This window comes from Protomyctophum parallelum (genome assembly GCF_964188405.1).
Source record: "Protomyctophum parallelum genome assembly, chromosome: 5".
In the NCBI taxonomy this organism is placed as follows: domain Eukaryota; kingdom Metazoa; phylum Chordata; class Actinopteri; order Myctophiformes; family Myctophidae; genus Protomyctophum; species Protomyctophum parallelum.
Genome location: NC_139702.1, coordinates 40,593,821 through 40,725,873, shown reverse-complemented (window position 1 = coordinate 40,725,873; position 132,053 = coordinate 40,593,821). Strand labels below are relative to the sequence as shown.

The window sequence follows — 132,053 nt, the reverse complement described above, 5'->3', positions numbered from 1 at the left end:
CTACACTACATAATTAGAGAAATTGTTATTTTGATCAACGTTTTCCTGGAATTACCATGGAATTGTGGACAAAATCGTATCAAACGATATATTAAAAAAAAAAATTGTTTGGGTCAGATTGCAAAGACACCAGTTATAAATCCTACATTGTATCAATGTCACAAAGACAACAGGTATGAATCATACAGAATGTGCATCATTGTCAGAAAAACATGACAGTGTCTGTAGTGTCTCATGTGGTCTCCTGTTGCATCTAGTGTTGATTTCAAAAACAAGCTAAGAGGACTAGCATTAATGTAGCAGGGCTATATTAAGAAATGACTACTCCACCCTCAAATAGTAGTGAGAGATCCTACAAACACAATTACCGTAACCATATCTGTATAATACTGAACAAGGTAAGGTTCCCCAAGTTGGTAGGGGTTCAGAATGAACAGAACCAGAGGCTGATGTAACAAAAGTGTCAAGTTTATTCAACATGTAGAACAAATATATTCAAGTTAAAATACATAAGGGAAGAGGGGTTATTATTATAGCTGGGAAAACATGAACCTAAAAGTGGGACTGAGCCCAAGGGCAGGTGATATACTAGGGTGAAGTCTGCAGGGCCTACTGGGTACTCAAAAACTAAACATACACGGCAAATAAACCAAACTAATAAAAACCATTTAAATATGCAAAAGCAAATAAAGTAATTTAAGTAATCACAGCAAACAAAATCCAAACTATGCAATATTAATGAATGGCCCGGTATACGCCTGTGTCATCGACCTCATCACATTCACCACTATGACACACGGACTCTGGTAAAACCCATTCTCAAATGCAATATGGCACGGTGGGAAAATCAGAACAAAATACCAGAACATACACAGTCAATATACTCAAGGAACCCAGGAAAGGACCTGGAGGCTATGGAAATACAGAGGATAAATTAGGCTAACAGTTGACTAGCCTGGCTATAGCCAGTGTGCTTTCTGGTCTAGAGGGGCGGGCGAGCATGGAGCAACCGCTGGAGGATATTGGTTCACCGATCTGAGCCCCCTCCGCCCCTCCCCTCCCTGGTAGAAATCAGCGGAGGAAAGCGACGCCCCTCTGCATTGTACTCCACTCCCACTCTCCTAGACCAGGAAATGTGTCATGTTCCCCCAGGCTTTCATTTTTTGAGCCGAACACGAACGTAAATAAAAGTCTGGGTACCGAGGTATAATGTTAACAGTTGACTAACATTGTCACATTGTGTCAAAAACCCTCTAAAAACCCATTACCCCCTACCCTTACTGACTCCGGCAGCATCCCAGCTCCCCTTCACAAAGCATCACACCTGCTGAACTCTGTAAATGGAATCTAAAATATATCCCCATAGAATTGAAATTAATTATCAAAGCATCAACATTGCTTCAGGTTTAGATATCCTGACACGGAACCTCTTCTCAGAGCTATAAGAGCATAGAGTGAAAGGTTCCAAACGGATCGACATGGGTGGCCAGTTACATCAAACCTGTGGGCAGTTAAAACTCACCCATGGCTCCAGAAATGCATGGCAGGTTAAAACTAACCTGTGGCAGGTTAAAACTAACCCGTGGTTTCCTGTGAGGTTAGGTTTAGGGTTTGGGTTTTGAGTAGGGTGTCAGACTAATGCCTCCGGCTCCGGGTCCCCAACAAACAAACACTCAAATCAGGCTTCTGGCCAAACATGAGGCCTCAAATCTGGTCTCCCCTTTTATGCACTACTCTTAAAGGCGCAGTGCTACACCAAATAAATATAAAATAAAAACGAGACTAAAATGTTAGGGAGGGACTATAGTTAAGTGGAGAATTGATCGAGTAGAACTAAAAGACAAGTCATTTTATATTTGGTTGCATGCTGAAAATAGCAGATTGTGAGCTTGTAGAAGATCGTCTCTTTTCAGCATGCAGCCAAGTCTAAAATCAGCCATTACCAAATATCAAAATACATTTTAGTCTACAAAATAGACTAGACTAGCCAAAAATGTGAATAAAACTAAGCAAATGATTGATTTTTGTTTTAGTCATCTTGAATAGTTTTCATTTTGTTGTAGTCACCTGGAATCTTTTAGTCTAGTTTTAGTTGACTAAATATAAGATTTTAGTCGACTAAATCTACAGGTGATTTAGTCGACTAAAATGTATTTTGGCGGGCCTTGATGACGTCGTAATGACGGATTTTACACTTGCTGAAAATAGCCGATCTACAAGCTCACAACGCGTCACACTATGAGGTTAATGCTAAATTAGCAATGAAAGAGCTTCATACTGCTATTAGCAAATACCAGACCCTGCACCCAGAGGCAGCGGCTGGAGATTTTAATCACTCCAACCTGAAGACTGTGCTCCCCAAGTTCTACCAGCATGTCAAATGTCCCACACGAGGCGACAAGATCTTAGACCATGTCTATACTAACATCAAAGAGGCGTACAGAGCTGTTCCCCTCCCCCACCTGGGACGTTCTGATCACCTCTCCTTGTTCCTCCTCCCCAAATACACGCCACTTATCAAACGGATTAAGCCTTTGACCAGATCTGTGAAAATATGGCCTGATGGGGCAGACTTGGAGCTACAGCGTCTGTTACAACCCACAGACTGGAGCCTGTTTGCCACCCAGGGCACCATAGACTCCCACATAGACATTCACTCCTACACATCCTCTGTCCTGGCTCACATCAGCTCCAACATCGACAGTGTCACCACCACCAAACGGATAATTACCTTTCCCAACCTAAAGCCGTGGATGAACAGCGAGGTCCGGTTGCAGCTGAAGGCACGTGACACCGCCTTCAGATCAGGTGACAAGCAGGCCTACTGCTCAGCCAGGGCTGACCTGAACAAGGCCATAAAGCAGGCCAAGCAGAGCCACAAACGCAAGGTTGAGGATCATTTTAACACCAACGACCCCCGACGCATGTGGCAGGGCATCCAGGCCATAACGGACTACAAACCCTCCAAAGCCCCCCCTGCAACCGACCCTTCTCTCCCCAACGACCTCAACCACTTCTATGCCCGCTTCGACAGAGACAACCGGGAGACGCCCACCAGGGTTGTCCTACCTGCTGATCTACAGCCCCTAACTCTCTCCACCACGGATGTACACGCCGCACTGAGCAGGACCAACCCACGTAAGGCAGCTGGGCCTGACGGCATCCCGGGTCGGGTGCTTATGAGCTGTGCTGAGCAGCTGACGGAGGTGCTCACGGACATTTTCAACCTGTCCCTAGCCCAAGCTACTGTCCCTGCGTGCTTTAAGTCCACCTCCATCGTGCCTGTGCCGAAACACTCCTCTGTGAAGTGTTTTAACGACTTCCGACCTGTCGCACTCACCTCAACGATCATGAAGTGTTTCGAGAGGCTGGTCCTGGCTCACCTTAAAGCGGGCCTCTCCCCATCCCTCGACAGGCATCAATTTGCCTATCGAGAGAACAGGGGCACTGATGACGCCATCTCCTCCGCCCTACACTGTGCCCTCACTCACCTGGACAAGAGCAACACTCACGTACGGATGCTGTTCATCGACTTCAGTTCAGCATTTAACAACATCATCCCATCCAAACTCATCACTAAGCTTGGTGACCTTGTGGCAACCAAGGACCTGGACATCACTGCCTCCATCTGCAACTGGATCCTCGACTTCCTCACTGACAGGCCCCAGTCTGTTAGGATAGGCAACCTCACCTCCTCCACCCTAACCCTGAGCACTGGTGTCCCACAAGGCTGAGCCCCCTTCTCTACTCCCTCGTCACCCACGACTGCACCCCTATGCACGGCACCAACACCATCATCAAATTTGCAGATGACACAACGGTGGTGGGTCTCATCAAGGACAACGATGAGACGGCCTACAGGGAGGAGATCCAGCATCTGGCGTCGTGGTGTGCCGACAACAACCTGGCGTTGAACACCAAGAAGACCAAGGAGCTCATAGTGGACTTCAGGAGGTCTATAGGGCTGTCACTCACGCTCCGATTCACATCAACGGAGCGGAGGTCGAACAGGTCCCCAGCTTTAAATTCCTGGGGGTCCACATCTCTGAGGACCTCTCCTGGACCCTCAACACCGCGTCTCTGGTCAAGAAGGCCCACCAGTGTCTCTTCTTTCTGAGGAGACTGAGGAAAGTAAATCTATCTCCTCAGATCCTGGGGAATTTCTACCGCTGCGCCATCGAGAGCATCCTCACATACTGCACCACGGTCTGGTACGGAAACTGCACAGCCTCTGACCGGAAGGCACTGCAGAGGGTGGTGAAAACTGCCCAACGCATCATCGGAACATCTCTCCCTGTCATTAAGACTATCTATGACAGTCGGTGCCTGAGGAAGGCTCATAAAATCATAAAGGACCCCTTTCACCCCAACCACAGTCTGTTTGCCCTCCTCCCCTCTGGGAGACGTTTTAGGAGCCTTGGTTCCAAGTCCAGCAGACTTAGGAACAGCTTCTTCCCCTCCACTGTCATCTACCTAAACTCCTCATCCACTCCTTTCCCTCCCCCAGTGCCAGCCCCCCCTCCCCCCAACCCAGACTCATCCTAGTCTATAACACTATGTGGACTCATGCGATATGGCCACTGGACTTGTGGAATACGGTCTCTGGACATTAGTTTAGCACCCTGTGCATTGGGCCACGTGCAATAAGGGCTACGTGCAATATGGACAGATCATGTTTTTTTTCTTCCTCTCATATCTTATTTATTACTTATTTAAATGACTACTGCTCAGTTCATTACTACTGTACTACTGTAATTAATGTATCCTCCTTGCTGACATGTTTGCACTATTGGTGAGATGCGAAAATACTTTTCGCTGTGCTGTACTTGTACTGTACATTGACAATAAATTGAATCTCATCTCATCTCATCTCATTTTCAGCATGCAACCAAGTGTAAAATGACTTATACTGGATCTCTTGTCCACTAGTCCCTTCCTAACATTTTAGTCTAGTTTTTATTTGTTGAAGAAATCGTCAGTATATTTATTATTTAGTCGACGAAGATTTTTTTGTCTTATTTTTAGTCAACAAAATCTGCTTCGTAGTACAAATGTGTCACACAAAATGTGTGAAAATAGCCTACCGTATATCTACAGTATAAGCTAAATATGTCGCACTGCGATATTGTGTATTTGTGAGCGTGTTTTTTTTCTTCTTTTAAGATTCATTTTTGGCTTTTCTGCCTTTATTGATAGTTACAAATGAAGATGGACAGGAATAGAAAGAGGGATTGAGACACGGGGAGAGACATTCAGCAAAGACCGCCCTGAACGGGACTCGGCTGCAGGCCAGAGCCTATGTGGAATGTGCCTGGACCGCTAGGCCAGCGAGTGCCACGATATTTTTGAACAATTTAAAACGTTTGAAAGGGTTCAAGTGTGTCTGTGGGCTTTATTTTATTTTTATTTTATTTATTTAAAAAAATAATTATGTTTTTTTTTGGGTTCTTGCAACGCATTGTTTTCACCCAGTGTCAATTATCTAATTTAATCCTGGGCGCTACACTTCCTCTTCCAACCTGGGGGGGGGGGGGGGGGGCAGCGGACTGACCTCATGCCCCCTTCTATGCATGAGGAGTCCAAGCTGCTTCTTTTCACCTGACAGGTGGAGAGTTTCCCCGGCTGGACGTATAAGCGTGTGGAAGGAACACGTTTATTCCGAGTAGTTCCTTTCCCCTCCCCCCTCCTGTCTGTGGGCTTTATATATTGTTGAACCAATTAAAAGTGTTAAGAACTTGTGAAGTGCGTGTCCAGAACCATACCCAGGTTTGTGGACGTAGGAGATTTCCAGCCGTCATGCGGACAAAGTGTTAATTGAAAGGAGACGCGGTGTAGTAGCGAGCCCAGGCACCCGGCACGCTGAGCGATAACAGATGAGATGTGGAGGGCCTTGCACGGCGCTCTCCACCGAGGGAGCATGTGTGCAACAGTGTATTATGTTTGATGACGACGCCCAGCTGGAGAGGTATTCACAATACCCCACAAAGAATGCTGGGGGATGATTACAATGGGGAATGATTATCACTTTAGTCTGTCCTCTACCTCCTTACACCCGCAGCGCATGCATCCCCCCACAGACACATAAACACACATTCCCTGGGCCCTCGCTCTCTCTCTCTCCCTCTCCCTCTTCCATCTCTCCCTCTTTCTCTGCTTTCCCATTCAGCATGCGAGGTCAAGTGTCACTCTGTCTCTGTTGTCAAGGTTGCCAATCACCCACACAGTGAGTGCGCAGCAACCGTTTCCGTGGAAACAGAGGGATTCGGTTGCTAGGCACCTGGAGCACAATAGTCATTTTGTTGCTTGGAAGCGCACACAAAACGCCTAAACCATAAAACCATATAATCTGTATTGCCCATTCAACAGGTTTGCACAATGTCCATTAAAATTTGTATTAAGTGCATGCTGTGCAATATGAGGGACTTGATTGTGCAAACGCAGAACATTATGGAACTGTACCTGTCACAGAGGGTAGTATATCTATTTGTGCAAAAAAAGAAAAAGAAAAGACACCAAAGAAATTGCAGACTCGGCTAACAGAGAGAGGGTTGATTTGTTGATTTACAACACTTGTAGCAATAATGCTAATGCACCAAAAATGTAATTTAATGCATTTTATTCCAGCACCTTTGGTACCTAGTTAATCAAGGCTTGACATCTGCGTAATACCGAGACCCACACTTCCACCTGGTCAGACACAAACATTCATCATTCACACTAAAAATAGTCCCCCCGTAAAATCAATCAATGCCTTATTTCCCCACTGGCGTGGTGCGGATCCAGTGAACCAAGGTGCAGTTTGTTTATGTGCATGTGTGAGTGAGTGTCCACGCACACACACACGCAGGAACAGTACACACATTGACTTATTGTCCTGCTGGTACTGTACTGTATACAGAGTTACAGACTTAGTGATTCCCTACAGCACTGGTTCTCAACCAGTGGTCGGTCCTTGAGGGGGTTCCAGGTGGTCCCCAGCTAAATGATGGAGAGTTGGTAACCAAATGGATCCTTTATTAGATTAACTTTAACTCTTGAGAGCGCAAAATTAAACCAAGAATTGTTATTTTGGTCAATGTTTGCCAAAAGCATGGGATTGTAGACAAATTCTTATCCAACAACAACAAAAAATATTCTTTAGTCTTGGGTCTGAGAGGCTAAATCTCATCAAACGGTGGTCCGTGGCTCAAACGCCAAATAAAGAATGGGCCTTGATGTGAAACAGGTTGAAAACCACTGCCCTGTACAGTAATGCAATAGGTGAATGTGTCTGCGCCTGTTTGTGGACCTTCAAGTGTGTGGTGGAGTATCGACATGTCTTCATGTGTTAGGCGTCACACTCACACGCAAGCAGTGGTGGAGAAAAGTACTCAAATGTTTTACTTAAGTAAAAGGTATCAATACTGCAATATAGAAATACTCTACTTACAAGTAAAAGTCCAGAATTCAAAATTAAAAAGTACAAAGGTATTAGCATCAACATGTATACTTAAAGTACCAAAGGTAAAAGTACTCTTTTTCCCATTTCAAGTTTGTAGAAATATCTTTTGACAATCTACAAGGTCTACATCGCGACGCGTTGTGAGCTTGTAGATCGGCTATTTTCAAATGGTCTTAAATGTATGACGTGGTTACTGCACGTTTTGTGATAATAGTGTTACAAAAGACTATATGAGAGAAAAGCAAAACGTTATTCTCTCTCTTGAATGCGCTACTGCCTGCAATGAGGAATGTAAGGAATTAATTTCATACTCTTTAGCTTTTCGGTGGTCACCTCATAACTTGACCACCGTAAGAGTATGAATAAGCCTTTAATCTGACCCTCACCTAATAATACCCAGGCAGGGATTATCCTATAGCAGCGTGCAATGAAACAAGTCTTCCACCTATTAATGCATGAGTGTGAATCCTGCTGGGGACACCTCTCCACCTGGGTAAACAGCTTGATGAGGCCAGTGTTAAGTGTTAAAACCTTTTCAGTGTCTGGAATTGATTTAACCATCTGCTTCGCTCGCGTTGATTGCATTCCAAGTGTTTATTTATTATTTATTTTTGATCATATAAAAAGACTTCCTCAGTTTAGATATACAGGGTAGTAAACTATAATGGTTTGTGTGGCATTGTGGTCTATTATTGGGTAAAATGCAGCCCAGTGCGGTCGATAAAGCTTCCTCTCAACTACGCGTATTCTCAAGCAATAACATCCACATCTGTATTATCAACCCAAGAATACCCGTGGTCGAGACCGGAGCAACGCGGGGCTAACCTCCTCCCCTTCATCCCTTCCTCCGTCCATCCGTCCGTCCTCAGTTTGAACTATAGTCGTCCTCTCCTCTCTCTTTGCATGTGCCTTTTGTCCTCAGCACTCAAGAGTAAGGATGTGTGAGAAAGGGGAGGAGGTCCATGAAGGATCGACCGGTAAGGAGAACAGCACCTTCGGAAAAGATAGAAAACAAAAATAATTTTTTTTAACGGAATTGTAATGTCACGGGGACGTACGTTTTATCACCCACTTCATGCCACAATGTGTATAATTCATGAAGTTGGCAGAGCATTAGCTCAACACTTTAGCCTCATGGCTCCCATGTCATTATATTATTATAACACACACACACACACACACCTGCAGCCCAACTGTGCATCATGTGAGGTTTTGCATGTAAACAAACCGCCAGCAGACAGCCCCCCCCCCCCTCCCCTCCACACCCCGGTATCAAACAAGCATTTAGCCCAGTGCTCAGGAAGAGGGCAGGCATGTCACTTTACATTACACTACACCCCACTGAGACCATGGCGGAGAGTCATTAACAAACAGGTGTACCGCGCTCGCTCACCTACCTCCTTCCTCTCCTATCCCCCATTATTCCCTTTTCTATCCCTTTCCCATCTCTCTCTCTCACCCTCTATTTAACTCTTAAAGGCTTAAGCACTAAGGTTTCTCCCTAGTGCACCCCCCCCCCCCTCTCTCTCTCTCTCTCTCTCGGCCTGTCCCATGGAGAATAAGCCTGACTCGCCCCCATGTCCACACTTGCCAATTAGAGACACAGTAGATGCCAATCAACAGCTGAGGAGGGAGGAGGAGAGGGGGGGATGGGAAAAATGAGGGAGGAGGGGGAGAGGAGGAGGAAATGCATCAGTACCACGGACAGCTCCCTGTGGAAAACGGCTGGTTTACAAACACGATTTGGCTCTCTCTCTCTCTCTCTCTCTCTCTCTCTCTCTCTCTCTTTCTTTCTTTCTTTCTTTCTCGTTATCTGCACAGTAAAGCCCTGAATTGTCCATTTGACTCTGGGAGTGTGCAAATGTAAAACAAATTTGTAACCCCATTTGGTTACATTTGTACACTCCTATAGCGTTACACAATTGATAAATGAATGTATGCATAGTCTTTCCTACTCTCTCTCTCTCGCTCTCCCCCCCCCCCCCCCCCCCCTCCCCGGTATATACTCTCATATCAGTTTGATCCTTTCAGACATACGATAAATGATGCATCACTCTCTGTATCAACTTACCAATCGCTTGGCATTAGAGCAAGTGGAGCAGAGCCTGGGCCTGTGATGTGACGGCCCAACGCAACGCAGGCTACAGGAGATGCTTGTCTGCCTCTGTCAAATCTCTCACTATAGCACTACATCCCAGCAGCAGCTGTCCACTTCCTGGCCCTGCCTTCGCCATTGACAGGAAGTGCCAAAAAAAAGTATAGCCAGGCTATCTCCTGTCGAGAAGACACCCGACTCCCTCATTAAACTACAACTCCCCCTTAAGCCCAATTTATTCCTCACCATACGGCTACGGCGCTCGCCAAAAAACGAACTGATTTGGTGACAAAAAATGTGACAAATTAGGCTTCAGTTCGGCCCCTCCTCCTCGCCTCCATATCTAACAACTGTCCATCTCTGTGACCGATGATAAGGATGATGATTATGATGATGATGTTGATTGATTATAGACAACTCAACTGTCTTCTCACAGAAGTGTGACGTGGTCGGTGTCAGACTCTGTCAGAGAGACCAGACCCCCCCCTGGTGTAGAAATAAAGCCTGCATGCTGCATGCCATCCTGTTCTATGTCCACTGCAGTGTCCAGCAGCCCAGTGTGTCTATACTGGCTCTGTCACTGGAACACATACTGCACTAATTGGAAACATACCCAGGTGTCTTTTTGTTTGTTAGGGTGGCCATGTGAGAGAGAGCATAAACTGTCAGTTTTGACTCTAATGTGCTGCATGGGCCCAGAGACGGCTCCAGAAAATTGTGACTGCTGGGACAGGGGGGGGGGGGCAGGCTATTTAGAAGGGGGGGGGGGGGGGGGGTAATTAATTTTGGTTTACCTAGAAGTCAGTCAATTGGGTTTGTGGGGGGCGGGGGGGGGGTGGCTTAGGTTGGGGCTAAGCTTCCATCAGAGTGTGTAAACCAAATGAACCTGTGATGGTTACATTTGTACATTGTCATCATCATGACCAGATCACACACTAAAATCTAGACTTTTAACACTGAGGGTGTATACACTCTCAGCGATACAAATGGGTAAATTAACAATGGTGAATTTAGCGAGTATGCCATTTTTACAGGATTCCCAACGTGAACTAAAACAGTAAATTCACTAGTAACTCACACTCTCTTATAACCTCTATAAAAAAAAGAAATGTGAACCATTATTGACCAACAATGGAAATTTATTTTCTTGACTGGGGGACTGCATTTGACAGTCAACTATAATCTCAACCACACAGATGTGAAAGACACGGTCCTGTTCACATTTTAGTCACACATAGGCATATAGACTACTGTATTAATACTGTAACAGCCTTTTCCAATCCCTTATTATACCCCTCTCTTCTTACATGCAGTCTTAAGTTATTCAGCCAGTGGTGTACACGAACCCTGGAGCCATGGGGCAAAGATAAACCACGCAGCTATGGAGACATGTTGTTTAGCATGACAGGAGACAGAGAACGGCTGGACAGCCAGGCAGCCAGGCAGGGCTCCGAGACATTACTGCTTAATTGCTCGGAACTAAAGGCGCTTCTGTGAAGATGTTTATTCTCATGCAAGCAGCAAATCTTTCCAGTCGTTTGGCTGCTCTAGGTCTTTACAGTCATTACCCAGACATAAAAACAGACAGCTTTATGGTACTCTTACAACAAATTCAGCCTGCAGTGCAATAATAATAACATAAAATTGAAATGTGTGTGTTTGGCCAAAAAACTAAACAAAACAAAAACTTCCCGTGGTAAACTTACCAGTTACACTTTAGTTTTCGTATAAACTTGGGCCTGAAATAGTATAGTTCCTGTTGGCCTACTAGCCCAGATATACCAGACAATTAAACTCCTCAAAGCAGTGTAAAATTGCAGATAGCCTTATACCAGCACCTGTCTCCTACGTGACAAGCTTGGATATTAGGCGTTCTTTGTTTGTAAATACATCCGGTTGCACTAACAAGGACAACCCAGTTCAGACTGACTGAGGGGCAAAAAACGTGAATTGAATCTTAACCCTCTCCTGACCATATAAGACCAACATTACCTTAATAATTAATCTCCAATATACACGGGATAAAGGGAAATGATGTAGAAACACTGGACAATTTTTAAATGCGTGCGGGGCAGTCAATCTTCTCATTAAGTCATGTGCTATACCTATATATTGGACTGATGGGACGTTTAATAGCAAAAATAATACGTCGCTATATATTAAATCGATTGAGCTTTGAGCCACGCCAATATACGGACAGTGGACTGGTCAGACACAGAATTTAATCTAGATGTCATTCGCTTCATCAAATGTAAAAAAGAAAAAAAGAAAAAGAAAAAAAAATCCAGGATGGGCTTTATAAAGCGCGTGGAGTATAGCCTATCTGAAGTGGTGTATTAAGCCCTATTTAAGCGATGGAGCTGCAACCTGCAATTGTATCCAAAATCCAAATCTGTAAATACTAATAAACCAATTCGATTTAACTTACCATTCACACCCACCCTGTCCATCCCTGTTTATTTGAGATCTGATGAAGTCAGTCCATCCATATGCCACTCGCTCCACTGTATCCGTCCATCCATCCACGCTTTCTGTGAGAATAGGCGATGCCGTGCCGGGAAACGCCCCCCATTCCTTTCTCTCTCGCGCGCTTCTCTTTCTTGTGACAACCACTCCTTGATTTTTTTTCTTTTCTTTTTTTCTCTCCGACTGGGTGAGTGAGGGACGTATATATATATATATATATATATATATATATATATATATATATATATATATATATATATATATATATATCGCTCATCCTGATGCACGACAACACGATACATCAGTAGAAGTATAGCCTATACATCCCATTAAAAACTGCAGTCACTCACCCAGTGAATCGCCTCCCCTGATGTGTGTCTTAACTGGAGTCTTTTCCTTGTCATAGCCTACACTACACTACAGTATACGGTCCAGCCATCCCTGCATGCAGTAAGAGAGCAGGTTGGTTGATCCTTGTTGCACAACGCGCTACTCCGGATGGTGATCCTAAAGCCCCCCTCCGATCTGTCCAATGTCCATCACCCTTCACAGCATCTCTGAGATGATCGGATGATAGAGACATCTGTATTGTCGTTCAGTCAGTCAGACAGACATGATAAAAGAGAACGACATTTCGTTTCACTGACTGGCTTCCAGTCTACTTATAGTTAAAAGAAAATCTAGAATAGGCCTACTATATTATTAATATATTATTACTAAAATAGACTTATAAAAACGAATAAAAATACCATCAGTTCATATAGGAGACTGCACGCCAGGAGTCAGGCTGAATGGGAAACACTTTAATTGTTAATATAGTGCCATTACTTGACATCATGGCTGCAACTATGTGTGTCCACACAGCTAGTCTTAACTAAGTGGTATTCTGATTAACCACTTAAAACCTTTATTCTCAGTAAAAATGGACCTGAGTTACAACTAGTATGCTACTTGGACAGACTGCTGCTATTTGATCAACAAGCACAGACCTTGTGAGCTTGTATAGATCAGCAATATGAGTAAGTGAGTGAGTGAGTGTCATGGGATTCTACATATATTGTGAAATGACATTTTCAATCAATCAATCAATCAATCAATCAATCAATCAATCGGTCTGTGCAGGACCTATACTAAACCTATAGTGGTTACTGCATGGTGCTCATGAAGTATAATTATCATCCTGTTTTCTTCCTTGTTTGTTTGGGGGTGTAAAACCCACAGAAAGATGCAGCGAGAAAAGATGGATAACGAACATTAAAAAGCACAATAAGAGGGCTCTAGAATTTGCAGTGCAATAAAATCTGCAATGGTGTATTTCTTCTATATTCTCTCCTTCTTTCTGTATCCCCTCCTCTCCCTCTGCTGCACACACACACACACACACACACACACACACACACACACACACACACACACACACACACACACACACACACACACACACACACACACACACACACACACACACACACACACACACACACACACACACACTCTTAATGGCTGCATAATTGTCAGAGGCAGACCATTGAGCATAATATCAGGAGACTGCAGCAAGGCAAAGACCAATATTTGTAATTTACTATGACAGATTGTACAGTTTTATTACCCATGGGCTGCTGGTTTGTTTTGGGATGCGATAAACCACATATACACACACACACACACACACACACACACACACACACACACACACACACACACACACACACACACACTCACACACACACACACACACACACAATTGTTAATCCTTAGACTTCCTCTCACATATGCTCTGTTTACGCTCTCTCTCTACACTCTCTCTCTCCCCTCATCTCTTGTTCTCAAAGGCTTACTGTACCCAAAAGGTACATAAAACACACTTCTCCCTTTATTTCTCTTTGTCTTCCGCCTTATTACCATACTGGCAGGGCTAACGTTGTGTGTGTGTGTATATATATAAATATATATATATATATATATATATATATATATATATATATATACATATATACACAGTATATATATATAGTTGGTGATTGTGACAAACGACACCTTCTTCGTGTTTCACTTTGCATGACATGATTACACCATCAACCACATATACCCGTACTGTGCTCAACGACGACCCCCATTTTTCAAGACTCATTTGTGGGAAAAATACATACTCTTATATTCAGCACAATAGTATATTTGGATGTTTAGTGTGAGACGACTATGCATGGGGAACCAGGTAAGAGTAAACATCTCAAATGTGTGAGTGTATACAGCAGTCATTTACAATATTGGTTCTCAGACGGCCCACCGTGAGGTGGTATTTGCATTGGGCAAAAGGAATATAGCCTGGAAACTAGACGAATCTGCAACAGGGAAGAAAAAAATCCCTGGGCAGATTGATCTGGCACTCCTCAGTTTGAATTACATTTCACTCAACCCAGAGTTGTGGGTGACAAATAAGAGCCCACTATTCAAAGCGAGACTTTTATTTTTACATTTTTTGCTGTGATGTTGGAATCTGTTTGTATCCGCCCCTTGGAAATACATTTTCCACACCAAAGTTCCAGACTAATATCTATGTAGTGATATTAGTCAGGCCCAGAGCCATCTAATAGAAGAGTTTGAGGGGGCAGAAACCGAGCGCTCGAGCGCTGTTGATGCAGCCTGCTCGAGAGAGAGACAAGCTGGAGTTTGAAATACATTGTTTTCAACGAGGGCGGCGCAAATAAGAGCTATTTTAGGCATGTGTGCAACAGTGCAACATGACAACTGTTTTAAAGTATTGTACAGTAACAAGTAAAGTTTCTGTAATGTTTATGTTGTACGATTACTACAAAACAATCTAAAATAAGATGATGCTGTTGGTAACCAAATGGACCCTTATTAGATACGCTTTAAAGATGGAGTGCCGTGATGTTTGTACTTTTCTGTGCTGTATGTGTCTATGGAGTTAACATTAATCGTTAACATTAATAGACCCCCCGGTGTGGTTAGAATATTGAAATATGTCATTCCTGTGTATTGTTGGTTTTTCTCAAAAGGGGGCCAGGTCCCGGCACTCCATCTTTAACTCTTGAGAGCGTAAAATGAAACAAAATGGACCCGTATAAGAGTTGAGTTATTGTTAAAGGAGCATTCAGTGATTTGGGTGATTTGGAAAAGCCCCCGGTCCGCCCCGGTAACAAGATGTGCAACAGCACGCACAGCAAGGCCCGCCCCCACTCGATCATGATTGGTGGAAGGCCCCTCTCTATCCTGATTGGATGAAGGCCGGTCCACCTATAGCCAAAAACGAAACGAATGTTTTTTTGACCCCAGGGGTTAACTGGGGACAGGGAGGAACTCCTTATATGGTCAGAACACTCTATAGTAGGGAGGATTATCACAACAAAACAAAAAAATAAGATATTTGAATTAAGTGAAGTCACTGAATATACCTTTAAACATCTGCATTACTTAATTTACAAGAAGTCTAATTAGAGAATGTAGAATAATTGTTATTTTGAATGTTTAGCTGTTATCTCTCCGATACCAACTACCAACTACTTAAAAAGAAGGCTAAATTATATAGATGCACTTTACACCTTTGTACTTTCCTTGTGTATGTATGTTTATAATGCTTTGTTTCCTAATGTAAGGTTATGGTTTGCTTGTTTTGTTTTATATTTTTATGTGGGGACTGCGAACGGGAAGTATAGCATCTTTGCTAAATCTGGTGTATTTACATTGCATTTATGTAATGTCCATTAATATGCATTGTCCCATCTAAATAAACAAATAAAGACATAATTACAATATAACAAATATTTACTAGCTCACAACACATCACATTGCAACTCGTTGTGAGCTTGTAGATATGCTATTTCTGCGATTAAGAATGAATAAATAGACAAACAATTCAATTATAGTAGAACTTAAACAAAAACATAGGGATAATAAAGCATAAACAAATTGAATTCTAGTTGTGGCTTGAGCTATATGTCCCAGAACTGTTTCGTAAATGAACACCGCTGTCTCCTATGATGAAAATGAGATAATCGCTTACAGTATAATTCACCGTCAGACCCCTTCACACTTTACAGTATAATTCACCATCAGACAGACAACACCCCTTCACACTTTACAGTATAATTCACCGTCAGACAGCACCCATTCACACTTTACAGTAAAATTCACCGTCAGACAGCACCCCTTCACACTTTACAGTATAATTCACCGTCAGACAGCACCCCTTCACACTTTACAGTATAATTCACCGTCAGACAGCACCCCTTCACACTTTACAGTATAATTCACCATCAGACAGACAACACCCCTTCACACTTTACAGTATAATTCACCGTCAGACAGACAACACCCCTTCACACTTTACAGTATAATTCACCATCAGACAGACAACACCCCTTCACACTTTACAGTATAATTCACCATCAGACAGACAGCACCCCTTCACACTTTACAGTATAATTCACCATCAGACAGACAACACCCCTTCACACTTTACAGTATAATTCACCATCAGACAGACAGCACCCCTTCACACTTTACAGTATAATTCACCGTCAGACAGACAACACCCCTTCACACTTTACAGTATAATTCACCGTCAGACAGACAACACCCCTTCACACTTTACAGTATAATTCACCGTCAGAGAGACAACACCCCTTCACACTTTACAGTATAATTCACCGTCAGACAGCACCCCTTCACACTTTACAGTATAATTCACCGTCAGACAGACAACACCCCTTCACACTTTACAGTATAATTCACCGTCAGACAGCACCCCTTCACATTTTACAGTATAATTCACCATCAGACAGACAGCACCCCTTCACACTTTACAGTATAATTCACCATCAGACAGACAACACCCCTTCACACTTTACAGTATAATTCACCATCAGACAGACAGCACCCCTTCACACTTTACAGTATAATTCACCGTCAGACAGACAACACCCCTTCACACTTTACAGTATAATTCACCGTCAGACAGACAACACCCCTTCACACTTTACAGTATAATTCACCGTCAGACAGACAACACCCCTTCACACTTTACAGTATAATTCACCGTCAGACAGCACCCCTTCACACTTTACAGTATAATTCACCGTCAGACAGCACCCCTTCACATTTTACAGTATAATTCACCATCAGACAGACAGCACCCCTTCACACTTTACAGTATAATTCACCATCAGACTGCAGACAGCACCCCTTCACACTTTACAGTATAATTCACCGTCAGACAGCACCCCTTCACACCTGAAATGGCTCACAAATCAAATGTCCAGGAAAGAAAAGCCATGTAGACCGAACTCCATGATGTGTAAACTAACACTGTTTGACTGCCTGGTATTAAACTAACACTAAACAGGTGCCCGTGTGCCTGCCTGACTGCCTGGCATTAGCCTACGGACTGCCTGGCATTACTGACTGCCTATTACTTGCACAAATTCATTAGACAGACGGGTGACAAATTAAAGGACAAAAACCAACATAAGGTGTGTTATTAATACGTACACAGAATCACACCAACACCTCGTGAACCCATACTGGACAGTTGGACACTGCAGTCACAAAGCTCTTTCTCTTGGCACCTTTGATCAGTTAAATGGACGCCAACTGAGGAGCATGCTGAGTATCTTGTATACATGCTAGATAGGAGCAGCAGGAGAAGCAATCAATGTATTGACCTTCTCTGTGATATGAGCCTTTGCAGCGCCGTGGACACAGCGTAAGGGTCACAGCGCATGCAGAAGACACATAAATATGACGCTCTATATTCATGCAGAGCACGATAGCATGTTAATTAACTGTAACCCTCGCTGCCTGTATGGAAGCACATGCATGGATCATGATGTCTCTATACACCAGTGGTGGTTTTCAACCTTTTACATATCGAGGCCCATTATTTACTGTATTCTGTGTTCACCTATATATTCTAAATGAACACTCGCTTCTTCACGTTGAATGTTTGCCTACTCTAATTTGTCAACTGTCCGTGTGCAGTGTGTGTCCCCGTCTGCATGGCCCCATAATGAACCCGCTGTCATAGTCACAGAAATGGAGTATTTGTATATGCATGATATTGATAGGAGCACTGGAGCAATCAATGTATGACTGACCTCTCTAATATGCGCCTTTCAGCACCATGGACAGCGGAAGGGTCACAGAAGAGCAGGAGAGGAAAGTGAAGCTCTTTATTGAGGAAACATGGTGCGTGCGCGTGCGTGCCTGCCTGCGTGTGACTTGTATTTCTGTCTGTCTTGCAGCGTTAACAAGGGACAAATAGGGGCAGAGAGAGAGAGAGAGAGAAGCAGGTGCATCACTAATGGCTTTTTAAAAAGGTTACACCATAGAGCTCCTCTTTTCTAATGGGGCTCCGGCTGTGCTTGAGAAGCAATTTCCGGGAAAGATAATGCTGCTGAGAGAGAGTGCTGTGTGAGTCTTCCTCAGTGTGTGTGTGTGTGTGTGTGTGTGCGTGTGTGGTTAATAAAAAAAAAGACAGACGCACACAGGAACAGACACACAGGAACACCCAAAGGGGGAGGGAAAAAAAGAGATTGAGCTACTGAGTAAAAGAGAGACAGAGAGTGAATCTTGGTCAGATAAGATCACTTTTGTTTGCCTTTTGATGTTTTCAAATGTTCTCGTCATTAATTTAATTTAGATTCCATAGTCGTTGATATGAATGAAGTGCTGATGAACATGACTTTTCCCTTGACATGATAAACATCATCACATTGTGAATACAGCACAGCAGTGGTGGGGAAGAAGTACTCACATGTTTTACTTAAGTAAAACTATCAATACTGCAATGTAGAAATACTCTGTTCCAAGTAAAAGTCCAGAATTCAAAATGTACTTAAAGAACCAAAAGTAGGCTAATTATGCAGAATGTTCCATTTCATTTTCAAATGGCCAACACAGGGCTCAAGTGGTTAATGTATGTTTTGTATACGAAGGGATGGAGTGCTCTGCCTGCCACGAGCGGCTTTTGGCCGTGCATGGAATCCCAAGTGTGTTTACACCCTGAGAGTTTCAGAGGAGGCAGACTGGCATCAGCTCCCCTGCTTGTTGCTCCTGCATCCATGTCTGACTTTATGTTTGCCTTATTCTTTCCATTCACACATCCACATTTACACTACTGATTACTGACTCCACACCTCCTTACCTGTATGTTTTGACCTTCTTCAGTTCATCTAATTATTTATTGGCCCGGTTTCCCAAAGGACACCTCTTACACCATGATGTAAGAAGTGGTGTTGCACATGCTCAGTTTCTCCTCTAGGCCACACACAGAAGCCTGTGAACATAGATGTGCCACACAATGGTAGGCCTCAGGCCTAAGGCCTGGTATGGTAGGCCTCAGGTCTACCATTCTGAAATTGAATTTAATAATATCTGGACTGTTTTTTTAATATAATATAATAATAATAATATATATAATTATATATATATATATATTATTCAATTACATTTCAGAATGGTAGACCTAAGGCCTACCATAGCAGGCCATTGTCTGTAGGCCTAATTTAACAAGTAAGACGCGCAAACGCGGGAAGCGAACGCAGCTCGTGTGTGCGTGTGGTTGTGTGTTAAGCAGCAGCGGGTGGTGTAACAGCGGGACACACAGACATTCAGCCCTTGCTGTCTAGCTGCGCCCTCTGGTGTGTCGTTGTTGAGCAGCAGTAAACAGGACTGTGACTGCTTAGCTAACGTTAGCCCATATGCACACACTACAGCAAGTTACAGACAGCAAGTTACAGACAGTGTCGTTGTTAAGCAGCGGCGGGTGGTGTAACAGCGGGACACACAGACATTCAGCCCTTGCTGTCTAGCTGCGTCAGCCCTTGCTGTCTAGCTGCGCCCTCTGGTGGCGGGCGGGTGGTGTAACAGCGTGACACACAGACATTCAGCCCTTGCTGTCATACTAAGTGGCTCACTGCGTTCGCAATAAATTACCTTTTTGTTACACTTTTACCAAGTCTCTTGCCTCCAATGTTTGTCATCATGGCCAAGAGCCAACCACATGACAATGTAGAGCTAGTAACTACTAAAGTTTTGGAGTATTGGAAATTGGAAATACCTCACAATTGTACTTAGAGTGCTTTAAGTCAGTGGTTCCCAAACCTTTTCATGTCAAGACCCCCAAATTGACACTAATTAGCTCGCGGACCCCATTTGAAAAGATATGCCAGGGACCCCCATAAGAGAAGATTTCTACAGCAATGATTCTCTATGGCTCTAGCAAGGATTCTCAACCCGTTTAATTTCAAGGACCCCTAGTTTGGCATGCATATTATTCTACAGACCCCCATTTAATTGCATTTCTATCTCTGAGAGCCCAATTTATATTGTAAAATCAATGTTAATTTAACTCTGAGAGTGTACAAACGGAAACAAATGGACCCGTTTGTACACTCAGAGTTACAGACCCATATAAGGGTCCACTTGGTTCAAACTATCATTTAGCTGATGGGTCCCCCGGACCCCAGTCTGGGAACCACTGCTGTAAATGTAATTAGTTCCTTTCCAGCACTGGTATACAGCAACATCCCAGTGTTTGATGTGAGTTAACACATTTTCAGCATGGTTTTTTTTTTGGTTTTTTTTATCATTTTGAAAACATAAATATCTAATTCTCATTAACAGTATTTAAAGAAAAAAAAGTTAATACATGACATATCTTGCTATAAATAATTAATTATGAATAATGTGAGGGTTATTATGTTGACACAATGTATTACATTCACACACACCATTCTTAATTGCATGTAATCACCACTAAGGGGCAGCACCACACTGATGCTGAGTCTCTTGTTGAAGAGCTGTTACCTGATCACATTTATCTTTCAGAAAATGGCACCTCCTCCAAAATCATTGATTAGCAAACTAATATAATCATATGATAGACCAGTGCTTTTCAACCTTCAAGGTCCATTCATTATTCTGCATTTGAGCCACGGACCATGATTTGATGATGAGATTTAGCCTCTCAGACCCAAACTTGTTATTGTTGGATAAGATTCTGTCCATGCAAAATGCCATGCTGTATTGATGTTGGTACCATAGGAGAGATAACATTGATCAAAGACAATTCTTCTACATTCTCTAATTGTGTAGACTTCTTGTAAATTAAGTAATACAGATGTTTTAACAATAATTTAACTTTTGAGAGAGCAGGTCCATCTGGTTTCATTTTACGCTCTCAAGAGTTAAACATCTATACGGTCCGAGCACGAAAATAGCGTTATAGCGTTTGTTCACCACCAAGTGTCACTGTTGCACAGCCTAACACACAGACACGCACAGGCCAGGGAGGGCTTGTACAGTACAGTACAGTACAGTACAGTACAGTACAGTACAGTACAGTACAGTACAGTACAACTCAGTTTAGACAGGTCTGATTTTTTAAAGTATAATATACGGTAAGTATAAAGTCCTTTGACTTATGTCCTTGCTGAATTTCTGAACATTTCAGGTAATAATGCCTTCCTAATATACTGAACAGAATACATGTCTGCTGCCCGGGTAGAAACCACCTAATGTTCATTTTTCAGCAAATAAAAAAATATAATCTTTTCAGGAAATTAAGAAAAACCTTATATTTTGAAAACAAAGCAATACTGCCTCATGAGAGTCATGACATTTGGTGTTGTGTTTATATATTGTCAATTACTTGCATGAGAGCGGGAGATGTGGTGGAGTTAGTTGCTTTAGCACAGAGGTTCCCATTAACCACTGGTACTAGTACCACTGGTGGTACTTGAACCCCCCTCTGATGGTACGCAGAGGAGTGAGTTTCCCCAAAAAGGAGAAAAAAGACAAAAGTGGAATGAAATATTTATATTACTACAGGTAGTTCTTCTGACCAAGAAATTGGTTGAAATAGGCTCTCCAGCCGTGCTGAAATGAGCATGACAGACAGGCAGCACACCTAGCCGTTAATAGAAGATTTGAGAACGGATTAAGCACATTAGAAATATCATCAGTTGTGCTGATTAGTGATTAGACAGAGTTCTGTCAGAGCAGCAGCATTATTGGCTTATAGGAATAGAACAAAAAGGGCAGGTATATGCTCCTGCATTTTTAACATGTATTATGATGGTACTTGGAGAGCCAAATATATTCTGAGGTGGTACTTCAGTATAAAAAGGTCGGGAACCAATGCGTTTAGCAGACAGTTTGTGTCAGGGTTGACGTCACGCTTACCTAGTTGTGACGTCATCCCCTCCTTATATAAGGCATCTTGCCAGAACCGTTCTCTGTCGGATTATAAACTTCAATCAAGTCTGTATGAGAATCTAAACCTAAGCCTTACAACTTAAGCTTTTCTTAACTTGTCCATCTTTAAGGATTTAGCCAAGACCTAACCCTGCAAAAGAGTTCCATCTGGTCAGCACTTTCCGCTCTTGTGATCAAGAATCCAATCCACTTTATAAGAACATTCTCAACCCTTACAGTTTGAGGGTCCAATGGAGTTAAGAGGTTTTGTCCAAAGCATTTTTTTATTACTTTCCATTGGTTCAATATTTTCAAAACAACACACCGACGTAAAGGGTGTTCAATAGCACTGGTTTATGCAAAAATGGAATTAGTTGGTTTCCTCACGACAGCAATATGAAATATGATATCATATTTCGTTATGTAGTAGTTATTTTCCCTTTGGCCATAATATTACAGTGCTTCTACATATCATCTTGACCCAGCAAGTGTTGCTAATTCTTGCTATAGCTGCAGGTTCTGTTGATTTTACACATTCCTGATTTGAATAAAAATGAAAAATGTGTTATAAACTTGAACCGCCTCCCAACAGCTCCCGACATTACACTATCAATGTACAAAACACTGAGTTCTATGAATTATGAATGAATGTTGTGCTGTAGTGCAGTGGTTCTCAACCTGTGGCCCGGGGCCTACTGGTTGGCCATGAGTGTATTGCATGGAGGGCCCCCAAATAAGATTTAAATAATGACAAAAAGTACCAATAAATAAGAACTTATAGTATAGTGTAGCAGAAAAATAACATTCTACACAGAAATGCAATTCAAACTGCTGAGAATGGCAACTGGCATTTATTTTTGGCAAATTGATACAAAACCTGAGAAATCTTAACATGAAAATAATATATTGGGCAATTATGTCGTTTTCTGTCTCGTATTTCCAGCCAGGGCTACAATGAGCTCCTGCTGTGACTGCTGTGTTTAGACAGACACACCTCAGCAGGGGTCCTTCGACAGCTAGCTGTAACTGTAACTGTGTGAGCAGCTAATTATGGCATAATTATTTTTGACGGTTCAACTTAACAGATTGCAAAATTAATTAACAGCTATAGGCTGCTGTATGGTGTGCTCGTTATAAACATAAACCCATATACTGTAGATTCAGCTATACACACAGACGCGTGCACACACACAAACCATTGTGTTTTATTCCTAAACTGCTGTGTCGGAGTACTATATTGCAACATATACCGGTACGTTTGAGCTGCACTGATCCAACACTGTGGTGATCGTGTAACAGTACATTTAAAGTGTAGCCCCTTTTGGGACCCTCCGTTACCTTTTCTGTATTTTGGACGGGGGGCTAACTATATGTAGGTGCTGAGTTACATTTCTGTGAGAATCTTGTGAGAATTTTACTTGAGTATAATTGTATTATTCATATTTTTAAGTGTTTTAGAAAACAGTTTAATACAGTAATGCATTGATAATTGATAATGAAAGTGTTTTAATTTTTATTCATTAATATACCGTACCGGTATTCTTAAAAGCAAATAGCATAGTCTACTCCAGTACTTCTCTAACTCTATAGTACAATTTTGACAGAGCAACATTGGTTGAATAATATTTGACCAGGAATATCTATCTATACTTTGACTCAAGTACTGTACTGGGGTAGCTCTGAGCTATGTTACTCTCTTCCTGCGCTCGCATGAAATGTAGACCAGCCTCTCTTCTGTAGCGAAAATAAAAATAATGTTTTCACTACTCACCAATACAAAGGCAGCTTGTGTTATTAGAAAGCCTACTTTCCTTAGTGGACACACTCTGAGCCCCCCACCACACGTATAAAATGCACTATTTGGCTACTTCACTGCGCCCTCTATACCGATATTGCCAAGAGAAAACCTCAGACAAGATTTGTCCTTCCGGTGGAAAGAAAATCCCTTTCTGGGCAAAATGTGGTGGGGGGGGGCTCAGAGTGCATCCACTAAGGAAAGTAGGCATTCTAACACAAGCCGCCTTTGTATTGGTGAGTAGTGAAAACGTTTTTTATATTTTCGCTACAGATGAGAGGCTGGTCTACATTTCATGCGAGCGCAGGAAGAGAAGATTAACACAGCTCTAATGCATTTAGACGTCACACACGTGTTAATTGCGCTACGGTCCTGCTCAACATCTGGCTACTATCTTACAAGACCGTTTCAGGTATAGCTGGACGTACATTGTTCACAAGATTTAAATAACTGACTCGTGTATACTGTAGGCCTAATAGTACAAAATTACAAAGTGCAGAGCTCCTACCCCTGCGATGCACACGGCTTTGTGGCGTTGTGGTTATCTTGAATCAAGGCGATGGATGGAATGAAGCAGGACGATTGGACTTGAAAAGAAAGATGGAATTTAAAAACAGAGAAAAGGGCAAGAAGTAGCATTGAACAGAAAGAACGGACACATTGTATTACGGCCTTGTAGCATACACGACGTGCAGTGCAGCGGACCAGAATGCACCGGAAAATCTGTCCAGTGCAACTAAACATTTTCATTGGTCGCAACAGTGCGCCTTATATTTAGTAGGTCTGTCGATGTGTGTGTCTGTGGAATTTGCGGATGCACCCAGTCTCGCGTAGCCAGACAACTATTCCACAATCTCCTAATGCTATGTTAATATATTTTGATTATTTTGATTTACAGTATAGTATGATACATTTGTGCGACTCCGAGGATGAAACGGAAGTGGGGAGAAGGCTTCACTTCCGCTTTATCGTTTCTCATGATCAGAGCTTCCGTTCTCCAGACTGTATGACGGAAGCGTTTGAAAATTGCGACCGTACTCCGTAGCAACAGTCTGGCAAGGTGTGCATCTGAAAAGGGCCTGCGCACCAGTGACCTCGCGTCACCAGGCTTTCGATCCACCTCAGAGGAAAGCCTGTTCTGTGTTCCAAAATCGCAGTGTGAACCAGTCTGGAGCGGATGGTAAAAGACGTCATGTTGTAGTCACTGGTTTGTAGTCATCAGGCAGGAAACCACAAGGAATAAGAAGTTCCCATTCATAGTACCGATTCCGCCCTGTGGTTCCCTGCCAGATGACTACAAATCATTGACTACAACATGACGAAAGTTACCATCAGCTCCAGTGCAATTAACAAGGAAGTTAGTCCGGACTCTGGAGCCCTGTCGTGTTGCAAAGATGTAAAGCATTCTGAAATTTGAATGCTTTATAACTGCCTCCACGTGCACCAGTTTGGGTAAACCCAGCTGAAACTAAACAGATCAAGAGAAGCCACATTAAGCACCTGGTCCACATTAATAGGGAAAGAAGCTGACATGAAGGATATTTAAAGGTATATTCAGTTATTTCACTTAATTCAAATATCACTTATTTTTTGTTTTGTTGTGATAATCCTCTCTACTATAGTGTGCTGACCATATAAGGAGTTCCTCCCTGTCCCCAGTTAACCCCTGGGGATCAAAAAACCTTAGGTCCTGATTGGATGAAAGGCTTAGGTCCCAGACAAAAACGAAACCTAAGGTTTCTTGAGTGAAATCACTGAATATACCTTTAAATACAGGTAAATATAAAAAAGAAGCATAGAAGCAAAGTAGAGAAAAGAGCTTGAACTTTATACAAATGGAGCACCAGGAGAAACGTCAGCTCCACGTCAGAACAGGTCGTTCAAAACGACTTGAAACAGTTCAAAGAATGGTCACCTAAATTAAACATCCACTCAAGTGCCGAGATAAACTAACAGCAAAACATTTGTGAGGATCAACTGAGCAACAGAATAGAGAGAAAACATGTCAGTCAGAGCAGAGCTAGGCCTCTTTCTGTGTCTAACCTGGGGACACTCTCTGTCCAGCTCAAATGAAAAAATAAATAAAAACAGCCATGAAGGTAATTGGTAGGAAAGATTCTTCATCTCTTCAGACAATCTATGAGAAAACGATGCTTAGTCTGGCAAATAGTTTTGTCTGATCCTACACATATAACCCTTAGTCTGGAAATAGAGTGTTGTCTGATCCTACACATATTTTATCTTCAGAGTATGAGCTGTTACCCTCCGGTAGACTTTATAGAGCGTGCCGTTGCAAGAGCAACCGCTTCAAACTTTCTTTCCTTCCCACTTCAATTGTTCCATTGCTATATAGTTCATAGCTCTTAGTGGGGTAGGGACTTCTTGACCTTTCGTCTGTTACTTCTTTTTCTTATCTTGTGATACTCTCGTGATACTATACCTTGTGAATACTCTCTCCAATGATTGTACAATGCTGCTAATATTGTGTATTGTCTGTGTGTGTGTGTGTGTGTGTGTGTGTTTTAAAACATTGATGTACTATATATGCACTTTTGCCCAAGACAAATTTCCCCCTCGTGGGACAATAAAGTATATCTCATCTCATCTCATCTCAATCCTCTGAGAACGACGCATAGAATCTGACACAGCACTTTGGGCTGTATTTTCAATGCTCTTTGGCCACTCCGAATAGCTAAATGGCATTGATCACGCCTCCAGGTCTTTAGTTTACTCAAGTTAGGGAATAAGACCTGGTACTTAAGACACGCAAAATACAGCCCTTAGTGTTCTGTGTAGGCCTGTCATATTACATAATCGTCCAATAGCAATTATTTGAGACAATCGCAGTAATTCTTGCATAATCTTCAATCATTTCCAAGTTTTAAAATGTCCATACATTTGTAACGTGTTGTAAGCTTGTATGTAGATCAACTATTTCCGCTATTTTGCATACGCGGTGCGCACTGGCAACTTTCATCTCAGATTTTGGCATGTTCTCCTCGCAACATTAACATTGGATTCAGGGTAAAAAAAGAAATCGTCAATTATTTTTACGTCAATATGATTGACAAGATGGTCCCATCCAATCACCTGCCAAGTAGCTTGAAAAAAGGGACAGCTTTCTTCAGCGATTGGGCTGCAGAGATCCCAGATGGAAGTACGTTGAGAAACAAATGTGATCGTGAAGCAAGCGTCTCTTCCATCTGGCGGAGTCAGGTTAGTTTTAAGATGTTCCTATCCTCGGTCCCATGCAGCCTTACTCATCTGTGAAGTCAGAGAAAAGCCTGGTCACAAGCTAAGGCAGAGAGTGCATCGGTGGAAGTGTCCGGCCGGAAAACATCCGTCAGATGCATTTCCTCCGGATACGATATTTTTCGACCAGTCACAAGACTTGTTGTAAACACATTTGTATACACATTATCAACGACATTTTCTTGAGCGGTATACTTCCACCAAAATCCTGCTACTTCCGCCGATACACTCTGCACAGCGTAGGACCGTACAGTAGGTCTTGCCCAGCGTGAGATGTTCCTATGTGATTGATGACCCATAGATTATGTCCAGCACAGCGCTAGTGGGTGTAAAGATCCCTTACATCCTTTCCTTGTATACATCATCATAGATCATACAATTTACAACAAAAAGATTCAACTCAAATAAATGCCTCAAAACACAATAATAAACAGTACAATCCACCAAAGCAATAAACTCGTTCCTCTGCAAAGTAATTTACAAAAGTGCCGTTCTCTTTGAGAAGTCTTTGAAGCCTTAATTGCCACTTCACGCACGTTCACCCATTTCGGGGAGAAGGAAAAGAAATCTAGTTAGACCATACAACAATTTACAACTGTACCTCCTCTTTAATTAATTAAAATGTCCATTTGACTTAATGTCTTTTTTATTATTAATATTATTATTCCTGAGAGTTGAGGACTGTCAATCAGCAGTAGGGGTATACTTTCATCCCTAATATTAGTCTCAGCTGAGAGTTTTTAGTTCCAGCTGTATGTAGTTTAGGATGGCTGTGGACGGACGCAGAGAACACGGGACAGGTATACAACGTATTGCTTCCACAGCTCATCAACAGTCTTGGTGAGTCTTCCGCTGGCTCTGGGTTCTGGGGTGTTTCACCCAAAAAGGAAAACAGGAGACTGACTTTGACACGCAACGGGAGGATATATATAGTTGTTTTTCCCCCCTACAAATAAAAGTAAATAAATAAATAAATGGAAGATTTTTCTGTACTTCAAAAAAAGTAATAAAACAATTATTCCATAACTAAAAAAATAAAATACAGAATAACCCTAGAACACTAAACATGGGCCCAGGCCGTAGCGTAACGGTCTGGGCACCGGACTGGTGATCCAGTCGCGGTGTGCCGCGGGTTCGACTCCCGGACCCGACACGGCCTTTACCGCATGTCATCCCCCCATCTCTCTCCCGTTTCCTGTCAGCCTACTTTCTATCCCTTAAAAAAATCAATAAAGGCGTAAGCCGCAAAAAAATATCTTTAAAAAAAAAAGAACACTAAACATGGATGATTTTCACTCGGACAATCATGTTTATGTGATTTTCATAATGTTGAACCTTCAGGATGCTCGATCATAGAAGGTAGGCAGGCGTATTTCCATGGCCACATCCCTGTATTTTACTACAGGCAGGTGTTCGGATGCATTTCTCCCAGGCTTAGTAATAGAGGGTAAAACAAAATAATCCCATACTCTCACAATGGTGCCGGGGAGTATGGGAGTATGTTTAAAAAACATTCCCAAAAAAGAATACAAATAAAAATAATAATCATAATAATCATAAATTGTTTCCCCAGTAATTTCATGAATAAAGAAGAACTACAAAGAAATTAAGTAGTGAAAATAGGCGTCCTGCAAGCTCACAACACAACACGGCGCAAACTATTTCAGTATAGTTTAGTTCCCAGAGAGAAATATCTTTTGGCTCACGGACTAATCAGTTTGGGAACCACTGGCTTAGACTCGAGGATGTGAACCAGCTGGAAAGGACCGGGGCTCATCATAAGACAGCTCTCCGTCTTCACACCTGGGTGGATCTGGCTCGTCGCAGAGGGCGCCGTCCTTCGGGGTGGGCCAGACAGGGGGCGGGGTGTCCAGGGGGCAGGTCTAGACTGCGCTGGTGAGGCAGCGCCGCGAGGGGAGGAGAACGTCGGGTGGGGCGGGGGGCGGGATTTGCTGATGGTCATGTGACCTCAGAGTACGGTAGCCCTGGAGTCTGAGTCTGAGCGGGGGAAAGGAAAAGACGAGAGACAGACAGACAGACAGACAGACAGACAGGAGACAAACAAGAGACAAACAGACAGACGGACAAACAGGCAGGCAGGCAGGCAGGCAGGCAGGCAGGCAGGCAGGCAGGCAGGCAGACAAGACAAACAGGAGGCAGGCAGGCAGGCAGGCAGACAAGACAAACAGGAGGCAGGCAGACAGGCAGGCAGGCAGGCAGGCAGGCAGGCAGGCGGGCGGGCGGGAAAGAGGGAGAGAGAAGAGAAGAGAAGTTAGTAGTACACAAAATCAAACAATGGGAAAACAGTCTGAAATAGTAGCCTATATATTGATAAAATTCCATACATTAGAAAACAAATGTTTAATAAGTAGTGAAAATAGCCGATCACAAGCTCACAACGTGGCGCTAAGTTTGTTCATATGCTATTTTCACTGGTTTTGTCCTGGGGAGAACATCAAATTTCTCGTTTGAGTCACGGACTAAGACGTTTGGTAACGACTGGTTTAAAAGAAACACGGTCTAGGACAAAATATGTGACCATATTTATGCAGGCAACTCACGTATAACCATATCACCAGGGGACTACAAGCACCAAGTAAAATGCAACCATTGGATGTGCCAGCATTTTCGTAAAAACAAAAAACAAAAAAACACACACAGACAAATCTGTAGTAGTTATTTTTGGAGCCAAGAAAGAACGATTAAAATGCAGTGCTAAGTTTCAAGCTTCAAAAACCACAGCCCAAGCCAGCAATCTTGATGTAGTCATGGACTCTGAGCTGAATTTAAACAGCCACATTAAGACCATTATAAAGTCAGCCTGTACTACTGTCACCTTAAAAAACATTTATCAGGGTTTAAAGGACTCGTGTCTCTGGATTTGTGAAAACTAGTCCGTACATTAATCTTCAGATAACGGTGTCTCCCTGAAGGAAACGCATCAGACGACGCAGTCTGAACGCTGCTACTCAAGTCTTACTAATACCCTATAGCCTAGGAGGACACTGGTTCAAGTCCTTACTAATACCCTATAGCCTAGGACACTGGTTCAAGTCCTTACTAATACCCTATAGCCTAGGACACTGGTTCAATTCCTTACTAATACCCTATAGCCTAGGACACTGGTTCAAGTCCTTACTAATACCCTATAGCGTAGGACACTGGTTCACAAACACTGTCCTTACTAATACCCTATAGCCTAGGACACTGGTTCAAGTCCTTACTAAGAATACTGGACTACTCGCCCCCGGTGCTTGCCCGTTTTTCCTCCCGGAATTTTCCTCAGTGAGGGGGATAACTTGTAATATGCTATTGGCTGTTTGTATTCTTTTTGGAAAAATATAAAAAGATACTCCTGTGGAAAGGCTATATTATTTGACTTATATTGAACCTATAAACAATTTAGTATTATTTAGTATATGTAAGGTTTTGCCCCCTCAAATGGTACCTCGAGTCGTCAGATAATCCCCACATATCCTACAACAACTTCTGTGAACAGACTTCACTGTAGTAGCTTTTCATAAATTATATTTGTACTTAGGCTGTTCTGCTGTCATGAAAGTTTATAGTTAGGCTAGAGAAATTCAAAGTCCAGCCGTCTGCTGTCCAGCCTCTCCCACCCCTCACTGGGGAGAATTCTGGGAGTAAAACAGAAACAGGGCGAGTAGTCTTGTTACCCTTACTAATACCCTATAGCCTATAGCCTAGGACATTGGTTCACAAACACTGTCCTTACTAATACCCTATAGCCTAGGACACTGGTTCAAGTCCTTACTAATACCCTATAGCCTAGGACATTGGTTCACAAACACTGTCCTTAATACCCTATAGCCTAGGACACTGGTTCACAAACACTGGGTCGGGACCCATTTATGGGTCACGGACCACTTTTTATGGATCACGACTTGAGTAAAAATCCCATTTTCTTTTCCTACAATCATTTTTTTTTAAATAAATAATCTTGTAACAAAACAAACAAACACATCTAAGTAAGTATAGCCAATCTACAAGCTCGCAACGTGGTCGTGGTGCAAAGTGACGCATTGTGTGCTTGTAAATCTGCTATTTTCCCTAGTTTGGGTCCCGGGCAAACGTCTAATTTCTTTTTTGGGGTGACCACTGACTTAATAGACCCATATTATGTTCCATTTGGACTACTAACGTTGAGAACCAGTGTAAATCCTTAAATACTTTGTGCAACAGTTCAACCCACCCATGCAGTGCTGATCCACCACTACCCCTTACCTGGAGCCCACTTAACTTTTCGAGTGGACTCTCCACGCGCGGCAACGTGATGAGGGGCAGTCCAAAGGAAGGCTCCGCCCCCCGCTGCATGGGGGGCGGAGCCGACACACAGGCCAGCTGGGTCGGCCGAAAGTTGTTGATCACACACGTCACCTGGTGGTGAGCAGAGGGAAGACAGGTGTACGTCACACACCATCTCTGGTGCAAAATATTGTACTTTTATTGTGAGCTGCTATATTGCTATATTTTCAAAAGATGTTTAAACATTTGAAAACTTGAAATGGGACATTCTGCATAATAATTTGGTACTTTAAGTACATTTTGATACCAATGATTTTGTATTTTTACTCAAGTATACACATTTTGAATTCCATGACTTTTACTTGCAACGGAGTACGTTCTATTGCAATATTGATACTTTTCCTTAAGGAAAAAACTTTTTTTTCCGAAAAAGAGAAGGGAACCCGCACACTCATATGCTCCAAAAGTTTATTTATCTTTATTATAAATAAGCTTTTGGAGCATATGAGTGTGCGGGTTCCCTTCTCTTTTTTTGAACCCAGCACCTCCACTAAGTGATTTTACTATAGTTTCTGTAAAACATTGTTTTTCCACCAGAGAGGGGGTTCTCTGGTCTCCTATACTGTAGCTCCCGTCCTTACCAGGAAGGCAGCGATGGCTCCCCCGGTCAGGAATCCAGCCAGCACGTCGGCCCAGTGGTTCCTGTACTCCGTGACTCTCACCACGCCCACCAGCACGGCGAGGGACAGCACCACCAGGCACAGCGTGGGCTTGGTCAGACGCGTGCCTTTGGTCCGGAACACCAGCGTCACATACATCTACAGTCACACATGAATGATGCACATTAAAGAACACCAGCGTCACATACATCTACAGTCACACATGAATGATGCACATTAAAGAACACCAGCGTCACATATACGTCTATAGGAGACAGAGACGGTCACACATGATGTACATTAAAACTCATAGAACGCCAAGAACTTCATTAACGTGGTTTTCATGAACTCTCTGAGTGCTAAGGACTTCTTTTACGTGCTATTTAGCCTCCTATTAATTGATAACATTATTGCGAGCGCAGGTCGCATTTACTATGAAATCGTGCATTTCCCGTCAGTCAGTCAGTCAGTTCAGTCAATCAGTCATCACGTGACATCATCAAGGATGGAGATCCCTGATGTCATCAATATTGGCCAGCAACTCTACATCTGACCTCAAACCCTTCGATCTCCATAATATGGACTGACATTCCATATGTTGATCCTTCCCCATCCATCCTTCCTCTTTCGATGTCTCCCTTTTGACTGATACCTGTCCATTTAAACTCTATACGGGCCTGCCCCAAAGTTATTAGTGCACCCGCGCTCGGCAGCCGGTGAAAATAGAGTTACAGGTACAGGCCCGAAAAATAAGATCTTAATCCCCATGCCACAGTGCCAGCGCTCGCCCAGCAGTCTGCTGTCACCCATTCAGACATGTTGACCTTACCCCCCATTCCAAAGCGCCAGCGCTCGCCCAGCAGTCTGCTGTCACCCATTCAGATATGTTGATCTTACCCCCCATTCCAAAGCGCCAGCGCTCGCCCAGCAGTCTGCTGTCACCCATTCAGATATGTTGATCTGACCCCCCATTCCAAAGCGCCAGCGCTCGCCCAGCAGTCTGCTGTCACCCAGGCGGATGTTTGCACGTGACCTCGCTGCCCAGCAGCCAATCAAATCATCACTGTATGGGGTGATCAGCCAATCATCAGCCAATGTTTGTGTTCACAAAAACACCCAAAGCTGGGCATAGGAGTGAAATATCCTGCATGTCTCTGCCAGTGTTTCTTTTTCTTTCAAAATGGTCTCTGCACTGGTGGAAAGGAGGGTCACAAGTCACAACCCTCAAGTGTTTCCCTAGAATTAAATAAACATTGATTGATTGTCGAGTCCAATCTGGAATACAATACCAGCGTTTTTAAAGGTCACACATGCAATGCAGCAGATGTACAGATGGTGATGGATAGGATATTTCAGAATGAGTTAATTATTCAACCAAGGTCTGTGTTACAAGAGCACCACAGATCCTCCGACCCCCATAACCTAATACATGTGTCCGTGTGCACACAGCACGCACGCTGCCCTCCGAGCTGAGTGAGTGAGCGGCAACTATAGTAAACGACCTTCTCCTACTTCCATTCATTTCTTAATTCCACTGCCTCCAACCCGAGGAAGCTCCTCTCCATGCACCTGCTACTCAACATTAATAAACTAATATACTACATTTGTTGAGTATATATGGAACACAGCCTCGCATTGCACCTTTCTAAACACAATTTACATGACCTACTGTGAAGCTGTTCACAAAAGTTTGACCTTACTTTCCTACTACAGGCCATGGAAAATACGCCTTATACGTCCTCTCTGGGGAGGGGGGGGGGGGGTACTACCTGTCAGTGGGGAGTGTTGGCTGAAGAAGGAATATCAACATCCTAATACATCCTAATACTGGGGGGTCAAATCGTGACAGGCAAAATATGACCCCCCAGTCAAAAAACACTGTTTGAAATAGACACTCATGCTTTCCAAGGTGTGATTTGGGTTTGAGCTCACATGCCCTGTTGATGGATGGGGTAACTACCTGTCAGTGGGGAGTGTTGGCTGGGAGGAGGAGTAGGACTAAGGCCCTATAGGTCCTCTCTGGGGGGGGGGGGGGGGGGGGGGGGGGGGGGGGGTACTACCTGTCAGTGGGGAGTGTTGGCTGATGAAAGAATATCAACATCCTAATACTGGGGGGTCAAATCATGACAGGCAAGTCCTGCTGTCAAAAAACACTTTGTTTGAAATAGCAGATCTACAAGCTCATAGTGCGGCACTGAGTGCCGCACTACAAGCTTGTAGGTCTGCTATTTCTGAAAAATCGTGAAAATGTAGTGCAAATCTTTGAATATATATTCTTTCACAAACGTTTTACACTCAAATCTTTGCTTCTGGTGGGGTCACTGGAACTACATATTTGCAGATGGGACTCCACGGCCAAATACAGATAATTGACATGACATAAAAAAGGTTGAGCACCAGAAAGCTGTCATGATTTAGAAGACATTTGTAGAATCGAGCTCAGGTCTAAATGGGTTAACCCGCAGCTATATGTCAATGACAAGAAGACTAGAAATATTGATTACTATTGATTCAGAAAAGTAATTAGCTGATATTTACCTATATCTATAGTTATAGGGTAACGCTTGCTTCCACTATGGTGGGCGATTCAAATGTTTCCCTTCTTTAGCTGTGTTTTTCTCGGAATCGAAGCTCAGATTGAGGTGATATGAGGTGAGGGACAATGTTAGGAGCTCAATAAAACATCAGTGCGACCTCGCAGTAACTATATTAGAGCTACTCAATTAATTAAATGAATCTAAATGGTTAAAATGTTGGATGAAGTTACAATGGGTTTGTAAGCTTTGTATAGGAAGGGAGGCGTGTCTGTTACAATTATGAATATCAAATACTGAATCCAGCAACTTAAAAACTGTCTGGGGTGCTCACAAAAGCAGACGTTAAAATGACCCCAAACATGTCTGAAAGTGAAATGTCCTTTTAATCCAGGGCCATTGAACTGCTACATGGGAGTGTGTTAAACAAATGATCGCCACATCGTTGTTGCCTTGAGATGCTTTGCATAACAACTTTCCGGGCGATTAAATATTACATTTCCATGGAATAAACAACAAAAGCAATATGAAAATGCTTGTGAGTGCAGGTGTGCAACAAGCAACACAAGTGGGAGGAGGAGGGATAGTTAGAGGAAGCAAAGTCGAGAGTTGGTCGTCATTTTTGTGTGTCTGCGGTCCAGGGTGTCAGGGAGTCAAGCAGCTCTCCTTGGACCTTTTTAGAGTTCATCATTTGGAGGATCTGCTCTCATCGGGAAGACCAGTGACCGTCTGAAGAGACTTCACCAAAACACCCGACTCAAGAGAAGACCAGTGACCGTCTGAAGAGACTTCACCAAAACACCCGACTCAAGAGAAGACCAGTGACCGTCTGAAGAGACTTCACCAAAACACCCGACTCAAGAGAAGACCAGTGACCGTCTGAAGAGACTTCACCAAAACACCCGACTCAAGAGAAGACCAGTGACCGTCTGAAGAGACTTCAACAAAACACTCGACTCAAGAGACCTGAGACACTCTGCTGGCCTCTAAAATGTGAGATCACTTTTAACCTCGTGTTCATTGTTCATTTAGAATAGTTGTTGTTTTCAGAAGAACACGTGAGAAGAGTTGTTTTACGATGTTGTGTCATTGTTATTATCCCATTTTGGGTGGGATCCCCTTTTGGTGTTTTAAGCATTCTGTTCTACTTTAGCTATTGAAAAATAGCAGATCTACAAGCTCCTTGTAGGTCTGCTATTTTTGAAAAGTCGTGAAAATGTGGCGCAAATCTTTGAATATATATTTCAGAGCGAACATTTTACTAAAATATTGGCTTCTGGGGGGGTCCCTGGAACTACATATTTTGAGATGGGGCTCCGTGGCCCAATAGAGATAATTCTGGGGGTCCTTAGGATTAGGATTTAGAAGCCTTTTTTAAAATCGACCTCAGTCCAAAAAACTGCGCTCAAATCCAGCCATTGTGTGTCCTCTCTTCCGTAGGCCTACCGGTCACATGGCAAACCTACTGAGTCTTAATATGAACGACACGCTGCAGGCGAATGGCACCGACGACTCCACCTCAGCAATAGAGATTGCTAGGCACTTTGTGCTCCTCCTGAGTCTCCCCATCAACAGCTACGTTCTGTGGCTGATACTGAGTGGAGCTGTAGGGGAGATAGCCTCCGAGTTATTTTATCTCAATCTGATCCTCTCTCTCCTGCCCTCTGTATTCTACTTTGCATACTACTTCACACACAACTTCATTTTTTTTAACTGTTATCCAATTTACTTTGATTTCGTTTTTCTTCTTCTCCGTCCCATCGTTCCAGTGTTGTATCTGTGTGGAGCGTTACATAGAGGTGGTTCACCCCGTGGTGTTTCTCAGGTACAAGGCTCTTCGGTACAACAAAGTGGCCTGTTGCTGCGCCATCTGTCCGATCGGACCGGCATTCAGCTCGGTTGCAATTTGGTCGCTACGAGCGTTTGTTTATGTCTCCCTGGGCTTTTGCGTGGTGTGCATTGCTGTTAGGGCTGCGAATCTTTAGGTGTCCCACGATTCGATTCGATTTCCGATTCTTGGGGTGACGATTCGATTAAAAAACGATCTTTTCGATTTTTCCGATTCTCGATTCAAACAAGACTTTTTTTTCAGATTCTAAAGCAGTTTTTTTTATTTTTTATTAAAAACAATTAAATAGAATTTTAGCATGATCTACTCCAGTCTTCTGGCATGAAAGCAGAGTACATTTAGTAAAAAGCTTGTATAATTGTAAAGGTTTTATCAACTGAATGATTTAAACACAAGGTTAAATCCAAGAGTAAGAACATGTCTAATTTATTTAGCTTGCACAAATTTGAACCAGTACAAAAGTTACAAAATCTCGTCTCACTCAATACCAGAACAATACATTAGTATTAAAACAGGTGTAAAATAAATACAATTGGCAGGCTTAGCTTAGCTGGTAGTAAATGCACTATGCAGAAACCCAGGCCATAATGCATTGCATGCACAGGTATCGATTTTTGGAAAATGAGAATCTATTCTGAATCGGACGGCATTAGAATCGCGATTCTAACTCGAATCGATTTTTTTTTGACAGGCCTAATTGCTGTGGTGTCTTTCTGCTGCCTCTCTGTCCTCAGGGCTCTGAAACAGCCTGGACCAGGAGAAGGACAGAGGGACGGTGGAGATGGAAACGACCTGAAGAGCTTTTAAAATCATTCTGATCAGCTTGGTAGTGATGTCAGTGACTATAATGACCCTTATTGTCTCCACCAGGCCGAAGGCATGTGGGGAGAGTATGTTTTGCACTCCGTCCGTCCGTGTGTCCGTGGGCAGCTAATCTCGGCCAACGTTAACCCGGTCGATGCCACATTTTGCACACACACTCCCTGGATGCCAACGATGAACCTCTGCCCCAAACTTTCCAGAACGGCCTGTTATAGCGCCACCAGGAGGCCGCTTTGTGCAAAACAAGTTTTTGCACAGTACACCTACAGATTTTGTCCAAACATCACGCAAATTGGTACACAGTCTCTCTAGAGCCATTCAACGAAACCGGTCTTTCAGATTTCTCAGACTCCATCCTGATTGGTTAAGATTGGCTTCCAAAGTTCACAGGAGTGCTCAGTTTCAAACAAAATGCTGCAAATCATGAACACATCGCGTGATTTCCGTGAAATTGTGCACCCACATTCCCACTAGGCCGAGGACAAAATGCCACATGAACAATTTCAACTCAGACTCAAGGTGGCGCTATAACTGGCCGAAAAGTGTTTTTACCTCTAACTGCACGGATCTGTGGATAACTTTGTATACCAACTCCAAGGCCAAGGAAAAACCTTTGCCTGGAATTTTTCACATCTGCTCTTTATAGCGCCACCAGGAGGCCCACATATGTAAAACACATTTTCTATTATTACTCCTTCAGATTTTATCCAAATTTCACGCAAATCGGTATACACTATCTCCATAGTCATGTGATCAACACGGAGCGCCACCATTTCCCATCTTCCATCCTGATTGGGTAAGATTGGCTTCCAAAGCTCACACGATTCGTCCATTTCGAAAAAAGGCCACAAATCACAAACACAGTGTGCAATTTCCGTTAAATTATACACGCACATTTTCACTAGGCCGAGGACGACATGCCACAATTTTTTCCTCAAAATCAGCCTCACGGTGGCGCTATAACAGGCCAATTCCTGTTTTTAGCTATAACTCCATCGATCTGTATACAACTTATGTATGCACACATGGAAAAACATTGTACCTGCATCCCTCCAACACGAACCTCCGGCCCAAATCTTCCTCAACAGCCTGTTATAGCGCCACCATGAGGCCACAACCTGACCTGCCCTGGTGGAGACCTGTGCCGATTGGCACTTTGTCTAGTTCCCGATGTTTTGATTGGACTGCTGGGTTATCTTTCCATCACAGCTGTAGTAGTCACGTCTACAATAGCCATGATGTCAGTGTTTGTTCATCCTTTGCTCTACATGCACAAAGGGGGTGCATACTTAGTTTAGACTAGTCATTGGTTAGACATGGGTTAAGGTTAGGTTTAGGTGTGCTGCCCCGTGGGAGGTTAGGTTTAGGGTGAGGGTTTGAGATATGTTGTAGTTGTAGGACTAATGACTGGTCTAAACCAAAAGCTGTCTAAACGAAGTACTGCACCCTGGGAAGCTGGGAAGCTGCCGTGCTTCAAGGTGCTCTGAAAAGCAGGATAGATCTCTTACCAGACCGGGGTGTTTTTGTTTATTGAATTATTCATAGAGAAAACATTTACTTACACATGCTGAATGCATGTGTATCTATTAATTACGTGCACAAAAGCGGAAACGATCGCTCCTCCAGTGGAGCAGGTAACAGCAGGTGATTTGACACCTCTTTATGAAACGATAGTGAACATTTAAAGTAACTGTTACAGGATGCACACAAAGAGATATAACTGTTCTATTACTATACTACTATTAGAGCGTGACACAAAAAAAATACAAGACTGGAAAACTACACTTTTCTTTCAAAGTGGAGTCAGTTGCTGTTGTGTATAGTATAGTGTGTATGTATGCGTGTGCCTCTGCACACTGTACTGCTCCCAGGAACACATTTTGACCTTAAATAAACTTGAATCTTTGTACTGTAAACGGCCACTTTTCCCTTCATCTTTATCCTTTTAGTATAATAGTTATGTTAGTATATAATTTGAATATGGCATATGGCAGAAACGTTCATTTGTCATATAAGCATCCGCGGGACACATGAGCCTAACGTCATGAATTCATACATACTCTCTCCCTTATATTATCAAAGACATCATTGAAACATCGGTTGCATTTGTTTTTAGAAAGTAACGTGCCACCCGGCCGGCAGGCAGTGGCATCACAGGGTTCCGCCATCTTCAACGGTTGTTGACAAGGCAGCGAGCTCTGGCCAATTAGGGCGTTTCCATGGGGCGGGTCTTGGCGTTACCATGGAATTAAAGCAAAATTAAATCTCACGACTGAAAAATATTGCTAGGCCAAGTCCTAATGTGAAATTTGTGAAACAGAGTGGAAAGAGCCGCCACACACACTAGCACTACATGTGTGTCCTACACACACACACACACACACACACACACACACACACACACACACACACACACACACACACACACACACACACACACACACACACACACACACACACACACACACACACACACACAATAATGTAAAATTATGATGTTTTGGTAGCCATACAGCTAAGCAGTTGAAGACATGCTGTTATGAAATATCTGAGATCATAATAGGGTTTTATGGAATACTGAAATAACTACTAACCGAAAATAGCCTATCAACAACACATCGCGCTGCGACGTGTTGTAAGCTTGTAGATAGGCTATTTTTGGTGCAGGACACACTTCTATCGAATACATGCTGACTTCTATATGGAATACAAATGACTGAAATCAGTCGTGGTGACTGAGAACTTTAAATCATGCGTTACATACGGGAGCTGGCTCAAAATATGTTATTCTGGCAATTCAGTGAATCGAAATGAAAATTGTTAGGCTAGGGAGGGACTAGTGGAGAAGAGATCCAGTATAACTAAAATACAAGTCATTTTATGCTTTGTTGGATGCAAAATTACGACGTCATCAAGGCCTGCCAAAATACATTTTTGTCGACTACATCAGGCGGCAGTGCCTCAGGGATAGAGTGGCCGGTAGAGTGGCCGGGTTCGATCCCGGGCTCCCCCAGAGTTAGTGTCGAAGTATCCTTGATCAAGACTCTGAACCCCTAATAGCTCCCGATGTGCAGGTTGGTGCCCTGCATGGTTTCCTCCACCATTGGTGTGTGAATGGGTGAATATAATACATGCAAAGCGCTTTGGATAAAAGCGCTATATAAATGCACCATTTACCATTTTAAATTAACTGTAGATTTAAGTCGACTAAAATCTTATGATATTTAGTTGACTAAAACATGATCATCAGGTACTATGATTATACTAGTAGACATTTTTTTTAGTCGACTAAATCTACAGTTGATTTAGTAGACTAAAAATGTATTTTGATGCCTTGATGACGTAATTACTGTTTTTATAGTTGCTGAAAATAGCAGATCTACAAGCTCACAACACGTCGCGAGTGTAAAATGACTTATATACTGGATCTCGTCCACAAGTCCCTTCCTAACATTTTAGTCTAGTTTTTATTTAGTTGACAAAATTGTCAGTATATTTAGTCTTACTTGTAGTCGTCATCGCTTAGTTTTCATTCAGTTTCCATTTAGTTTCCGTCAGTGTAAAAAAGGTAGTCGACGAACATTTTCCGTCTTAGTTTTAGTCGACGAAATCAACACTGCATAAAACTAAAATCAAAACGTGGTGTCAAAATCAACCCCCCATGGTTCTTCCTACCACGGTGTAGACGGCGGAATAGAGGCTGAGCGCCGCGTCCTTGGAGGGGAAGGACTTGCGCGCCGAGGCCACCAGGTAGGGGTTCCCCGTGCACGCGCCGCGCTGCTCCCCCGTCACGTAGTGCAGCGGAGAGTGGCAGCCCAGCGCCGTGTAGTTGGGCTTGCAGGCGGTCAGGAAGTGAGGCGTCTGGTTCCCCGTCACCACCTGGCCCGCGTTGGCGAAGATGGTGGTGGCGAAGAGGCCGAAGGAGTAGACGCCTGGCGTGTGTGGGATTTATATTAACGAGATGGGAGACGGGGGGAGGGAGGGAGGGGGGAGAGAGAGAGACAGACAGAGACAGAGAGATATATTGAGTAAGTGAGACTGACTGACTGAAATTGGAAGTTCCAAATTCTACTCCAAGCTACTCAGAGGCAAATATTATTCCACTACAATTATTTGAAATCTACTATGGTGACTTTTGATTTTTATTATTACAAAACACACTATAATAACTTAACATTTCAAAATACATTTTGAAAGCTTTGTGAAATGGGACATTCTGTGTAATGAGTACTTTTGGAACGTAAGTATATTTTGGCCTTACGTACTGCAGTATTGATACTTTTACTTTTACTATTTTTCCACTACTGACAGAGAATGAGAATGACATGAGAACGGAGCAGGACGTGAATAATTGAACAAAGATAGATTAGATGGAAGGGATAATTCACAACATGATGGAGTGACAAAAGGAAATGTCAAAGTGAAAATAGTGACGGAGCCACTGGAATAAGATTGGTGTCTGAAAGAATAATTAAGGGCTGAAATTAAATGGACCTGGAAGGGCTTTACTGTGATATCGGTTTTATAATACGGGGTTATAATTATGTCCCAGTTTTCAACTCGGAGGCTTTTCTTTTTTCCTAATTCATCCTTAGGAAGTACAGATAAGAATATGGATTGACCCTCACTCACTCACATTTTTCTCTTACATCAAGAGAAAATTGTTGACCAAGGATTGTGGACATGGTCAATGTGTATAGAGGCTAAAGTACAAAAGAGAGCAGACAATGAATAGAATATAAAAAAAATAAGTGGGAGGTGGGAGTGAAGGCAAAGTCGACTCGGTTTGAATCCTTGACAGAAATCTATTGAGGTTTTCTGATCCGAAGGCCTGCTACAACTAACCGAGGAAGCGTACGATTCTGCGGAGGAGGGGGTTGAAGTAGCAGCAGTCAGCCGTCACTATGGTCTTCTCCTGAGCCCCGTCTGACTTCACCAGGAAACCCGACACCTCCCCAATCAGGATCTACAGGAAACAAAAGTAAAAAAAGTACCGCTACACATATTCAATGGATCACAAAGTCCGGACATCAAAAGCACGGTCATCTGAGAACGCCAGTGCACCTATAGACCTTTCTCAGAGGACTATGAGGTGCCTAACCGGTTTATAATTGATCACTAATTCACCAATACGTTGTGGAATATAGAGCGGAGAGTCAATGAATGAATGAATGAATCAATAAATCAATCTACTTGCATATTAAGCAGATGCAACATGTTGAGCTTGTCCATCTGCTATTATCAGCAAAAGCTAAAGTGGTTATGATACAACAGATGAACCTCAATGTCTTCCCAAAGACGCAAAATTCTTTACCAAATTAATCATTTTCATTCCACCTCAACAAAACCTACAATAAATCAGTTGAATAAAGTGGGATAAAAAAACACCACATTTAAAAAAAAATCCTTTGACATGAAAATGTTGCTGCAAAGCATATAGCCTACTTATTTTTCAGCAAGGTCTTTATGTTTCTATCACGTCCCCCCAAAAAAAGCAAATCACCATAACCATGGCTTTTGCTCTGCATCTATGGCCTTAACCCACCCTCAAAATAATATCCTCCTACAGCAGACAGACACCCAAACATCAGGACAATGTCTTGGCAGTTTGAAAACATTGCGCTCATTTCCTTTGACGTCGGCGTGGTAAATTGATTAATATCAGTCAACACATTGGTTAATAGCCCACCACCACGCTCTGAAGAGCGAAGCCTCGGCTGATCACAGGACCCCCGCTGACAGACACATGGCACGTAGATGTGGGTTGTATCCTCATGCAATATGCATGGACCAGGGCCAGGAGGCGCGTGGGATGATGCTAATAAGCTTCCATCGTGATGCATGAAGGGCTCGGTTTTTGGGGATAGCACTGATGCTGATGCCGATACATGATCAGAATGCCGGATGAAACGCTTGTCGTCGTGCAAGTGCAGGTTTCTGGGATTCATATTTACGTATAGACAAATAAATTACTTCAATTCAATTCGAAGGGCTTTATTGGCATGAGAAAACATACGTTTACATTGCCAAAGCAAAAAATGGAACAACGATATGTATGTACGATTGAAAGTCGGTCAGAATATCCAATAGATCAATTTCTATGTACCGACTCGAGGCATGGAAGGGATTATTACACAATTATCATCAATGATCATCAATCAATTGTACTGTGAAATGACCGCAATTCAGTTTAGACATTTGGCACACTACACTCTCTCATCTGGAGTGATTTACAAATGTGCAAGTATAAGGCTGGGGTCCAAGTAACCAGTGGTGTAAACTAAAGTAGTTCAATACATTTACTCAAGTACTAGCTGTACATTTTGAGAAAAGTTAACATTAGGCCTAGTGGAGTGTATTCCAATTTATTTCCACTAATGCAAATATTGTACTTTTTACTCCACTACAATTATTGTATTGATGTGGTACAGTACCATAGGTCCAGGAGATACAGTAACCGACAGTAACATTCTCTAATTGTGTAAACATCTACAATTAAATTGTACGCTGAGAGCGTAAAATGAAACCAAATAGACCTGGCTGTAATATTTGGTTTCATTTTTACACTCTCAAGAGTGAAAGATCTATAAGGGTCCATTTGATTTGGTTACCAACTCTCCACTGGTGGTCCGCGGACCACTGAAAACCACTGCAATAGAAGGTTCTTCAGTTCCAGTACTTTGAGGCCTGAGGTTTTGGCTGTGGCTTACCGCCTGAGGCAATGACAATATCAGCCACAAGGGGGCAATAGTGGGTTAGAGAAGCAGACCAGACGAGGATGGCCAGAAGGCTGTCAGCATGAATTTCTGCTTCTGGAGATGAAATGACATGAATAATAGATATTTTGCATAGCAGACATTTTGACCTGTCACAGCGTGGTCAAATGCAGATGAATGACATTCATTGAATCTATTTAAATGTCAGTGTTATTGCGTGCCAGCAGTGGAAAAGTCCTGTCCAGTTAACTTGCAGTTAACATGCTGGCACACAGAGGCACTTCAAGGACAACACGTTAGCTTCGGCTGTTTGCCCTGCTATGGCATGTCAAAATGTCTACTGAGCAACAAGGTCTTCTCTCCACTGGCGGTCAGGGATAGATTAACCCAGGTTTTATTTTTTTATCATGTTTTATACATAGATTTAACACAATCAAAAGGGCCCCTGCAGGAGCACTTTTCAGGGCCTCAAACACAGTACCGCGCGGTCCAGTTCAATGACAAAAACAGGCCTCTGAATGGAGCAAGGCTGCATCGGGGGAAAGAACTGCCTGCACAGTGACAACTGTAGAGTGGAGCAAACAAGACCAAGATATAATTCAATTAGCAGTCATCTTTTCATTGTGACCTAACCGAATTCATGCATTTGTCTATAATTGAGCACTATATACATATTTTATGTGTTTCAAGTTTGGGCCCCTTGCTTATAGTTAGGCAGTGGTGAAAAAAGGGCTCACATTTTTATCCAGAGTCTGGACTCCGGAGTTCAAAGTTTACTTGAGTAAAAGTACACAAATTTTGGCATAAAAATGTACTTAATCCACCACTGGTGATGGAATCAGTGGACAAGACAAAGCCATGAATTGGAACACTAAGATCAGGGGCGGGCCACGAAGCTGAAAAGAAAATTTCAATACAATCCAGACAGTAGTTTTTTCAAATATGAGATATTGTGTGGGAGTAAAAATGTGTGGAAATTGAAATTGTCGCCTGCGCATGTTGACACTACAAGTGGTTCCCAACCTTTTCTGGATCAAGGCCCACTTGAAAATCCTGAAGGTGTTTGCACGTTGGTATAGGGCGGACATGCAGTGTTGATTTTGACCGCACATTTTGATTTAGTTTTAGTCATATTTTAGACAAGTTAATTTTGTCAACTAAAATGTATTTTGGTAGGCCTTAATGCCTGATTTTACACTTGGTTGCATGCTGAAAATAGCCAAGCTTATAGATCTGCTATTTTCAGAGCGCAACACCCGAGCACAACCGATCTCTTCTCCATTAATCCCTCCTTATTTATTATTAGTCTATTTGTTATTTGTCGACGAAATAGTCATAGTTTTAGTCACCATAGCTTAGAATTTATTTAGTTTGTCAGTGAAAAAAAGTAGTCTACGAACATGTTTCGTCATACAGACGAAATGAACACTGTTATTATTAAAAAAATATATATATCATCATTAGTGTTCTAACTGCAATACGCTCACGGCCCACCAGTGGGCACCGGTCCACACGTTCCATGAAAGAGCTATAATCGAGCCAGTCGGTTTTTTGATATTGTTGTTTAACTTTGGGAGCAAAGTGGAACCAACCAACAAGTGGACCAACCAACCGACGTTCTTTCACTTTGCGTCACCAGACTTTCCACCTCGGAGGAAAGCCTGCATTGTCTATGTTCCAAAATCCCAAACTGTGTGATCTGGTGTGGCAGTAATCCTGGTCTCTAAACTACCTCCCCCTGGCCAGCCGGGGCGCCTGATGGAGGGGAAACGAACTGTTCCTTCCACGCGCTACGTACGGCCGGGGAAACTCTCCCCTGTCAGGTGAAAAGAAGCAGCTTGGACTCCTCATGCATTAGATTACAGGATTACATTCGATAATTGACACTGGGTGAAAAAATGGGTTACAAAATCGTGGGATAAAAAGTTTGAAAAAAAAAAAAAAAAAAAGAAATGCCCTTGATTGCGGGGAATTATTTTGGGTAATTCTGGTTCCCGGAAGGTGGTTCTGGCCTGATGACTACAAACCAGTCACTACAACATGACACAAGTTATTTTAGCGCCAAACGGGATCAGAAACCAATCCAATACGAATACACCATCTTTTTTATCCTTCATAAGATTAAACATAAGACAATTTGGGTGTTTCAGATACTGTACTAATAAAATATACATTCATATTACAATCCCCGGCCCACACCACCCAAAGCTAGATTCATGGCTTACATTTCAAGCAAGACTAGAGGCAGAGAACATCAGTCAAACAATGAAAATGACTCATCTTAACCACCGGCTGAAAACAATCCCGAAGCATCACTGCAGATGCAGTTAATGCGCGACGGCAAAGCGTAGAGGTTTTATGTTTTATACCTGCAGCTGCTATATGGGCTCAGTGGACTTGTTAAGAGGATATTGGCAAACGCCGCCTCGCTACTGTATGTAGCAGCACTACAGATTGGACTGATGGCTGCGATCCAGTGCAAAGCCCTGGTTCCATTATCACATTATCTGCTGCTTACAACAGAAATGAGCCAGCGTTCACTCCTAGACTCAGGCCCGACTAAATCGCTGTGAATAGCTTCTGCATAGAGCCAAGCGACTTTCATAGCGCGAGTCTTTATGACACCACCAAAGCTATGGAAATTATCACGATTATCGCCTTAGATCAGCTTTCAAATTAAAAGAATATAGCAAAAGTAGCAGATCTACAAGATCGAAAACGTGTCGCCGCGTTTCCAGCATGTAGATCGGCTAGTTTTGGTACTTTTGTGTGAGGCTCTAGTATGATCACGTAGGACATTCATTTTAGAAAGTTGCAAATAAGAGCTTTCTGCCCGACAGCCAGTGTTACAGTAGGTATATGAATTATGTAATGTTAGCTACGAGCCCCTGGTTAGTTGTTCTATAGCTAGAGTTTTTGAAACATTTAATTTAAACAAATGTATTATTTTTCACTGACGGCATAACTATGCAGTACTAGTACTGTACTCCCTCATGCTGTACAAGAACCATGAAATGTAATTGACCGTATGCAGACCGTGGACATCTTGCCATTAAGTTAACGGCAGGGTGGCAACAACTACGCAAATTGCCATTGACAGCCCATACATCCAAACAGAAAGGTTTTATCTGATTATAATATTAAACAACGTCAAACTCACCAACATTGCAGCTGTATGAAAACCTTGAATTATCCTCTTTCAATCAGTTTGAAGGCAAAGCTCTCTGTCTACAGAGCAATCTACATTCCTACTCTCACCAATGGTCATGAAGTGTGGGTCATGATCGAAAGAATAAGGTCACAAATACAGGCGGCCGAAATGAGTTTTCTTCCATGGGTGGCTGGCATCTCCCTTAGAGATCTGGTTAGGATGCCTCTTGGGCGTCTCCCTATAGGGAGGTCCTCGAGGCACGTCCCACTGGGAGGAGACACCGGGGCAGATGAAGGTGCAGTTGGAGGAAACACATCGACTTACTGGCCTTGGAACGATCCCCCAGGAGGAAGTCACTAATTTGCTCTGGTGAGGGAAGTCTGGAGCACTCTGGTGGAGCCGTTGCCCCCACGACCCGACTAAAGATGGATTGATGGAAGGAAGTGTTTGTTTCGTAAAACCATGTTATGAGCTACTTCCTGTCAAGAAATTCCATTGAAAGAGAATAATTCAAGCTTTTCGTAGAGCTGCGATGTTGGTGAATCAGATAGGACTTTTCTGTTTGGAAGTACAGTATATGGGCTGTCAATGGCAAATTGCGGCTAGGCAGCTGGTGATGGCAAGATGGCCCTTAAAGAAAATTGTTCTTGCTCTTAATAATTAAGTGAAACAAAATGAAAATTCAGGCTAAGTGTCTGGCTATGTTGAATATGCAAATCCACCTCAAATGTCTATCCCTATAGCTATACCACTTACTGTTAATGTGTTAATGTGGTTGAAACCACAAACAAGCTACTACATTCTGGTAAATCTATAGTCAGTCATAGCTGAATGACTATGGCACTTCATTTCAAGGACCCCATATTTGATATGTCGTTTCATTTCTGGGACAGTGTCGTTTTAACTCTGAGGGTATATATACAAATGGAACCAAATGGACCCATTTGATTCCACCATTTGTGTACACTCAGAATTACGCGGGGGTTTAACTTAATGCTGCTGTTACAATGAAAATTCCTTCTGCTTGCTTCCGAATTACGGTTAACAATACAAATGTGTTGACCGCCATGTATTTATTGTATATTAAAAATAAATAATCCCCATTAGCCGACACCTGAATGCCCGCTAGCCTTCCTGTGTTCCAAGGCAACGAGTACATTACAGCACAAAATTACACAAAAAACGCACATTAAGTCAGGCCCGGAGTGGAACTCCAAATCAGGCCGGGAGTTATACGCCCTGGCAGGCCGCAGCGCGCGCCGAAATTTTGGGGACATTTTGGGGGCCTTTACAGTAATTTCACATGAGAAATGTACCATCTGATGTTATTTATATTATTAACTTCTTCCCTCCATTAACACAAGACACACAACGTAGTTGTGCTGCAGCAACACTGCCTGAATTGAATTGAAATTGACTGTGGCTGGCCTGGCCTGAGCTTAGGAGAGATTTCTTTTTTGCTGGCCTGACCTGATGCAAACCCCCCCCCCCCCCACTGGTCAACAATAGGCAGGCTATAATGCTGATTATAGGAGATGGGAGCTAAATGTTTTTTACTGCTGTGCTGATTACAATCAATCTGCATCAACCATCTATCACAATGGTACTTTGTCTATTCTACTCTTGCTGATTGAACTTCAATTCTTACAATTTGCTGAAATGGGGCAAACAATCCTGGTCTACTCTTGCAAACCAATGAACCAATCAGAACCAAATTGCTTGTGGGCCATGGAAGTAAAACCCTGAATATTTTATTACTTTTTAGAGAACTTTAATTTTACACTGGAAAGTACATTTTGAGTAAATCTACTTCTCCATCGCTGAGTGCAGATTGTGAACAGTTGGATTCAAGCTCAGATATCATCAGCAGGTTATCTCACTCAGAGATTATTTATTTCCCAAGTCTGGAACACTAAAGTCAAAGATCAGTATTGTTTAAAAATAATGAGGGCTGGAACGGCACTAAATCTGTAACGTTATTCACAATAGTGCAGGGTTTTTCAACCTCAAGGTCCATTATTTATTCAGCATTTGAGCCACGGACCACCATTTGATGAGATTTAGCTTTGAATATTTTGTTGTCAGATGAGATTTTGTCCACAATTCCATGCTGTATTGATGTGGTACCATTAAGAGATAACAGGCAAACATTGATCTACGGGTACATTTATGCACGCCTCAACAGTCTACGCCTGTTGTCCTTTCAAAGATGAATGAAAGGTTTAAAAATATGAAGAGTTAAACAAATAAACTCTTAATATGTATTTTCTGCAGTAATGTGTTCAATACACCTTGTTTACTGTTGAAGTACTGAACATTTTCTCCAGCCTGTAGTTACTTGGTCGCACTCGAAATGTTGTATACCTATGCCACAAGCCTCTGATCTCCCTGCAATGGTCTCACCGATCTCACTACAACAGGTTCCTTTAGAGTCTCTAACCTTTTAAATCACTCCCTAGACTTTGCACGGTTACAGGCTGTTTTGCACAGGTGAAGAGGTGGAGTTCCAGAGATGGCAGCCAATTAGATTGCGTTCTGGAGGAACTTCTTGTCTGGCATGACATTGTAGTTTTCTTTAGTTTGTCGGTAAAGATTTGTAGGAAAACATATAAAGAGAGTATGTACAGTATATTTGTATTGCTATAGCCTACTTGTGAGGTGAGGGCCAAACGAGAAATAGACATTTTTGTGAGGACAATCTTCCTGCAGGTCCTCACTCCTCACAGAAGAGGTTATAGTTGTATGGATAGTTTTGACTTGAGTTATACTGACAATTAGAAAAACATTCAGGTTAGGGTTAGGATTAGAGGTTATGGGCCCTATTTTCGTCACTGATTACACCTTATCCCTAAACTTATTTTTTATTTTTTACAATTTAAAAAAACAGTTTTTTTTTTTTTTTTTAAGAGAATAACCAATCTACAAGCTGTGTCGATGTAGACAGCTAGTTGAAAAATAGTTGTCTGACGTCACTTTCAGTAGAGGGCGCCAGTTCACAGGTTCATGTATTTTTTTAGTTGCATTATAATCCCCATTGGGGGATTTTAGATCGCTTCATATAAGAACTATGTTTGAAAAAGAAACCGACCACCCCGGCCTTTCTGTCAGGGGAGTGGCTGTGTGTCGTTAATGATGTTCATTAATAATTTGATACAGCCAGTTTCTGGAGAAAATGGAATTAATGTGGCCGCAAAAGCCTTGAAACTACATATGAAGGCAATGTCGCTGCTAATATACGTCACGCCCAGCTATCAACACATTGCTGGTGGTGACTCAACTCGTACTAACCACGAAACATTAAATATCAATAAAATAAAAATACAAATAAACGTAATTAACATTCAGTTTATGTTGTGCGACAAGGCAGATGCAGCCACCTGCCTACCCGGAAATGTAGTCTCTGGGTTATTTGACTCGTTTCTAACGCTTATTTTGTTACTCTTTTGGTATATTTGTACATTTCCACCTTCAGTCGATGCTTCATATCCATATGAGTGAAAAGGCCGGGGTGATCGGTTTATTTTTCAAACGCAGTTCTTATATGAAGAGATCTAAAATCCCCCTATGGGGATTATAATGCAAATAAAAAATACATGAACCTGGTGACTGACGCCCTCTACCGACAATGACGTCAGGACTTCGGTGGTCTATAGGTTTAGGGCTTAGGGTTGTGCACCAAAACTAGCAGATCTACGCGCAGTGTGTGGCATTGACAGATGAACAAAATTCCACCACTCAGAAAGAGATTGATGACTTGGCAGATGGAAGATACTAAGATAGTATACTTTTAGCTTCCGATTGTTAATTTCTAAATCCTTTTAGGCAGATGGATTCTGTAACCATTCCCAGGTTGAGTACTGTTCTATTTTACAGTCCTTATGCTGAAACTTGTCAAACTGAACAGTGCTTTAATTGGCAATACCGTTATGCTATCTGATCATGCCAGGAAATCATATCAAATTGAATAGATTTGAGTGGGAGCTTTGGCAGGGAAATACGTTAATTGAGCAGAAGAATAAAACTAATTGTGAGCATGTGTGGGTCTCTCTGGTGTCTTAATTGTGTGCATGCGTGCGTGTATGTGTGCGCACACTTGGATGTGTCAAAGTTAACTTTGTGCGTCGCAGGGCTCGACAACAGATAGGGATGTTGATCAAAGGGAAGACGTCAGAGAAAAAAAGAAGAGAAGGAGAAACGAGAGAGAAGGAAACTCACTTCAGAACACTTAGGGCCGATTCATACTCCTATTTTACCGCTGTTTCGGCGCTGTAGTGCTCGTCAGAAAATTTCAGTAGCACAGAAGAGCCGACTTTAAGACGGTACCCTCCCCCCCGAACCTCAAATGACGTCAAATTGTAGGCTCTACAGCGCCGAACCGACTTTTATTTTTTCTATTCATTTGGTCATTAAGGTCCACAGAATGAGAGTTCTGCTCTGCCGGGAAAAAACAATCTTTGACCATAACCATAGACAACCAATATATGGCAAAAATGTCCAAATTTCATCATCACAAATAATCTTTGTGCAAAACTAATGTTTGGAATGGATTCAGAATAATGAAAACCACCTAATTTGACATGTCACATGCTACTTAAAGTATGATGAAATTGTGCCTTATGATATGATATGATTGGTTGTCTATGGCAGGAGACAGGGTTCTCAACGACCCCTGAAAATGCTTTGGCCATGTCTCATGACCGCCGCCCCCCTCCCCACCACCAATACAAGTAGGCCGCTACAATATCTATATATATTTCAGGCGTGGACCACTCAAAAAACACAAATATAAAGTATGTCATGACATCACAGGTTAATCTCTATTCCTTGAGCTTTTGAGCCTGTGGCTGCCCGGCTAAGTGCCAGCATGATCAGCCCATGTACGTGGTGTGCACCGCAGCATGCATTGCTGTCTGGAGAAGGGAAGTTTTCTGTGATTAGGCCGGTCACAATTATGACATAATCACCTAATCGGCAATGTTGAAAAATCAGTACATTTTGCATTTTTTTTTTGTATTAGGCTATGAAATATGAAAGCCTATAAGGCAAACAGAAATACAAATTGTTTAATGCAAAAAAACACAATGAATTAATCACAATTATTTGTGTGACAATTTATCGTCAACTTAATCGTGACAGACCTATACAGACATATCCCCTCATTGAATTATGCAATATACAACCTTATATCGGAATTTAAAAAAATATTCACGACGCGTCCCGAGTTGGTGTTGGCTACTTGGCTGTCATGTCCATCCACATTCCTGACCTACTGATCCAGTTTATACTCAGACACTAACTGTACAGACATTATGTGTGCGTGTGTGACAGTGTAAATGCATACGGTACTCACTTGCAAAACAAGTACACAGGTACGTGTGCATATAGACACACACACTGACACAGAGGCACACACACAGTATTCTCACACACTTGCGTTGGTAACCATGACAATTGAGCCTCTTCATCACCCACACTCGATCCATCAGCATTCAGTCTCCTGCTTTCATGCTTCCGTGCGTTTCCTGGGCAGCTTTCCCAGCTCTTTTTTGGGAAGAAATTGGGTGACAAACGTCTCTCTTTTTTTCCTATATCGCTGCTGTCGGGCAAAGTAATGTCCTACTTGATCATACTACAGCATCACACAAAAGCATAAAAAATTGCAGATCCACAAACTTGAAACACTGAGCAAAGCGACGTGTCCTGAGATTGTAGATCTGCTACTTTTGCTATTTTTGGAATTGTGAAAAGTAACAGTTTTGGACATACAGTATGTATGAGGTTTCCACCCGCCAGAGATGATATGCTCTCTCAATCCCTCGATCTATTCTCATCTCCTCTTCCACAATTCCAAATTTCAAATCCTGTTTGACACGGCGAGGGTTTTAAAGTAACCATGGTTTGAGGTATATGACCCCATTCTTCATGTGCCTTCAAATTTCCTACGTATTTTCCGATCCTTGCCTCACTCTCTTCGTCATCCCTTATAATCCCTTAATCGTGTTCTTTCCACGTCTCTGTGCTTTTCTTATCTCTCTCTCCTCTCTTGTGCTGTGTCTCCTGCTGCATCATGTCTATGGTTTGTTCTCATAGATCCATCTTCAGTCAGAAACACGGCATGGTGTTTCCTGGTCTTTCTGTGTGGAGTTTGCATGTTCTCCCCATGTAGGTACCCTAACAAAAAACATGCAGTAATCCTGGTCTCTAAACTACCTCCCCCTGGCCAGCCGGGGCGCCTGATGGAGGGGAAAGGAACTGGTCGGAATAATGTGTTCCTTCCACGTGCTAAGGATTACATTAGATAATTGACACTGGGTGAAAAAATGGGTTGCAAAATCGTGGGATATAAAGTATTGGCCTCAAAATGTATTTAAAGTACCAAAAGTAAAAGTATTTCCAAGTTTTCAAATGTATAAAAATCTTTTAAAAATCTACAAGCTCACAATGCATCACATTGTTCGTGACGCATTGTGAGCTTGTATATTGACTATTTTCAAATGGCCAAAATGGCTGAAGTGGTTAATGTATCCTATTGTGCCAAATATAAGCCTACGTTTTCTTTCCAATGGAAATATCCCAAAAAGTTATAATTGCGGACTAGACTATTTTATTTGACATTCAATGTTCTTTTAACACAAATGAGTCTTGAAAAATGGGGGTCGTCTTATAATCAGTCATCTTATATTCGGCACAATACAGTATATGTTTGTTCATGCTCTGATGAAGGCTGCATAGCCGAAACGCGTAAGCGTTCCTTTTTGGTGTGTGCCAATAAATAAATGGATATTACAGAATGTTGCTGTTACTTTCCAGCACTGTGGGGTGCATAGACAACAGTGTGTTCATCTTGTTCACTCCCTTGTAGATGGGATTGACACCGACTGGTATAAAGCCATGATTATCCCAAATTATCCCCTGGATGTTATTGTTTTCTCCCTGCACTGTTCCATTTTATATGCCATCCAAAAAGAGCTGCAGATGCCACGCACGCACGCACGCTTACACACACACACACACACACACACACACACACACGCACACACACACACACACACACACACACACACACACACACACACACACACACACACACACACACACACACACACACACACACACACACACACACACACACACACACACACGCACGCACACACGACTATGTGTGGGTAGATTTACAGACAAGCATATCGTTGCTGTCAGGCGGAAACCTCTTACCTTCATATCATTTGTTTTACTTTACTTTTACTTCATCATACTACAGTGCCAGGCGGAAGTGTCGAAGTGACACGATCTGCTACTTTTGATGCTTTAGAATTTGAATCCTGAAAGAAAAGTTATAGTTTTGGAGATACTGAGCATTAGGTTTCCAACCCGACAGACGATGAGACATGTCGACACGTCCTCTGCACGTCAGCGACACAAAGACACAAAGACAGAGAGAGCGACAGAGAGAGGAAGATGGTGTTCAATTAACATGCAAGCCGACCTGGAGAGGCCTTTGAGGCAGACAGAATACTGTGCCTATGTGTGCGTGCAAGCCTTCTGTTAAAGCATGTTCTATTTCTACCAGAGAAACATAGCGTTGCTGTCCGGAGGAAACCTCATAACTCCAAAATGTTCATTTTTCAGGAAATTAATAAAACCTTATATTTTTTAAACGATGCAATACTGCCTCATCAAAGTTGGTGTTGTGACTTTAGATATTGTCAATTACTTACATGATTCTGTTGGAGTTAGCCGTTTTGCAGACAGTTTGAGGGTCCAATGGAGTTAAGAGGTTTTGTCCAATGCATATTTTACTACTTTGCATTGGTTCAATATTTTCTAAACAACACACAGTAAAGGGTGTTCAATAACACTGATTTATGGAGAAAAAAAATATCTAAAACCTCAAAAATGGAGTTATGAGGTTTCCTCCGGACAACGCTAGGTAAGATTCGGGGTACGCTTTACGTTTCATCAAAGTTATATTATGTTCAACACACTAGCTAACTCAAGAGTGTACAAATGAAACCAACAGATGGTGGTAATATTTGTACACTCCGAGTGTACAAATATAAGTTAATAGCGCAGACATTTGACTGTGTACCAGACCTTTACAGCTGTCATATGCACTGTAAGCCTCTCCTTTGCTTTTCATATGCATATCATGGTTGGCCTGCATGCATAATATTAGCCTACAGACTATTTAGAATTCTCTGCAACCCTGTTAAGCTCTTCTGTGAAGGTACAGTATATCTGCACCCGTACATTATTCATGTACGGGCCGTACCAAAGGCTAGAGCAAACAAAGTTGGAACAAAACGGTTAGCACGGCACGGCACGGCACAGCATGGGGCTTTCTTTATCCCGTTACAACTTCTTCTCTCCACTCTCTTCTTCTCTTACTCATGCTGCTGCCCCCCCCCCCCCCCCCCCCCCCCCACTCTCTCTCTCTCTCTCTCTCTCTCTCTCTCACGGTGTTGTCGGTACCCGTTTGATTCTCTCCGTCTCAGCCTGTCAAAAGTAGTACTCTTCTCTCATCGCCACTTACTTCTCGTGTTGTGATAGAAGTACAGTACAGATACAGAAGTGTGTGTACTTGGTCGTCACTACTGAGCACTGTCTGTCTTGATTACAATCCCAGCTGGATTTTTTTAAATCCTGGCCATTCTACATTTCTACTGCTCATCTAAGAAGCAATCCCTGCATTTGACCAGAGAGATATTGTTAAATGGTGCATTCATAGAAACAATATAGATGCCTCATTGGTCGCTGTGCACTTTCGTTGGAGAGACCTGTCTGTCGCCAACGGGAGGAGGACGTCAAGCGGAATCTCAGAAGGCAAGTGCTGCTGAGAAAGAGGGAGTCACGCCTTCGCAAGGAATCTTGGGAAAGCTGTGGCCAATATCGCCTCCCGTTGCCTCCATGTTGTCTTCCGTTGAGATACAGACGCCCCAGAGCCAGAAGAGCCGGCGTCTATACCTTTATATGTCTATGGGTGCGTTAATATAGCGCTTTCATCTAAAGCGCTATATACATTCACCCATTCACACGCACATTCATACACCGATGGAGGAGTGTTACGGACTGTTCTGAAGTCTAGGGGTTTACCCGTAACATGCATGAAAGAACAACACTGCTCATAAAAGAGTATTTCTTTAACACTCAAAAGTCAAATTAATTACAAAGTGGCTGTAGTGCATGACGAATAGTACAACGGAATGGCTCTGTGAGCACTGAATGAATGAACAGTTGGATAACTTACATGACAGGAGTTCAGACATCTGGATATAGATATAACAGCATTATCTCTCTATATATTTATCACTACTAATCAAACATAACAAATACAGCTGACGGCTGTTACAGGAGGAAACCATGCAAGGCACCAACCTGCACATCAGGAGCAATTAGGGGTTCAGTGTCTTGCTCAAGGACACTTCGACACTAACTCTGATGGAGCCCGGGATCGAACTGGGAACCGGCTACTCTACCGCTGAGCCACTGCTGCCCTGTTATATTGTATTTACATAATGATCTATACAGATAGATTAAAGATACAAACACATTCTTGTGTGTGCGAGCGAGCGAGTGGCGGTATAGCTAGCTGCCATATATGGCGAAGACGCTGTTACTTGTACCCCTGAAGGGTGTGTGGGTATTTGTCCAAGATTTGTTGACTGCATATTGTACAGGACCTTGTAAATATTTGTGTCTCTGTATTGTATCTCTTATGTGGACATAAATAAATAATTAAGTGTGAGTGTGTGTGTGTGTGTGTGTGTGTGTGTGTATGTGTGTGAGTGTGTTCGCACGGGCGTGCGCGAGCTAGTGTGCACACGCTCTCTGCTTCAAGTCTACTTATCATATCAATAGCCCAGTCAGCCATGCTCTCTGTCTATTAATACAATCTTGTGTTTACAGTTACACTGCTACAGCTTCCCTGCAAACCTTCGCCTCAGTCCATCAGTGTTACTGTCACCCATGCAGACGAGTGTGCTCTCTCTCTCTCTGTGTGTGTGTGTGTGTGTGTGTGTGTGTGTGTGTGTGTGTGTGTGTGTGTGTGTGTGTGTGTGTGTGTGTGTGTGTGTGTGTGTGTGTGTGTGTGCGCGCGCGTGCGTGGCTTGAGGCAGTAGTTCCCAAATCATTCAACTGTGTGAAATAATCAAAGTGAAAACATAAGGTGGAGCAGACAGAGGAGCACACAGAGCTTTGATGATGATTAGAGGCACTCCATGCTCCTGAGAGGGTCGCTGCAATATGGAACTCTATGTAATACCAACACAAACTTGATGTACAAGCTAGCTCACCCGGCCTGAACATGACGCTGGCATGGCATGTCGGGACTTGCGGGTAGGCATTGGGTCGAAGAAAGAAAGAAAGAAAGAAAGAAAGAAAGCATAGCAAATATTTATTATTTAATTCACTGTTTAAAAGTGCACGTACATGTACAGTATGTGTGGCCTCGTCGGGAAAGATGGTGGGTGGATGGGGAGGATTGGGAAGGGAGTTGTGGGAGATGGGAGTTGTGAAACTTGCATGTGATGTCATGCTCACACTCTTTGAATAAAGTTTATTTAAAAAACAAAAGTGCACACACTCTAAAATCCAAATGGACCCTTAAAGCTGCCATAAGCTATATATAGCCTATGTCAACATTTTAATCCAAAATAAATGTAGTCTCTGTCACACATCTAGGGCCCGCAATCTGTATTCAAAGATCTTCCTATTGGTCGATTTGCCTGTCTGCTTCCTGATTGGTTAGTCATTGCGACCGGGTGTTGGGACACTATGGGACATAACATCCGCGACGCGTGGAGTCTGTTTGTTTACAAGTGAGAGACAGCCAGCAAAGCATGTTTGCTACTGCGTGGCTTATTTCTAACCTATACTGTATAATGTTTTCACATTTAGCTTGCTGATTAAGTTTAAAATGACTATGGTCTGGAGATATAGAGCACCGAAGTCTGACGTCAATATCGGTAGAGGGCACAAATCCACAGGTTCATGTACTTTGTATTTGCATTATAATCCCCATAGGGGGGATTTTAGATTGCCTCATATAAGAACTGTGTTTGAATAATAATAATGTCATCCCGGCCACTTCACTCATATGGATATGAAGAATCAACTGACTGAGAGAAAACGCTAATGTTACTGCTACTGAATTAGTTACATTTTCGCTAGAAGCAGACTGTATCATATATGAGTGACTGACTGTTGCAAACGATACAGAGACACCTCCCTGACAATAACGCTGAGACAGCTTGTTTATTTTTGGACCACAATGCTTATAGTAGACGATATTCTCCATAGAGAAATTACTTCCGCGAACCAGGGGAATCGAAGGGATGCGCGAGTTACGTCAGGACTGTCCTCTATAGGGGTGCAGGATTATTAAATTATGACCGATCTCCGATTATTTGCAGGGTCATATCTGCCGATACCGATTCTGACCGATTCCGATATTATACAGAGGACCACAATGGAAAAAAAGTCTAGGCCCTATAGGGGCTTGGCCCAAAGCCTGTTAACAAAAAGTATTAAATCAATCAATAAATAGCCTATACACTTTTCCAAGTGTCTGTTTTCACAACTGAATGACTACTGAATGAGACGAGTACACAAATTAAATGTAGTTTATTTTTTCTTAAGATTTTTCATCATATTTGATTTGGCTTTTGTTCTAGTCTAGAGGTATTAGACAATTCTTCATTTAAACACATTTTTGCTGGTGAAAACCGATTAAATAAATATTTTGAGACCGTTCCGAAACGGCATTTTTATGGCCGATATGGCCGATTATGCTATACCGATGCTATACCGATTAATCGTGCATCCCTATCTGGAGGTCATCTTGAATACATGCAGGTGATTGAAATCAAGATAATTATTTATTCAAATCATGTAGGCCTCGTGACGCCATCACGCAGCACGTTTTCCTTCAAAGGAATTAAGTACCGGTAATTAACTTTTTATGGACTTTTTGGGTGTGATAAAAATCACACCCGTGTGAAGTGAGGGGCGCAAATATATTAAAGTCTAACTCATGTTGATTAGGTGATGTAATGGTCATGTAAAACAAACGGTGCCAAACATTAAATGCCATTAAGAGACAATATGACATAATGAGGGACAATATGACGTAAATTTTCCCTTCATTGTCAATGCCGTTTTTAACACTTTCAGCGCCTCCTGCTCCATTTGAAATGACCTCAGGGAGCCAGCTATAAACCCTATATAGGCGCCATTCTATTACAGACAATAGAACCCAATACGAGTAGAGGTGCAAAAACTTTTTAGAGCAGAAACTGTAATAGGAGTTTTAAGATGAGAATACTATCCACCTGTTGGTTGTTTGTCAGATGACTATTCTTACATAAGACCCATGTTTGGCATGCCCACTCACTACTGACTACACCTCCAATGTATTCTCTGCTCTCATTGTGTATAAAGAGAGAGAAATGTAAAGGGCTCGGGAGGCTTGCATACGTTGCTCCTCCCTGTAATAAAAGTATCATTGTTTCAGTGCACTCTCTCCCCTGTTTATTTCTTAAAGACTCTGATATGAGTTCTAAATAATCCACTACAAAACCTACATGTCTCAGGTTTCACCACAAGCAGTAACATGGCTGGCGCGATGCGATCAGAAATCACTGTTTACATCTGAACGCCGGGCGTTCGGAGTATTCTTCGGAGAAAACAAGCAACAAAGAAATGACAGTGAGTGGATCCTAATAGGAGGCACCCGCATTGTTCCTCGCGATGGGAAGAAGGTGGGCGCTGTCTAGCAGTCTGGGCAGCACGGAAGGTTAGTGTTGAGCTTCGGCTGCATGGTACTAATATAACCCTTTCTACACGCACTTGTATATATTGTATATGTAAAAATACACAGTATACAGTATGACCCCAGATATGGTCTAAAAGTGTGAAAAACGTATTTTTCATTTACTGTACTTTACAGTCTCATTAGCATGTGGCATGGCATACAAAATGCAACTAGGGTGCACTAAGGTGCTTAATTATTCACAAGGTTTCAGTATGCAAACATGAAGGCCTAGCCAACATGATGGGACTGTGTGCCTCTTCTAGTGCACTAGAAAGAACAAGAGCAACTCAGAGCACACGAGTTTCCCATCCACTCTACAGCAGCATATGATCACTGTTTCCCATTGACTCTACAGCAGCATAGGATCACTGTTTCCCATTGACTCTACAGCAGCATAGGATCACTGTTTCCCATTGACTACAGCAGCATAGGATCACTGTTTCCCATTGACTACAGCAGCATAGGGTCACTGTTTCTATTGACTCTACAGCAGCATAGGATCACTGTTTCCATCCACTCTACAGCAGCATAGGATCACTGTTTCCCATTGACTCTACAGCAGCATAGGATCACTGTTTCTATTGACTCTACAGCAGCATAGGATCACTGTTTCCATTCACTCTACAGCAGCATAGGATCACTGTTTCCATTGACTCTACAGCAGCATAGGATCACTGTTTCCATTGACTCTACAGCAGCATAGGATCACTGTTTCCATTCACTCTACAGCAGCATAGGATCACTGTTTCCCATTGACTCTACAGCAGCATAGGATCACTGTTTCCATTGACTCTACAGTGAGGGGCGCTATTTTTCTTTTCTTTTTTTGTCCCACGGTTTTGCAGCTAGCGCCCCTTTTTGAGGGGCGCCCAGTGTATTTATATATCGGCCACATGACGTCTTAGGGCCGATTCACACTCCTATTTTAGAGCCGAATAAAAGTCGGTTCGGCTCTGTAGAGCCTACAATGTGACGTCATTTGAGGTTCGGGGGGGCGGGTACCGTCCTAAAGTCGGCTCTTTAATTCATTATAATGCTTGTAAAAATACGTCTTCACAATTCACAATCTAATATTTCCTGAATGTGTATGAATTAGTGTCGGGATGACATGTTTCCATTCTAGTCATGTGCCGCGTTGTGAGCTTGTAGATCAGCCATTTTCAGTATGCAACCAAGTCTAAAATCAGGCATTATGACGCCATCAAGGCCCACCAAATACATTTCAAAATCTTATGATATTTCGTCGACTAATACTAGACTAACACTAAAACATTTCAGAATGCTAAAATTAGACTAAAACTAAATGGTAAATGGTGCATTTATATAGCGCCTTTATTCAAGGCGCTTTACATAGATTGTGCATCAATTCACCCAATAATAATAATAATAAACTTTATTTATATAGCACCTTTTTTGACAGTGTCACAAAGTGCTTAACAATATAAAAAACAACAGTGTTAATAACAATGAAACAGCAGGCTGAATTAAATGACATTATCAAGGGAATTAAAAGCAAACATTGGTTATCAGTTTAAAAAGGCTGTCCTATAAAAGTGGGTCTTTAATTTAGTTTTAAAAATAGCCAAGGAGCTAATAGACCTCAGGTCAGATGGCAGGCTGTTCCAGAGCCTGGGAGCCCTGCATGAAAAGGACCTATCCCCCTTTGTCACCATTTTAGGTCTAGGTACCTCTAGTAGGGCTAATGTAGAGGACCTTAATTGGCGGACAGGATGGTGGGGTTTAATAAGATCCGCTAGGTATTGCGGTGCCAGGCCATTCTGAGCGTTAAAAGTCAGTATTAAAATCTTAAAAACAATTCTAAAATGTACAGGGAGCCAGTGTAGTGAGGCCAGTACCGGAGTGATATGTTCAGATTTTCTTGTTCCAGTGATGAGTCCAATCACACACACATTCACACACCGATGGCGACGGAAACCATGCAAGGCACCAACCAGCACATCAGGAGCAATTAGGGGTTCAGTGTCTTGCTCAAGGACACTTCGACACTAACTCTGGGGGAGCCCGGGTTCGAACTGGCAACCTTGCATTTACCATGCAGCCACTCTACCCCTGAGCCACCGCTAAACTAAATGAAAATGTACTCAAAAGAGTACATTTTCAAGAAGACATTTGCTGTCAAAATCAACACCGACTTCAGAGTTAGTCGGTAAACAACAACGGAGGGTTTTCCCGTGCATGCAGCGTACGGACAGACACAGAAAAAGCGTTGCTCACGCTGGGCCGCTGCATGTAGCAGCCAGCTAGCTGTAAACGCTCTAGACAGACAGGACCAATATAGTGCCACGGTTGCCATGGAGATGAAAAGGCTACACAAGTACACACAAACTGTTGCAGAGCGATCGAGGCACCACGAGGATCCTACAATACACCCACACGCAGTCCCCTGACTCTCTCTCTCTCTCTCTGTCTCTCATGTCTTCTTATCTCACACTGACGTGCATGCGTGTGTCTATGCAAGTGTGTGTGTATGTGTGTATGCACACATAAGCACAAGCATGAGCAAATATGTGTGCATGATGTGCCTCAGGTGTATAGCCCACGTACAGTACGTCTCAGCATGAGCGTGCCATGTGCACACTGTATATTATTCACACATTGTTTTTGGTACGTACCTAAATATAAACGTGCCTTGGTCTTTGCACATTCCCCCCACGCATGTATGTGAGTGAGTGTGTCGGTGTGAGTGTGTCGGTGTGAGTGCGTCGGTGTGCGTGTGCCGGTGTGTGTGTGTGGGTGTGTGTGTGTGTGTGTGCACGTGTTTGTGTGCGCATGCGTGTGTTTATAGCCTACTGCACCGTAAAAAAATATATTTATTTTTACTCTGAGAGTGTACAAATGGATTCATACACTCTCAGAGTTAACAATCACTCTCATGTAAACTTATAGATCTTACAGTCTGTCACAAAGTTGGCCCCCCTCCCCAAAACAATAATAATAAATAAATAAAACATTGTTTTCTGTACAGAAACTGTCACTGCTACTAGTACTAGTACGACGATTTCTTATTGTACCGTCATGATGAATTGAACACATCACAATGGAAACAAAGTCTTCACTGCCACTGGGCTTTTTCTATCGGCATGTAAACTTAACTGTCAAAGTATTCAACCGACGGTCGGTCGGTTCGGATCACAACTCACCGTGACGGTGGGGATGGCGGTGACCAGCGAGTAGACGAGCACCGGCGGCGCCTTGCTGTCGTCCTCGGGTCCCGGGTAGGGCTTGGAGATGGCCTTGTCGAAGCAGAAGAAGCCCTGGACGTGCGCCGGGAAGGTGTCCGTGTACTCAAAGTAGTACGCCAGCAGCACCGTGCCCGCCATGATCACCAGCTGGAAATAGAACATAGTAGTTGGTTTGTTTCCCACGGCTTCAGGATGATTGATAGTAGACTAGTTAATAGTAGTAGTAGTAGACTAGTTAATAGTAGTAGTAGACTAGTTAGTAGTGGTGATGGAGATGGGAGATCCACGGGAGGTTATTGGAAGAGGAGAAATAAAGTGTGGGGGAAAGATGGGAGTAGAAGGGAATGGATGGATGGATGGATAAAAAAAAATCCAAACAATAAAGAGAGGCGATGAAAATGAGGAGAAATGGTCTTCCTCTCCACGGTGCAAAGTGGCGTGGTGATGGATGCTTCCTTTCCCGATGTAGTGTGTAAAATGAATCAAGCGTGCGTGGAGAGATAGTGGAGATAGAGAGAGAGAGAGAGAGAGAGAGAGAGAGATGGAGAGAATTGAGCTAGAGGAGAGAGGGGGAGGCAGCGAGAGATAAAAAAAAAGATAGAGAAGGCAGAGAAATTGCTGGCTATGACAGAAGAAGAGAGAGATACAGAGGGAAAGAGGGAGATACTGAGTGTAGAGGACAGATGAGACAGACAGAGAGGCAGGGAGAGAGAGAGAGAGAGAGAGAGAGAGAGAGAGAGAGAGAGAGAGAGAGAGAGAGAGGCAGAGAGAGATCATAGTATTATGGGTTTGTAGAGTAGGAAGGGGAAGGAATCAGCAATGAAAGCAAATGCTGTTTTACTGTATAGAGGTAGACATCATTAACAGAGTGAGGAAAGAGGGACACTATAGATGTAGACCACTGGTTCCCAAAGTGGGGTCCGGGGACCCCCAGGGGTCCTTGAGGGAGTTCTAATGATAGTTTGGAACCAAATGGACCCTTATGGGTCTGTAACTCTGAGAGTGGACAAATTAAACCATTTGTCCACTCTCAGAGTTGAATTAATGTTGATTTTACAAAATAAATTGGGGGTGCCAGAGAGGAGGATGAGAGGCAGCGATCAGATAGAGGAGGAGGAGAGAGGAATGTGAGAGTGAGCAGAGCGGATGATACCGTTCTCAGTCTCAAAGCTACTGGAAATAGACTACCAAAAAAAAGAAAATAAAAAGCTTCTTTTCCCGAACAATCAGATCAAACTGATAAGAACCAGAGTGAACCAGAGCAAAGGAAAGCGCTACACCCCCGCCCCAAATCCCCCACACCTCCGTCCTTTTCTAGCACTATTATGCTTGAACTGCACCTTCCTAAAGCTGTTGTACTCTATGTGAAGTTCTTGTTCACAAAGTCCACCTAACTTTGCTACTACAGGGAAAACATGTACATAATTATGATGATACTCATTGTTTGCTCGTTTTCTTTGCATTCTCTTGAGCTTATCTTTTTTTTCTCTTGTGTTATTGTCTATTAATATGCTGCTGCATTGTCTGAAGGAAGCCAAACCAAAATAGGTTTTACTCTGTACCTGTACAATTCTTTTATACGGTAAGTCAAATTAGCAATGCCAAAAGTTTCTAGTGGAAGTCTAATGTTTGCCTCTGAGATGTAGTGGAGTATCACAGTAATTCATCCATTTGCACAACACATTAATTCTTCAAGATCTGCAGAAATGGATAAAGCAAGATTCAGTGTTTTTTTTTAAAAGCCTCTATACAAAACAAAAGAGGCCAAAATGCATAAGCAAAACTAAAAGTTAATTAGACTGAAGCGTCTGGCGCCAACTGGTGGTGACATTCAGCACTAGAACATGTTGGTGGCAAACAGTTGCACCAAACACTGTCATATTATATTCAGCACTGGTTGTTGTGGTGTTTGTCAAGTATATACAGTACTTGAAATTCCTCCTCTGCATAATACAACCCATGTTACTATCAGGAGCAGCGGATGCCCTTAACCATGACCCAGCACTATACGAGCTTGTAGATCTGTATACGTTGGCTTTTTACATACAGTAGTAGTACCATGTTCTATTCTGGGGGTCCCTGGCACGGAAACCTTTTCAGATGGTTGTCCGTCCGCGGCCAAATATATCAAGTTGCTTGAAAATGTTTGAGAATCACCTTTAAGAACTATAATAATTCTTGTGTGTAGAGAGAGAGAGACACACACACACGCAACAGTCTCACATTGTTGCTCAACATAACAGAACTGTAGAGAAATCATCTGCCTCATTTAATTCCTGCTCTATAAATAAACTGTGGGCTGCTGGCAGATTTGACACGGTTTGCCACAGTAGAATCATGTTCACTCTGAGTGTGTGTGTGTGTCTGTATGCAATTATGTTTGTCTGTGTGTTTGTGTGCGCTTGTGTGTGTGAGAGTGCGCGTGTGTGTGAGTGAGAGTACGTGTGTGTGTGAGAGTGTGCGCGTGCATGTGTGTGTGTGATAGTGCGTGTGTGTGCGAGTACATGTGTGTGCGTGTCCCTGGTGACTTTGTAGAGCTTACTGCTGTCTAAGCCTGAGGGCATTGGGGTTAGAGTGTGTCATCCCTACAGTCCTACACCAGGGACCCACTTATGGTCCCCACTTAACTACACTGCAACAGATGTAGGCTCATTCCACGGGGCACGGCGGCACAGTTGGTAGCGCTGCCGCCTCACAGCTAGAAAGTCCTGGGTTTCGATTCTCGCCGGGGATGTCGTGGGCGCCGGGGGCTTGTGTTCTCTCCTCCGCGTCATCAGCGCCCATACCCTATAGGTGGGGTTGGCGAAAGCGCCTTTCTGTGTGGAGTTTACATGTTATCCCCGTGTCCCCCTAGGGTAGGTACCCTCACAAAAAAACATGCAGTAATCCTGGTCTCTATACTGCCTCCCCCTGGCCAGACTGGACGCCTGATGGAGGGGAAAGGAACTTGGAATAACGTGTTCCTTCCACGTGCTATACGTCATATACCGGGAACACTCCCCCCGGTCAGTTGATAAGAAGCGGCCTGCTCACTCCACATGCATTGAAGGATGCAGGAGCTCAGTTCGGGGCTCTCCCCAGGTTGGAAGAGGGAGAGTAGCGCCCAGGATTACGTGTGTGTGTGTGTGTGTGTGCAACTGTGCGTGCGCGCGTGCATGCATGCACGTGCATGTGCTCTCTGTCGCTGAATCTTGTCTAGCTCTTCATGGATATTCATGAGGTTTCAAGTTGACCTCTCCGCTGACACTTTCTAATTAGCGTCAAGCCTGCAAATGTCACCCTGGAATATTCTCTCGCATAAAAATAGTTCAGAAGCTTTTGTGTATAATATTATACGGCAACGAGCTCACATGACCCAGGCCAGGACTACAGCAAAACTGATCTCCAGAAAGCAATTAAAGGTTCACACAAGATTAAAGCATATATTGATATTATCACCCGGCACTCGTCAGTGCCTAAGGTTGGTTACGCAACTGAGGAGGACCTACTGAGTCGACGAGCCTCCGTTACAGACTGCATGTCGTTTGCAACGTTATAACAATTGACAGTCCACATGGCGACGAGCTGAGACAGACTGCCGTTTCCACGGTTACCATCCCTCCTGGGTATGGGAACGAAAACAGAAAACGTTAATGCGTGTGTGTTTCACATGCGTGTTCCAAAACATGAATATATATATATGTGTTTTAATTTAATTTAATTTCCTACACAATTGAATGTGTGATGCAATTTGGAATCCCAGGCATCGGACATTGAAAGGCTTTCCTGCGGGATATGGGAATTTACCATTAAATATATGCCTTACACTATCTTGTCTAATGTCAAAACATGTTCGGACATGTACTAAAGCCTTTGTTTAGGCCTACATATGTATTTATTGCTGTACATTTCCCATGATATTATACATTGTGTATCTATTCTATGCACAATTGTGCGCCATTCTGGAGATTTTTTCACGTTGGAGATTTTTGTGTTGTATTTTATAGGTATGCTTGGAGGTTTATCATGGATGTACTATTGTCTTTTTCGTAATATCCATGTATTTTTATTTCTGAAATAGCTCCCACTTGAAAAAGAGACTTTGCCCAATCTTCACCATGCTATACCCGTTATATCCAACTTCATTTACTTTTTGAGAGGTGCAACCACTCCTATAGACAGCTATGTATATATCCCTGGCTGTGTCCGAGCACAAAAATAGCGTTTTCACCACCTAGTGTCACTGTTGCGCAGCCTGTTGCATAGCCAGGGCATAATTCACTTGACAGTTAAGACACCATAATTTGTCTCAAACTAATTCACTGTATATACTGTAGCATAGCCATGCCACAATAACATGTGCGTGTGTTTGTGTGTGTGTAGGTGGTGAAAAACAACCATGCTATTTCCGTGCTCATACCCAGCCACCCAGCCATGCAGGCACCCACACACATAGCTCCGTAAGGGAATGGTTGCACCACTCAAAAAAATGTCATGCCATGCTACAATAATGGCCATGACGTATGCATTCTGAATTTTGACTCAATCAGCCAGCATCAGCTAACTGAGACCTCTAGGGTATTTCCTCTGCAGTTATAAAACAGATCTCGTCTCGAATGCTCCGAACTAGGCTTAGGCATGCCTGAAGGTTACATTTCTTTATCATACACCCATAGCCATTTAGTCACTAAGCCACCGAACAGTAGAATTTGATCAATGCAGCAACCGTGGCTGTCATATTTGACATGCTGAGTTCACCCCCTGGGGTGCTGGCACTAATTGCCCAGCTCCTGCTGTATCAGCTGATAACGGTCACGAACCTTTAATCACTCCACTCCCACAGGCCAAGTAATGGTTGTGTATGTGATGACATCAGTTATGGCCCTTTTCCATTAATAAATGAATCTGGACTCTTGAGACTTGAACTAAACAAGTTCACTGTCATAACTCAACTCTTCAACTTCATACTGCCCGCCCCGTAGTGTAGTCTGAAAACTCATCTGTTCAGGCTCCACCATAGCACCGGCCGTAGCACTCGCCCTAGCCTCGACGACCTTACAGGCTCATGCAAATGTATTTTAAATAGTATGTTATGTAGACAGATGCCAGGTCATTATTTATCTGGCATCTTATAGTGTTTATAGGTTCATATAAACATATAAAGTGTTTATAGTATAGGTTCCCCAGCTACATTTGCATCACAATTAACCATCCGTATTTGTGTGTGTGTGTGTGTGTGTGTGTGTGTGTGTGTGTGTGTGTGTGTGTGTGTGTGTGTGTGTGTGTGTGTGTGAATGTGTGTTAGGCTGCGCAACAGTGACACTTGGTGGTGACAAGCAACCAAATGCTATTTTCGTGCTCGGACACAGGGACCCAGGCAGAGACACACATAGCTGTCTATAGGAGTGGTTGCACCACTCAAAAATTCAAAACTATATAACCTTGCGGTGGACATGATGTTTGTGGTCGATGTAAGAAATCATTTCTGAGAATAAAATGCAATGCCTGGCCGTCTGCAAGCTTGTGCTTATTTTCAGTTATTGGTGTGTTTTTACAATATTCTTATTAGCACAAGATACACTAAGCAGCCCATTTAGGCTCTGCCATTTGAACCACCACATAACTGTACAGGCATTTATTTCTTGCCAAGTGACAGGTAGAGGCTAGAATAGATGCCGCAGATCGCAGTTGTTACTACATACTGAACATTCTCTGAAGTTGAAACAAGTTGAAACAATTGAGGTTGTTCTTACTCATTCTAGTCCATAGAAGTAAAAGCTGTACGGTTGCCCTGGCAGTTTTTCAGTTGGAGCTGTTGGACGGACAACAAGATGCATCTAGTCATAGTAATCCTTGGGCTTCTGCTTTTCTCAAAAGGTACGTCTTTTTTAAATCATATGTTGGGGTTTAATGCAATGACGGAATTTCGCCATAATAAATAATTGATCATTTCAGTAGCAAGAGCTTCTAAATCTAGATCAATAAACTAGAAAGGTGAGATAGTCTAGGACCTGGCTAAGATAATGCACTTAATGTAGGAGATAAGGGGCAGTATTTTGCGTGTCTTAAGTACCAGGTCTTATTACTTAACTTAAGACCTGGAGGCGTGATCAATGCCATTTGGCTATTCTGAGTGGCTAAAGAGCATTGACCACTCTCAGGGCACATTTCCGAACGCACCCTTGGGGTGCGTTCGGAAATGCGCCCTGAACGCACTGGTGTGCTCTCTTGTCGTTTGTTTATTATACGCATGGTGATGGAGAGCATGTGGAAATAAATTGGCGCTTTTGTCAGCGGTGTCCACATTTCTCTAAAATACTGTATGGCCCTAAACTGCCTCACTAGAGGAATTGTTAGAGATAGAAAACAGTATCCACCATAACTTTAACGCCGACTGCTCCCGACAGAATTTTTCATGAAATGCACGGTAAGACTACGGTGATTAGTATTATTGCCATCACCATTGGTGACTATCCATGATAAAGCACTAAGACTTGTTTACAACATGGTCTACGATTTTCAATTAATCAGAGCTGTGTATGTGTTCAACAACACAGCCGTGCAAAATAACATTGACATCTATGAGGAATGAGGTGTCAAAAGCTTGCCATCCTTGTAGCAAACAGCGGTTGCTAAACAATTTGGATTGGCATCCAATTGCGTTTGGGGTGGGTTTTAGTGAAGGGTCCATTATAATTGTTTGTTCATCTTCCAATACACATGCATGGTGATGGTGGACTGTGTGTAAAGTTCCTAGCGTTCAGTTGTTGTAACCTCTATTTGAGCGATCACATCAAACACGAGGTGGATGCTGGAAAATACTGCGGCATGGTCATGCTGGACCTCCAAAAGGCTTTTGACACCGTGAACCACTCCATACTGGTTAACAAGCTTAAAGCTATTGGTTTTGATAGCACATCAGTGAGCTGGATGCAATCCTACCTGGAGGGGAGAGAACAGATGGTGGAGGTGAACGGAACACTGTCCCCTCCCCTCCCAGTGAGCTGTGGTGTCCCACAAGGAAGCATACTAGGGCCTTTACTGTTCCTAATTTATGTTAACGACATGACTTCAGCTTGTGACTGCAACTTGTTCCTGTTCGCAGATGACTCAGCACTGCTGGTCTCGGACAGGAACAAACTGCAGGTTGAAAAGACCCTCAGCTCTGAACTCGGTAGAATCTGCACCTGGCTCGCTGATAACAAACTATCCTTACACCTGGGAAAAACTGAATCCATCCTCTTCGGATCAAATAGTAAACTCAGCAAGGCAGATGGCTTCTTGGTTAGAGTGGGTGACAATATTATCACACGAAAAGATCAAATTACCTACCTAGGTTCCATCCTGGAGGCTAATCTTTCCGGTGATAAAATGGCCACCAACGTAATCAAAAAAGTCAATCAAAGAACAAGATTCCTTTACAGGATCTCCTCACTGGTCAGCAAAAACACCTTGAAGACCTTAACAGGAGCCCTCGTACAAGGTTTCTTTGACTATGCATCCACCTCTTGGTACCACAGCACCTCAAAGGCCCTTAAAACAAGGCTCCAGACCTCCCAAAACAAACTGGTCAGGCTCCTACTTGGCCTCACCCCCCGAACCCACCTCCCCCCTGCCCACTTTGACAGGCTGGGATGGCTTAGGGTCGTCGACAGAGTACAGCATCTTGCAATGGGTCTGGTCCACAAGATTCGATACACCACCAAGATACCCATGTACCTGTCTAAATACTTCCTTAATGTAAACGAAGTCCACACCCACAACACCAGAGGGAGTGCAACAAACCATGTACAACCCAGATTCGGCACAAACAAGGGACTAAATTCTTTTCGCTCCTATGCCACCAAAATGTGGAACGCCCTACCAACAGTCATTAAGACATGTGAATCCCTTGACTCCTTCAAAACCGCTCTCAAAGGGCACCTACGGATGGCTGCAATTCGAAACTGGCCTCTGTAAAATCTGAATCCCCCCCACCCCCCCACCCCATTTCCCTCACTGTATATTGTATATTTTCCCAGTGCTTGTATATTTTCCCTTTTTTGCTTCCCATATGATGAATTCCTGTTCTGTTCTTTAGCTACATAGAAATGTCTATTTGTATGTCTCTAAATGGTTGTATGTCCTTAAATGTTGATGAATTGAACAATGTGGACCCTGTTGTAAACAAGTGTAATGCTTAATTGGGTCGTCCACTCACAGTTGACAGTCTTTGTATTGAGTTTGTGCTTAAAATGTACTGTAAATTCTACAAACTGTTAATAAATATTTCAATCAATCAATCAATCAATCTATGATATCGCCCATTTGTCGTTTTAGCTCCCTCTGCCTTGGAATGTCACAAGTGCATCGAGGGACCAGCAAACTGCACAGAAGCGACGATGAACTGTCCCGCTTCCCAGGAATGTGGTGCATATACAATCGAGGCATCTGTGGGTATGTGATAAGCTGTGGTGGAAAAAAGTACTCAAAGTTTTTACTTAAGTAAAAGTATCAATACTGCAATGTAACTCTGTTACAAGTGGCCGGAATACAACATTTTACCTGAGTAAAAGTACAAAAGTATTGGCATCAAAATGTATTTAAAGGACAACTTTGGTATTGGTTCATGTTTTAGGTTGTTATTAGAGCAAGTAAAAGATGGAGGGATGAGTGTCCTTTTTTTTCATTTGCTGCTTTCGTTTTAGGGATTTTAGCTATTTTTGACAGGGGGCGGGGGCATTTGAACATGGGGCCAAATATGTTTTGTTTTTTTTACAAAACTTTATAGCGATTTATTTTTTATTATTTACTATATATCCTACTAGACCCCAGGAAATTACATCTACCTCCCCCTTCACATTCAGTAGATCCTGTGATATTTTGTGGCCAGATGTAATTTATTGAGGTCTAGTAGGACTACAGTAAATAATGAAAAGAAATCGCTATAACATTTTGTAAAAATAATACATATTTAGCCCCATGTTCAAATGCCCCCACCCCCCTGTAAAATTGTTAAAATCGCTAAAACTAAAGAAAGCAGAAAGTACAAATACCTCAAAAGTACAGAACTTATTGTAAATGTTACTTTCCAACACTGGTGATAAGGGGTACGTCATTTCATTTTTGTGAGGAAACAGGTACTTTTTAGTATGATTATGTATTTAAGACATTGTTTGACAGCATCTTGTTTGTTTTTAGGTGGGGATAACTGGGATTCAAAACGAAAGTCTTGCATGAAACCTGCTTTTTGTGGTCTTAGTTTCTCAATGCACACTGGAAACATCGGGACACTTGTAAGCGGCAAGTGCTGCTCCACTGACCTCTGCAATGTCCAATATCCCACAAGTAAGTACCTATAGCACGTGCGGTGGCTACTGCCAAATTTCCGATCTGCTTGTATTAAACAACGTTAAACTCACCATCATTACAGCTGAAAGGCAAGCTTGAATTATCCTCTTTTTTTAATCATCATTTATTTTTAGATTTTTCTGACATACACGCACAGACTTACAGTGTACATCCATAATTTGATAGTATAATTTTGCACATAAAACAGTTTAAAAACAAAAACAACCAAGGAAAGGGGGAAAAAAAGAAAGTAAAGGGTATTTTCCAAGCTTGCGACATGGGGGAACGGTGTGACATGTGTCCCTTGTGCATGTGTGTGCAATTGAGGGTGGGCTGTCCTTACATAATAAAGTCAAGCAGTCAAGGTAAATGAACCATGCAGTCAAAATCAACTACTCTCTTCGATATAATCCAAGAATACATCTGCCTTATTCTGCATTTCATATTTAAGCCTCAACAGAGGTAGCAGTGACATTATTTGGGCCATCCACACACACACACACACACACACACACACACACACACACACACACACACACACACACACACACACACACACACACACACACACACACACACACACACACACACACACACACACACACACACATATATATATATACATATATATATATGTTCAGACAGAATGTCATCTGTCTTCCATAAAGTTAAAATGCATTTATTTTCCAAAACTGATCAAATAATGTCCTGTGAACAGAACTCTTACATTTGAGTCTGCTCCTAGGAGATATAAGAGAGGATATTTCCTCAATTTTTACTTAAGGATTTTTTCAATTTGATCATGAATTGTTTGCCAAAAAAGTTTAATCTTTGAGCAAAACCAGAACATATGTGGGTAATAAATGCCCAACGTTAGTTTACATCGATTGCATGAAGGAGAGTGAGAGGAGAAAAATGCACATGTTATGAGTGATTATTTCTTTGCTTCTGTGCTCAGCGATCGTAGGAAGTCAATGCATGCCCCTGCGTACCACCTGTTTCGAATTTGCACATAATGTAGGAGACAGCAGCACAATGCGTTAATGAAAACAAGTGCTTCCAAACTTCCAAACAGTAAAAAAATAATCGCTGAATCGTTGAATAAATTACCAATATATATACAGTATGACCATTTAAGAATGTAAAACCTACAGCTCCAGCTGCCCTGCCAGCCAACGGTAAGAAGTGCTACACCTGCAAAGACAACAACTGCACCAACATCCTGTTATGTGTTGGTGATGAGGATCGATGCATCACAGGTCGAGGTAACAGACCACAGCCTCTCCTTTACCCAAATACTATGGCTTCAGACCACAGCCTCTCCTTTACCCAAATACTATGGCTTCAGACCACAGCCTCTCCTTTACCCAAATACTATGGCTTCAGACCACAGCCTCTCCTTTACCCAAATACTATGGCTTCAGACCACAGCCTCTCCTTTACCCAAATATTATGGCTTCAGACCACAGCCTCTCCTTTACCCAAATACTATGGCTTCAGACCACAGCCTCTCCTTTACCCAAATACTATGGCTTCAGACCACAGCCTCTCCTTTACCCAAATACTATGGCTTCAGACCACAGCCTCTCCTTTACCCAAATACTATGGCTTCAGACCACAGCCTCTCCTTTACCCAAATACTATGGCTTCAGTTCAGACCACAGCCTCTCCTTTACCCCAATACTATGGCTTCAGACCACAGCCTCTCCTTTACCCAAATACTATGGCTTCAGTTCAGACCACAGCCTCTCCTTTACCCAAATATTATGGCTTCAGACCACAGCCTCTCCTTTACCCAAATACTATGGCTTCAGTTCAGACCACAGCCTCTCCTTTACCCAAATATTATGGCTTCAGACCACAGCCTCTCCTTTACCCAAATACTATGGCTTCAGTTCAGACCACAGCCTCTCCTTTACCCCAATACTATGGCTTCAGTTCAGACCACAGCCTCTCCTTTACCCAAATACTATGGCTTCAGTTCAGACCACAGCCTCTCCTTTACCCAAATACTATGGCTTCAGACCACAGCCTCTCCTTTACCCAAATATTATGGCTTCAGACCACAGCCTCTCCTTTACCCAAATACTATGGCTTCAGACCACAGCCTCTCCTTTACCCAAATATTATGGCTTCAGACCACAGCCTCTCCTTTACCCAAATATTATGGCTTCAGACCACAGCCTCTCCTTTACCCAAATACTATGGCTTCAGACCACAGCCTCTCCTTTACCCAAATATTATGGCTTCAGACCACAGCCTCTCCTTTACCCAAATATTATGGCTTCAGACCACAGCCTCTCCTTTACCCCAATACTATGGCTTCAGTTCAGACCACAGCCTCTCCTTTACCCAAATACTATGGCTTCAGTTCAGACCACAGCCTCTCCTTTACCCAAATACTATGGCTTCAGACCACAGCCTCTCCTTTACCCAAATATTATGGCTTCAGACCACAGCCTCTCCTTTACCCAAATACTATGGCTTCAGACCAAAGCCTCTCCTTTACCCAAATATTTCACGTTCTTCAGCTCAGAAGAACAGTCAATTAAACATCTGTTCAAAACATTTGTTTTACATCATCACTCAATTAACATGAGTTAGACTTTAATATATTAGCGCCCCTCACTTCACACAGGTGTGATTTGTTATCCTATATACAGTACAGTACACGTTTAATGTTTGTTTTTAGTTCAATGTTTGTTTTAAAAACACCATTGAGAATGAAGGGAAAAAGTACGTCATCTTGTCCCTAACACAAACATTAAATGCCATTAACAATAAAGAGAATGTAATGTTTCAAATTCAGTTGGCACCGTTTGTTTTACATCACCATTACATCACCTAATCAACATGAGTTAGACTTTAATATATTAGCGCCCCTCACTTCACACGGGTGTGATTTTTATGTTTTGATTAGGTGTTCCATCATGCTTGTTTGAAGCAGAGCTATGGCTATTTCAACCAATCAGATTGCTTCCTCGACACAACCTGTTGTATAATTATGTTACTCTAGACATGGAGAGTTAACTATACAGAAAATGACATGTTTTATGTCTGTTCACAGTGGAACGCGGAGGCGATGCGACGACCGAGAAGGGCTGCGTCTCAAAGAGCCTGTGCGTGAGAACAAACACTCAACAAGTCATTCCAGGCATGACAGTTAAAGCAAGCTGCTGTGAGGGTGACTTGTGCAACAGCACTACCAGCACCTCTGGTACTGCTGGTGTCTTATTGCTCCTGTGGTCTCTGTTGTTCTGTTCAACTGAATGTTTCGCTGCTTCAGTTTGATCAAAGAGATTCTATAGCAAGGGATGAAACTCCTCAGTGGCGCATCACTCCAAGATGGCGGCACATTTACATACTGTTATTCTGAATTAATGTTAATGTAACACCACAAACACGCACATAAACATGCACCGTGAAATTCTGAATTAATTTCTATTTTTCTACTTTGATCCATTCATAAATATGATAAAACGAGTAAATAATTATAGTATTGAGCATATTTATTTAATGCTTTAAATGTATCTTATATCTTGCCACTGAACCTGAATGGAAACAAGACTTTTTTCGGTGATCGCTTTGGACGTGTTTGAATGTACTCTGTACTGTCTACATTTCTACCAATAAAGTATTCAATCAATCAATCACCACTTTATAAATCATTAAAAAAAATCATTATTTGGTATTGAATTGAGATTGTACAGTATCTACAGGCTTGTACATGGGGGTTCTCCAGTCGCATGTTGCCCATGTGTGGTCTAGAATCTTCCTCAGTGTGTTACCAGTGGTTGTGTTAGTGGATTGGATTGTTGTTTTTTTTGTTATTGCTGTTTTATAAGTCATTATGTGTGTGCCGGAACAATATTAAGCATTTGAGACGCTTCTACGCCACCCTCTCTTTTATGCAAAGGCACAGTATTACTCCAAACCACTTTATTTTACCTTTCAGTCAAAATAACAATACACACAATCATACAGGTTAAATCCAACAGGAAGAGCATAAACGTAACAGCAGCAAAATATGAAAACTGTCCCTTTAGACTGGTTTAGACTGGTCAGAAGGCATTTGTAGAATTAATTACTTGCACACTTACATTAGCCTATATTTAGTTTATTGAATTTAATAATTTCCTTGTAATCTATGTACAGTATGTAATTAGTGATGGGAGATTAATCGGCAAACACATTGGTATCGGCAGATTTGAGCCGTTTTAGATGAATCGGTATCGGTTCGATTAATCAATCAGACCGATTAATTAATCGGTCTGATTAATCGGTCTGTCTTTACAGATAAACAAGCCCAAAGTAACAGCTTGAACAGATCTACAAGCTCACAGTATTGAATATAAAGGTATTAAAGTTAAATCTGACTTGCCTAAGCCTGCAGTGCAGACACCCTGTTACATGCATTTTTCAGTATGGACAAAATTATTATAATTTTTCAATACAGAATGAGATCATATCGACATCGGTAATATTGGTTATCGGCCATAACAGCAATTAATTATATCGGATATCGGCCATGTATGTAAATACATCTTTAGGTTGTTTTAATGTCTCATCGGCACATCCCTATATGTAATACGTAGTACGTTGTGTAATGTATACATTACACAACATACGTACCACGTACTTCTGTATTCACTATGTTGTCACTGCCAGTAATAGAGAACATAGCCTGAGCTATGCCCAATGTTTAAAAAATAAATAAAAACAGCTCTGCAACCTGCATTTTACAGGACCATGAAACTACCAAACCAACGCACTTCTCACTTCTCACTTCTCCTTCACTTCACGGAAACTGGTTTCAGTTGAACTAACTTGCACTTAGATGAGTGACACAACATCCTGTGGTTTAGACAGTTTTCAGTTAGTTCACCCAAAAAAAGGACTTATTACACACCACATGAAGCCTTGAATTCAGATTTTGTTTAAAGTTTTTCTTGAGCCAATAATGTGATGACCAGAGGAGACTCAATTCTCAGTTGAATCTGGTGTACTGTCCAGCCACGCCGTCAAAGTATTGGCTCAGGAATGTGACAAAAACAGAATGAATTCAAGGCTTCATGGGGAGTGTAGTTCATAGAAAATAGGTTTACATTTTTGGGGGGGGTTAACTATTCCTTTAAACACTTTTTCAAAACTACTTTTAGAACAGTGATTTTCAACTTGTGGGCCGGGGCCCGTTAAAGGGCCGTGAAGATACAGCAAAGTAATAATTGTATTTGATGATATTTTAAAAAGTTATGGGTGAAAAAAATGCCATTTACTTTTGAAAAACCTTAACATAATATATATATATAATACTAATAAAAAACAATGAATGAATTAGCGATTCTGCAAGACAGAGGTGCTTTGCTTTTAAACGGTTGCAGAGGTGATAATTATTGATGTATGTACTGTAATGGTAAAGTAAAACTTATCCTATGTATTACACACACTAAATGTTGTTTATTGAATTTAGTACATTTATTTAGAATCTGTGTATGTAAATATTGTATTAAATCTATAGGCTATTCACAGTGGAAACCTATTGTGTAAAGGCCATGCAGTCCACCCCAATGATTCGCAACACCAACTGGTTGCAACTGCAATGCTTAAAAAACCACTTCCATTTCCTTAAACAAAGGTCTGCAACACATACTCATTTAAGGAAGTGGTTTGCACCACTTTAAAAGCAATTGAAAACACTTGTTTTTTACACAAATCTTCTCTACTGGGGTCCCTGGAATAAAATCTTTCAGATGGTGGTCCGAGGCCAAATATATCAAATTGGGGTCCTTTGCACGAAAAAGTTGGAGAACTAACTGCTAACTAATGGGACCTTAAAATGAACCACTGCAAAAAAAAAGAAAGAAGGCTCATCCTCCTTCCCATCTTAAAGTACAATTTCTAAACAGAGTCAAATTGGACACGTTTCTGTGTCAGTCAGTATAAAAATGCACTTTCCTAATCATGTACAGTAGAACTGCTGCGTGTGATGTGTGTCCAAAAGCTCAAACTCACACAACAATTCTGTTGACACCCACAAGTTCAGACAGGCCTTCGGTTCATCACGCAGAACCTTCACATTACATCAAAACCGCTAGTGAGTCAACACACACACACACACACACACACACACACACACACACACACACACACACACACACACACACACACACACACACACACACACACACACACACACACACACACACACACACACACACACACACACACACACACACACACACACACACACACACACACACACACACACACACACTATATCTTCACACCATTCCAGGGCATAATTAACTTGACAGTTAAGACACCATAATTTGTCTCAAACTAATTCACTGTATATACTGTAGCATAGCCATGCCACAATAACATGCCCACTTGCATTAGCGCACTGGAGCCTTTTATGTCTAGTTTATGGTCCGTCACGCGACGGTGCGTGCGGTGAAACAAGAAAGTAACTACTGTAAAGTAGCCTACATTTACTCACGTTTCCCCAACACTGGTTCGGGACCTATTTGTGGGTCACGGACCATTTTGTATGGGTCACAACCCCATTAAAAATCCCAATGATCTTTTCCTTTGATTTTTTTTCTTCTTTATAAAATAATGGAAAAAAATGCCATGCAATTGTTTTCTTTTCAAAAGTATTATATCATAAAGCAATAAGCCACAAGAGGTCTGAGGTTACCGGGTATAATGGCTGAGAGGCGTAGTAGGACACAAGGCACAGCGGAGTGTCTCCGGCCCTCTCAGACATTATAAAATACACGGTAACCTGAGACCTCGAGTGGCTTATTGCTTTTTAAAACTATTCCTAATTCAAAAAAGTAACTATACTTTGCGCCCACCAGTGCGAGCCACTTCCTAGTTTTTACTCTGCCAGTCTCTGTGACGAATAGGAGGTGCTTGCTGACATTACGAGGCCGCCCGGAGCCACACATTCACAGTCATATGAGCTCGGGTGGTGCACGGCCAGGGTTGGTAAGGCAATCAAGTGCTCCCCTTCCCCAGTTCAGCTACAGAGCTGCGGGATCAATGTAACGCACCAGTAATTGAAGTTGTAGATTATGGTGAGATTTACTATTATGTGGTCTAATTAGAAACCAGCCAATCAGAAGTATTGGGACTAACCATTTTTGAATTATTATTATATTATCATTAAAAGCTTTGTGTTTTGCAATATCTTCGCAATATCCTCACGTCCCACAGGTTTGGAATCCTTTTGGGAAACACCTGTGGTACAGTACATAATACTGACTGTAGTAGTAATTACATTCACATTGATAACACCTGTGGTACATATAGTAGTAATTACATTCACATTGCACTACTTCACTTGCAACGTCTTCTAAAAACTCAAGCTTATAAGTCCACGGAGAGTAACACAACGTGCTCATTTGAATATCTGCTCTTGCAGGAAAAGCTTTTCTTTGACTTTTTCCTGTTTTCACTTAAACTGAATGTGTGTGTGCGTGCTCATATTCAGATCCAGAGTCCCATCTAGACTTTAAGTGCAGTGCAGAGGCATAAATACTTTCATATGCATGGGATGAAAGTGGCTGTTTGAAAAAGAAAATATGATAAATTTGTCACTTGATAAGAGAGTGGAGCAGCTGCTCTGTATAAGTGAGATTAATCATCAAATTAGCATGACTTCAATTTCCCATGAGATGAAAACAGAATGGAGAAAAGCTGAGGGGCATTGTCTAATAGAAGATACATAATTCAATAAGGCTTATTTTGTCACTCTGTGAGAGTTAGTGGTCTTGATTTATTTCCTGTACTATTTTGTATCATAAACACTGGCTCATGTTTGATTCATAAATCTCTCCGGAGGTCGGCTATTTTCATTGGTGGAAGAAGCATTGAGATGTTCTGCAAAAATAGCTATGGGCCTACCACTATGTAGAAATACTCCACATACAAGTAAAAGGCCTGTTTTTAAGTGTTGGCATCAAAATAATACTTACAATACAAAAGTAAAAGTAAGAAAATGTGTAAATAAAAAAAAGTTTTCGAAAATACAGACAAAATAGGGTTTAACTATGTTTTCTAATACTAATCTAAAATCGTCACATAACTAGTAACTAAAGCTGTCTGTGTCAAATAATTGCAGTGGAATAAAATGTACTACAATATTAGCCTCTGAGATGTAGTGGAGTAGAAGTATAGGGAAATACTTAACTAAAGGAAAAGACCCTCAAAATAAATTGTTCTTCAGTACTGTACTGTAGTGTAGTGTATATATTATCGTCTGTCGGGTGGAAGCCTGATATGTCCAAAACTGTTACTTTTCAGGATTCAAATACAAAAGCAGCAGAACGACACGACACAGCCTGCAGATCAGGTACTTTTGATGCTTGTGTGTGAAGCTGTAGTGTGATCAGGTATGGTGATACGAAAAGACACAAACAGAATAAGGAGACAAAAGGGTTTCTGTCTGACAACAACGATATGACAACATGCATATCATGTCATATCGTTGGAGAAACTTATTATCTGCATATGTGACCAAATTTGACTGAGGGACTGCCATTGGATTTTTTTGAATTTTCAGGGAATCATAGCTTCAAATTGACATATTGGTTGTTCAGTTTGACCCACCAGTTTTGGAGATATGGCTTATAGAGTAATGTCTTGCACACTTATTTCAGACATGCTCTAGTATGTGAAGAGTCTGCCTGTGCAATTAACTCATTTTGGAACATATTTTACTATTCCATTTCTAGTGTTTTATATTATTTTGTAATTTTATGCCTTTGTGGTACTATACAATTTCACACAAAATGAGCCAAAACGCTGTGAGCTCATCTATTTTTGACTGTTCATATCTATCTGAGGTTTCTGCCCAACAGCGACGATATGCATCTTATCTGACAGATTCGTTATCCATTTCTGGTAGCAGAAGCAGCCTGCTAACGATAATGTAGATTGGTATTCTTTAAACCATAAACACATTGTTGAACTTGTAGTCTTATCGAAGACTTATCGTGTGAATAAGATTTATCTGTCTTATTCACATTATCACAGCACATCAAAGGGTGGAAAATGAAGGAAGAAAACTAAATTAGGGGTATATAAACGATATAGTAACTGCATTGAAAAATCGATTTTAATTTCATGAATCGAAGTATATCGAAATGAAAACAGCAACATTGATTATGTATCGTATCGTTTTGCAATGCAATGCAATGCAAATACATTTTTGTGCATGGTATTTAGCAATTTTTAGAAGATAAAAGAAAGAGGGGTTTAATTACTTAGTCTAAAATAATGTCAATGTATTTTAAATAGTTACTGTATCGATTTCAAATCATTGAATCGTATCGGATAGCCATAATGAACCAATATCGTCCATGTATCGTATCGTCAACCATGTATCGTGATATGTATCATATCGCTGTTAAAATGTATCGTTAGACCCCTACACACTAGTATGGAACACATTTTACAAAAGCACTCGAGGACCCTCAGGTATTAATAAAAAGCCTCTTAATCACTTTCAGCTGTGAGGTGTGGGGAGCAGGGGAGAAAGGCGCTGGCTTTTTGGCACTGAGTTTGTACAAAAGTGTTAGTATTTATGCTGGCTGTCAGAAAGGTCTCATGTCTACCCTGGGCTCCTGTGGAACGAGCAGATGGAACAAAAGTCAAGCCGTAAAGTCAAATTGTGTGCAGCAGCAGCGGGGTCAAATGTGTAGAGATGGAGGCTGGTGTGGAAATGACAGGCCTTACTATGGGGAATAGAGGACTGACCTCATGCTTCCTTCTATGCATGAGGAGTCAAAGCAGCTTCTTTTCACCTGGCAGGGGGGAGTTTCCCCAGTTGGACGTAGCGCGTGGAAGGAACACGTTAATTCCAACCTGTCCCTCTCTCCTCCATCAGGCGCCCCGCCTGGCTGGCCATGGGGAGGCAGTATAGACACCAGGATTCTATGACCTCTCATTTGAAAAGCTCTTAGGTAATTACTTTAATAATCCGCAGTGGTGGAAAAAGTCCTCAAATGGTTTACTTAACCCATTCTGGGCGGGAACCCCTTTTGGTGTTAGCATTATGTTATGCTTTAGCTATGGAAAATTAGCAGATCTACAAGCTCATACCAAGTGGCGCGCTACGAGCTTGTAGGTCTGCTATTTTTGAAAAATAGAAACATAGCTTTTCTATTCATCTTTCGGGCCCCAAATTATACCTAGAACCTTTAAAGTCATAACCTAACTTTAAAAATGTGGATCCAATTTCTGCGTCATTTTAAATTCCTACACATGCTCCCATCAAAATAAATCATCAATTAACTCCTACCATAGACTACCATAGGACGATACATTCCATAGTTTTACTTCCTTGCTGTATTTCATCTCTCCCGTGACAACTTCTTCAGATATCTCCAGATCTGTCAGTTTGTACAGGTATTCGGCTCATTTCCACATCTTCCTAATAGTCAGAAATGGGAAAAAACTGCTCCTAATCCTATGTCCGAAAATGGGTTTGTTTCAGAATGTTACACATTTAGCTCACCACTTACTGATCGCAATACACAACGAATTGAGGACTGAATTGACAGATGAGTGGTGGGCAGACGCACTATACAGTCAATTAACTCAACCACCTCATGTGCTGCAGGCCTCCGTCTAATTCAACTGAAAGTAGTACAAAGAACTAATCTTAGTAAAGCCAGGGTGTCTGAAATGTATCCTATGAGGCAGAAACAAGCACACCTCACACGTACTGTATGTATTGGTCTTGTCCGCAGTTACGGTTCTGGTCACTTGTGTTTGACACATTGTCTTATGTGCTAGAAATTGCACCCTGTCCATTGCTAGCTATATTTGGCACACCTTCTAACCCTTTACAGTACACGAGTCAAGACGTTAGAGATTATTGCTTTTGCAACACTCTTAGCTAGAAGAAGAATATTACTATCTTGGAAATCTCCACAAACACCCTCTCATTCAATGTGGCAGGGCTTAATGTTGTGATGTACTTCTTAAGCTTTAGGGGAAAACATCTCTCTCAGAGGAACCACTGAAGACTTTTCTAAGGCATGGAGACCTTTCATATAGAATACTTTAATATCCGTAGGCCTACCTCCCCGTATTATAATGCTCTGAGTGTAGTGGACAGTGAATTTTAGATAACGGACAATGTTTCTCTCACTTCTCAGTCCCACCCCCTTTCAGAATGAAGAGTGGCCCAGGAAATGCTCTTATCATTGTGACGTAAGATAGACACTATGCCTATTTGCTAAGACACTGACATAAAATACTCCATTCATTGTCAAGGGGACTTCAATGTTTGTCTAAGACAAAAATAGACACTAAGCCGATTTGTTAAGACACTATGCCGTAAAATTAGCCCTTCATAGTCATAGTAGACGAAAATCTACACAAATAGCTGAATGAAACCACGGTGAACTGGGTGAAGCCTGACGGCTTGCAATAAACTCATTACATCTCAGACAGGCAGCTTCTGTAGATAAAACACAGCTCAAGACCCATTTCTTCACTTTTGCTTTTAGTTGATTTTTATCATAACTGAGACTTGACTTGACACATTTTTCTCACTGGAATCACGTTAGGATTGGCCCAGCATGGTAGGAGCTGCTAGAGGAAGCATGGATGTTGAGTTGTCAGATGACTGATTACAAGCCAAGGTCTAATCTTACAGCAACACCTCAGGCAATGGAACACGAACACACACACACACACACACACACACACACGCACACACGCGCACACACACACACACACACACACACACACACACACACACACACACACACACACACACACGCGCACACACACACACACACACACACGCACTTGCACGATCGATTTAACCTCCAATGCTGATGTCTAATTGATTGTCTTGACAGGATTAGCATAGATTTACGAGATCATCGACAGGGCTTGCCTGACACCTGGTGTCGTCGAGCGGCATTGCGGCGCACTGGGCATGAATAACGCACAGGATGATGAAGTGACTCACTGATTGGCTGCAAAGAATAGAGCGAGAGAGGCCAGGGGGAGAGACAGGCTGGGGGGATAAGTAGAGCTGGAGTGTAGGAGAAGATGAAGAACTGAAGAGGCATGGAACATTAAATGAGAATCAATTCCACCAGACAATTCACCGACTGCAGAGGAGACAGAGCACACTGTGGGGAAATATTACAGAGGGATAGAGAGAGAGAGAGAGAGAGAGAGGGGGGGGGGGGGGGGGGAGGGGGAGAGAGAGAGAGAGGGGGGGGGGGGGTGAGAGGGGGAGGGGGTGAGAGAGAGAGAGAGAGATGGGGGGAGGGAGAGAGAGAAAGAGGAGAACGAGAGGAGAGAGAGAGATAGAGATAGAGATCTGTACTTAAGAGTATATTTTGATGCCAATTCTTAGTTAAAGTTTGAATACAGGACTTTAGACTACAGATAGTTACTTTTACTTAAAAATCGCACCTGTGCGAACTGAGCGGTGGAACTATATACTTTAATTGTTATAGCTACATAGTGGCTGTGTGTTATAATACTGTGTTATAGTGTGTGTGGTATCTTGGAGTGGCTTGGAGCCGAGCACAGTTGTCAATAGGTCAATAGGCCCTTCTCAGACAGGCGTCAAAGGTCCTACCGAGACAGAAATTCCGTACACAGATCGGACAGACATAGCTCTGCAATGGAGACCGTATGCCACAGCTCAAAAATGTGTGGGAGGCAGAGAGGAGAGAGAGAGATGACAAGATGGCAATGTGAAAGCGAGTGAAGCCATGAGTAAACACAAGACGCCGAGGGAATTAAAGTGAGCAACAGAGAGGTAGGGTGACGACGAGAGTACTGGAGGATGATCAAAGCATGCGTTCATCTTCCGGGCACCCCCGTTATAACCTTCCATCCTCTCCGGATGATTTCTCTCTCCTCTGTCGTCTTCTTCATTATCGAGTGCATTCTGTCACACTTCTTCTATTCCCCATCCCTTATTGTTTTGCTTTCATTTGTCCGTTTTTCTCAGGAAAAAAAAAACAACAGCCCCTGTAAAAATCTTTCTCACCATCCATCATGTGTGTTCATTTAGTTATTTCTCTCTCTGTGCTGCGTGGCATTCATTTAGTTATTTCTCTCTCTGTGCTGCGTGGCATTCATTTCTATCTCTCTCCATCCCTCTTGCTCATTGAAAATGACATCAGCCTCTTTGGTTCACCGCCTATTAGAGATAGGTCTAATGTCTATCTATGAATAGCGCATCGCCTCTCCAATGCTCCATGGATGTGACTGTAAACCGCGTGCACAAACACCAGTAACACACACCTCCCTGCTCCTGCAATCAACCAAAAAGATTTACTTTGAAGGACAACGATATGAGACACGATATGTCTCAGAAATGCACATAATTATATCTGCACAAAAGTCACCGTTTTATAAGGAAATGCGTGGTGTCATTTACTGTAATAGCTTCAATTAGTATAGGAGCCACTTTCCTGCCAGCAATGACTTTGTCTAAGAGAGAATGTGTGTTTATTTAATGGAGTATAATCCGTTACCTGTGTGTGTGTGTGTGTATATATATATATACACACACACACACACACACACACACACCGGTATATATATATATATGACTCTTTTTTTATACAGAGATGGCGGCAAGACTAACTGTTCAGGAGAGGAGAAAAACTTTTTTTTTTAAATTTTTTAATCCAAAATGAGTTAATAGCACAGGCAGACTCTTCACATACTACAGTAGAGGTTCCCTAAGTGGGGTCTGGGCCGGGGACCCCCAGGGGTCCTTGAGGGAGTCCCTCGATAGTTAGGAACCAAATGGATCTTATGGGACTGTAACTCTTGAGAGTGTACAAATGGAACCAAATGGACCCTAACGGGTACACTCTCAGAGTAAAATGAACAAGGTTTTTACAATATAAATTGGGGTCCCAATTTTGATAGATTTTGGTTTTAATTCATGAAAATCTTAGTTTTTTTTTAGAATGTTTATTCAAAATGTTATGAAAGAAATATAAAGGGACCCGAGCTAAAGAGTTACAGTACTCTGCAGCAGTCTATTAATAATAGCAGAGTAACTGGATAGAACCAGCACTTTGACGCATGACAGCCCAGAAAATAGCTGTTCTACACGCTCTTCAGATCGAGACACCGTCGCGCGACAGAATATTAGTAAGCGTAAAAGACAAATGCATTATTTTGCATTACGTCTTTTAAGTCTTAAAAGTCCTGTTATAAACTGAGGATTATTTCTGTAGTATAACCTCTAATAGAAAAAGATAATTTGTGTGACGTGGGGGGCATTGGAGGGGATAATAATATGAACCTGGCCTCTCTGTGTTCTCCCTCCCCGTCTCTGGCCTGGTGCCATGGAGTAGCACGCTGCTTGGACTGTGGACACTGATCACCCTCAGCTGGGTCGCCCTAACCTCGCATCAGACTTTCCACCTCAGAGGAATATAAGCCTGGTCTGTGTTCCTGAATCGCCCGTGTGATCCAGTTTATAGACGAATTCAGAAACGGGTCTCATGGTCGCAGCTTACGTATTTCCTGTAGGCGGAGCAGACATAGCTGCGGGGTAAACCCGCACCTCTTCTACTACGGTGAAATGTAGAGTGAGTGACTGATGTTAGTCTGCCTGCGTTTTACTAACACTAACATTACAAAGATGCCCAGAAGATCGGGGTGAACCTGTGTAGTTTATGGCTGCTCCAGAGCTGAGACCAGAGCCATAGAGTAATGGTTGAGACGAAGCAGTGAAAGCTCCTGAAAGATACATAACGTCAGTCTTACCTAATGTCTTGGCTAATGCACTTTATACCTCATACTTACCAGTGCCTACTACATGATGTATAAGTTACCAGATGACTACAAACCAGGGCCTACTTCATGATGTATAAGTTACCAGATGACTACAAACCAGTGCCTACTACATGATGTATAAGTTACCAGATGACTACAAACCAGTGCCTACTACATGATGTATAAGTTACCAGATGACTACAAACCAGTGCCTACTTAAATGATGTATAAGTTACCAGATGACTACAAACCAGTGCCTACTTCATGATGTATAAGTTACCAGATGACTACAAACCAGTGCCTACTTAAATGATGTATAAGTTACCAGATGACTACAAACCAGTGCCTACTTAAATGATGTATAAGTTACCAGATGACTACAAACCAGTGCCTACTACAGTACATGATGTATAAGTTACCAGATGACTACAAACCAGTGCCTACTTAAATGATGTATAAGTTACGAGATGACTACAAACCAGTGCCTACTTAAATGATGTATAAGTTACCAGATGACTACAAACCAGTGCCTACTACATGATGTATAAGTTACCAGATGACTACAAATCAGTGCCTACTTCATGATGTATAAGGCCCCTTTTCCACTATGGGGTGGAACCAGAACCAGAACCAGAACTTTCCAGGACCCAGAACTACCAAGAACCATGTGTAGTTCCAGAACCAAGTTCTGCTTCCGTTTCCATATAACCAGAACCCAGAACCTGTTAAGTCTGCCCCCCCCCCCCCCCCCTATTCCCCCACTGCTGAGTAGCTCGGCCGGCAGGGCCCCCTCCCCCTTGGCACGGCCGGGGGGGTCCCGGAATACAGAGATATTCATGTTTAAATAATGACTGGTTATTATTCAACAGTGGTGGAAAGTAGCTGTATATAGTATTCTACTTAAATACATTTCGGCCATTTGAAAATAGACAAACTACAAGCTCGATGAGACATGTGAGCTTGTAGATTGTCTATTTTCAAATTTATTTGCTTTATTGTACTTTTTTAAACCAATAATATGAACATATTTTTATATGCCACATGTGCCACAGCTGTGGCAGCCACATGCCACAGCTGTCACATATATTTCCTATACATAATAGATATACTGTATATGCACATACTGTAGTTTATATGAACATGGATATATGCAGCATACATTATATATAGGCTATATTTGCCGATATGGATTTCCTTTCCATGTGGGGAGTGGGACAACAGTAAAACACCCGTTTTAAATGCATTCGACCAGTTGTTCTCCAACCTTTACCTGTCTACAATATTTTGCTTAAACTGCAAGAGAAAAATATATCTCATATAGGCTATAGCTCATATGATAAATGATAACCCACCTTTTGAATATAGCATTTAACATTGTGTGGGTTGCAATTATAGTGCCTCTTGAGCAGATTGAGCAAATTGTGCCATACATCCAGTCCAGTTGTAATGTCAATATCAAGAAATGTGCAAATACAAATAATTTAACCGTTGTGCTAGTTGAATTTAATTCTTCCAATGTGTAGTATTGTGTACAGCACATTTCTAGTAATGATATGCCTAATGCCTTGCCCTGAAAAAGAAAGAAAATTCTGTTCTGGCAATTTAGAATAGATTATATGGCGCTCTCGCGCGCGAGCACACGCACGCAAACACATACACGCACGCAAACACATACACACACGCACACGCACACACACACACACACACACACACACACATCTGCAGTTAGCCTAGCTGTTAGCTGTAGTGTAGAACAACAACTGCAAGCAAACAACTCGTCGCGACAGCTTTATGGCTCTCTCTCTCTCTCTCCCTCACGCACACACAAGCTCTGTCTCTCCCTCTCTCGTGGCCATAGTGTTTCTGTGTGCTTTTCCAGGTTATTTTTATGTGTGTCCGCTGTCGCTGTGTCGCACTTAGGAGTTTAAAATGTGCGCTGTTGTGTTGTGTGCGCTTCTCCTCGCTCCGGTCTCCTCAGTGCTGTCACCTCAGCTCGACCAATCGAGAGCAGCAGCGCTGCTGGCCCCGCCCATAGGTTCCCAGAACTCAGCGTTAGTACTACCTCAAAAGCAGGGCCGAAAAAAGGTTCTGAGAACCTGGTCTGAAACCGTGCCGTACCGCGCTGTGCGCTGTGGAAACAAACCCAGAACTAAAAAAAAAAGGTTCAGGTTCTGGATAGTTCTGGTTCCACCCCATAGTGGAAAAGGGGCCTAAGTTACCAGATGACTACAAATCAGTGCCTACTACATGATGTATAAGTTACCAGATGACTACAAATCAGTGCCTACTACATGATGTATAAGTTACCAGATGACTACAAATCAGTGCCTACTTAAATGATGTATAAGTTACCAGATGACTACAAACCAGTGCCTACTACATGATGTATAAGTTACCAGATGACTACAAATCAGTGCCTACTTCATGATGTATAAGTTACCAGATGACTACAAACCAGTGCCTACTTAAATGATGTATAAGTTACCAGATGACTACAAACCAGTGCCTACTACAGTACATGATGTATAAGTTACCAGATGACTACAAATCAGTGCCTACTTAAATGATGTATAAGTTACCAGATGACTACAAATCAGTGCCTACTACATGATGTATAAGTTACCAGATGACTACAAATCAGTGCCTACTTCATGATGTATAAGTTACCAGATGACTACAAACCAGTGCCTACTTAAATGATGTATAAGTTACCAGATGACTACAAACCAGTGCCTACTACAGTACATGATGTATAAGTTACCAGATGACTACAAACCAGTGCCTACTTAAATGATGTATAAGTTACGAGATGACTACAAACCAGTGCCTACTTAAATGATGTATAAGTTACCAGATGACTACAAACCAGTGCCTACTTAAATGATGTATAAGTTACCAGATGACTACAAACCAGTGCCTACTACATGATGTATAAGTTACCAGATGACTACAAACCAGTGCCTACTACATGATGTATAAGTTACCAGCCGAGGGTCACTGGTCCTGGGCCCATTGTCTGTATGACAATGAAAACCATAAAACACCATTGTTTACATCAATTGTTTTACAAATAATGTTATATTATCAAATAAATTCATAGTGTTTTGCCAATTAATCTGTGTTTGGGTCCCCGACTTGCTGCAGGCTGCTGGTATAAAAGAAAGGCAGCCGACAGATGGCTGCTATTCATAGACCCAGGGAGATATAATGAAAGGAAACCTGTAGGAAGAATAATGACTGAGTGGCTCTCTGCGTGTTTGTGTAGAAAATGCATATGCAACACTGTACACACATGCAAGAGCAACATGTGTTCTGTATGTGATAAAATGCATATGCAACACTGTACACACATGCAAGAGCAACATGTGTTCTGTATGTGATAAGATGCATATGCAACACTGTACACACATGCATGAGCAACATGTGTTCTGTATGTGATAAAATGCATATGCAACACTGTACACACATGCATGAGCAACATGTGTTCTGTATGTGATAAAATGCATATGCAACACTGTACACACATGCATGAGCAACATGTGTTCTGTATGTGATAAGATGCATATGCAACACTGTACACACATGCATGAGCAACGTGTGTTCTGTATGTGATAAGATGCATATACAAAACAGCAAGAAGGGTGAACATGGTGGTCCATTACGCATCATATAGCACAGCATGGGCTGCTTAACTTGAAGCCTTAAAAACTGCGATCCGGAACCCATACGTCCGTGGCACACCTCAAGCATCACCGAAACAAGCCGACTGTGTATTCATTCAATATGTGAGATTTGCAGACATTTTAAAGTTGTTTTTTTTCCAAAATAGTAGATCTGCGCTATGAGCTTGTATAACTCCTATTTTAGAATCCTATGAGTTTGTATAATATACAAACTCAAACATTGCAGATATTATCTGCAACTAATTTCGCTGGTGACCCCCTGATAGTCTGCAGTCTACATCTGCAGGTGTGGGAATGTTGGTGTCTCTGCTCTTCCACCGATAAATGTAGACCCTGCTCCGCGATGAGACGCATTGTGAGCTTGTAGATCGGCTATTTTCAAATGGCCAAAATGTACAGTACAGTGCTGATGTGGTTAATGTATGTTTTGTAATATTAATCAAAATCTACAAAGTAACAAAAGTTTTCAAATAAATGAAATGAATCAAATCAAACTCAGCTTCTATGCGACGGTAGAATCTGTTCTCCTATATGGCAGTGAATGCTGGACCCTGAAGCCAACTCTGCAGATGGCTCTAGACGGGTGCTGCACCAGAATGCTACGTGTAGTGCTCAACATCAGCAAGAGTACACATTTCCAAAGAGAATCTGTATTCTGGAATATTCAGGGAGAGCGACAATATCGCAGCCAGGAGAATGACAATTGCAGGACACTGCCAAAGACACCAGGAGCTGCCAGCCAGCAGACTGGTGCTGTGGGAACCAACACATGGGCACCGGTCCCATACCAACATATGTGGATGTACTCAAGAAAGATGCAGGAGCGCAAAGCACCAACGAGCTGGTCAGATGTATGGAGAAAGGGGATGATTGGAAGCGACGATGGAAGGCTCGTCTGAGGACGACATTTGTGTCCAGGTAGATCAATAGGTGTAGCACTCGCCTTTCGACCGCAAGGTCATGGGTTCGATCCCGGGCACCACCAAACTCAGCATATCATCAGAGGAGCATGGCTTGAAGTCGTGCATTAAGTACTGGGAGCTGATGGTAGGTGTTGCGCTCCACCTCAGCATTCCATCTCCCAGAGGTCTAGCGCATTGAAACAGGGATAGTGTCCCGCACCCTGGCTGATACAGACAATAAGCCTCTCTGACTTACTTACTTACTAAAAGTACAATATCTGTCTCTGAATGTAGTGAAGTAAAAGTATAGAAAATTGGAAATACTCCAGTACCTCAAAATTGTACCACCACTGGACCCTGGGGTCAGGTAGGAACACCTATGGTTGGCAAGCAGTACAGCCTCAAGCTCATAAGCACAACATCTCCCCATGGTAGCAAATAAAAGTCATGGATTGCAGCGTCAACAAATTCCCATTACAAAAGGTTAGGGTTAGTATTTGTATGAGAAATAGGCACATGTTGTTTGAGCAGTGTACAGTGGCATCCAAAGGACGGTGCTTGAATTATAAAAGTGTTTTCCCTTCACAGAAAACATTGACAACGTCAGTATAATAAACAATCTGCAGAACAGAATTGTATACTCTGACATATGTACTCGACGTGCACAGATGGCTTCTCTGACTGTCATTGTCTCCATTTTCCCATGCAGGCATGGTTTGTTGGCGTTTGTCATTTAATGCGCCCACAGCGAGGCGTGGATTAACGCACTCTGAAGACCAGCTGGGCCCAAAGCTCTGGGCTTATCATCACATTTTGTAATCACGTTCTGAGTGGAGGTATCATCACGTTCTGTAATCACATTCCGAGTGGAGGTATCACAAACAATTGTTCAAACAAATAGGCCTATGCGTTGCCGTCGGGTAGAAACCTGCTATCTCCATATATATATATATATATATATATTTGTTTTTTGCATCAAAAGTAGCACATCAACAAGCTCAAAACAAGGCACAAAACGGATGAACGTCTTTCGCCAGGGTTATGACGATCATATAATCCTGGCGAAATAGGCAAAAATAAAGACCTTGACCTAGGCTGATAATATCAGATCTACAAGCTCACATCACGTGACATTGTGATGTGTTTCGACCTAATTGCGATGCATGACACCATATCACAACAGATCACACCCGTGTGAACTGAGCAGTGCACTTTAGGTCACCCAGTGATACTGTCCGTACTCAAACAGACATACATACATACATACATAGAGACAGACACAAAGTCATTTAATGGAGGTGGTTAGCACTGCTCAAAAAATGATATGTTATTATTCTTCATTTCGATTTTTTTCGCTGCCTCCCATTTGTCACATTTTAGATCCAGTGTGTAGGTCTATAGTATACGACAATGAACACAGGAAACCCCTCTTGTGGAACGAGAACGGGAGGAAATCCATCCATAGCCATGGAGGAAGGAAAGGCGAGGTGCCGTTTCTCAAGCAAGCAGCACAGTTGGGAAGAACTAAGGAAGTACTGTGTGTGTGTGGGGGAAAGAGCAGAGATTAAGAAAGTTTGTTGATGAATACACTGCAGACAGTATTTATTATGGGAGCATCCCACCTGTCTCTCGCCAAACACACGCACACACGCACGCATGCACGCTCTGTTGACAGCTGCAGCCATAACGAATGCCTCCTTCTTGCCTGAATTCACATGCCGTAGTAGTGACTACTGGGGGGGTTAGAGATGAATAAAAAAGTACTCCATGTAGCATATTTGTAAGGTTTATGTCTAGCCCGTCTGAATTATGCCCTGCACTGTGGTGGGGTCCTGTCTGTCAGCATAATACTGTTTCTATGCGAGTTATATAGTCCAATGTTTCTCTGCAACTTTGCAGTGCCACCACCAACCGAGGCACATTTTCAAAGCTGCATGTCACCCTGTAACAAACATCACTTTTGTGGTGTTTGTTTTCTATGTGAAGGGTCGGTGTGTGTTTCTATGTGAAGGGTGGGTGTGTGTTCTCTAGGTGAAGGGTCGGTGTGTGTTCTCAGGGTGAAGGGTGGGTGTGTGTTTCTATGTGAAGGGTGGGTGTGTGTTTTCTAGGTGAAGGGTAGGTGTGTGTTTTCCAGGTGAAGGGTCGGTGTGTGTTCTCTAGGTGAAGGGTGGGTGTGTGTTCTCAGGGGGAAGGGTGGGTGTGTGTTTTCCAGGTGAAGGGTGGGTGTGTGTTTTCCAGGTGAAGGGTGGGTGGGTGTTCTCTAGGTGAAGGGTGGGTGTGTGTTCTCTAGGTGAAGGGTGGGTGTGTGTTCTCTAGGTGAAGGGTGGGTGTGTGTTTTCTAGGTGAAGGATGGGTGTGTGTTTTCTAGGTGAAGGGTGGGTGTGTGTTTTCCAGGTGAAGGGTGGGTGTGTGTTTTCTAGGTGAAGGGTGGGTGTGTGTTCTCTAGGTGAAGGGTGGGTGTGTGTTTTCCAGGTGAAGGGTGGGTGTGTGTTTTCTAGGTGAAGGGTGGGTGTGTGTTTTCTAGGTGAAGGGTGGGTGTGTGTTTTCCAGGTGAAGGGTGGGTGTGTGTTCTCTAGGTGAAGGGTGGGTGTGTGTTCTCAAGGTGAAGGGTGGGTGTGTGTTTTCCAGGTGAAGGGTGGGTGTGTGTTTTCTAGGTGAAGGGTGGGTGTGTGTTCTCAAGGTGAAGGGTGGGTGTGTGTTTTCCAGGTGAAGGGTGGGTGTGTGTGTTTTCTAGGTGAAGGGTGGGTGTGTGTTCTCTAGGTGAAGGGTGGGTGTGTGTTTTCCAGGTGAAGGGTGGGTGTGTGTTCTCTAGGATGGTCATTGTTGGTTCTCACTTTGTGCAGGACGTAGCTCCACCATTTGGTTGCCCTACTTGTATAGGATGTTTTTGCTGCTCCCCCTCCCGACGAGACGCTGCATTTCCTCACTCAGATCGGCTATTTAGCGACCGGCAGACGGACTTAGCGACCGGCGGACGGGAGTTAGGGGCAGACGGGAGTGACGGACGGGAGTTAGCGACGGACGGACAGGACCTAGCGACCGACGGACAGGACTTAGCCACCGACGGCGACAGACTACGTCAGTAGGTATTCTGGATCTCGCCCCTCGCTGGAGAAAAGGTAGTCTACTCCGAACATTTTTCCATCATAGTTTTAGCCGACGACTGACAAGATCAACACGGCCTCAGACAAGACTCCCAATGTGGTTTAATCACAGCATGGCCAGCAGTGAAAGACAGAGAGAATTCAAGAGACTGAAAACTAAAAGAAAAAGCAGGGTTTGATTTGCTGGGGGAGATGATGGTGGGGTGAAATCCATGCCATGTCCTTTTGATATCCACAACCCCCACCCCCCTGTTGGTGAAGTCATTTTTTTCCATCGCCTGTGGGGAAATGCGTTATCCATGCTTCTCGACAGACTGAATGCTATCATGTCGTGCAATGAATGCACACTGCCTGGTACGTTTGAAAGAATCAAAGAAGAATCAAATGAAAACCAGAGCAAACTGGAATGCCGTTTGGCCCTAAACGGAGCATACACGGTGCAGTGGTGGAAAGTAGTACACTTACTGTACGTACAAGTATGTACGATGTGAGGTGTTTGTACTTTACTTGAGTAATTCCAATTTCCAATACTTTTACGTCTACTTTATTTGTCTCAGAGACAAATATTGTACTCCACTACAATTATTTGAAATGCGACGCATTGTGAGATTGTAGATCTGCTATTTTCAAAAGATTTTAATACATTTTTGTACATGTAACACATGTGAAATATAACATGTGAAATTCTGCACAAAGTGTAACATTTCTACTTTTGGTACATTATTTTTTGTTACTAATACTTTTACATAAGTACATTTTCAATACTTGTACTTGTAACAGTATTTCTATATTGCCGTGTTTATACTTTTACTTTAGTTTTAAGTATAACAATTGAGTACTTTTTCCCACCACTGACACCTCAGGACTGTGACGGATCCAAAACTATATGGAAATCCTCGACTGCAGTGGTAAGTAACTAATTACATTTAGTTAAGTACTGTACTTAAGTACGGTTTTGAGGTATTTGAACTTTACTTGATTATTTCCAATATTCAATACTTTTACTTCTACTCCACTATTATTTCACAACTTCAGTTACTAGTTACGTTGTAGATTAAGATTAGCAGTAAGACGCCCTGAGGGCGAGAAGTGAGGTCATGCTGAAACAGGACTAGGAATACATTCCCAGTAACGAAGGCTTTCACCTAGAGCTCCATATATGGAGACGACAGAGACATCTAGCGTTGACTACGGTTAATATAGAACTCCATATATGGATATAGATCAGTGGCATCCAGTGCCGTCGCTACGTATACGCACAATACACACTGCGTATATCGGCAGATATGACCCTGCAAATAATCGGAGATCGGATAACGATCTCCAATGCGTTCTCCAATGCGAAGCATTGTGAGCTTGTACTGTAGATCTGCTATTTTCAAACAAAATTGAAAACTTGAAATGGGACATTCTGCGTAATAAGTACGTTCTACTTTTTGATGCCAATACTTTTGTACTTTCACTCAAGTACATTTTGAAGTAAAAAATGTAGTACTGGTTCCACAACTGCTGTACAGACAGACTCCAGACAGACTCCAGAGAGACTCCAGACGTCGCCACAACAGGCAGGCACACCTGGTCCCCAAGAGACGACAGATTGTGCATCCACCGTGGGGGCTTCACTTTCTAAGTTCTAACTATACCTGCCAACTGGAACCAAGAAAAACACAGCAGCATTTCCCACAGACTACCAAACAAACAAACAAACACACACCCCCAAAAAAGATTTCTTTGAAAACATGACAAAATAACCTGCTGTGTGAAGTATATACAGCAATGTAGCCAAAAAACTACAACACAGCGACTCAGGTTGTGAGTCGTACGTTGTGGCAGGAAATTGGATGTGTAATGGAATACGACCAACCACCGTAAAGACTGTCAATCATCCGTATTCCTGCACTACATCTAATACTAGAGCGCTCGCCTCAAAACACAGTCGCCTCGGGAGTACAACCGGCGGAACTGCCTCGATCAGCCTGGCATAGGCGCCGAACGGGAGGGGGGTCATCTGGGTCTGAAAGTCCCTGCACTATTGGGGGATGCCTGGTCTATTTATTTGTTTATTTTTCCCGACCGGCGCTGCTGCATGCCATGGTCTAGCGCTGTTTACATTTTGCTGCACAATTGTCGTTGGGTATTGGCTGAGACAGGCGGGATGCTCCCAAAATAAATAATGTATAATGCAGTGTAATCATCAACAAACTTTCTTAATATCTGCTCTTTCCAACACACACACACACACACACACACACACACACACACACACACACACACACACACACACACACACACACACACACACACACACACACACACACACACACACACACACACACACACACACACACACACACACACACACACACACACACACACACACACACACACACACACAGTACTTTTACATTAGTTCTTCCCCCTGTGCTGCTTGCTTGAGAAACGGCACCTCACCTTTCCTTCCTCCATGGCTATGGATGGATTTCCTCCCGTTCTCGTTCCACAAGAGGGGTTTCTTGTGTTCCAGGGGGTCCCCAGCTAAATGATAATTAGGAACCCCCCCCCCAAAAAGAAAAGAAAAAATGTCCCCGCACTTTTTTGTCCTGACGGCGTCACTGCAGCCTGGTATTCCTAAAACGTAACCTCAGTAAACTATATGACTAAATGGTTAAACCTAACCTTATTCCTAACCATAACCTCAGTAAGACTGTGCCAAAACTTAACCATATTCCTAAACTCACCGTAAAACTATATATTATGCTTAATATCCTAAACTTATTTCTAATCTTATTCTCAGTAAATCAAATACAAGAAGTGCCCCACCGAGTGGTCGCCTGAAAAACAAAATGAGGGTGAGCATGTTTTAAGCAGTGCCGTCTCTACAGGGGCATTGGCACCCAGTCCAGATTGGCCAGTAGTACCCTACCCTACCCTACCAATATTTTAATGATTTACAAATGTTAAATCTATAAGTTCTCCATGATTATTGTAAATATATACATGTTCAAATTAATTGAATAGTTAATAGAAATACAAGCTAATATATGCATGCAGAAGACATTATAATGCTCAACATATTAGATATTAGAGCACTGAACGTGATGTCATGTGGCAGTCAAGCCTATGGGCTTTTAAAGTTGAGTACAATGTTAAGCCTTTTTGGACTGAGGTCGATTAAAAGAAATGCTTCAAAATCCTAACATTTTTCTGAAAAACCCACGTTTCTGTGTCAGTGGTGCTCAACCTTTTTCATGTCAAGGACCCCCTCTATTGGGTCACTGACCCCCATCTCAAAATATGTAGTTCCAGGGCCCCCCCGGAAGCCAATATTTTAGTTAAAAATGTTCACTCTGGCCTGGGCCGTGGCTCAGCGGTCCATGCACCTTGGCTGGTAATCCAGTCTGGCAGTGTGCCGCGGGTTCGACTCCCGATCCCGACGGCCTTTACTGCATGTCATCCCCCCATCTCTCTCGCCATTTCCTGTCAGCCTACTGTCTGTCCCTCCATAAAATATATAAAATAAAGGCGAAAACATTAAAAAAAAAGAAAAATGTTCGACCTACAAACTCGTAGCGCGTCACTCGGTGGTGCGCTATGAGCTTGTAGATCTATTTTTCAATAGCTAAAATAGAACAGAATGCTTAAAACACCAAAAAGGGGTTCCCGCCCAAAATGGGTTAAAGGAGTGATGCGCCCCTCAGTTCGTACAAGTGTGATTTCTTTATCTGTATTTTGTGAAATAAACTGACTATAATATCTACCGACGGCTCATTTCAGGCGGTGAAAAACAGAGAACTGGAAACACAGCATCGTGGTTCAAATGCAGCTTACTGTGCATCCAATTCTGTCTCTAGAGACTAAAATATGTCGAGTGTAAAAACCTTTGTGTTTCGTGAGGTCAGTTCCCTTGACCCCCAAATACCAAATTCTGATCACTTTCATCCTCAAAGTCAAAGTGGATGTTTGCGCCAAATGTAATACCTGTCCCCATGGGACTGCAAACCTCACCATCAAGAAAGAATATAGGACTCTCCATCCCAAGCAGCCCTACACTTCCTACCGTCAAATCCTGGGGTGCGCACGCTTATCCGACACACCAAAGGTCTGACGTGCGGAAATCCCCCGACGCTCCCGACATGCGTTGCGTCGTGCTTGCGTCCTTGCGCTTCTCACTTCACACTGCGGACCGCCGCACACGATGTCCCTCATGTCCCTCACGCGAGGATATCACGCTCCACGTCCTGCCGACTACGCCAGATTGTAGCATTACGCGGAAGCGGGTATTGAACCCGAGGCTCGAGTTCTGGTGGCAGGTTTGTTGGTGTTAAAAAGCTATGCTGACATTGTTACGTAAGCCTCTATTGAATATTGAATAACGCTTTAATGTATAAAAGTATAGAAAGAGAGAGAGAGAATGGGTGGGGGAATAAGTTTAGGTGTATGAATGGAAAAAGAAATAGGTAATGAGATGCTAATGTAACAACAAAGGACTGTATGCCCCGCGGAGAGAGCTCTGCTACAGATCTACATGCGATCATAACACAAGCAGGGAGTTTTGAAGTGAAACGCTCTGTAGGTGCCGTTAAAACCATATACCGCAGTGCACACACATTCAATCAGGTGCATATAGCCTGATTATAAAAGCAAAACACAAACACATTTTAATCGAGTGATTCACTCTGTAGCTGCTCTCCACCCCACGAACACATGAAAACAACAGAGAGAGAGAGAGAGAGAGAGAGATCGAGAGAGAGCATAGAATAAAGAACACATCAACAAAGACAGAGATTACGCTAGCTTTGTTAATTAAAGACACTTCACCCTTTTTGCAAAGAAATATAGGCCTATATTAATGACATTTAGAAGATTTAGGACACTTCCCTAGGGGTCTTTATGTGTGTAATATGTGTATATATGGACTGCATGTTGTCTCAGTAAGCCCTATTCACAAGGAGGAGCAGTGCACCAAAGCATTATGGGAATTGTAATCCAGGAAGGAAGTGAGCCCAGTGTCCATGACATCAGAGGGCAGGGCTCACTGCTAAAATCTAAAATATTTAAAACCACAAATTACACACAAAGAAACTGGGGGTCTTTGAAATTAAACGGGTTGAGAATCACGGCTAGAGCCGTAAAAATGTTCTCTTATGGCAGTCCCTGGCATATCTTTTCAAATGGGGAGTCCACGGGCCAATTACTGTCAATTTGGGGGTCCTTGACGTGAAAAAGTTTGGGAACCACTGATCTACTGAACCCAGTCGAAAGCGAGGGAATTAATTAAAAAGTCATTAAAACTGGATGCACACGCCGCAAGCTTATACAGTACGTACGCGCACACACGTGGACACCCACGAACACACATGCGCACACACATTATCACACACATTATCACATTTCGAGGGGCATATTTTTGCTCATTGACATACAATCCTTCTATATCCCATTACCCGTAAATTAAGCCTAGCTTAATTGGGCCCCCAATTAGACATGCCATCCCCAATTAACTGATGTGTCCCCAAATGTCCCCAGATATGTCAGGAACAAACAGATAGGCCACTCATACAGTAGACACCTCTTGGTACCACAGCACCTCAAAGGCCCTTAAAACAAGGCTCCAGACCTCCCAAAACAAACTGGTCAGGCTCCTACTTGGCCTCACCCCCCGAACCCACCTCACCCCTGCCCACTTTGACAGGCTGGGATGGCTTAGGGTCAACGACAGAGTACAGCATCTTGCAATGGGTCTGGTCCACAAGATTCGTTACACCACCAAGATACCCATGTACCTGTCTAAATACTTCCTTAATGTAAACGAAGTCCACACCCACAACACCAGAGGGAGTGCAACAAACCATGTACAACCCAGATTCGGCACAAACAAGGGACTAAATTATTTTCGCTCCTATGCCACCAAAATGTGGAACGCCCTACCAACAGTCATTAAGACATGTGAATCCCTTGACTCCTTCAAAACCGCTCTCAAAGGGCACCTACGGATGGCTGCAATTCGAAACTGGCCTCTGTAAGATCTGAATCCCCCCCACCCCCCCCCCCCCCCCCTTTCCCCTCACTGTATATGTATCTTTTCCCTTTTTGCTTCCTATATGATGAATTCCTGTTCTGTTCTTTAGCTACATAGAAATGACTATTTGGTATGTCTCTAAATGTTTTGATGAATTGAACAATGTGGACCCTGTTAATTGGGTCGTCCACTCACAGTTAACAGTCTTTGTATTGAGTTTGTGCTTGAAATGTAGCCTACTGTAAATTCTGCAAACTGTTAATAAATATTTCAATCAATCAATCAAAACACGCCATGCACACACTCTCTCTCTCTCTCATCACCCATTATGCTGAGAAATAGCAGTGGAACAAAAATACACAATACAATGTAAAAGATGAATATTTTCCAGTTGACCCCTTCTGTTCTCATTTATACACTGTACCTATTGAGGCCATATTCTCCCACTACAGAGCGGGAATGGAAGATTGAACATGAGGAACGAGGGAATGAAAGAAAGAGAGGCTATAGAGAGAGAGAGAGAGAGAGAGAGAGAGAGAGAGAGAGAGAGAGTATTATATGCTGTATCTGTATCGAGTGACCTTCATGGTACATAGAAATTGTACGTACATTTTGTTATGATTGAACTGTTCCACTTTTTGCTTTGTAAACATGTTTTCTCATGCCAAAAAAGCCCTTTGAATTGAGACAGAGAGAGAGAGAGAGAGAGATTGGAAAGAGTAATGTCATTAACGAGAGATGGACTGGGACGATTTCAGCAGAGAACAAATGGAGATAATGGTGGAGAGCAGAAAATAACAACCGGGGGAGGATAATAAGACTAATAATAAGAGAGGCAGTGGCGTGCACAGACATTTAGAGGGGCAGGTGCTCAAGTGAAAAAAGGGCACCTTGTGCAGCGTGTGGAACCGGCCGGTTGCCTTAATAGTGTGAGATTTATAGATTTTGGGGCCTAAATAATATATTAGAAGCTTTTTTATCAAGAATTGATCAATGTCACCATGGTCCACATACTGTGAAAAAAAAAGATATATATATTTTTTTCAAAAGGGCAGGGGGTTCTCTAGCACCCCCTAGTGTCTATCTGTGCACGCCACTGCTGAGAGGAGAGCGAGCCTCTCTGTACAATAGAAAGACAATGAAGGGCTTTGCTGTGGGAGGAGATGGACAAGGACTTCAATGTAAAGAAGAACCGGTGGATCGATATATGCTTGGGAAGACACGCTAATATTGCAAGGAAATTTGTTCTTGAAAAGAGCGATTGCTGAAAGAGGAGATCTAGTGTGAAAAGGAACAAAGTGACTGGGCAGTGCTCAGGAGAAAATGTCACAAACAGAATACTGGAGGAAAGAAGAGAAGGAACACTAAAGGCAGAACTAAGCCCTGGGATATTATGGGATGCACCATGAAATATTAGAGAGCTGAGAAATCATTATAACGAGTCCTCCAGAGGACTGCTGAGAATGCACCAGATATGATATGAAGTACAAAGAGAGAGGGGAGAGAGAGAGAGAGAGCATATAATTGAGCTGAAGTAGAATCTTTAGGGAAGGTGGAATAAATGTTTATGTTATAAAGAGATAGGGCCGTATCACACAGGTGTGTAATGGAGAGGATTGACGGAATGGAGCGCCTCATTTCAGAGAGGCTGCATGGTGGATACACCTCAGAGGCTCTCTTTAAAATCAATCACTATAAGCATGTTTTCAGGAGGATGTTGGAATTAGCACCTGTGTACCACAACCACAACAATACTCAACAACAAAAGCTGTTAAATAAATCATTTGGGAGTCGCATGGAGCTATTTTGAAGGTTCATGCTGGAGAGTGTTGCACCTCGTTAAATCGTGGGGGAGCTGGTGTCGAACAGGATTGTGAGGAAGCAATGTTACAGTATGTATGGCTGAAGCAGACAAGTCTGCAGATCTGTGTTTACTATGCGAGTTTCGCCGATTTTCGATTGGGTTTTGGCTAGGTCGGAAGCCAAGGTCGGACGGCGACAAACTAGATGTAAAGTTCACTTTGAGCCGATTATGGTCCCCCAGATGGACAGTGCAACCAGATGGTTGCATCAGTGTTGCGAGTTGTGACTATAGTTCCATTGGTGTGGTTTAATTGGTTTAAAAAGTATACAGTACCTCAGTTACATTTTGTACATACAGTAGAAATATATAAAGAGTTTCAAATATATTGAAAAAACATTAATATTTTCACATTTCTGAAATAAAGAAAATTTAAAATAGCTACTGTAATAGCTTATCTAAAAAGTAAAAACTCATTCATTTGTGTACGCTTGGTGCCGGGGGGACACCAAATTTACTACTACAGCGAAAACTCTCTTCTTTGACCTAGTGTGACTATTCTCCAACAACTGAAGAAATAAATACCATTGCCTTTTTGTACGTGTATTGTTAAGTATGTCCAACGGCTACACAAAGAAATGTGCACTGAATCCTAATTAAACAAAAAAAGAAACAGCTAATTCTGCTGCTTAGTGCTTAGCCATAGGGACCCACCGTTTTCAAGTGTCCCCCAGGGCTCTGTACTTGGTCCTCTCCTCTTCATTATCTACATTCTACCACTTGGGCAGATCCTATATATATATATATATATATATAGCTTACCCAGTTTTAGGGTTATTATGGTAATTATCAGAACATGGAGGCATATTTTTCAGTAAAAGTGGTAGTAGTAGAGCTTGTTTGTTTTTGTGTGTGCCTCGACGGTGCGGTGCGGTAGAGTATCTGCTATCTGCGTGCCGGTAGTGCTTTTGACCCAATCCAGACCTACAGTACACTGTCGTACATCAAAGTATGACTTAGGGTGGCTCTCTACAGTAAGTAGCCACAGAAGAAGCCCTTTATTAAAATATCTCATATATGAGAGGGCATATGGGGGAGGCAGTGGCTCAGGGTGGTCGGTAGAGTGGCCGGATGGGAAACGCGAGGTTCCCAGTTCGATCCCGGGATCCCCCAGAGTTAGTGTCGAAGTGTCCTTGAGCAAGACTGTCTGAACCCCTAATTGCTCCCGATGTGCAGGTTGGTGCCTTGCATGATTTCCCCCGCCATCGGTGTATGAATGTGTGTGTGTGTGTGTGTGTGTGTGTGTGTGTGTGTGTGTGTGTGTGTGTGTGTAAAACGCTTTGGGAAAAAAAAGCACTATATAAACTAAAGGCACCATTTAATTGATTCACAAAGTGAGAGTTAATTATCTTATTACGCCAGCTTAACCACAACACCAGTGGCTTATTGTTTTGTTTTGAGGCACCGTGCTGGAAACAGGAGCTCGCTAATTCACCTCGATTTGACGCCCCTTCTTTGTTGATCAGAAAAGCCCATTCGGTGACATGAAAACGGTAGAATGATGAAAGTGAAAAGAAATTGTGAAAGGGAATAAAATAATTAGAGCAAGCTGGGGACATTGGAGAGGTACTGGGCTGTAAAATGTGCTTCCATTTTCTAGCACATTGTGGCTGCGTCAACTATTTGCATAATTCATATTGTGTTTAACCAAAAAGTATTCCAAGAGGAACGTTCAGCGTGCAAACAAGTACTTCATTACCGTCAGGTTATAAATGCAATGCCGATCATTGATCAGCTCTGCAAGCTGATAAAAAAAATTCCGTTATTTTAACCACTTCAAGTGAAACATTTGAATACTTTTCAAAGACTTTCAACTATGTGTCATTCCCCTCCCCCATCCGCACCCATATTTATCAGAGATATAGCTGAGGGGTGATTTCACCCAACACCATGTATAGCGCGGGCACTGGCTGTGAGTGACACGTACTCACCTCCACAATGAGGAAGCATGGCACAATGTACGTGCTGGTCTTAAGCAGGTCTCTGTCTATATGCAGGTTCAGGTTCCTCATCATTCTCCTCTGCCCGGACAGCTGGCTCTCTGTCATCTGTTGGGTCAAATAAAAAAATGTAAACGAACATTAATAATAAAACTGAATTTGAATCTGCGGTAACGTCAAGAGCAGAGCAACCGTGAAAGGCTATATATGGCTATTCTATGCACACAGAATAGCTCTTCCTACTGTACCGGGCCCCTTCCCAACTTCCTCCACAGGTGTTACCGATGATACTAATTAAGGCTCTGTTCCATTTATTGTACAGTGGTTCTCTTTTTTTATTTCAAGGACCGGTCCCCATAACTCTGAGAGTGTACAAATGGAACCAAATGGACCCTTACGAGTGCCTTGGTTCCATTTGCACACTCTCAGAGTTATACACCTGTACTCGGCAGGGCCATTTGGAACCCACTCAAGGACACTTTGAGACCCATTGGCTATTGGTGTAGCAGAGTGTTTCCTGTGAGCCAAGACGCACAATAGCAGCACCCTGACTGTTTGAGCAGAATGGAACAGAGCCTTCATTAGTATTATCTGTAACACCTGTGAAGGAAGTAAGGAAGGGGCCCGGAAGTAGGAAGAGTTATTCTGTGTGCATAGATCCTATATTAATCTGTGACACCATCAAGAGGTCTTTTCTAAGCCACGTTAGCCACCCCCTACAGGCTGAGCTGCTCCTTACACAAAAGCACACTTTGAAACAGAAACAACCAACGTTGGTTGTTGGGTCTGCAAAGATAATACATTAAATCATTATTAGCTGCATGCATGGGTGGGGTGAGGGCGTTGTAGCCGCTAGAGGGGGGGGCGATTGATGGGGTCACTAAAATCAATCCAGCCATTCGATTTTGAGATATCTTGTATGCAATACATACTATACTAGTATACACATACAGTAGTATACTCAATAATAAATAGAACATGTGGAGCACTGTGGAGAAGTGTTAATTTTGACAGCCAATTCTGATTAAGTCTTTGTCTTAGTCTTTTGAATGACACACAATTTAGTTTAGGTCCTAATCTATTTTAGTCATCTGAAATTGTTTAGTCTTAGTCTAGACTAGTCTTAGTCAACAAAATTAACCCTGCTGTGGAGCATTGTGGAGCAAAAAGACATTGGTGTTAAGACTTCTCCAGAGGCTGTGTGCGCCAGGGGGGCAGTCAGCCAGATATTTCGTGAAGCCTCATTTGAAATCGGTAGTTCATATAATGGCCTGTTGTGGCGCTGGACTGGACCCAAAAAGCCCCATAGCTCCATAGAGGCCCATGTATTTTGGCCCAACTTCACCTAGACTGTATTACCTTAATAAACATGGTCATGAATACTTTCTTCTTCCAGTCACTAGTTTAAAGTCTCATTTCTAATGTCATAATATTCTTTTTGGAAAATTATGGTCCCATTAATTAAAATAATGACCATAATGTCGCGTATGTTCTGAGGGGCGTGGCTACCGTTACCGTCTATGATCGGGATTCCCCTCCCACTCAAGAGTCTACTCCTCCCACTCGAGTCAAAATAAAAACCAACGGAGAAGAAGGGGGGAAGTCCCGCCTCGTTGTCTGGGCAGCCAATGGCCAGCTGGACCCAAATGGAGCCAGCCAATGGCCAGCTGGTACCAAACGGATCTAGAAAGATGGCGATTTACAGTGCAGGAATAACAGGCTTCATTTTACGTCCATGTTAGAGCCGGGGAACGCTTTGTCCATATTTTTTACAGTCTATGGTGTGCGCGCGCACCGCGCAGGCCACCAGGTAGAACTTCTGCCTTTCATCTTTCTTGTTCTGTGAACTTCTCTCTTCGCAGTTACAGTCCAAATCCTGTGGTTGGTTATTTCACAACATTCAGCAGCCAGCGTTTGATTAATTCATGTGGGCCATATGGACGATGTACACGAGTAGAAGAGCCATGGGGGACACCCCAGACTTTGACATCCTGCATGGTGGGGGGGGGGTGGACACGGACACCTTATAGTCCCCTTCCTCTAGTGCGTTTCAAGGCAGGACTGTGTATGCCTTGCATACACAAGCAAATGGCATAAACAATATTGTTTGCCTCTTCTACAAAAATAAAACGTACAAGTTAGTGTTCTCTTGTATCATACCATACTACTTGTATTAGTTCCCACCACGAAGTAACCTCGCATCAGACTATCCAGGCATCCAGCATATCCACCTCGGAAGACAGGCCAATGTCGGTAGGCCAATCACAGGCAGGCGGGGCGTTACCATGCCTATGCTCGGACACAAACGGAATTCACGCAATTCCCAGATGGGAGCAGGAGGGGGGGAACCCTGTGTACTCTCTGCTGCCCCATCTGGCGGAGTCAGGTTAATTTTAAGCGATTCAGGGCTGGAGCCAGGCAAGGCCAGACCCCCATCTGACAGAAAATATGTGGTGTCAGGGACCCAATTACTAGAATTATGTAAAGGAGAAAAAAACTACCTGAAACTTCCACAAATGTCTATGATTTACTGATTTTTAATCGCAGATCTACAAGGTCACAACAAGTCACATGGTGATGTGTTGTGAGCTTGTAGATCAGCTACTTTCAAAGAGCCAAGGTGAATAGTGTTAAAGTGGTTACTGTATTAACTGACTTTGGGAGCCCCTGCTCTCTAAACAACTCTCTGCCCTTGACCTAGAGCGTCTGCAGATGACATCTGCCTGCTGCCCGGCCAAGTGGAGCAGGCACACAAGCTCCTGAACAGTGTGTGGAGACAGGGTGTGCCAAGATTGGTCTTGGCTAGACGCCAAGAAAACCAAGGTTATCACCTGCAACAACAGGACAACAGGAGGCACTGCGAGAAGTTAATGGATTCAATTATTCAATTATGCTATTATGCACACAGAATAACTCTTCCTACTTCCGGGCCTCTTCTCTCAGCGCCGTATCCGGCACTTCACAGATGGGGGGGACGAATCCGAACCGGCCCACATGCACGGGCGCGAAGCGCCCGTGCATGTGGGGCGATTCGCACGGGCGCGAAGCGCCCGTGCGGAAAAAAATCGGGTATTTGCGGTTATAAAGTCGTTATTTTCGGGTAAAAACGGGTCTGCACAGCAGAAATAGCCTAGTGCAAATCTTACCTTTTTGATGAGCCTGCCCGAGACATACACGGCTTTAACCAGCACTGGGTATAACATATAAACAACTTCCTGAATCCTATCCAAGTTCCCCCATAGAAATACATTGAAATCTCCACTATAGCAGAATCACACGCACTCGCACAACACTGACAGCGAGTCAGCGGCGGCCGCATGGTCCAAGTGCCTGCCCAATTTGAGGCTTTTTTATTCCCCGTGGCCGGCGGCCCAAAACGGTTCGCGGCCCCCCGTGGGCCGCTCCGCGGCCCACCGGGGACGTGTCCCCGGGGACCCCCGTGGTTCCTACGGCCCTGTCTTCTCTACTTCCTTCACAGGTGTTACTGATGATACTAATGAAAGCTCATCTGTTCCATTCTGGTCAGAGTCAGGGTGCTGCTATTGTGCACGTTTGCTCAATGGAATTACTAGGTTCCAAATGTCACGCCCTGCACCCTGTACGGGTGTGTAACTCTGAGAGTGTACAAATGGGTCCAAGCTATTTGTACACTCTCAGTTATGGGGGTTCCTTGAAATTTAAAGGTTTGAGAACCACTGTACACTAATAAATTAGGCACATGGGCCAACTCATCAGAGCAAAATGGAGAGAGGAAGACGCTTGTACGGAGGGCTCTGAATCACACAGCCAGTGTGTGAAAGTTCAACCTTCTGCGACGTATAAAGCTCAGCTTCTTCTCTGCGACTGTAGTCCGTTCTCCTATAATGGCTGAATGCTGGACCCTGAAGCCTATAATTATGCACTGCAGAGGTCCCCGGGGTCATGGCATGGGTGCTACACCAGAAGGCTCCGTGCAAGCCAGGCAAATGTATTTGTATAGCACATTTCAACAACAAGGCAATTCAAAGTGCTTTACATGAAACAACAAGCTTAATAAACACATTATAAAGTGCAGTACTAAATATCAACCAGATGTTATCAACAAGAATCTGCACAGGGGCCTGGGAGGATGCTAGTGATCTTGGGTGATTATAGTATAAACCCTGTTTATTAACCACCCATTCCTTCCCTTCCTCACCAACACACTTTGTGATATTAATGATGAAGGGAATAATTCAACATGCTGGAGGATAAAACACCAATATTGTAGTTGTACTGTATAATGCATGGAACATACCACTTGTCTTCTATTTTGGGGGGTGCTTTTACCCCGTTTTTCTCCTCAATTTAGTCGTTATGCCAACACACATCTCTGTGTGTGTTGTCACTGCTGTTGTAGCCTGGAACTCACCTATGCTTTTTATGGCATAGGCAGCTCCCGGCAGGATCTGCCGGGAGAAACTATGCGCAGCTGCGCGACATGAGACTAATTACTTAAAGCGACAGAGAGAGAGGAGTGTGTGTGTGTACATGTGTGCGTGTGAGTGTCAATTTAACAAAGGTGCAGACGATCAGAAATCAGCAGAGAGTGAGCAATGTTTGCGCTACTCTATGTCGAATTGAAGTGGACTCAGACCCAGACTTTTTTTCTCCCTGGAAATAAAAACGTCTGGGTTTCCGAGGCTACTGCCGTTGTATCCTACTGGCTCAACTTGCCTGTGTTTATAGGTGAAACCAGTGTGGATTGGATGAGGCTTACCGTTTTACTATTGTGCTACAAAATTGAGTAAACGACTTTACACACAACGTGCGTTTTTTGGGCACGGACAAAAATTATCGACCTCACATAACGTTCACTCCAAATATTGCGTCCTCATAAAAAGTATTCAGACTGGGTCGATTTTATCAGTTTTTTACTGTCTTTCACATAGCTAGACAAAAAAAACAGTTTGGGGCATAATTCCCCTTTAAGAGTCTTGCTCAGTTTGACACACGGGAATCAAACCTGTGACCTTTCCCTTCCTAGGCAGGCTCTCTAACCATTCAGCTACGATCGCCTCATGTTGCCATGGTTACCGGATGTGTCAATCAAAAAGTATGTGGATGTACGTCTGGAGCCGCATTGAACTCCATATTTGGGGAAAACCAGCGTCATATATATATTTTTTTTAAAGATTTTTTTTTTTTGCGGCTTACGCCTTTTTATTGATTTTTGAAGGGACAGACAGTAGGCTGACAGGAAACAGGAGAGAGATGGGGGGATGACATGCAGTAAAGGCCGTGTCGGGCTCGGGAGTCGAACCCGCGGCACACTGCGACTGGATTACCAGTCCGGTGCCCAGACCGTTACGCCACGGCCTGGGCCACCAGCGTCATATTTAACGTGTTGAGATTTGAGATCTGAATTTGAGGATTTGAAGATCTGGACTTAAGGTGAGACATGGCAGGTGAAATCATGATTTTTAATTTTTGGCAGTGATCAGTGATGAGTGATCAGTGATGTCAGACATTTCACATGTCTGACATCACAGAACTACTACACTGTGGTGTCAGACATCTGTGATTGGCTGTGATGCGTAATGTATGACACACCTCAGTGGCGAGGGGGTAGATAAATTGGAGTAGGGGGTAGCAGCAGTTGCCATAGTCCCCATAGTGATTGTAGGTCCCGGCTACATGTCCAGCTCTGGCATACGCATGTCCACATCTGCTCAGGCCCCGGTGGTACCAGCACAGCATACCCATGCTGTGCTGGGTATGTCCAATCCACCCATTGTCCAGTATGTAGAAGGCAGAGAAGTGCATTGCTCTACCTTCTACAATCCAAACATCCAGCTGTATAGACAGGGTGGTGATGGATACTCTGAATCGCACGCCCAGGTTGAAAACGTCCAAAGGCCACCGGGAATTGCATCTCACAAAAGCACCCAGCACAGCAGACATCTGATTTGGTTTAAGGATAACTTAGAGATAACAATGGAGGAGAGCCTGTCCAGATGCGACTTGTATGAGGACTATGTGCACCACTGTCGGGAGCAGGAGCTGGAGCCGCTAAATCAATCCTACTTCGGCAAGCTCATGCACTCCTTCTTCCCGGACGTCATGCCACGACGTCTCGGCACCAGAGGAAACTCTAAGTACCACTACTATGGCATTCGGGTGAAGCCCAACTCGCCACTCAGCAGGCTGCGGGAGGATCCTCTGTACATGGTCACAGGGCAGCAGCAGCCTATCGAACAGGAGCAGAGCGTGTCGGACCATCTGTCGGGTGGCTCTCAACGCACCCCAGAGCAGTTAGAAGCAGCTGAGAGTCAGCACCACCTGCAGCAGTTCATACAAACGTCTCCTGACCTGCCACAGTTTCCCAGCCTCGACCTCATCCAGAAGCTGCAGATACTCCACAGGAAGAACTGTGTGGCTGTTCTGGATGCAGTGAAGAATCTCCAGTTCCACTGCGTTGAGAAGCTGTGGCAGAGCTTCTGGTGTTCAACGGTGCCATCTAGTGACAGAGCCACCGCCATCCCCAACAGCAAAGATGCCCTGGAGGGCATGATTCCCAGGGACAGCCTGGTGGCTCTATGCCAATATGAAGAGGTCAGAACGTGGATGATGAGCTGTGACAGGATCCTTTATGAAGCTATGGTGGAGTTCCTCATCCCCGACGTGCTGGGCCAAGTTCCCATTGAGCTAATTCGGGACATCCGTAACTTTGCCAACAGCGTGGAAGGCTGGATGACCACAGCCATGAGAGACTTTCATCAAGAGGTGGTCTGCAGTAAGATAGGGGTAGTCAGAGCCTTTGCCCAGATGCTGCGTCAGCACGTCAGTTTGAACCACCTGGCTCAGGAAGCACGCTCCAACCTCCAGAACACCTCCACAATAAACAAGATGCTCGCCGACCTCAACCAGGTCGACTTCGCTAACATCCAGAAGCAAGCGTCGTGGGTGTTTCGGTGCGATGAGGCCGTCGTGCGGCACTTGGAGCAGAACTTCAAAGCCACACTGATGCAGCAGAGCTCCGGGGACCAGTGGGCTACCTGGTTAGATGATGTGGTCTCCGAGGTCCTACACGGAAAATGTGTAGAGGACGCATGCCAGTTTCTGCTCAAATGGTCCTACTACAGCTCCATGGTGATCAGGGACCTCACCCTGCGCATCGCGGACACTTTCGGCCCCTGCCACGTCGTCTGTATGTTCTACGGTGAATACATGCTCTACCTAGTCCAGCGCCATGTGGCCAAGACCACCAAGCAATCGGCTATCGCTGTCATTGCAGAGTTCAATGACCTTAGCTGCACCGGACCAACTAAAGACCCATCCTCTGATGACATGAGTGAGCTTGGCAGCAATGCATGTGTGTCCCGAGGGTCCGTTAAGGAAGAGAGGATGGAGATCTGAGCACAAGCCTAACACAGGGGTTCAACGTTTTTGGCTGGGGACTCCCGAAAATGCTTTGGCCATGTCTCGCAACCTTTTAGTTCGAGACCAAAAAGAGAAATTTCGTGTCTCCCCGGGACACAAACATAGCCCATACAAAACAATAAGAATCGTAAAAAGGGACGTAACTAAGGTACTGTATTAGGTTGGTTTAAGGTCAATAACGGGTCTAAAGGATTTAGAACAGCAGTTTTTGGAAGCGGTGATGCCAGTGGTGAGCGCACTCTGCTTGCGCACAAGTAGGTCATACATGGCCTACTTGTGTGCAAGGCTTGCGCAAGCAGAGTTTTCGTCCATGTCGCCGTTTGATGCGTATGCGCCGTGCCAGCGTATGACGTAATGACTACTTGTGCTTGATATGGCAGTGGCGTCAGATTACATACATGTATACATATAGGGGCATTACCTTTAATCCTCCCGACACTAAAACATATCGTCATTACGTCACTATCGAAAACCAATTACACCCTGGCATTGGGTCCTTTAATCCACATCTTTATTACCTCATCATTGAGAGCTAGTTATACCAGTTATACCCTGACGTTATATTCTGCTACGATACATATGCATCAAATGGGGCGCAAAGTAACCACCGCTAATCAACTTACAAATTACCTCACCATCGAAAACCAATTACATCCTGGCATTGGGTCCTTTAATCCACATCTTTATTACCTCATCATTACTTGCGCAAAAACTAGGTACGTAGCAAATAGCTAAACCTAATAATTCAATATTTCAAACATTCTTTCACAGAGAAGCTGAGATTTGACAGTTTATAGCGGTCGACAGTACTTGCACGCTCTGCTTGCGCGGCCTACTTGTGTGCAACAAGCAAGTATAGGCACTCGACAGAGTGCAGTTCTAGTTTTATTTATTTTTTGTCATGGCATCAGGTGCCAACAAATCAGTGACCTCCATATATGGGCACAAAAGGGGCCATGTCCATATATGGGCACAAAAGGGGCCATGTACATAATATGTACATGGCCCCAAATGGGCACAAAAGGGGCATACTTCTCATTTATATTTATACTTCATTGTCTATTTTTCTATTTATTTCCTTTATTATATATTACTGTACATACTGTACATTCTGTACATTCAACAACAAGTGTATTTATTCCCATTATTGCATTACTGTATTGCACTCTGGTTGGACGCCACTATTCATTTCATTGTCAAAGTATTTGTATACTATGTGCAGTGACAATAAATTGAATCTAATCTAATCTAATGTCCATATATGGGCATATGATTCAAGGGGTAATCTGAGTCTCCATGGACCTAAAACTGACATTTAGATTATTTTTTGTGGAAGAAAACCAATATATGGGTCAAAGATAAGGTTTTCTAGGTATATCAAAAATAAAACCAAAATTACAGTTCCCTAAAAGTTTTTACCTAGATTTGTCATAACACAAACAATAAATGCCATTGACAATCAATGAAGAATTACATCATATGTGGACGACCAAATTGCCTATTTTAGTATTTTTGAATACCAGATATGATGAATACAGATATTTGATGTGTCATCAAATCCAAATGTAATCCGATATAGGAAACAGTTGGCCGAAAACCGAATACCCAAATGTGATTAATATTTTTATTCTTTTATTTTTTAACCAGTTTTTGTACCATTGCTGTCATGGCCGTACCTTTGTTGTAGAGCTACATGCTAATGTCAACATACATGATTACATTTTGATCATGTCATCTTTGACCTCGTTTCAGCTCTAAAATAAACCGAACCGAATACAGACTAGTGGGAATATGTGTGCACAGTTTCACAGTTTCGGACGCTGTGTTCCTGGATTTGTGGCATTTATTTTTTACAAAACGGGCCAATACTGAAAACTTTGGAAGCCAATCTTAACCAATCATGGTGGAATATGAGAAATCAAACAGACCCATCTTGATCACATTTAGATCATGTGTACCGATTAGCGTGAAATTTGGATAAAATCTTTAGGAGTAATGTAAATGTTTTACATAAGTCAGCCTCCTGGTGGCTTAAAGAGCAGATGTGTAAAATACAGGGCAGAGGTTTGTCCTTGGCCCTGACTGAAGTAAAATGTGACAGAAGTAGCATGTGCTTAAATTCATATTTAGAAAATGTTTCAGATGTCAAACATTTCTGAGATGATGGAATGATGATGGCCATGGAAGGGGAACCTTGTGAAAGCTTCATGGGCAAATAACTTCAAAATAATAAAAAAGGTCAAAATGACGTCTCAGTCTCAGTCATGCTAGTGGGAAGTGTGCATACAAAGTTTTACACATCGGTGCAGTTATAGGTAAAAACACGAATCGGACAGTTATAGCGGACCATGAGGCTGATTTGAGAATCTTCAATAGGCATTTCTTCCTCTGCCTAGCGGGAATGTGCGTGCAAAATTTCACGGAAATCACACAATGTGTTCATGATTTGCGGCATTTTGTTCAAAACGGAGCACTCCTGCAAAATTTGGAAGGCGGTCTTGGCCAATAAGGATGGAGTAGGAACAATGTGAGGGACCCGTTTAATGTCTATAGATAGACTGTGTATTGTGTACCTATCTGTATGTTGTTTGGACCAAATCTGTAGGTGTATATGTGTTTAGCAATGTGTTTTCCCTGGGTCCCTGGGTCCGTCCGAGCACGGAAATAGCATCACGGTAACTGTCATTTCTCAACCGTTTCGGACGCGGGGCGGCTCGCCAGAACCAAGCCGGCACCCTGTGGGTGCGTTCCTCTGGGTCTGGCTGTTCCGGGGACCCCCACACGGAGTTGCACAACTCAGATCACACCATGTGGGTGCGTTCCTCGGGGTCTGGATGTTCCGGGGACCCCCACACGGAGTTGCACCACTCAGATCACACGGGTGTGATTTATCTACCACCGATAATTGCATGCACAAAATGTCAACAAAAGGTTTCTCCACGTGATACTGTAGGTGAGTGAGCGACATTTAAAAGGTGACTGTGTGTAAGAACTTGTCTGGTGATTAGCTGTAGTCAGTGTGGTGTGTAATTATAATATCATATACTGATGAATAAGACCTGTTTGTCTTGCTGCTTGGCACCACAGCCTACACCTTTAGAGTGGTGATAAAGACTTTGATGAAGACCAGAGGCGAAACTGAGTGCATGACTGATGCCTGAGGCCGAATCTGGGAACGCCTTCTAGGGCCTGACCTAAGGTTTCTGAAAACCTTCAAATTCTGATGTTTGTTTTTTTTATAGTTATGTTGCTACATGTATAGCAATAGCTGATGAGACACAGAGAGCGCGCCGGCATCAAGGGTAGAACAACGTATACGTTGCACCAGGCGTCAATGGGTTAAACAAAGGCAAAATATCATGAGTCAACTATTTGTACCGTTATTATGTTGGCCACAAGTTGACACATAAAGGAGCAGAAATCCTATGGCTATAAAATGCCTAAAAGAAATGTTGCATGCAGAGCCATTGTTGCAAGAGTCATATGACGTCTATGACAGCTTCGGCAGTGGCACTGCCCCGTCGTTCGTGATGCGGTGCTTGGAAAGCCAAGTTCTTAAGGTCGAAAGACATCTTAAAAGGGCACAGGTGTGTACTCAGTGGGGAACCTGTCACGGAAATATGTTCCACCCCGTGCTTCGTCCTGTCAATGGACAAAGAGCTTTACTCTACATGGCAGCAAGGAAATTCACAAAGTAGGCTGGTGTACTTGCAGGTGGTTGCAAGTGCGTTGCTGGACAGCATCATGGTGGAACAAGCGCAGTATAAGGAGTCCTTTGCATCAGTGAGACAGCAGTATATACTTTACATCAGCAGTGAATTGCAAGGGCTTTAGTCACTATACTGCCAAAACAAAGAAAATGTCGCCTGTTGAATCATATAGGCTCATCCAATGTTTTACGCAGCTGTTCGTGGCCTCATGGCGGCTGTTACTCAGGAGGTAGAGCAGGTCGTCCAATGATCCCTGGGTCGGAGGTTCGAATCCCGGCTCCTCCTGTCCACAGGTTGAAGTGTCCTTGGGCAAGACACTGAACCCTACATTGTGTCCAATGAGTCGGTTGGTGTGAGCTTGCCACCATTGGTGTGTGGGAAGTGAGGACGCTGGTGTCGACTGTTCGCAGCTTCACCTCCCAATGTATGAATGAATGAACCATTTTAAAGCTCTTTGAGCACTTGGAAAAGCGATATAAAAATGCAATTCATTATTATTATTATTATCCGAAGCACCCAGACTTAAAAGGAGAGACGTGTGGTCCCGTTCCTCGCTTCTCCCACATCACCAAAAAACGCATGGTGGGCAACATTTTATGGCCTTCCTTCGAGCCAAACCGTGCATGAGAAACGTGAACTCCTGAGTGTGTTGATACAAAGCCACGGACAGTGGCCTTTGTGTCGGTTAGGTTAATGGAGTTGGCAAAGGGTCCAAAAAACGCTGAAACTAATTTTCCGCTTTAGCCAAAAAGCACGAAAGTCTGTAAATGGGCCCGCTCGCCCGGGGGCCGAGTGGCTGACCATGCATCATGCAACAGTTCTGTTGAATATAACCTCCGAGCCAATAGCTCTGACCCATGCAGCGCACGGGAGCACAGCACTTTAAACTGCCAGCTGCTCCGTCTGCCACACAATACACCTGTTGGCATGCAGCATTTGTGTGGCTTTATTTGCTGTTCAGTGGTTTTACATCTCCCATAACACCATAATGGAGTTTTATGTGCACTTTCCTGATGAGAAATGGGCTGGAGGCCGATGGAGCTAAAGGGGGACTCCGTTATGGACAGCATTTCCGGCAAGCATTACGAAAATGAAAGACCCACTGTACTGTACTGTAGGTTTAATAGGTAAAAAAAAACATTGAGTATACAAGTGGTTCTCAAAGTGGGGTGTCCTTGAGGGGGGTTACAGGGTGTCCCCGGCTAAAAGATCAGATCAATAGTTAGAAATCAAAGTGGACCCTTTACAGGTATTTAACATCACAATCATTACAGTACGTATAGTACAGCACCACTCAGTTCACACACGTGCGTGCGCGCGCACACACACACACACACACACACACACACACACACACACACACACACACACACACACACACACACACACACACACACACACACACACACACACACACACACACACACACACACACACACACACACACACACACACACACACACACACACACACACACACACACACACACACACACACACACACACACACACACACAAGGTTATGATTTGGGGCCCTAATAATAATAATAAAACTTTATTTGTATAGCACCTTTCATGACATGAAATGCAGCTCAAAGTGCTTTACAGAACAATGGAGAATAAAAAAGAAAAGCAAGGCAACGACATTAAAAAGCAAGCAGTAATGCAATACAGTGAGGACATGAATAACAAAACATAAAAGATCAATTAAAAGCAATGTTGTAGAAGTGGGTCTTGAGCTGTGCTTTAAAAATGTCTACAGAGGCTGCCTGACGAAGGTACAGTGGGAGCTTGTTCCATGCCGTCGGCCCGTAGAAGCAAAAAGCTGCTTCCCCGTATTTTTTAGTTGCCATTTTTTTAGGCAAAGCGAGCAGGCCAGCAGTGGAAGACCTTAGGGGGCGGTTTGGGACATATTTAGGCAGGCAGTCATGTAGGTAGGAAGGTGCGAGACACACAAAAACAACAATTGTAATTAAGTTGAAACGAGGGGAGAGGGAGTAAAAAAAACAAAAGCATGGCAGAGAGATAGAGATGAGAGAGAGATGAAGTGTGTTGACGGCATGGCGCTTTGGAGAGCTGGCTGGCTTCAGAAGCAGAAAGACACGGTGATGATGATGGCCTGAGGAGGCGCGTGGAGCCGGAGCAGACTGCAATGGGAAAAACAACTAGCTATAGCTATAGCGGGGGATACAGTGTGGAGGAATGCAGATAAACAAAGCCGCGGTCCCTGAATTGAGCTCTGCGGGCTCACCGTGCCAAGTATGTATACCATCCAAGACTGGCAGTGCAGAGAGAGCATGCAGGCAAGGGCTGGCAGAGTGGGTGAGGGTGCAGGGTGGGATCTGAAATGCCCGAGAGCCACAGGTCCAAAAGTGGGGTCCGGGGACCCCCAGGGGTCCTTGAGGGAGTTCCAGGGTGTCCCCACCTAAATGATTGTTAGGAACCAAATGGAGCCTTATGGGTCTGTAACTCAGACTACAAATGGAACCAAATGGACCGGGTCCGTTTCGTTCCATTTGTACACTCTCAAGAGTTAAATTAACATTGATTTCACAATATAAATTGGGGTCGCAGAGATAGAAATGCCATTAAATGGGGGTCCGTAGACTAATGCATGTCAAACTGGGGGTCCTTGAAATTAAAATGGTTGAGAATCACTGCTAGAGCCGTAAATAAAAATCTTCTCTTATGGGGGCCCCTGGCACATATTTTCAAACGGGGGTCCGCAGGCTAATAAATGTCGATTTAGGGGTCCTTGACATGAAAAGGTTTGATAACGTGCACTGCCCTAGAGCCAGTGGTGGAAAAAGTACCTAAGTAAAAATATCAATACTGCAATGTCTGTTAGAAGTAGAAGTCCCGTATTCAAAATGTACTTGAGTAAAAGCACAAAAGGCCTCAAAATATCAAGTGCTAGAAGTAAAGGTATACTCATATTACAGAATGTCCCATTTCACAAGTTCAAAATGTGTAAAAACAAGTCATTTGAATCAGTTTTTTCACCCCAATGGAAATCTAACTATAAATGTGTGTGTGTGTGTGTGTGTGTGTGTGTGTGTGTAATGCACGTAACTCGAGAACCATTTGCCCCACCGACTTCACATTCGACACACGCGTTCCACACCCCCGCAAGGGAGTGCAATGCCCGGTATAGTCGGTTGGACCCACTGTTCTCCAGAACCACCACAAAAGGCTCTGGTCAGGCTCTGCCAGTGGGCCTAATGAGGCCAACTCCTTTCACCTGTGCAATTTCCAGCCTCTGGTCGTATTATAATCGAGGACTAGACTATTTGACGTTTAATGTTCTTTTCCCACAAATGAGTCTTGTGGGGGTCGTCTTATAATCAGAGTCGTCTTATATTTGGCACAATATACGGTAAGTAGGCCTACAGTAATTGCCTATAGATGTAGTGGAGTAGACATACGCTGTACAGAATATCGGATTGGAAATGCTCACAAAGTACCTAAGAGAAATATACAGTCTTTTGGGTAAAATGTACTAAATTACTTTCCACGTCTAGTGTGAGAGCAGGGAGAATTCCACACTGTGATGTCTGTCCATCCACATGTGGCTCATGGCTGGTTGTGTCTACCCTCGGCTCTCTGACAACAATTATCTCAGTGAATTTATGTCTAAAAGCTGCTCCACGGTTCCACTGCCCTGTCAGCCCTTTTCATCAATCGATTAAAGGCAAATGTGAGGCGGGAGCCCACCACCTCGTTGCGTTTTGTAACTGGAACGCACCCAGCTCCTTCAAAGCAGTGGTTCTCAACCTATGGGCCGTGAGGATATATGGAAAGAACTTGTACATAATTATAAAGGTAGACGCCTCTTCCGGCTCTGGGGTGAGTGTCAAAATTTGTAGGCACAATTTTCCCGAGATTCCTTGCGAAGCATAGCGGAAGCATCCGGAAGCAGCATAATGGTAACGGGAGTCCCGGAAAAGACGCGCTGTGAATGGCCAGTAGTCAGTTGAGTGACAGCGAGAGACATGGAGGAGTCGCTTGGGCAGCGACGCAGCGTGCCTTCCACGCTTCCCTATCGCACTTCGCTTGACTTCCTGCCTTCAATGGAGACATGTCGCTCCAATGAACTGCAGCAGCCAATGAGGCATCTATATTTTAATATCTATGGGGCCCTTTCCCTACTTCCTTCACAGGCGTTACCTCTGATACTAATGAAGGCTCTGTTCCATTCTGGTCCAACAGAGTCAGGGTGCTGATTCTTGTGCATGTTGGCTCACTGGAAAGACTCTGCTACAACAGTGGGTCTCAAAGCGTCCTTGAGTGTGTTCCAAATGGCCCTGTACGGGTGTGTAACTCTGAGAGTGTACACAATTACAAATAGAACCAAATGGATCCGTAAGGGTCCATTTGGTTCCATCTGTACACTCAGAGTTATAGGGGTCCTTGAAAATAAAATGTTTGAGAACCGCACTAAATGGAACAGTGCCTTAGTTTAATCGGTAACACCTGCTCAGGAAGTAGAAGTAAAAGTATTGGAAATTGTAAATACTCAAGTAAAGTACAAATGCCTCAAAATTGTAACAGTAAAAAATACAGTACTTGTCTCTTGAGTAAATGTACTTAGTTACTTAGTTTCCACCACTGGTATAAAGGGAAGGCAGCTGAGGGGGTGAGTGAAACAGACATGTTCCTTCAAAGACATGCAAGGATCAACAATATCATGTTGGAACGTTGAATTCACCGAAGAGGAAGCAAACTGCTAAATATTGGAACATGTCCACTTCCTTCAAAGCACTCTTTGAAAGTCCACAGGGGGTCCGAACACAGAAAAGACACAATATATCAGAGGTATACAGCAGATAATAGAAGATGACAAACGCCTGCATAAATATTAAAATCATGAATAATAATATCCCATAATTAAAGATTGCAGTCTAAAAATAGCCTTCTTTCATACTTGGGTTCCCATGTTCGATCCCGTGGTCCCCCAGAGTTAGTGTCCTTGAGCAAGACGCTGAACCCCTAATTGCTCCCGGTGTGCAGGTTTCCTCCGCCATCAGTGCATGAATGTGTGTGTGAATGGATGAATGTAATGCACAATCTCTGTAAACCGCTATATAAATGCACCATTTACCATTGTGATGTGTGTGGTCTTCCTGGGATGAGGAGTCTGATGAGTCTGTGTCTAATTGCGAACGCAATGAGCACTAACTATGAGACCCTGCAGATCATGTCTGTCTGTCTGTGTGTGTGTCTGTCCCGCTGTGACACCACCCGCCCGCCACCAGAGGGCGCAGCTGTAGCACACACACACACACACACAGGGCGCAGCTGTAGCACACACACACACACACACACGGCGCAGCTGTAGCACACACACACACACACACACACACACACAGGGCGCAGCTGTAGCACACACACACACACACACACACACACACACACGAGCTGCGTTCGCTTCCCGCGTTTGCGCGTCTTACTTGTATGAAACTAAATGCTTCAGACTCATTGTTCAGTGTCTCTAAAACAGCATCTGGAGTCTACGCTTAACCCCCTGAATGCCAAGACTACGTCAAGCCCATAGACTGCCATGTTAATTGACGTAGTAAATCAACAAATCCCTCCAAGCCAATGACGTTATCTGCGTAGTAGACGTACTGCCCTGTCAGTACGTCTTTTTATAACAAAATATTGCAATTGTTTGACATTCTTTTAATTATTTTTATGTAATCTACCAAAAACCGGCCGAAACCCGCGCGATCGTGCACTATCGTGCACGCGCGCCGTCTCTATGTGATCCGCGGCAAAAAATGTGATATTTTGGGATGTTCCTGGCCGTTTTTAAGCTTAATCTGACTAAGTTATGACAAAGCTAATGTTAGTTTAGCAATCCGGACGGCCAAGCTATAAGCTAGGGGTCAAATTAGCTTCCTTTGTTTACCTCGTTTGACAGGAAGTGATTTAGCCAGATTTAACACTTTTGTCAAAATCAGAATAATGGAACGTTACTGCCATCAAGTGGAACTTCTGGGTATTACTTTGAAATCGAAAGTAAAACGTGATGTATTGTATTTAGATCGCTGATCCCTCTTATTGCATTAAAATGACGAATTAAGAAATGGGGCATTGGCCAGCATTGGCCAGATTTGGCGACTTTTTGAATGGCAATCGAAAAATGTGAGATATGACCACAATGTCACGAAATGTCTCATTTTATAGCTCCAAGTCACTACTTTACAATGAAAAATAATTATGATTATAGCTTGTTCCATCGTTTACTTATAAGCTTTTTAGTAGACCTTGGTTTCAGTGATAAGTCAAACCAAGGTGTACTAAAGTGCTTATAAGTAAACGAAGGAACATGCTAGGAACATCTTTTTTTTTTCGGTGTAAACTAGAGATGTGCAGCTTTAAAATGAGATATTTCGTGACATTGTGGTCATATCGCACATTATTCTATAGTCATTCAAAAAGTCAGCCAAAGTTGGCCTAAGGCACAATAAGATGATATTAAGGGTGGCCATAAGAGGGTTAAGTGCATTATGTACTTAATTTTGTGTACAGTACACAAAATTAAAACACAGGGACCTCGGGAGCAATTAGGGGTTCAGCGTCTTGCTCAAAGGACACTTTGATCAACTGGGAACCTTCCGGTTGCCAAGCGGCCACTCAACCCCTGAAGCACTGCTCACCCAACTGGATGGGGCAAGACCCAAAGCTTCTCTAGTCCCAGAGACAAATTGTCATTTGGACGCGCACGCGCGCGCGCACACACACACACACACACACACACACACACACACACACACACACACACACACACACACACACACACACACACACACACACACACACACACACACACACACACACACACACACACACACACACACACACACAACTTATTAATTTACAGAGGACGATGCAGATAATAGACAAACAATTCGCTGGCTGGGAAACTACTTCACAGACATGCTATGTTGGCCCAATCTACAGTATCTGACATGCTACTGTACACAGAATGCTATGTTGGCCCAATCTATCTGACATGCTACTGCACACAGAATGCTATGTAGGACCAATCTATCTGACATGCTACTGCACACAGAATGCTATGTTGGACCAATCTATTCTATAGTATCTGACATGATGCCACTGCATCTACACCCAACTAACTGTAGTATCTTTATTCATGTAGGTGCCTTCAACCCCCTCTATACCCGTCTCTCAGCACACACTTCAACCCCCTCTATACCCGTCTCTCAGCTAGGGCTGGGCGATATGACAAAATCTCATATCACGATATAGAATTTATTTTATCACGATAACGATATACTCACGATATAGCATATTTTTTACGATACCTATTTTGTTATCTAAAATAATTGATTTTTGTTCAGGTCGAGTACTTTACTGTACTTGGGCTGTACTGTACTGTACTGTACTGTACTGTACTGTACTGTACTGTACTGTACTGTACTGTACTGTACTGTACTGTACTGTACTGTACAAGCTCTCCTCCCTGGCCTCTGTCTGTGTTAGGCTGCACAACAGTGACACTTGGTGGTGACAATAGTTATGCTATTTCCGTGCTCGGATACAGGGACAGGGACACACATAGCTGTCTATAATGGTTGCACCACTCAAAAAACAATTAAATTCACATTATCCAGTCTACTTATATGAATATAATACTGATGCCCTTCCCATGCACAGACAGGCCCAAAGCAAGTACAAAAATATTACAAAATAAAATGTATATAATAATAATTAGAGGCTGAACTCAATTGTTCAGCCTCTGTAGACATTTTTAAAGCACAGCTCAAGACCCACTTCTACAACATTGCTTTTAATTGATCTTTTATTTTTTGTTATTCATGTCCTCACTGTATTGCATCACTGCTTGTTTTTTAATGTCGTTGCCTTGCTTTTCTTTTTTTCTCCATTGCTCTGTAAAGCACTTTGAGAGCTGCATTTCATGTCATGAAAGGTGCTATACAAATAAAGTTTTATTAGTATTATTAAAAATAATTATTATTATGACAATTAAAAAGAAAAAAGAAAGAAATAAGACGTTGCCATTCAGACACAGAAGTACAGGCCTGTGTCTGCATTAAATTGGCTTAAGGAAAAAATAAATATCTCATGTCACAGTTTGTCACTACAGTTGTTTCAGTTCATTTAAGCTCTGTATAGGGAATCAACATGTTCTGTTGTAGTTATAGTTTAATTTGTTAAAGACGTTGGGCAGCTTAACGATGTTTAATTGACTACAGGCGATAGAGTGAGAGAGAGTGAGAGAGAACGCGATCTTGTCGTCAACTCTCCATGCCCAGCTGTGCGTATATGGGAGTCTGGGACGAGTGGGGCTTTTTCTTTTCCTTTTTTTTTGATGATCACAACAAAGTCAGCGTCTTGTGTTGTTGTTGTAAGCTGTTGCTGAATTAAGGACTTTTCAAATGGAATAATTTATTTGGAACAATAAAACAAGACAGACACGCAGCAGGAGGACTGCACAGGTAAGAGGAACGTCTTCGTCTTGGAAGAAGTTTGCAGTGCACCCGACGACGGACAAGCTTATTGTTCAACTGTGTAAAACATGCGTGGCTCACGCAATTTATCAATTTGACCCAACATGAAACCTGCATTTATAACAGTGAATGACCGGTTACTTTAGGGCGCGTTCGGAAATAGCGCACTAGGCGCACTGTGCAATGCAAACTGATAGATGAGTTCGCTCCGGTGTGGTATTTCCGAACGTGCCCCTTACACCGCTCTGAATCTCGTCAGTCATCATCTCCCTTCATGTAATCAAAACCACTTCCATATCCATACAATGGAAGACGTTGCCCCTCTTTTAGGTGCAAGCACCACCTCGGCTTGTGTTGTGGTCGTGTTGGCCTTAGAGTATATAATAGAGAAGACATCCGAAAGGTGTTGGCTCACTGTTTTCAGTGCGCGTGGTGGGCTGCTGGGCATGCCGTATATAAGCGCTGTGACGTAAAATACTGCCGTAAAGCGAAACGGCGATATAAGCGATATAGCTTTTTTTTCGTGATAGACATTTTCTATCGAAAATACGATATATATCGTCATATCGCCCAGCCCTACTCTCAGCACACACTTCAACCCCCTCTATACCCGTCTCTCAGCACACACTTCAACCCCCTCTATACCCGTCTCTCAGCACACACTTCAACCCCCTCTATACCCGTCTCTCAGCACACACTTCAACCCCCTCTATACCCGTCTCTCAGCACACATTTCAACCCCCTCTATACCCGTCTCTCAGCACACACTTCAACCCCCTCTATACCCGTCTCTCAGCACACACTTCAACCCCCTCTATACCCGTCTCTCAGCACACACTTCAACCCCCTCTATACCCGTCTCTCAGCACACACTTCAACCCCCTCTATACCCGTCTCTCAGCACACACTACAGTATATGGCAGGTCTGTCTACAACTTCACAGACACAACGGTAAGTGGACACGTGTGTGTGTGTGGGGGTGGGTGTGTGTGTGTGTGGGGGGGGGGGGGGTGAATACAGTATCAAGCAGGCATGACATCATGCGCTCACTTTCGCAAAGGAATTATTTCCATTGCGCGTGCCACACACACACACACACACACAATGTGTGAGATGTGGGTAGATACCAGATCTGCAGGCTACACACCACATCGCCTCGTCTCCTAGACTCTACCGTAAGCATTAAATAGGATTAAAGTGTTTTTTTATGCTTCATTAACACATTTTGCTGGAGGGACCCCTTGGAACCTCTCAAGGACCCCTGGGGGTCCCCGGACTACACTTTGACAACCACTACCTCATAGCACACACACAACATGCACATACATGACAAACATGTATGTGCTTCACCGTATAACATGCCAACGCAACAAGTGCATCAATTTGAATCTTGTACAAAAGTGTGTATTGTTCATGCGTGCGTGCGTGCCCGATTGAGGTCGAGCTGCAGCACCTCGGACAGCGCGCGTGCACGCTCGCGCCACACACACACACACACACACACACACACACACACACACACACACACACACACACACACACACACACACACACACACACACACACACACACACACACACACACACACACACACACACACACACACACACACACACACACACACACACACACACACACACACACACACACACACACACACACACACACACACACTTCAGAGGAGGAATGAAAAAGAACACAGCATGAGGTTGAAGAGTGTCTCACCTTGGATCTCTGGTACTGTATGTGTGACGATGAAGACCACTCTGACTGTGGGAAACCACTGTGTTCTTTATGCCAAGAAGAAGAAGAAGCTGCTCCTCCAGTAGATCTCCATCACTCTCTGCCTCCCGTCTTCGCTCAGATCTCCACTCTACTCCGCTGCGCTGCGCTGCGCTCCTCTCTGATCCGCTTCTGTCTTCTCCTCTCCTCTCTGTCAAAGCAAACCAGCCTGCACTTTCCCTTCTTGCTCCGCCACTGAGGAAGCCCTAGGCTGCGAGTGTGAATACAGAGAGAGAGAGATAGATGGAGTGAGTGAGTGAGGGAGAGAGAGAGAGAGAGAGAGAGCTTTGCCCAGTGCCAGCCTCCAGTATAAGCCTCCAGTCTGTGTCTACGTGTCTTCTGAGAAATAAATATGATGATGATGATCCTTCACAGTTCTTCAAGGCTAATTAGAGGAGGAGTGGAGAGCCACCGGGCTCCGCGGGAAGCCTGCTCAGCTCAGTAGGCGGTAGAGATGCAAAAGGACCGAAAAATCTTGAGATCTTCAATGTCTGGTGTGTTCTCGTTCTGTGTATGTGTGTGTGAGAGAGGGGGGGTAAGAGCACAAGAAGAAGAGAAGAGGGGCAGTATATGTGTGTCAGAGGCTGAGGAGAGGAGAGTGGTAGCACTTCAATGCTCTGCAAGACGACAGGAAACTACTTTCATACTGGAGAATGAGGCAGAAACCATGGCATGTGCGTCCATGGATGGATGTATAATTGGGCGTGCGCGCGTGCGTGCCATAATAAGCGTGACAGCCACAAACAGCATGTGTGTGGTGTGTGTGTGTATGTTCATGTGTGAGTGTGTGTGACTGTGTGGCTGTGTGTGTGTGTGTGTGTGTGTGTGTGTGTGTGTGGCTGTGTGTGCGTGTGTTCATATGTGTGCTTGTGTTCATTCATGTGTGTGCGTGCGTGTGTGTTCATGTGTGTGTGTGTGTGTGCGGAGCCTATGCCAGCCTATAAGCCCAGTCAGGTAGGCAGTGATCCCTGCCCGTCCGCCTCAGCCCTGCGGACAGCAGACAGCGTGCCGTGATGTGGGTTTAATGACGCATAGTCAAGTGGAAAAGTGGGACGCATCAAGCACCGGCACACACAGCCCTATGTGGGTCAGTCAGAGGCCCTCAGGTGGAAGCTCACTATAGCCGCTTTCCTCACCGTTTGTGGGGATGGGCGCGCGCGCGCGTGTGTGTGTGTGTGTCATCAGTAGTGGTGGAAAGTAACTAAGTATACATTTACTTGAGCATTTCCAGTACTTTTGCTTCTACTCCACTACATCTCAGAGGCAAATATTGTAGAGTGGAGTAAACGTTACTGAAAATAGCCGATCTACAAGCTCTTGTAGATCAGCTATTTTCAAAAATATTTTTTTTTGTACATTTTAAAACTAAATAAGACTTTTAGGACTTATTCTGCAAGTATATTTCATTTCCGGACTTTTGCTTGTAACAGATTATTTATATATTGCAGACACTTACTTTCATTCAGATATTTGCATCTGGGGGGGGGGGGGTCAGATGGGGTCAACAGCCAAATACAGATAGTTCTGGGGGTCATTCTGTAGAATCTGGTCTCAGGCCTCAATCTGTTAAAACACATCGTTTTGAAGTATGGTTATAAACTATAAAGAAAACAACACGCCTCCACATCTATGCAATTACATTGTCCATGCATCTTTGAATTCATATCAAATTTGCACCTGAAGATCACAACGTACCGTGTGATTATGCTCCAAACTAAAATTAAATGGCCGCAATATAAATGCATGGAAATATGAAAGTGAAGCATTTTGCTTCTCACACTAGACTTCAACCTAACATCACAAAGGCTTCATCACATAAAGGCTATGAATTTGACAAGGGAGATATTGACATTTAAAGGACAATAGGAGAATAAAGCCTAACTAGAAAAAGTGCCCTTCTTCCTCAGCCTAGTGGGAATATGCGTGCACAGTTTCATCGCAATCGGACGCTGCGTTGAGGAGTTGTGGCGATTTGTACAAAGCGGGCTACTCCTGAAAACTGTAGGAGCCAATCGTGGCCAATCAGGATGGAATATGAGAAATCAAACAAACCTGTCTTGATCACATGACTATGGAGATCATGTGTACCGATTTGCGTGAAATTTGGATAAAATCTGAAGGAGTAATAATAGAAAATGTGTTTTACATATGTCGGCCTCCTGGTGGCGCTATAAAGAGCAGATGTGAAAAATTCCAGACAAAGGTCTTGGCCTCTAGGGAGTTGGCATACAAAGTTATCCACAGATCCGTGCAGTTAGAGGTAAAAACACGTTTCGGCCAGTTATAGCGCCACCTTGAGGCTGAGTTGAAATTGTTCATGTGGCATTTCGTCCTCGGCCTAGTGGGAATGTGGGTGCACAATTTCACGGAAATCACGCGATGTGTTCATGATTTGCAGCATTTTGTTTGAAACGGAGCACTCCTGTGAACTTTGGAAGCCAATCTTAACCAATCAGGATGGAGTGTGAGAAATCTGAAAGACCGGTTTCGTTGAATGGCTCTAGAGAGACTGTGTACCAATTTGCGTGATGTTTGGACAAAATCTGTAGGTGTACTGTGCAAAAACTTGTTTTGCACAAAGCGGCCTCCTGGTGGCGCTATAACAGGCCGTTCTGGAAAGTTTGGGGCAGAGGTTCATCGTTGGCATCCAGGGAGTGTGTGTGAAAATTTGGCATCGACCGGGTTAACGGTGGCCGAGATTAGCTGCTCACGGACACACGGACAGACACACACACACACACACACACACACACACACACACACACACGGACGGACGGACGGACGGAGTGCAAAACATACTCTCCCCCCATGCCTTCGGCCTGGTGGAGACAATAAGGCATGCTTCGTCGTACGACAGTGTCAAGCAGCCAGTGGTGGAAAAAGTACTCACCTGTTTTACTTAAAGGAAATAATAATAAAAAAGTCCCCCCATTCTGTGTTGTCTAGAACTGGTGGTCTGAAAAAGATCAGTAACATTATGAAGTACATCTCAGTGACATCACAAATATGTACTTCATAATGTTACTGATTTTTTTCAGACCTCCAGTTCTAGCCAACACAGAATGGGGGGACTTTTATTATTTCCACACAACGACTCTAAGGTATATTAATGACATAGTAAAATGTTGTGAGTGGTATTCCCCTTTAACCTTCACGTCATAGGCTGTATCTGAGCAAATCAACTATTTTTGTCCTACACAATTCCCATTGACAAAGAATGGAGAATTTACGTCATAATGTGGACGTGCAAAGCGACATGTTACGTCATGATGATTTACGATAAGAGCGGCCCTCACTTCACACGGGTGTGATTTTTCTTTCCACAGGCAGGTGTTGCAACACGATTCAAATGGTGATCAATAATCAGTATTTAAGTTGTCACCAGTTTGAATCGATTTTAAATCGATTCACAATATATCCTTACTTACATGCATGCCAAAAATAAGTGTCCAGTTTGGTGTTCCAACACAACGCCAGAGCACTGCACAAAGAACAGCTGTTTACCGAGTCTAATGGCTTAAAGCATGAGCCCGTCACACACACATTGCATAGTTCCCATGGTAACTCAGCTTCCATTGAGCAGTGTGACAGGCTAGTAGGGAAGTCACACATACAGTATGCACGTATGCACGTATGCACGCACGCAAAATGGTGGGAAGTAACTAAGCACATTTACTTAAGTACTGTACGTAAGTAAAATGTTGTTTTTTGTACTTTACTTGAGTATTTCCAATTTCCAATACTTGGGTTACTAATTATTTGATCATTGACATTAATACAAAACATACATTAAACATTGCAGCCCTATATACTGTACATTTCGGCCATTTGAAAATAGCAGATCTACAAGCTCACAATACGTCATGATGCGACACATTGTGAGCTTGTAGATCTGCCATTTTTAATATATGGGGACATTCAGCATAGTGAGTACTTTCTACTTTTGGTACTTTACATTTCGATGTCAATACTTTTGTACTTTTACTAGAGTACATTTTGAATTCCGGACTTTAATACTTATAACTGAGTAGTTCTACATTACAGTATTGATACGTAAAAAAGTGTTTCCACCATTGTGTGAGGCAGAAAAACATGTCAGATACCAGATTGACATATCTAGAGAAAGCTGTCAGGAAAAGAAAGAAATCAGACACGTCTGAAGTGAGTGGTACTGTACTGTACTGTACTGTACTGTACTGTACAAGCCCTCCTCCCTGACCTGTGTGTGTGTGTGTGTGTGTGTGTGTGTGTGAGTGTGTGTGTGTGTGTGTGTGTGTGTGTGTGTGTGTGTGTGTGTTAGGCTGTGCAACAGTGACACTTGGTGAACAAACGCTATAACGCTATTTCCGTGCTCTGACAGACCCAGGGACACACATAGCTGTCTTGGTTGCACCACTCAAAAACCTGTATATTATTTAATTTTATATCCTTTTAAAGCCCATTTGAAATAAAGCCTCAGCCCTGAAATGTATACTAAATTTAACAGGAATGGAAATAATGAGGAAATGTGATTCATGACTTATGCATTTACTACCATATAAAATGTCCTCACACAGGGAAGATCAATGTGTAACACGTCACGTGAGCAATAAAACCAATAAATAGTAGTGATAAACATTTGACCCTTTGGGTCCTGTAAACAGTGTTGATTTTGTCGACTATGACAAATCCTAAGGTTATAACAGCATCCTAAGGTTAGCAAGGAATATCACCTCTAAAACTAAGCATGTGTTGTATGGAGAATATAGGTTGCTGCTGCCTTCAGGAAGGAGATATGGTGTACCAGCATACAATAAGGTCAGACTAAAGAGGTCCTTTGTCAACCATTCGACTTTGAGGCTTAATCAGGAGTTGTAGTAGCCACAGGGTAATCTAGGCGGTGGATATTGCTCTTGTCTTCATGTCTTTATGTATGTAAATAGTCTTTGTGCTGTATATGTGTTCTGCATACTTGGCTGCTGGGTCGCAAGACAAATGTCAGTGTGAACTGACAATAAAGTACTACATCATCATCAAATAATGATCGTCGACTAGGCCTACATTTTTTCACTGCAGAAAACTGAAATGGAAATTAAATGAAAACTAAGCTGTGATGACTAAAACTAAGACTAAATCTATTGTTAGTATTGTTTAGTTTCCCGCAACTTAGTTTCCAGTATAAAATAAAAGGCGTGTAGTTTCCATTACCTTTAGAATCCCCATCATCAAGGATGTCATTAGCCTGCTAGCCTGCCTGCCTTCTGAACTGGAACGCCGCCATATTTTAATGAGCATTATTAGTGAGGAGGACCAATTATATGAAGAGACGCTTGAATGTGTGGGAAGAGCCCTTTCAAGTAGCCTATACTTCATCCACCAATCATATGTAATTATACATAGGCCTAGTATAAGTATTATGTATGTAGTCATTTAGTATTTAGTTTTTCTTGTTTGTTTGATCGTTATTACTTCTATGGAAAATAACGATACGAACGATGCACAAAAGCAAATTTCACCCAATTATTTACACAGGGGTCCTCAACCAGTGGTCCGGGGACCACCAGTGGTCCTTGAGGGGGTTCCAGGTGGTCCCCAGCTAAATGATGGAGAGTTGGTAACCAAATGGACCCTTAACTCTTAGTGTAAAACGAAAACAAATGGACCCCTACGGGTTCATTTGGTTTCATTTTACGCTCTCAGGAGTTAAGTTATTGTTAAACATCTGCATTACTTAACTTATTTCTGTCCTTTATTCTCAGTAAAACAAATACAAGAATACAAGAACCGCCCCACCGAGC

The 132,053-nt window shown here is 43.0% G+C and overlaps 2 protein-coding genes across 2 annotated transcripts; one reads left to right on the top strand and one right to left on the bottom strand.

Annotated features, from left to right (window-relative positions):
- Positions 1–29,130: 29,130 nt before the first annotated feature.
- LOC310859086 (phospholipid phosphatase-related protein type 5-like) lies at positions 29,131–126,393 on the bottom strand. Its single transcript, XM_083765465.1, has 8 exons — positions 126,220–126,393; positions 104,875–104,991; positions 63,237–63,425; positions 42,243–42,363; positions 41,073–41,329; positions 32,175–32,351; positions 31,529–31,665; positions 29,131–29,265 (listed from the first exon to the last, which is right to left on the bottom strand). Exons 2-8 carry the CDS (start codon positions 104,989–104,991, stop codon positions 29,151–29,153), a joined length of 1,113 nt encoding a protein of 370 aa, XP_083621591.1. The 5' UTR covers positions 126,220–126,393; the 3' UTR covers positions 29,131–29,150.
- Positions 110,839–112,260, top strand: LOC310858371 (DNA-binding protein RFX2-like; the record flags this gene model as incomplete). Its single annotated transcript, XM_083764480.1, has 1 exon — positions 110,839–112,260. The coding sequence occupies one exon, from the start codon at positions 110,839–110,841 to the stop codon at positions 112,258–112,260; it is 1,422 nt and encodes a 473-aa protein (XP_083620606.1).
- Positions 126,394–132,053: the final 5,660 nt, after the last annotated feature.

Bases quoted from the DNA above. Each gene is read 5' to 3' on its own strand.
- LOC310859086 (XM_083765465.1), bottom strand. From the start codon at position 104,991: ATGACAGAGAGCCAGCTGTCCGGGCAGAGGAGAATGATGAGGAACCTG. The intron at 63,426-104,874 runs GTGAGTACGTGT...TTCTATTTCCAG, and splicing joins CATGCTTCCTCATTGTGGAG to CTGGTGATCATGGCGGGCAC. The intron at 29,266-31,528 runs GTTAAGTGGGCT...TCCCCCGCTCAG, and splicing joins GTGGAGAGTCCACTCGAAAA to ACTCAGACTCCAGGGCTACC.